General features: G+C 45.9%; 2 protein-coding genes across 2 annotated transcripts; both read left to right on the forward strand.

The window, feature by feature from the left end:
- Window positions 1-886: 886 nt before the first annotated feature.
- NDUFA9 (NADH:ubiquinone oxidoreductase subunit A9) lies at window positions 887-32310 on the forward strand. Its single transcript, XM_063308396.1, has 11 exons — window positions 887-990; window positions 7969-8133; window positions 13107-13204; window positions 13431-13522; window positions 15342-15483; window positions 17057-17159; window positions 19645-19712; window positions 19817-19893; window positions 24752-24847; window positions 31277-31343; window positions 32030-32310. Exons 1-11 carry the CDS (start codon window positions 936-938, stop codon window positions 32201-32203), a joined length of 1137 nt encoding a protein of 378 aa, XP_063164466.1. The 5' UTR covers window positions 887-935; the 3' UTR covers window positions 32204-32310.
- An 11659-nt stretch (window positions 32311-43969) lies between these two features.
- GALNT8 (polypeptide N-acetylgalactosaminyltransferase 8) lies at window positions 43970-116954 on the forward strand. Its single transcript, XM_063308398.1, has 11 exons — window positions 43970-44195; window positions 68004-68304; window positions 80369-80535; window positions 83337-83520; window positions 89864-90061; window positions 91510-91624; window positions 96797-96982; window positions 98990-99127; window positions 103574-103669; window positions 108069-108236; window positions 116682-116954. Exons 1-11 carry the CDS (start codon window positions 43982-43984, stop codon window positions 116829-116831), a joined length of 1917 nt encoding a protein of 638 aa, XP_063164468.1. The 5' UTR covers window positions 43970-43981; the 3' UTR covers window positions 116832-116954.
- The last annotated feature ends 6781 nt before the right edge of the window (window positions 116955-123735 follow it).

The raw sequence follows: 123735 nt of genomic DNA on the forward strand, positions 1-123735 counted from the left end.
AAGCACAGTCATGGTTTCACTTAGCAACCACTGCGCTTAATGACCGAGTTGCTGGTCCCAATTGTGGTCGCTAAACAAGAACTACCTGTTTAGGTAGTTTACTGTTTGCTAAGAATATTTTTATGGGAAACAGTTTCTAGTGTGCAGCTGTTGCTCCCCCTCGCTTTAGCAGATGTTAGATCAGGGAATTGGTGCTCTCCTCTTTATCTTGTTTCAAGTATGAATACAGATAAGAATCGTCCAGGCACATGTGATTTAAAATCCAAGGATTTACAATCCAAGGATGCAATTCGCAAAGCTTGCTAAGCTACATACATATCGCTACAGCCTGCAAAACCCTGACTGTGCAGTAGGGGGAAAGGGGATGACACCACTATCTCCTTGCCAATCTTCTGCAGTGATGCCACGGCCTATGATTGGCAGTTCGCAGGTCCGGTCAGGTCCTACCATTCATCGGCCAATTCCTGCCTCAGTTACTTTGCCTGTAGGCCTTACCACAGCCAGCTCGCCTTCCGGGCAGCGACTCAGGGCCCCATATCGTTACCCCAGCCAAATAGCATCCCGGTACAGCAGCAGCAGCTGTTTCGGAGACAGGCTCCTTTAAGGAGTGGGGGCCACTCGGGGTTAGGAAAGGGCAGCCGCAGCGCAGCGAGGTCCGAGCTGTCTGCAGAGGGGCCACGCGCAAGAAGGTCGAGGTCCCCCGGGGCGCAGGGCCCGGGAGGCGAGGCCCGCTTTAGTGGCAGAAGGCCCTTCTCCCGGTTAAGAGGCCGCCGCTCCGCTCGGGACCGACACCCCCGGCCGAGCCCGCCCGGCCACCCTCTGGCGCCGGCCTCCGCCCCCCGCCGCGAGAGCGCGCCCTGCGCAGGGACGTCGCCGCGCGCGGTGCGGTCGTCGGAGGCCGCGCGGGGGCGGGGCTCGCCACAAGGGCCGGGAAGATGGCGGCGTTGTTGCGTGCCCTCCCTCGCGCCGCGCTTCCCGCCGCCGGGACGCGTAAGTCGGGGCGGCGGCGGCGGCCGGGGGGTCCGGGCGCCCGTCCTGGGGCTCGGCCCGGGCAAGGAGGCGGCGGGGCTCCGCCGCAGGCCCGGCGACGCGGCTGGGAAGGTCACCGGGAGGACGCGCGGGCGGTGGTTTCCCTGAAGCAGCCCCGGGCGGCCGTCCCGGAGGAGCTTCGCCGCAGCCCGTCGCGCGAGAAAGCGGTTCTCCGTGGCGTCCCCGAGCGGAAGGCGCCTCTGAAGCCGAGGCGGCGCCGGTTAGGCCGCCCCTTCCCCGTCCCCCCGGTCGAAGGGCGGCGCTCCTTTGCCGCTGGGGAGCCGCCGCCCGGAGGAAGGGGCCCGTCGCGCTGCACGCTCCGGGACTGAGGAATGGCTGGAGCCTTGCCCGGGGGTGGGTGGGAGGGGGATCGGGGCCCGAGAGCCCCGGCAGGGACGCGCAGCCGCAGGGACGCCGTCCAGAAAAGCCGCTGCGGAGGGCCCGAGGACCCCGAGCAGCTGCCGGGTGCACGGACAAAGTGCGGGGCAGGGGGAAGGGGCGTCAGAAGCAGCCACAGGAGAAGCTGCTGGATAATCTGGAAATCACGCCGGGCCAACGGAGAAGGTGGAAGGGGACGGGTCCCCTGGGGGTCGGGTTCCCCTGTTTGCTCACTTGGTAGCGGGAAGCTGAAGCTCGGAATGAGCCGAAGCTGGCAGAATAGTTTTTCAGTTATATTCAGAATAAAAGGGAGGGAATAAGAAATAGTACGCGTTTGTTTGTTTGTTTAGTGATGATTGCAAAAGTACACTGCTTCTGATATGACTTTCCCGTTTCCATAATCTGCCGGTTCTGATTCCTTTGAACAGATAGTGTTATGTGGGCTACATAGGAATTGGGGCTGTCCCTTGCAAATTAGAAATAAAATATACATTTGGGACCTGCAACGAAGTGTTGTAATATGAAGAACTTCTATTCAGATCTCCAATTGCTCATTTCATTTCTTCTTTCCTGGAGCTGACTGCTTTTTCCCTGGCCACAAAACTTTCTCCAACTGTTGATCGGCTTCAGTTGTTGTTTATTTGTTTAGTTGCTTCTGACTCTTCGTGACTTCATGGACCAGTCCACGCCAGAGCTTCCTGTTGGTCGTCAACACCCCCAGCTCCCCCAGGGACGAATCCGTCATCTTGCCCTTAGTCGGCCCCTCTTCCTTTTGCCTTCCACTCTCCCTAGCATCAGCATCTTCTCCAGGATGTCCTGTCTTCCCATTATGTGGCCAAAGTATTTCAGTTTTGCCTTTAATATCATTCCCTCAAGTGAGCAGTCTGGAGGATTTCCTGGAGGATGGACTGGTTTGATCTTCTTGCAGTCCAAGGCACTCTCAGGATTTTCCTCCAACACCACAGTTCCAAAGCATTGATCTTCCTTCTCTCAGCCTTCCTTATGGTCCAGCTCTCGCAGCCATATGTTACTACGGAGAATACCATTGCTTTAACTATGTGGACCTTTGTTGTCAGTGTGAGGTCTCTGCTCTTGACTATTTTATTGAGATTTGTCATTGCTCTTCTCCCAAGGATTAAGCGTCTTCTGATTTCCTGACTGCAGTCAGCATCTGCAGTAATCTTCGCACCTAGAAATACAAAGTCTTTCACTGCTTCTACATTTTCTCCCTCTATTTGCCAGTTATCAATCAAGCTGGTTGCCATAATCTTGGTTTTTTTGAGTTTTAGCTGCAAGCCAGCTTTTGCACTTTCTTCTTTCACCTTCATCATAAGGCTCCTCAGTTCCTCTTCGCTTTCAGCCATCAAAGTGGTATCATCTGCATATCTGAGATTGTTAACGTTTCTTCCAGCGATTTTTAACTCCAGCCTTGGATTCCTCAAGCCCAGCACATCGCATGATGTGTTCTGCGTACAAGGTGAATAGGTAGGGTGAGAGAATACAGCCCTGCCGTACTCCTTTCCCAATCTTAAACCAGTCCGTTGTTCCGTGGTCTGTTCTTACTGTTGCTACTTGGTCGTTATACAGATTCTTCAGGAGGCATACAAGATGACTTGGTATCCCCGTACCACTAAGAATTTGCCACAGTTTGTTATGGTCCACACAGTCAAAGACTTTAGAATAGTCAATAAAACAGAAATAGATGTTTTTCTGAAACTCCCTGGCTTTTTCTATTATCCAGCGGATATTGGCAATTTGGTCCCTAGTTCCTCTGCCTTTTCTAAACCCAGCTTGTACATCTGGCAATTCTCGCTCCATGAATTGCTGAAGTCTCCCTTGCAGGATCTTGAGCATTACCTTACTGGCATGTGAAATGAGTGCCACTGTTCGATAGTTTGAACATTCTTTGGTGTTTCCCTTTTTTGGTATGGGGATATAAGTTGATTTTTTCCAATCTGATGGCCATTCTTGTGTTTTCCAAATTTGCTGGCATATAGCATGCATTACCTTGACAGCATCATCTTGCAAGATTTTGAACAGTTCAGCTTGGATGCCGTCGTCTCCTGCTGCCTTGTTATTAGCAATGCTTCTTAAGGCCCACGCAACCTCACTCTTCAGGATGTCTGGCTCTAGCTCCCTGACCACACCATCAGAGCTATCCCCAATATTGTTATCCTTCCTATACAGGTCTTCTGTATGTTCTTGCCACCTTTTCTTGATCTCTTCTTCTTCTGTTAGGTCCTTGCCATCTTTGTTTTTGATCATACCCACTTTTGCCTGGAATTTACCTCCGATGTTTCTAATTTTCTGGAAGAGGTCTCTTGTCCTTCCTATTCTATTGTCTTCTTCCACTTCTGCACACTGCTTGTTTAAAAATAATTCATTATCTCTTCTGGCTAACCTCTGAAGTTTTGCATTTAATTGGGCATATCTCCCCCTATCACTGTTGCCTTTTGCTTTCCTTCTTTCTTGGGCTACTTCTAGTGTCTCAGCCGACAGCCATTTTGCCTTCTTGGTTTTCTCTTTCTTTGGGATGTATTTTGTTGCTGCCTCCTGAACAATGTTGCGAACTTCTGTCCACAGTTCTTCCGGGACCCTATCTACTAAGTCCATTCCCTTAAATCTATTCTTCACCTGCACTGCATATTCCTTAGGAATATTAGTGAGCTCATATCTAGCTGATCTGTGGGTCTTCCCTAATCTCTTTAGTCTGATCCTAAATTGTGCAATAAGAAGTTCGTGATCTGAACTACAGTCAGCTCCAGGTCTTGTTTTTACCGACTGTATAGATGTCCGCCACCTTTGGCTGCAAAGGATGAAGTCAATCTGGTTTCGGTGTTGTCCATCTGGGGAAGTCCATGTATAAAGCCGTCTCTTAGGTTGTTGGAAGAGAGTGTTTGTTATGCAGAGTGAGTTGTCTTGGCAACATTCTATCAGCCTATGTCCTGCTTCATTTTGTTCTCCCAGGCCATGCTGACCTGTAATTCCAGGTGTCATTTGACTGCCCACCTTAGCATTCCAGTCTCCTGTGATGAAAATAACATCTCTTTTAGGCGTGTTGTCCAGGAGGTGCTGCAGATCCTCATAGAACTGCTCTACTTCAGCTTCTTCAGCATCTGTGGTTGGGGCGTATATTTGGAACACTGTGATGTTAGATGGCTTGCCCTGAATTCGAATTGAGATCATTCTATCGTTTTTTGGATAGTATCCAAGCACTGCTTTAGCCACTTTACTATTAATTATGAAGGCTACTCCATTTCTTCTGTGATCCTCTTGTCCACAGTAGTAGATCTGGTGGTCATTTGATGTGAAGTGGCCCATTCCAGTCCATTTCAGTTCCCTGATGCCCAAAATGTCTATCTTTAATCTTGACATCTCACCAATAACCACATGCAATTTGCCCTGGCTCATAGATCTGACATTCCAGGTTCCAGTGGTGTGTTGATCCTTAGAACATCAGATTCGCTGTTCACCACCAGCACCGCCGGCTGCTAACCGTCCTTTCGGCTATGAGCTACCTGCGTCATCACGTCTGGGGCTAGTTGAACTCATCCTCTGTTCCTCCCCGGTAGCATTTTGACTATCTTCCTACCTGGGGGTCTCATCTTCCGATGGTATACCGACATTTCTCTGGTTGTACTGATCCATTTAGTTTTTACGGCAAGAATACTGGGGTGGGTTGCCGTTACCTTCCCTAGGGATCGCATTTAGTCTGACCTCTCTGTCACGACCTTCCCGTCTTGGGTGGCCCTTCACGGTTTAGCTCATGGCATCATTGAGGTGCTCAAGCTCCAGCACCACGACAAGGTAATGATCCTTTGCTGAAGTCCGCTTCAGTAGCCTATTCAAAATTGCTTTGGCTTGACAAGGTCTGGTGCGTAGTAGAGTCAACATGATTTGGCCTATTGAGGTACAGTGGTGGCCCAATTCCTTTACTGAGCCTCTTCACAAGGCTCCTGGAATTCCTCCATCCTGTCCAAGAGTCCCAAGATGCTTTTGGGCATGAAGCAAAATTGTGCAAGGTGTGCATTGTTTTGGCAAAGCCGCTTTAGAGGGGTAGTGTGCCTGAAGGGCCGTCGGAGTGAAACTTTGTGCACTGCCAATAGAGCAGGCCCAAGCTCTTTGGACAAGTTTTTTCTTGGAGATTTTAGGCACTTTTCCAGAGGCAGCTTGTCTCTGCAAGTGGCTCTTTGTGTGAACTCTCTGTAACCAGAGCATCTAATTAGGGCAGGTGTTTATAGGTCAGAAATGGTTGAATAGGTTGCTACTTTGGTAGCTCTTCTTTCATTATCCTCGCTGTTCTATTTCTGCTCGCATTTTGGAGCAGAATTGAGCCAACATCCATGGAGGACTGTGAGCAGATTTCTTTCCTTACTGGGCAGCTGTATTGGGAGAAGATTATTTTCCCTACTGATTTCTTCTGCAAACCCTACATGGTTATTTTGATTCCTCTGATAATTCCCTCTGATAGACTGCTACAGTTTGGTTGCATAATTGACAGCAGTTGGAGAATTGCGTAGGAACTAGTGTATGTGGGGAAAATTACTAATGAGACATAGCATTCAGATTGCTTAAAGTGAAATAAAGCATGCATAGAATAAAATCATACAGTGATTGCAAGCTGTCCTTGGTCCTAAGTGAAAGCATTTATATGAGTTTGTAAGTATTTGCAGGATTCCTTCTTGTTCCTTGCCATGTAAAACTGCAATTTTAATTGCTGTTTGGCTTGATTGCTATGTTCTTGTCCAGATTTGGACTTGGTAATCATTAGCTTTTTCATACACTGATTTTTCCATCATAAATTATGCTTAAAATACCTCATAAAATCAGAAGGTTTTTAGATAGCATATGTTAGTTCAGATTAGCAGACCAACTAGAGAGTAACAAAATGAAATATTAATATATATTTCATATACAATTATCCAATAATAATTCATTTGAGGATCTAAAGGTAGACAGAAATAATGCAAATGTCAATACAGCTATGACTTCCCAGGTAAAATGTTATCACTGGTAAGCTCTGAAGGTCCCAGATGCCTTCAAGAGCAGTCCGTCAAGACAGCTGTGGTCTCCTAGGCCAAGCAAAAATGAGTCAGATTGAAAAACAAGAACCAGAGGGTTGTGTACTTTCAAGTTTGATGGTTCTTCATTTTACATGGATACTTGTTGTTTATTCGCTTCCGACTCTTTGTGACTTCATGGACCAGCCCACGCCAGAGCCCCCTGTCGGTCGTCAACACCCCCAGCTCCCCCAGGGACGAGTCCGTCACCTCTAGAATGTCATCCATCCATCTTGCCCTTGGTCAGCCCCTCTTCCTTTTGCCTTCCGCTCTCCCTAGCATCAGCATCTTCTCCAGGGTGTCCTGTCTTCCCATTATGTGGCCAAAGTATTTCAGTTTTGCCTTTAGTATCATTCCCTCAAGTGAGCAGTCTGGCTTTATTTCCTGGAGTATGGACTGGTTTGATCTTCTTGCAGTCCAAGGCACTCTCAGAATTTTCCTCCAACACCACAGTTCCAAAGCATCTATCTTCCTTCTCTCAGCCTTCCTTATGGTCAGAGCCATATGTTACTATGGGGAATACCATTGCTTTAAATATGCAGACCTTTGTTGTCAGTATGATGTCTCTCCTCTTAACTATTTTATAAAGTTTTGTCATTGCTCTTCTCCCAAGGATTAAACGTCTTCTGATTCCCTGGCTGCAGTCAGCACCTGTAGTAATCTTTGCACCTAAAAATACAAAGTCTTTCACTGCCTCTACATTTTCTCCCTCTATTTGCCAGTTATCAATCAAGCTGGTTGCTATAATCTTGGATTTTTTGAGGTTTAGCTGCAAGCCAGCTTTTGCACTTCCTTCTTTCACCTTCATCGCAAGGCTCCTCAGTTCCTCTTCGCTTTCAGCCATCAAAGTGGTACCATCTGCATACCTGAGATTGTTAATGTTTCTTCCAGCGATTTTAACCCCAGCTTTGGATTCCTCAAGCCCAGCACGTCGCATGATGTGTTCTGCATACAAGTTGAATAGGTAGGGTAAGAGTATACAACCCTGCCGTACTCCTTAACCAACATGGATACTTAATGGACCCAATATATGTAAGAGTAATGGGTGCTGGACAAAATGTAACTAACAGCTGATAGAAGTCTATATTAGTGTCCACACCTCTCCCACATAGTTGGTGTATTACATTTATATGCCACCTTCTATCTAAGGGGCTCTGAATGGCAAATATGGGGAAAATGCTTGCTTATGCTCAGAAGTATCCTCCATGGAATGTTAGGCTAGGAGAAAGTGATGAGTTTCATGGCCTAATGAGAATGTGAACTTGAGTTTCCCTTCTCTTGATGCTCTAACCATCAAAATCCTGCCTTATTTCTGAATCTTACCAAACAACCTTGAGCAAACATGCTTGTCCTTCTGTTTCTCAACCTAAACAATATAATGCAATTAATAGGAAGAATTCTTCTCCCTATCCCTGCTACCCAACTCATATAGCTATGGCTTAGCTGAATTCTAGGACATGAGTGTGCATTCATGTATATGTTCAATGTCCTTGTGTTTTAGGGTGTGGCATTTCTCCATGGGTATTGCCTGTTCTTCAACAAGATCGCTCAATTCATTATTCGGTGATGCCTCATGGACGCAGTGGACGTTCCTCAGTCAGTGGTATTGTTGCCACGGTCTTTGGGGCCACAGGATTCTTGGGTCGATACGTTGTCAATCACCTGGGTAATATATGACAAGGATAGATTTCATTTATTAAATGAATTTTGTTGTCTATTAATGTATTGTTTCAATAGAAGATAATATATGTAGCTCAGGGTTGACCTGTGGAGTCCATGGTGCTCTCTGAGCTTGGTTGTGTGATTGCAGACATTTCATGAAACATTCATGAAACATCTGCAAATGAACAACCAAGCTCAGAGAGCACCATGGACTCTATGAGGTATTGTTTATCAGACTTATATATCCAATAATATGCCATTCAATTGTGAAAGTAAATGCTGCACATTTATCTTGTAGCAGTATCTTAAGAAATCATTGGGATATACTTGTGAAAATTATTTTTCTATTCAGGATTTACTCAGAATCTCCAGTATTATCCATAGTCTCTTTTTATTGTAACAATGGTATGTATGTGTCAAAGATACCTTCCTTGTAAGGTCCATGAAAAAAAGCAAGAGAATTTAAAGAATCAATATGATGTATATTAACATTTTTTTCTAAAATCCTTTGCTAATTCATGACAGCCACATTTGAAAATAGCTTCCTTATTCTTCTTTAAATGTCCCAAATACTAATTATATTAGCTTGATATTTTTGATACTTACACATTTATATGATAATTTTATGAAAAATCTTTCATAGATTTAAAAGAAATTAATATTATGTTCAGATATGTTCCTCTTTTTAAACAAAATTAATGCCCATATTTTAATTCCATGTTTCTCTCTGTCTCTCTCTGTGTGTATGTATAAGTGAACAAGATTTTGGTTCCACTGGAACCATTGACAGGTTGAAGCCATCTTGGTGCCTTCAGATGTAGCACTGCCAGCTCTGCAGGGCAGCTTTGTTCTGATTGTGGATTGTACTCTCTTGGTTGCTTATCAATAAGTGGAGGGTAGCCAGAGAGTGTCTTCTTCACAAGCCCTTCCTGAGCGGGCATGCAGTTGATTGAAAAGTGTGCTGGATTGAAAACAAGTTGATGTTCCAGAGCCCTGTATGAAGCCTTACTTTTGTTTCTCTAACACCCTGTATTTGCCTTTCAAAAGAAGAGGAAAGATAGCTGGAGAGCAGGCATCTTCTGGGCAAAGCTCAACCATTTGCTGGCCCTAATGGATGAGGAGAGGGCAGTAGGTTAGGATTTACAAGCACCAGGATGAAAGAGAAAGAAGGTCCTCTAATTATTTTCTGAGGGTAGCTATGCTGGGAGGCAATGCCCAAAGCAAGTTACAACTGACCAGTGTTGCACTTTAACAGCATATGATTAAGGGCAAGGAATGTCCCTTTTCTTTCTTTTTCCTGAGTTTGGTGAACAAGAGTTGGTTTCTTCAAAAATGAAATCCATATTTCAAGAATTATGCCAAAGGAGCCACACTCACTCTTCCCATCAAAATATTTTTAAAGGTGTTGTTTTTTTCTTATTTCCAATAAAACAGAAGTTGTAAGGTTTTAGCACTGTTTTGTTTGATATATAGAGTAAAATGTCATTATTAAAAGTAAAATATTTTTCCCCAGTCCTAATCCCAATAAATCATTTGTTTTATTTATCAGGAGGGTGGGGCAGGAATGCACAACTTCATTTTACTGTTTTAGGGGGTAAAGGTTTTTGAGAACCCTGTGCCATATGGTTGTCATAAAAGCGTTCTGGCATAACACTTTAGGGGAGAAAAGTGCCATCACCAAACAAAGAATCGTATACTCCCCAGAGCTAGGCTTACTGCATTTATTTATAGGACCAAATCTCAAGCTTTAAAATAAGCTTATTATGTATTTACATTTAGCAGCTAAAATAATAATTGCCCAACATTGGAAAACTCAGGTAACATAACAGTTGAGATGTGGATTCAGAAGGCCTCTTCAATTGCTGCTTTAGAAGAAATCAAAGACAAAATTAAAATAATAAAACATCACAGGCAGGAACCATAATTCTATCAAATTTGGATTGATTTTATAGTTTATCTCAATAGCAATAGACTATGATATGGTAATATTTTAGATTTGGTAAATTTTTATGTGTATATACCTATCTCTTTACTTACTTTTTAGTACATTTTTTGTATTTTCTAAATCTTTTCTCTATGCATATGGATTTTGTTATTTAGTTTATAATGTTTGTTAATCACAGTTCAATAAAAAAACTTCTGGCTATATGTGAGGTAAGATAGTTTCTTATTATTCATTCTCAAAAGCATTATGGTTTATCAAAGCAAACCCGCTGTTTTGTGTTTTGCATCTTCTGTAATAATCTCTCTGTACTAATTTATATCATGGAAGGTTTGAATCAACTTCTTAAATGTGCCACATGGCTTATATTGGCAGATTAAGAACAGGCAGAGATTGGATGGCTGGGCTCTGCAGCTGAGCGACGCCTTCCTATTCTTTGATGCTGTGCCCTGCCTCAAGGGCAGGATTTACGTATCTGCTCTAACCCATGAAACAAAAGTGGGTTAGAAAAGTGGAGCATTTCTTTTCCAGCAAAGGGAAAATATAAATGCCCGAACAATTATACTTGTCTGTCTGTCTGTCTGACTTTCTATCAAATTTGTCACTGCCCATCTCCTCCCACCAGAGGGACTCTGGGCGGTTTACAATAAAAGTTGGTTTTTTGATTCTTATCCAAATGTGATAAAATTTGCAGTAAATTTCATCATCAGGAAATAATGAAGGGCGCCATATTTTATATAAATTAGTACATTTTCAAGTTGCACTCATTCAATATCTTTTTTTTTTTAGTTCCAGGATGTTTTCACAAAAACAAAATGAAAGCAAAACTTGATCATATATAGATGAATGGAGCCAAATTTCATAGAAATCAATCCTGGGGGTTGCGGTGGGGGTATTAACAACAGTATTTTAAGATCTTTTTAATTATCCTGAACTTTTGTGTTTCAGGGACAGGATGGTGGTGTACTTGCAGCAAATATGGTTTATATGAAAAAGAATATCCCTGGCAAATTTCAGACCTAGGTTAAAGGGATATGGAGTGAAGGAAAGGTTACCATGCTGCATGACATATATTGTCTGTATGGGAACAAGTTTTACTTAAATTTGGTTAAACTTCTATTTGTACGTGTGTGTGTGTGTGTCTCATAGTTTTGTAGTTAGTTTTGCCACTGCTGCACATTCTCCAAGTTTAAATTCCTAATCAGATATTGTTGGAATTGTGGGGTTGATGGCAAGGAGGAAATAGGGTTTTTTTAAAAGAAGGAAGGTCCACTGCCAAGCTAGTCAGTTAGCTGAGGCCCTTCACAAATATTGTCACAGATGATGAGGATGAGAAACTGGGTAACACTGAGGGCAGAGGATATGGTAAGACTGAGATCTTTCTCCTGAGGCTTCTCCAGCCTTCGTAAATGGGGATTTGCTTACAAGGGTCACTCTGGTTTGAGGCCAGACCTGTTAGCCACTGAGCCAATTCCTTCTCCACTTCCTTTTCTTTATCACACCATGGAGTTTTTCAGAAACTCCCCCTTTTGAGCACGGCTACTGTGCAGCCACTGTTCGCAACTAGGTGGGAATTTGGAGCACTTAATTAAAATAACGAAAATAATCTGCTAAGAAAACTCAGTATTGGATTTGTGGGAAAAGACTTGTTTCACAGCAGGATGAATTTCAGCCATCTGCTCTGATTCCTGTAAATGGAAATCTGTTCCAAATTATCTAAATTCACCTCAGAACTTGAACACTTAATTAAACTAACTGAAAATAATCTGCTAAGGAAACTCATGAAATAATTTATAGATTTCTGTATGACTGTGTGTGTGTTTGTGTGTGCGCGCACGCGTGCGCAAGTGCAAGCATGTATCACTGACAAGATTTCATAGGGATGCCAATAAGGGAAGTGAAGTTTTTGCTGACTTGTCACTTTGGGAAAACTCTTTATTTCATTCAGAACTGGCAGCCTGATTCTTCTTGCACTCCATTTCTTCTGTGGTCCTCTTGTCCACAGTAGTAGATCTGGTGGTCATTTGATGTGAAGTGGCCCATTCCAGTCCATTTCAGTTCACTGATGCCCAAAAGGTGACCTAAACTCTGATCTGAACTGTGGTTGTTAAATGAGGACTATCAGTACTTGAAAGATGACTTGAGTAACAGATCTAGGACTGGAACATTATGATAACTGCAGAGAACTACCTATATTTCTCTTTCACTGTTTTTCCATATCCGTTATTTACAGTCCTGTGTTACCCCTGGGAAGACTATGCTTTCACTATTTTGATCCTTGTTGTCATCACCTTCATTTCTTTCCTGTTACTAATAAGCCCACTAAGTGAGCTGATGGCTGTCACTTTTGTCTTTTAAAGTTTAGTTTCAGCTGAATGAATGGTGCTGTCCACGTATCTCAGTTCTATTGTTTTGATCTCCAGTTTTGATCTCCAGCTGTTTTCTTGTCTGGTAGCTGAATAAAGAAATCTTCGTCTTGCTCCCTTCCTTAAAATTTTGCAGGGGGAAAAAAAAAACCAAGCAATTTCTGAAGGCAGTCTCTCCTGTGCCCAATCTGTTTTTCCCTCCCCACCCCCGAGCAGAGAGATTGAAGTGGAAGGGATTACCAGCGAGTAAGTAGGCACACCCTGGGGAATGCACTGGCTGTTTGCGCAGCGCACCCCCACATTCCTTTCAATGTGTATTCCCCAGGGTGTGCCTGCTTACTCTCTGGTAATCCCTTCCTCACTAATCTCTGCTCTGCAAGGGTGGGGGGGAGAAAAACAACACGTCCAGATTAATACCCACACGTCCTCGTGGGTCAAAAGGTGTTTCTGAAACTAGTTCCAGGTTCCAGAGGAGATTCCCATGGGGCACAGGGCTTCTGGACTGCTTTTACAATCTGACCCGTAAAAAGTGAATGGGGCTCGATGCTAATTACTAAACATTAGCACGTCTGTTAGATGGCGTATGTTTTTGTGACTGCTGAAAATGTGTGCACTTCCTATGTATCCTGTATTTACTCCATTGCAAGGAAACCTCTCTGATCCTTCTAGGCCGTGTCGGTTCCCAAGTCGTCATCCCGTACCGCTGCGACGAGTACGACCTCCTGCACCTTCGGCCCATGGGCGACCTGGGACAGATCATCTTTATGGTACGGTGTGCGTTTGCCTCAGATCCTCATGGGGGCGAAGCCGGATGGAAGTATTTTAATGCAGAGTCTGCCTTTTCTGTGACTCTTTATCTTACAACTTGGTTCATGCTAGAAAGAGTGTAATGATAATCCCTTGTTAGGAAAAAGTGTCACACAGGCCATGAACTGCTGTGCATCTTTGTGGAGGGATTGCAGATGTTAACTTGTGTGCTTTTGTGGTTACCAGGAATGGGACGCACGCGACAAAGATTCTATCCAAAGAGCTCTTGAACATAGCAACGTAGTCGTCAATCTTATTGGGAGAGAATGGGAAACCAGGTAACTTTTTCCCCTTCTGAAACGAATTGAGGGTTGGCCATCACGATGCCAGGGAGGCCTTAGTGATAGTCCTCCTGGTTTGAAATTATTCTGCTGAATGCCAGGTTGGTGAACGGAAAAACAGATTGCACAGGGAAGATACAAAGAGTAAATCTGCCTTAGCTTCCTCCTCTTTGACTTCTACAGCCACAGTAAGGCAGAGGAGGAGGAAGAGAAGGGCGGCTCCGTCTTGATTTTTTTTCTCCTGTCCAGGAGCACCCTCAGCCTCCCAGTTCTGAATGCATGTACCCAAAGGTGTGCATGGGAGATTCTGTTTGTGCACTGCCTGTTCTCCTACCAACAGCCTTTTTCCCCGACCTATCAATTGTTTTTTCTTGTGGTACTTCAGAGCTGCTTATTCTGCTATCCTGGCAAAGTTCGTGCTTCCTGGGACTTGGGGACCACAGGGGAATTGTTTAAGAAAGCCTTCTCCATTGGGTTGATGGCCTGTGATGGCCCTTGCGAGTTTTCTTTTCCTCTCTGCAGAGACTTTGGCTAAAACTCTTTTAAATCGATAAGAAATTATTGCATCCTGCAGATGAGAAGAAAACATGGAGGATTTAGTATCTTCTTGAGCCTAGTTTGTGTGGCACTTTGTGGGAATAAGGTTTTCTGCATTACGTATTTATTTAAATGTATATGCTGCCAACGACACTGAGTGGTTCACAAATGAAAACATTAAAAACAGGAAAAAGTACTGTAATAGATGAAGAATAAAAGATGGCTAAGATGACAAAAACTGGATAGGAATGGAAAAAAATGAACCTGCACAATCCAATGGGGGCTTCACTCACCCTCACCAAAGGCCTAGGTGGAGAGCAGGCTCGCTTGATGCAACCTTAATCTCTGCTTTTCCGTATAACTAGTGAATACTTTCATTTTGTTCAGCCCAATAGAACGGAGAGTGATTCCTGCCATGGGTGGGGTTGACCTTTGTTCTTACTTGCAGATAAAAGCAGTGAAGTTGGGAATGTGAGGAAGAGTATCTGTGGGGTGCAGGAGCCATGCCCCAGTAACCCTGGCCCTACCAGCTGAGGATGGGCTTGTCATGCTGATTTTGGTTTTTGCGTAAACTCATACTCTGGCTTCAAACAATACGTTAATGGGCTGGTTTCATTCAACATGCTAAAATACCAAAAAAATCCCCACCCTAAATAAATTTTAACTACGCTTAATCTATTCTGCATATGCTGCCATTAGATCATTGAAACCTGTTTCCGATGTTGTGGGTATCCAGCTCCAGTGTCGTTAAGGGTGATCCTCACTAAATGCTTCTGATAGAAAGTTAGGGAGAAATCTGACCGCCGTGTTCATTGTGGCAAGCAAAACGATGGGACTGGCAGATCCTGTAGGGGCCAAGGGGCTGGCTTCCTCGAGACCGCTCAGTGAGCTGATCCCTCACAGGAGGCTCACTCTGCAGAGATGCCTCAATTTCTGGACTGCCAGTTTGGCGGCGTGACGAAGTTCTGGACTGACAACCAGAGACCCTGAGTGCCAGTCCTGCCTCAGGCGTGAAAGCCAGCCAGGTGACTTTGGGCTAGTCCCTAGACTGGGCCTGTCCCACCTCGCAGGGTGGTTGTGGGGAAAATAGGAGGCAGGAGCTTATGTGTGTTGTCGTGGGTTGGACAAAATAAAGGTGGGAGATAAATCTCGTAATGCATAAAATAGGTAAATATTAACTCATAAGTTGCTATGCAACACTGTCCTGGTTGTGGTGCGGTAAAATAACTTTTTCCATGAACGTGAGTGGCATTAATTTGGGGGTTTGGTCTTGTTTCAGGAACTTCAAGTATGAAGATGTGTTTGTTACTATTCCTAGAGATATTGCTCGGCTCTCAAAAAAGGCTGGAGTAGACAAATTGATTCACTTTTCTCACTTGAACTCAGACAGTAAAAGTCCGTCAAAATATCTTAGGAATAAAGTAAGTTGTTGTTCAGTGATGTTACCCTTTTTGTATCCTGCCACTTTGTAATTATGTTTTGAGGGTTGTGGGGAGGATGTACCCCACCCTCCGTGAACTTACCCAATCCTCTCTGAAGGCTGGAGCTCATCCATACGGCTGTAACTGTAGCAGCCAGTTCCCTGACTCACTGCGTGGGGTGCCCAGAAGGCTTTTCTTTTCCCTGGCGATCTCGGTCTTTGCCATCCACCCACCGCCCCAGCCTGAGGGTTCCCTGAGAGGGAGAAAGTGGCCACTGGCCCGCTTCCTCCGTCCCAGACGACTTTGTACCCCCCGCCTGCCTTTCCCCGGGCTACTTGCCCTGACCGCTCTGCCCTTTCTCACGGAAGGGAAGGCGCTGGATCGTCCAAGCCGTTCCATGGCTGCCTTCTTCCCACGGGCTCTTTTCCCGAGCAGGCCCATTGGAATTGCGCACGGTACTCCAGATGCTGATGGGCTGTACATTTTTGTGAGGGTGTCACGGTGTCGGCATTTTCGGTTCTTTTCATAAAGTTCTCTAGCCTGGAATTTGCCTTTTCCTCGGCTGCCAAGCGCTGAGTTGGTGTCTTCATTGGGCTGTTTACAAAGATCCCAAGATTTTCTTTCTCTTTTGGCTTAAAGAGGAGAGTTGGGATCAGTGGCACTTCTGTGGTTCTTCCCTTAAGCTAGTGTGAACAGAGAAGTGGAGGCATCCACAGCATTTATTCAGGCTGCTTACAGAAGCTCACAACGCTTCCTGGGATGTGTCTTGCTTGAATTTTAGTCGTTTTAGCCCTATATCAGGCTGGAATGGAGCCTCTCTTTTAGCTGCAGCCTATCTGTACCCCAGTGTGTGGGAGCTTGTTGGAATGAGGACCTAGCCCTGTCACAGATTTTAAGTCTCCTTCTCCTATGATCCCTTGCATGGCCAATATTACCACAGTGGGATGAACCATAATAGAGAATATAAAATTAAAATTATGAAAACAATAATTAATATTAGAGTTCAGAGTCTGGTTTGGTTAATGGCTTTTCTGTTGGAACACTACAGTAATTACTAAAGAAGTTGGAAGATGTTGATAGGATTTTCTTCTGTTCCTTCTGTTCGCTAAAAAGATTTCACAGAGGGGTGACTGGGTGGTTGAAAAATGGCAGCTGCCATAGTTTGATAACCAATTTTAATTAGTTTAATTTTATTTATGAAGTTTATACACTGCCTTAATCTGGTTGGCTTGGCAGTGTATATTTGCACATCCCTACAGTCATGTCCATCCCTGGAAAAATCCATCTCCTATGATTTTCGTTTTAATCATTTTAATTTTTGATTGCTGCCAGAATTTTGCTGAGCAAAACCAGGTGCCTGTTGTCTCTGAAAGACTGTCCTCACTACTAACATGTGTTCAGCTTCATACCTTGGCCACTGTATTGGTGCTGCACAAACATTCAGATGATCAAGTGTACAACTTAGGGAGGGGGTAGTAGGACTTGTAACAACTCTGTATTATTTGGCAGATGAAATTCTGTCTATTTGCACCTATATGAGAAATTTAATAATCTTCCAATGACTTGATCATAGGCAGATGGAGAAAAAGTTGTGAGAGAGGAATTTCCGGATGCCATCATTATGAAGCCTTCTGAAATATATGGGATAGAAGATGGGTTTTTAAACTATTATGCAAGTAAGTATATTTATTGTAACATGTAAACTCTTTTATTAAAGAGACCAGTATATGACAGAATACATCTTCATACTGTCATGAAGGCTTTACTGAAGTTGCCTTCCATTCTGTGGTTTTACTGTTAGTGTGAAAAATCTGCATTAAGATTCTCATTTAAATCTTTACAGTAATAACCCTTTCAGATCTTGGTCTCGAATCCTAATGGTTTCTTGTGGTACTAGGAAATAATGCTGGTCTATTTCAATTGGGGGGATTTCCTATTCGATTACCTATAAAATATTGTACAGTCATGGTTACTAGATCTGTAATACCAGCCTTTCTCAACTTTTTGACCCTGGCAGAACCCTTGAAATATTTTTCAGGCCTTGGGAAACCCCTGCACATTCAGGCTCCAATATAGGTCAGAAGTTACAAAATTATTACATTGGTTTTATGTGTAGGCCTGCATATATGCATGAACAGTGTTTTAAACTAAAAATAAAGAATGAAACTTACCTCTTTAATGTGAAGTTGCCCAAATGTGAAGTACTTTTTACATAAATCGTGATCTCCCAGGGAACCCATGGTGACCTCTGGCAGAACCTGAGGGTTCCAAAGAACCCTGGTTGAGAAACCCTGATAATACTATGGTTAGCACTTTTTATCCAGTTTTGGGTTTCTGCATCTATATAATAGCCAGTTTGGTCTAGTGGTTAACGCAGTGGGCTAGAAACCAGGAAGTTGTGAGTTCTAGTCCTGCCTTAGGCACGAAAGCCGGCTGGGTGACCTTGGGCCAGTCTCTCTCTCTCAGCCCAACCCACCTCATAGGGCTGTTGTTGTGGGGAAAATATGAGTGCTAGGTATGTTCGCCGCCTTGAGTTACTTATCAAAATAATAAAGGCGGGATACTGAATGAAATGTAAGGGATGCGGTGGCGCTGCGGGTTAAACCGCTGAGCTGTCGATCGGAAGGTCGGCGGTTCGAAACCGCGCGGCGGGGTGAGCTCCCGTTGCTAATCCCAGCTCCTGCTCACCTAGCAGTTCGAAAACATGCAAATGTGAGTAGATCAATAGGTACCGCTTCGGCGGGAAGGTAACGGCGTTCCGTGTCGTCATGCTGGCCACATGACCCGGAAGTGTCCTATGGACAACGCCGGCTCTAAGGCTTAGAAACGGAGATGAGCACCGTCCCCTAGAGTCGGACACGACTGGACTTTACGTCAAGGGAAACCTTTACCTTTACCTTACTGAATGAATGAATGAATGAATGCTAGCAATCCTGTTGTGAATAGTGGAAATTTTTCTGGATTTTGGACTATATGAGTGTGTAATTAAGCCCTTTGAGTTCAGTTAGTGTAACGACTGCCTATTCAGATCAACAACCAGACTCACACAGAATTCTATGGAAATCTAATTTAATGATGAGTAGTATGCAGAATCACAGAGAAAGCTGAGAATACCAAAAGCATGGGATTTCTCCCAATTAAACCACACACAATCCCAGACCCGTCCCCCCCACTGTCAGTATAATTCCATTCCTCTGCAGGTGTTCAGAACAGTTGCTGGCAATCTTAGGGTAATGACCTTGGTCAGGCAAGTTAGTCCAAACATGAATTCCTTCGCACTCGCATTATCAGCCTTCCTGCCTGGTACAAACTAACAGCATCAGCTCCCTCCTGCCCAGCAACACGTGTCAGCACCAGGATGGCATGGGAACTTGTTACGATGTTTTAGGAACATTGGAACAGGAACCATGACATTTAGGGTTATTCCAGATCTTATGTGTAGAGCATGTGCAGTTGCAATCATTTTGCACATTAACTTGGTTATAGTCCACCATTCATTTATTTCTGACGCTAGCATTGAAAAATTACAGACTTAGCATGGTATAAATGTTAAATTTCTCTTCAAAGTGCCTCCTTTGATTAAAAAAGAAAAATGATAATATAACTAAGCAGATACAGAGATATACAGTGTTTTAAGATTTGGAATCATCATTTCTTTAAGACTTCCAGGATTGAAATATGCAGACTTTTGAGAACAAGGGAAGGTCCGCTCTGCTCTCCCCTCTTGGATCAAATAGTATCTGTCTTTTGTAACCCTCTTCAGTGCTTTCCCAGCCTTTGTAGGTATAACCAACAGTGGATAATACTTGTTGAGGCTGATGGGATCAAACTAGGTGGAACCATCTATTGTTCCTCTTCCTCCTGGGCATAAACTTTAGCAGCACTTGAAATCCTAGAATTAAAAGGGACATGTTAGACTGCTACACTGCTTGATCATGTTTAACTTGTGATCTATAGGGACCCCCAGATTCCTTTCACCCATATTATGGCCAAACAAGGTCATAAATAAAGTGGATAAAGTTATTTTTTGCTGGTTCAGAGATCATTTAGCACAATTAAGCCTCACCTCACCTTTATATGAATTTTGAAGACTTTGCTTTGTCTGTTATCAAGTCTTCAAGTCACAGACTAATATCCTTCAACTTACCTGTCTTGATATAGACATGCGACGGTTTGGCGGAGTGCCTCTGCTTGCCTTTGGCGGGAAAACTGTGAAGCAGCCTGTCTATGTAAGTATTGATTAAATGCATTTCACGTCTATTTTGCCTCACCTCAAAAATTTTAATTACGGTAACCATATAAATATTTTTTTCTTTTGAATATTATTTGATAGGTGGTTGATGTAGCCCGTGCAATAATTAATGCCATCAAGGACCCTGATTCTAAAGGAAAAACATATGCACTGACTGGGTAAGTTTTCTGTTTCTACTTCTCTCATCTAAATAACTATAGTATATGTTCTCTCTTTCCTGTTCTTGTACTTCTTTTTCTTTTAACACCCCCCCCCCCAAATATTGCCTGGAGCGTTTATGTTTCCTACATCCACCATAAATGACTCTTTGGGGCTAGACTTGGAGATAGTAGCTGTTTGCTATAGGATGAGTTTCCTCAAACAGTGAAAGAACTTTGTGCAACAAATGGGATTTCCCGGTCTGGACAAATCTGTTCTGTGTCTGGATTTATTCATGTGTTAGCAAGTTTCCCATTTCATTTGGGAAAGATCCTTCAGTGTGTGTGTTGTCCCAAGCAGATCTCACAGTCATTGTTCGCCACAAGCACCTGCAGCCTTTTGGGATGATATTCACATTTGGAATTTGTGAGCATCATTTGCCCACTTCCATAAAATGTTGGTGGTTGTGGGTGTGGCCAGTCAGAGAAGCTGACTGCTGAGATTGCTCCCCACTCCACTCTAGCCTCCCAGAATGCCGTCAGCTTATTTTTCTGGGCAGGCTGGCATGGTGCAAAACAAAATCCTGGGCTGCGAACTTACAAGTTTTATTTTCTAAGGAAGTGTCCAGGAGTAGTTCAGCCACTCCCAGAACACTGTTCCAAATGCAGACAGGTCCTGAGAATTATGACCATGAGCTAGAACATGCAAACCACTCCCTGTTCCAGAAGATACATTTTGGGAATGACAACATCCTACTACTTCCTCCTGGAATGTTTGGGAGAACAAATGAACACTGGGCAGTTTTGCCCCAGACTGCTTTTGGGCTCAAAAGATCAGTATACATATACTGTGCCTGAGTCAGTGTTGACTCCTTGTGACTGCCTGGACAAGTCCCTGCAGTTTTTTTGGCAAGGTTTTTCATAAGTGGCTTGCCATTGCCTCCTTCCCAGGGCTGAAAGAAAGTGACTGGCCCAAGGTCACCAGCTGGCTTTCATGCCCAAGGCAGGACTAGAATTCATTGTCTCCTGGTTTCTAGCCTTATATCCCAAACCATTCTCAAATCAGTGCTTTTATTTAAGTTATTTTCAAAAAATTGTTTAGTTTCTTTTTACAGTCCTCAACAATTTCTTCTTTTTATAACAATGCTTCATTTAATCGCCATCTAAAAGAACTAGATTTTCGTTTATAAACTAAACTCACAGGATTATGGACTGGAAAAGTCTTTGGTAAAATCTCTACTTTAAAAACTTTAGTAGCCAATTCTCTTGAAATCCAAATCGTATCTATTCTTGAAAAGGATCCATGTCTTTCTGAAAAATAAGTGTACCCTCTTGAACTGCCGTTTTTCTGTCTCCATATATCAATCAACCCTAAACTGTCCATCAAATTGAAAAAAACTTGGTAATTTACCTTGAGTAATTTTAATATTTTTCTCAGAAGTCCTGTCCAGTTGTGTGGAGATCACTCCATTCCAATTGCCCATCAAACACTCACCAACTTTCATAAGAAAAGTCTATTAGTCTCTCCGTAAGTTGTTTGTAAAATATTGCTTTATCCTTATTTGGGGCATAAATTCCCAACACTATAGTCTTAACCCCATGTAAATTAACTTCTACCCCAACGACTCGTCCATGTTCATCAGTCAGTACAAGTTCTGGTTTCACTTGGGGGTTAATATACAAAACAACTCCATTTCTTTTTTTAATATCTGCTGAAATAAATTCTTCATCCAAAGATTTAGAAGTCAAGTATAAACTGATTTCTAGAGGTCTCACAAAAGTAGGGACCTTTGAAACTATTATGCCTCCCCATTGTATTTTTGTGAGGTTGTGCATCAAGCACTTAAGAAAACCCTAAAGATAGAAATCAGTAACAGTTGATTGTTTTCAAATGAAATAAAAAATAGGGATTTTTTTAAGCATTAAAAGCTAATCATAGGGGAGAGGGGTTCAGTTCAGATCTCATACCAGTTTGCTTACAGTGTAGCAGTAGTAGGGCAAGGCAAAATGGGTTAGTATTTTTCCTGGTTGCATTTTACAGTTTCACATTTCGTAGTACAAAGATCCAGATGTCTGATAAATTGGCTGTTGATTGAGATATTTTCATAGTTTTCATACTGGGAAAAAAGCTTTAAAATGCAGGTTTGTTCCTACCACATTCCAGCCCAATAGTTTTATGAGGGGTTGGTAAACTGTGTGGCTCCAGGAAGTTTCCAGAAGGTAATTTTTAAGGTGGCAGAGAGTAACCCTATAAGTTGTGTAAATAACAGGGTTGACTTGACTTAAGTTGGGTTCAGGTCTCTTAAGATCAGCCTCGGCTATTGTCCTGGGTCTGCCCTGCTCTCTCTTTTTTGATTGGGGGGACCCCAGGCTAGCAGCAGCCCTCAGTCCCCAGAAAGCTGGTTTGCACATCATGCTAAGTCAAACTATTGCTTGGCTTTCCGTTGTGTATTATGTATTCTCAGTTGTTGAACAATGGCTTGTGTGGCGCTTATTTTAGCAACGAATCACCCCTTGGTGGGACCTGTGAGCCTAGCCTCAGTTAGAAACATACCAGAAAGGCCGGCCAGCTATTTCCTTGAGTCAGCTGGGAAGTCCCGTCCCTAAGAACTCAGGGTCTGGCCAAAGCCAGATGGTTGCTGGGGGCGAGGCAGGAAGGCCCGCCTCCTCTCGAACCAGTGCCCTCCCATTCGCCACCAGTGGGTGGGTAACCCTGGCTGGTCCTAGTTCTGCTTTAAGCTTCCTGGTAATAGGGTTGGAAGAGGCCGGCAGCCACTTGCTTTGGCTCTTCACCCGCTTAGCGCTCCAGCCGCAGCAGCTGCCAAATGCAGGGGAAGGCCATTTGCCGGGCACTCCCAGTCTGGTGGAGGCCCTCCCCGCTCTCTGAACATGAATGGCTGAGGGGGGGCGAACAAGGGGGGACAGGCAGGGAGCCTGCCCAGGGCTGCTTGGTGGGGAACAGGGAGGGTCAAGCAGACCCTTGTGGTGGGCCTGGCTGCTGCTTCTCTCCCCAGCTTCAGTTTGCTGCCCAATGAGGCCGGACACGACTCCGTGTCTGTTGGCAGTTTGGGAGCTTGCTTGAGCCGGACTCAGGCCGAGGGTTCCTCCCTTTCCGCGCTTTCTCTTGGCTTCGGCCGCCAAGGCAAATCACTCTCTGACCTTCTTGAGATTAGAAAAGCAGTTAAAACAGGGCTTTGAAGGGGAGACAAATCGAGGCAGAGGTTGGTATCATCCCTAAACACGTTAGTGGGTTGTTATTTTCTTTTGTTAATATTTTGTTATTCTTATTTTGCTTGCTTGTAATTTTTGAACAATTAGATCCTGCCTACGTATATAGGATCGGGAGCTGCTCAGAGTCTGTAGTGACAGAAGGGGCACATAAACGTAGTAAAATAAATAAATCCTCTGGTTATTATAGTTGGAATTTTGGTTTGATTTGTCCATTCATTTAGCAGGAACAAATGTATATTAAACATCAGATTATAGTGACTAAGACGGGATTTGCGGTCCATCCACATGTGGAGGGTGCACGGCTCCGTTATCAGGGAAGGTGACTCTCTCAGTTTGTGTCTGGCCATGGTCATGGGCTGCTTGAAGGCTGACCAGTGGAGACGTAATCCAGATGCAGTAGGGGTGCCTGACCTGGAGGCAGAGGGCTTCGGGGTGTTCTGGCGCCTGACCTGACACGGTCCACGCTTAGAAGGAGGTGGGATTCTGGCCTTTCCCTTCACCCAAGAAAGATGGACGGTCTAAGCTGATGTAAGCAAACTTGCAGCCAGGTGCGCCCACATCTGCCTCCCTTTTTGTCCCTAAAAGTCCATCCTGCGTTTTGTGAGTACCTTTAAAACAAGATTAAATGTAGTAAGGGTACATTCCTTCGTAAAATTTAAATTCTGCTTTAGTGGTCAGACTAGATTTGTAGGGGAGAATCACAGATCACGTGTTACAGGCTGGGGGGACTTGCTACAAGCTTGAGCTGGCCCCCAAACCCAGCTGGAAAAGAAGCACGTCCTTCCAAGGCAGTGCAGGGCCATCCCCTTAACTTGTGTCTAGCAAAAGATGTTTCTGTTTGACCTTCAACGGCAGCGTCTGACACTTCTCCGCTGGTTTGAGATCTGGCGTTTGAACAGTGTAAAATGTTCCATGTATGACTTACCTTTTGAAAAAGACTTTTGAAATTAAAATGTGTTCTTTAAAAAAAAAGGGACATTTTTTAAAGCTGCTGAGGCACTTTTAAACTAATGTCGGCCTCATGTTGGAGGCATATCCAAATTTAAAATACTCCAGTGTTCACTTCTGATTTTGATAAGGGAGAAAACACTGTGGAAAAGGTTCTGTGTCTTATTTTATCACACAAATAATCACAAAACAGCAGTTTTATGCTTCTGTTGTAAGGTTCAGATTTCTGGTCCAGAAAAAGGTTCTTGAGTGGAGAGTTTGAATTAAAATTTATTTATTTACTTACTTACTTACTTACTTACTTACTTACTTACTTACTATCCTGCCTTTATTATTTTTATAAATAACTTGAGGCGGCGAACATACCTAATACTCCTTCCTCCTCCTCTTTTCCTCACAACAACCCTGTGAGGTGGGCTGGGCTGAGAGAGAGGGACTGGCCCAGGGTCACCCAGCTGGCTTTCGTGCCTCAGGCGGGACTAGAACTCACAGACTCCTGGTTTCTAGCCTGTTGCCTTAACCACGAGACCAGGCTGGCTCTCTAAAATCTCTTTTACGTTCGAAATCTCTTTTACATTCTCCAGTCTCCAATCATACATAACCAGCTTAGATTAAAAATATTGTTAAGAAATTCTTTACTTGTTGTTACACTGCATATTTCTCATGTGTGTGCAATTTGCTTTTTTCTTTTTTTTTGCAGCCCTAACAGATACCTCCTGTATGACTTGGTCAAGTACATTTATGTGGTCATGCACAGGCCCTTCTTCCCATACTCATTGCCTCGTCCCCTCTACCAGTAAGTTCAATTGTTACTTGGTTGGTGATGGGTGACCTCATAACCTCAATTTAAGGATGTTGAATCCCTCAGTTTACCTCTTCTGTGTCCTTGTGTATGTGTGCGTCAGGCAGAAAACAGACTTAACCTTGGGAATTCTGGTTTGGCTTGCAGTGGACCCAAAGCACTGTGAGAACGGGGAAGGAAGGAACCGGCAGAGGGGGTGGCATTAAGACACCCTCTCCTCCTCCTGCCCCATATCTTGCTATGGCTGCAGTTGCTTTGTGGCTGCTTTTAAGGTGTTACAGTAGAAAAGTTTAGGGAACTACGAGGTCATACAGGGTGTCATTTGAGCCTTAAACCGTGGGTGGAAATTCAAGCTTGGGTTCTGTAATTGTAGGATGCATTTTTTTCCATTGCCATCAGTGGGATGGGAAGAGGTTCCCTACCTATCTGAGGGAAGGAGAATCTGGATTTATGAACATCCTGAGAAACCCCACCCAATGCCTAGCTGCCCTTCTGTGTCAAGTGGGGTGGTTGAATCCTGTCAGGGTCAGTCTCGCTTCGCAATAAGACACAGACTCACTTAATGGGTATTAAGGATTTCTGGTTTATTGGAATGATGGCTGACAGAACGAAAAACGGGAACGGGGTTGGTGGTGTGGAGGTGCCCCTTTTATACCCTCTTGTAGTGCCCCGGGCTCCTCCACCCTGCATTGTCCCGATCCCTCTTGATGGGACCCTTGATGGCTGCCTGGGCGTTTTCCCGGTGTCTCCCTTTGTCCCCCGGATTCGGTTGTGTCCTCCAGGGCACCAGGTGTGGCTTATCTCCGTTCTTCCGATGTCCTTCTTTTCGGCTGTCTATGGGTCCGTGGGCGTGGGTGCTTTCGGGTGCTTGTGTTAATCCCTGGTTTAATTATCTCCTTCCTCTATTTCTTAATGATCATGATCTACTTTGTGAGGCTCTTTGTGCCTTGCAACGAGGTCATGACAATCCCCAATTCACATGGTGTGGGATTCATTTGTATATGCTTATGTGAAACAGCTCTAGGCTGTACTCCAAGAGGGGGGGTACCATTGGTGTAAGAAGTGCTGATTAATTTTAATTACAGTAGAATCTTGGTTAACCAGAACTCAAGCAACTCGCACTCTCAAGCAACTGGCAAAAAAAGGAAGAAATAATATGTTAAATAAAAATTTAAATAAAATCTATTTTTAGTGGAAAGATAAGTTTAAACTTGGCATGCCATGCCGTGCTGATCCGATCCTCCTCCAGCAGAAAGGCAAGCCCAACCCTGGTGCACCGCACTGCACCACGCCATGCCAGCCCGACCCCCCCCCAAGCAGGAAGGCAAGTCCAAACCCGCCGCACCAACCTGACCCCCCCCCCCAGCAGGAAGGTGAGTCCAGACCTGCCGCGCTGCACCGACCTGACACCCCCCCAGCAGGAAGGCAAGTTCAAACCCACTTTTTTAAAGGTAAGCCTGAACCCGCTCCCCCCACCTCCAGAAAGGGACCAGACCGGCGCGCCAAGCCCAAACCGACCCCTCTGCCAGGAAGGGATCGGCTGATCCTCCCCAACAGAAAAGCGAGTCCAAACTTGGCATGCCTATTTTTAATAGTAACCCTCAAGCAACCAGAAACGACACGTATCCGGCATCTACCAGTCCCCATGGGTGCCAGTTAACTGAGATTCTGCTGTACCTGTAAACTAAACTAAGGAGCCCGTTTGTAATGTGCGCCCCTTCCTTCTGCATTCGCAAGCATCTCTTTCTTCCACAGGCATAGACACAAGCACACACGCTCACACTTCTCTTTTTCTAGCAGAAGAGCGGAAGAGGAGGAAAAGGGATCTAGGGCAGGGGAAGGGAAGGGAAAGGAAGGGAAGGAGGAATCAAGCAGAAGCGATTTCTAAGATGGGGGGGCGTTTGACCACCTGTGCGCCCACTGAGAGGGCACTGTGCTTGACCTCCCCAACTCCTCATCTTTCGCAGCAGTAGCATCTTCCTGCTCATCCTCCCTCCTTCTACTGAGTTTGGTCTTCTAGCTTCCGCTTGGCATTGCGCCTGTCTTCAGACCAGCACCCTGCCAATGGGAGGCCGTGAATCGGGCCAGTAAGATCCATTTCCCTCTGTTCAGCGGGCCAGTTGAACAGTTGCGGCGTTGGGTGATCTGGAGGGCTGGACCTTAAGGCTATGTGTAGATGACGGTTACATGCCAAAGCATCAGAAAAGAACCATCATAGCTACCACTGAAAGCCCCACCAAGACACCCCCAAACTAACCCTCACAGGAGGCCTCCTGGGCTGTATTCATCGCACGGCAGAGGCAAATACTTGCAGTGGAGTCAAGGAGACGAGCACGATGGATCTGCCAAGAAGATCCCAGGGAACCGGAAGAGGAAGGAGCTTTCCTTCCTGAGAAAGAATTTCTTAAATCTCCACCAACAGGTCTGTCACAGGAGCAGCCCGCTAGCCCTGCTATGGCAAATGGGTGATGAGTAGATGCCACAGGCTGATGGTACAAGATGCCATACATAATATCCCCTTGACGGAGTAGAAGAATGAGGGACTGGGTCTCAGAACCTGGCATTTGTGAGCTACCTGTCCAGATACGATGGTGTGTGTGCATGTGTGCAAAGATATATGCACCCAGGTGTGTGCATAGTCACGCACATGGGAGAGCTGGGTGCTTGGGTAGTAAAACTGGACAACTATTACTCACCCTGGTAGGTGCCGCACCAAGGCCAAAAGAGCACCAAGGCTATTCACCCAGACAAGACTGCGGGCAAACTTTTCTCTGCCCTCCTTTTGTGTCGGCTGCCACGGCCCCAGCTGGAGAGGCTTCTTACGCAGGCCTGGAGACCAGACTGGCACTTCAGGAGTGGTGAGATGCAGCCACCCGACCACACAGAACGAGCCTGGCCTTCCAACTCTTCCGCCTCAGGCTCCTCAGCCTGGATCCAGGGGCCAGATGCTCCTCTTGCAACTAGACCTCCTGGTCCTGGGGGAGAGGCAGGCTCGGGGCACTGGGTCAGAGGCTGTGCAGTGCCGGGGTCAGCCTGGCTCAGAACAGGAGGCCCTGACGGGAGAGCCGATGCACTGCTGCCCTGTGCTGAGAAGAGGCTCCCCCTGGAGTAACATAAACCTGCCCATGAACTGCAGTGAGGCGGCTGCTCTTCCCCTCTGGCTTCGCGGCAGACGCTGCTTTGGGGGCGTCTGCCGCGAAGCTCCTCTTCGACCTTTGGCCCTCTGGGATCCCCCTCCGGTTTGGCCATTCAGCTCAAGTTGTTGCAGAAGTGCCCCTGGCTTGTGCTGCTGGTCGATGGCCCGGGATGCCGAAGCAAGCCCAGCTCCTTCCCTGCTCCTGTGGCTGGGTTTCTTCAAGCATGTCCTGCTCAGCTCCTTGCGTGTTTCTGGAGAGCTTTGTCCTGGGAGCTTAAGGCCACGAAGTAAGCCTCAATGGGTGGGCTGCAGCAGGGCCACAGGGCTGTGAGCCGGCCAGAGAGACGCTGGGGCTGGTCTGTGTGATCTGCCTGGCTCAGCCTGAGGAGCAGCCAGTGACTGTCTGAAAGTTCCTTGGCACCAGGAAGGCAGCCTCTGGCCACCCTTTTCTGCCTTGTGTTCTGAATGGTCTTTCCTGGCTTGTGCCAGATCCTGGGTGCCGTGCACTTTTTTTTTTTTTTAAACAAGTTCACAGTGGAAGAAAAAGAAAAATCCACAGTGGACTTTTTAAAAGCAAATTCATTGGTGGAGCAATTCCATCCATCCATCATCTGTCTATCATCTCTCTATAGCTATCATCTATCCTATCTGTCATCTATCTGTCTGTCTGTCTATGTATCATCTATCAGCTATCTGACTGTATAAGGCTGCCAATCTCGCCAAATGACTCTGAGTGGCTAACAGTACATACGTAACTTACATACGAGACAATTATGGACCTATCTGGTTTTTTTAAAACCATGAGAAATTGGCAAGACACCTGTTATTTTCTACTCCAAGGGACAAGAACAGTGGTAAGACTCTGTTTTCTTTTCCTTTTGGTTCCCCCAGTCCAGGAGGGATAAAGAAGCAGGGGAACCACCAATTTGGGGTCAGAGAGAACATCGGGCCATTATGGTGGCTGAAGCTGAAGAAGGGGTTGAAATCCAGGAAAAGACTTCTGAAGCTGACTTCATTTCCAACCAGTTTGTTCCCAGGAGGCAAGCCACTTAAGGCCGCAGGGCAGTGCAAAAGACGCCTGAAACAGCCAGTTGAGGAAGACAGTGCTCACCATAAACAACTCGGCTCACAAATGGAGGAATTTAGAGAGCGGTTTATACGCATTGGAGAAAAACCTGCCAGCCACCATTCCTCCCTTCTCTTTCCCAAACACAGAAGCATTTCCTAAAATAATCTTTGGTGTGTTTCCATTGACAGTCCCTGAGGGTGGATTCTGGAACATCTGTTACTAGGAGCACACCTGCTCTTGTGGATTGAGAATGATAGAAAACACCTCCTCGTTGCGTCCTCCTGGAAAATTCTGTTTCTCTATTAATACCAGACAAAATAATCATTACGTTGTGGCGGTGTGTGGAATAAGACAAGAAATAAGGCCCAGGCCCCTTTGTGAACTGGCTGCTTGATAGGGAGCCTTTCGCACTGGAATTCTTGTTTGTCTTGGAGTGGCTTTATATTGCAAGGGTGTTCCCTTTAATAAGTCATCCACTGTTTTTGTATTACTGTATCAGCATTTTACCTGACTGGACTTTGGTTGTAGGATAATTTATTTTTCTTCTGCGTTGAAGAAACCGATTACTGAACTTTAAACTGATTACTGAACTTTAGATGCATACAACTTAACAACTCTCATTTCCCATCATTATGTGTTACAGACTATTTTATCACTTAGGTAGCTTTGTAGTGGCAGTATAATATAAGTGTAATTATAATCCCTTACAGAGTGTAAGGTTGTAATATAATAATAATACAAGACTTTATGTACACATCTGTTGGAAAACCAGCTTGGCCAGAGAGCTGGGTTGCAACACTTCCTCAGTGGTCTTGCTGACGGGCCAAAGGACTGGAGAAGGGCATATGTGGTCCCTTTTACCAAAAAGGGGAAAAAAGAGCACTAGGATAACTACAGACTGGTCATCTGACACGGATCTACGTGGTCTATGATTTTTAGTGGCCAGGCATGGCTGCCGTGGTGCTGGCTTGGGTCAGCCAAGGGAGAGAGAAAAGGAGCAGAAGCTCCATTCCGGCCTTGAAGGGCAGCTGTGCCGAGGAGCTGACCGGGCTGCTGGCCAGGGCTGTGGTGGGGAGAGGTCGAGGCAGCAGCCGTCCCCTCGGCCCAACCTGGCATGTCGGTGCTGGGGACGAGGGCTCTGGGGGGTCACCCACCTCCTCAGTGGCTGGGGAACCTGCTGCCAGTCTAGCCCAACATTGCGGGGAGAGAGGGAGAGAGAGAGAGACAGGGGCCATACAAAATGGAGTGGCTGGAGAGAAAGGCTGGAGGGTCGCTTGAGTGTGTGGAGCAGTTGTGGGTCCTGGCCGGGGAGGGAGAAGAAGAGTTCCCGAGTGGCTTCCATGGAGGGAGGAAAATGAGGTCCCAGAGAGATGCCATCTTTGCCCAAGACGGAAGGGGGGAGGGGTTGGCTGTCGTCGGTGGAGCCCCGGTCTCGGGGAAGGACTGGGCGGGAGACCCCGAGACAGGTTCTGCCCCAGCAGAGACATGGGCGGTGATCTGCCGAGGGCTTGCGGGAAAGGTGAGCAGCGCTGAGCGCAGTAGCCATAAATCCAGCAGACGCCTTTCTTTCCGCGCTCTCTTGATGACGGCAGAAATGGGGGAGACTGAGGGGAGAGGAAGGAAGGGGAGCAGTGGCAGGAGAGCCAGAGCGGAATCATCTCGGGAGGAAAGCCGGGGCCTTGCTGCGAACGCCTGTTGCGTGTGGCTCCGCTGTCTGTAGTAACGAAGCATGAGATTCTGCAGTGCCTCGGTTTAAAGATTCAGGGTTAGAAAAAGAATGTGTTGCTTCTCAGGAAGAAGAGGCTGCTTGCCTGTTGCAAAGCGGTCTTTGGTGCATCTCCAGAATGCATCCCCCAGCTCCTCCACAGAGGCTGCCTTCGCTCCTGCTCTGCTTCTGCTGGTTTCCCTCTCGGCCTTTCCTGCTGAAGCTTTTGCAAGCCGAGCATAAAGGGGGCCTTCTCAGGGTAAATGTGAATGCATTTTAAAAAACCAAAAGCTCCAGTCACACCCAAACAATGGGCTGTTTCCCTCTCAAGAGAATTTCTAGGTTGCGGTCATTAAATACAGAGCAGTATGTTCCGCTCAGTCAGTTGAGAAATCATATTGATAAAGATATATTGAAAACGTTAAGTAGAAACCGAAGCAATTCTGGTTTAGATATTGCACGTTGGATTCACGTAAACAACTGAATTTATTTTGGTGTTGCTCTTAATTGCAGTTTCATTGCCAGATTTCTTGAGATAAATCCATTTGAGCCGTCAATAACAAGAGATAAAATTGATCGGGTGAGTGCAGAATTGCAATCATTTATACTTTTTGTTTTCATTTTTGTTGTTTATGCTTTCCTTTATCAGCAAAAGATATAATAACCAATATTACAAAATCTATTGTATCAAAATATGGAATATGATTATCTGTATGTGCATTTTTTTAAAGGCCAGAAAGAAATTTTAACACTGTGCACAATGTTGTTATGGCACGTTCCTTAGCATGATAGGGGAATTCCTAGTTTTGCATTGCAATAAATCACTTCCATTTTGAAATACTGTAGGTGATAGTTCTAAGAAAGGGAACAAAGGACAGAAGAAGATGAAAGTCTCAAAATAAAGGAACTTGCCCTAAAACCCTTGTCTTGAAGATTTAGGGAAATCCTCGGCTTTAAAAAGAAAATTTAGGCTTTCCAAGAGGGAAGAGGGAAGTAATGTATGTTTAAGAAAACACACATTACTTCCACACAAAGAACAAAAATGATCAATTTTCTAATTAATATGGAATCTTTTCAATAGCAGAAGGGATTTCTGATTTGTGAAAAATCAATCCCCTCTTTAATAATGTGTGAGACGTCTCAAGCAAGTGGCCTTTTCCCCTAATCTACCTTGGTTGAGATGAATGCCCTATTTAATTATTGCAGAGTTAAAATGCACACATGTATATGGAATATAATTTTTATTTCTCTCTTATGTGTTTAAAGTTCCACACCACCGATAGGAGGTTTCCTGATCTTCCTGGGTTAGAGGACTTGGGCATTACCCCGACTCCGCTGGAACTGAAGGCAATTGAGGTTCTGCGTCGTCATCGTCAGTCCTTCTGGGTGAACACTGAACTTGAAGAAGCAAAACCAGCCAGACCAGTCACCGATGTGTAACGAGGGATTTCTAAGACTGTCAGACCAAGATTACTTTGTCCTCATTTATTTGAACAATTCTGTCCAAAGCACGTTAAATTCTTAGATAAATCCACTTCATTTTCCTATCATCTTTGCTTTATTTACAATCATGAGATGCCATCTTGACTGTTACTTTTTCGTAGTTATTTGGATTTGCAGCCTGATGGGGAGGGGTCCTTGGCCTAAGGAACTGGCCCAGGGAAGAAGGTACGTTGCCACTGAGGGAGTTCAGCAGCCTCCCACCCCGAGCAAAGTGCCACCAGTAGGCAGAGCTGGAAGATGTTCACAGCCTTTGCCTTTTTCTCCACGTGTCCTCTGCCCTGTTCTTCCAAGCCACAAAGGTTTCCCTGGGTAGGGAGCCAGGAGTGTTCTCTGGCGGCACACGGGGACACTGGCCAGAAGACCCTGATTCGGTGGGCCTCTGGCCAGTAGAGCTGCTCTTAGCCTAGGTTAAATTCCAGCCCTTAGTCTTCCTCTGGATATTGCTTAGGAGGAGTGTGGTAGCATCTTTTCAGACTAACACGCTTTATTTCCAGGCATAAGCTTTTGTGAGCTGCAGTGCAATTGATCAGATGCTAAGCTGATTAATTTGTTTAATCAGTTTAAACTGGGATGAGGTGCAGGGAAGTCAGAGTGGCTGCCGAGGGACAGGTTACAAGTACCATTTCAATTAACAACTGTAATGTGTTGGAAATCCAGTAAGCTTGTTGAGATTTTTGGAGGTAGCCTGAAACCTTTTGATGTCCAGCAATCAATCTCTCACTAGAGCTGGCAAAGTTTCTTTTTTTCAAGATGGCTATTTTGAGATCTGTAATGGAAGGTTGAAATGCTCTGATGTTACTTGGTCCTTGTCTGCCCCACTGCAAGGCCCAGGTCAGCAGCCTTTTTTTTTTGCCTCGGGGATCACCTGTTGGGCACCATTCTGGTATCCTTCCCACCAGGTCTCTGCTCTCAAGTAGAGTGTGGTGATGACACAAAGACTTGATCGCTGAACTAAAGCAGACATTCTGAAAAGTAAATTGGAAGGGCCTTAGGAAATACTACAGCTGTAGCAATTGATGAAATACCAGCAGCATTGTTAAAACCTTAAAGAAGATGCTGTTAAAGGGCTGCTTGTTTATAAGCAGGTGTAGAAAACAGCAACAGTCATGGAACTAGAAAAGCTCAGCTCACATTCTGGTATCAAAAACTTGGTTGCCAGCTTCCAACTTTTTGTGTTTCTTTATGCCTGAATCTTTGGGTTATCCCACTTAACCATGGCCTAGTCCTTGGCCTAGTTTTTGTCCTGTCTTCTCCCAGATTTGGAACACTTCCTGGTGTTGCCTGTGTTTGCTCTTGGGACTGACTTCCTGGTGCCCCTCTCTTTTGACTTGTTGATTCTTGCTCAACTTGTCCTGTTTGTTTGCTGGCTTCAAATGCTCAGAACAGGATTTGTGATTCACGTAAAAGAGGCAGCAGCGTAGACTGGGCTGGGGGTGGGGGAACTATAACTGCCAAAGCCTGTTAGACAGACACAAAGCATCACAAGATAACTTGTGAATGTCCACCACTGCAAACCATTTAAGATTCAGGGTTTCTGAGTGCAGTGCCATGAAATTGCAGGAACTTTATCACAGAAGGAAGTTGACTTGCCTGCTCTGACAGGTGCTTAATCCCATCCTGATGAAATAAGTATGTTTCTGGCTGGAGAAATTGAAGAACGGGCTTTCATTTACCTGAGGGGCAAAAGTGGGGCTGCAGCCAAGTGTTGCTGGTTGTTCTTAACCCTGAAGTGGAGTTCCTGCTCAGAGCTCAGAAAAACGACTTGCAGCAGAAGGATCTGAGTTTGCTCAGACCACATAGTGAAAGGGAAGCACTTTGTTCCAATTTTCATTTTCTTCCTTCCATGTTACTTGTTTTTAAACTTTTTCTCAATTTAGGGACTCTTGTATAATTTATGAACTACTGTGTATACATGACAATGTCACTTCCATCTGATAAGCAGCCTTTCATCTCAGTTTGTTGTTAGAGGAAATTATGTATCAAACTCTTTATCACTATTAATACTATTATTTGTGATTCTCTCTACTATTTTCTCCTAAAGCCCAGCATTTCCCAGTAGAACCGTCAGCAGGCACAAAGTTCACCACTGTGCTGGGCCAGATTCCCAGATGGGCACTGGCTGTGGATGGTGGCTTTTCCGAAAGATCTGCTGAATGCCTCAGCTGCGTTACTCCGACGGCTCTGTCTCCAAAGATCCCTGGGTGGTTTTGGTCAGCAGGGAGGGGGGAAGAGGGGAAGCCCTCCCTATCATGCCCTACTTTCAGCCTACAGGAGTCATTTTGGAACCGTTCTAAAAATGCTTGCTGGATCCCCCAAACCATTCTAACTTCCATCGGAACTGGTGGCTTAATGATGCCCACAGGCAAGAATAGCTAACAGGAATCTGCCTGTGCAATAATAGATCTATCTGTCCTTGTCCTGTTTTGAGCTGAGACTGTGTGTGCCACCTTGCTCTCTGAGCCCAGCCCCTCTGGAGACTCCAGGGAGCTTTCTGAAGGAGTCAACCCAGAGCCTTTCTCTCTCTATTTAAAAGATTTGTATGGCCACCCATCTGAAAACACAGTTCTGGGTGGCTCACAACAACAGTAAAACCAAGAACTATTAAACCCCCCCCCACAAAAGCTATAAAACCAAGACAAAGCCACCACATCAATCATCCTCTTGGGATGCCCCACACCAAGTCCAAATGTCCTCTACTCCAGCGCCTGGGTAAAGAGCCAAGTCTTGAGGGTAGGGGCCTGCCAGATCACCTGGGGGATGGTGTTACATAAGGTAGGGCCCGCCACGGAAAAGGTACACTTCCAAGGCCCCAGTAGGTGGCAAGATTTCAGGGAAAGGACCAGGAGCATGCCCACTCTATCCAATCTGGTAGGATTGGCAGGTACCTTTAGGGAAAGGTGGTCCCATGCCATGAAGGACTTTAAAGGTGATAACCAGCACCTTGAATTGCACCCGGAAGGAAACTGGGAGCCAGTGCAGCTCACACAACAAAGGTGAACCTAGAATCACCCAATATTGTGCACACTGCTGTGTTCTGGACCGGTTGTAGCTTCTGCGTGGTCTTCAAGGGCAGCCCCATGTAAAGCGCATTGCAGTAATCCAAACAGGAAGTGATAAGGTGTGAGTGACCATGAGCAAGGCCTCCTGGTTAAGGATAGGGTGTAATTGGCACACAAGATGATTCTTGGCAGAGCCTCCTCCCAGCCATGGCTGCCACCTGCTTGCCCAGCAGAAGCTGTGAGTCCAGGAGGACCTCCAAATTGCGCATCAGCTCAGTCCAGGGGAGTGCCACCCGGACTGATGCCTGTACTATTTGCCTCTTGCATCTAATCTGACATGTTACTGAATGGGGCTGCCCCGATTATGCACGTGCAAAATATGATAAGCAAAGTTAATTCTTCCAACTTTGCTGTCCTCTCTCCCTCCACTTCACACAGCTAGCTGGCAGGAAAACCATCCTGATTGGATTATCACCTTCCCATTGGATTACTGCAATGTGCTCTATGTGGGGCTGCATTTGAAGAGTATTCAGAAGCTTCAGCTGGTGCAAAATGTGGTGGTGCAGGCAGTTATGGGTGCCAGTTGCTCAGCATGTGTGACACCTCTGCTCCCTGAGCTGCATTGGCTTCTGGTAAGTTTCCGGGTGCAATTTATGGTGCTGGTGGTGGCCCTTAAAGCCCTTTATGACTTGGGGCCGGGTTACTTACAGGACTTTAACTCTCCAGTGGCTCCTACCTGTCCTGTTAGCACCAGCAGGAGAGGCATGCTCTGAGTCCCATCCGTAAGAGAGTGCCATCCAGCAGGATCTAGGAGGAGGGCCTTTTCTGCTGTGGCACCCATCGTTTGGAATGTCATCCTCCCCCCACCAAGATCTGATGTGACCTGACTCTGCTGGCCTTAGGCAGGGCATTAAAAACTTGGTTTTGCTGTCAAGTCTGCGTCCCTGATAGTGGGCTGAGCCTGTTGTTTGGTTATGTTGACTATGAGCTCTTTGATTATTCTCAGCTACTATTTTATGCTGTCTTATGTTATTTATGTTTTTAATTATTGGTTGTGTCATTATTCTGTCTTTATTTTGTTTTAATTGTTAGCTGCCAGGGGTCATGTATATGAGATGGGCAGCCCAAACAAACAAACAATCATGGCACTGCAGCCAGAATGAGGAAAGCATAGTGTTGGATTCTGTCCATTATCTCTAGACGACTTCTTGTGCCATTCCTCCTAAAACCCATCTTATTTTTATTTATTTATTATTCAAATTTAATTACCACCCATCTCCCCCAAAAGAGGGACTCTGGGCAGTTTACAATAAAATCAAACTATGGTCGTACACGTTAAAATTTCATAAAAATCAGACACATTACAATTATTATAAAATGCAATAAATAAATATAAAATCCAAGAGGCTATAAAATTCCAAGCTGGTGGGAGGGACTCTAGGGGGTGAGTCACTCCCAAGAATGGTTACCCACTTTCCCGTCCCAGGCAAGACGGCAGAACCAAGTCTTCAGGGCCTTCTGGAAGGACAGGAGTGAAGGGGCCTGCCTCACCTCGGGGGGCAAGATGTTCCAAAGGGTGGGGGCCACTGCAGAGAAGGCCCGTTTCCTGAACCCTGCCAGATGAAATTCTCTTACAGACGGGGTCTGTAACATGCCCTCTCTGGATGATCGGGTGGGGTGGGCCGATGTAATGGGGATGAGACGGTCCCTCAGGTAACCTGGCCCCATGCCATGTAGGGCTTTAAAGGTGATAACCAACACCTTGAATTGGACCTGGAAGCAAACTGGCCACCAGTGCAGCTCATGCAGAAAAGGTGTTATATGTACTGACCTAGGGGCACCAAGAATAGCCTGCGCGGCTGCATTCTGGACCAGCTGAATCTTCCGGATACTCTTCAAGGGTAGCCCCATGTAGAGCGCATTGCAGTAGTCTATATGGGAGATGACCAGGATGTGAGTGACTGTTCGGAGGGCTTCTTGTTCCAGATCTAAAGATGACAATTTCCCAGAAGCAGAGGAGCTGTCAACCCACAGCCACTCCGTCTTACCAGGGTTCAGCTGAAGCCTGTTGTTCCCCATCCAGACCCCCCCACAGCCCCCAGGCACCGAGAGAGGGCAGTCACCGCATCACTTACTGCACCCGGGATGGAGACGTATAATTGGGTATCATCGGCATACTTATCATAGTATTCCAAGCTGGATTAAAGGAGCTGGTGACAAGGAGCAATTTCCTTTAGGATTTCCCTTTCTTTTCCTTCATACTTGGTGTGGGAGCAAGAAACGCAAGGTCAGTCCCTGTCATTCCATGGTTTCCTTATTTCAGCCTACCATGAAATCAGTAAGGGCTTACTGAGCTAAAGCATTTTCAGCTGTGCTGGCTGAACAGCCCAGAGTAAAAAAACATACCTCTAGACTAGACAGAGAAATAGAAAAAAAAGTATGCCCGAATATGATCATAAAATGATAAGATGCCAATGAGGAAAGGCCCATGGAAAGGGCTGACCATTTGTTATGCCTATACTGTGGCAGCATAACAAGAGGAGGAATTGTCTCCTGTTTCACCAGGTTATGTTCTGCCCATTGCAGGTACCCCATGGGAAATGGCCAAGTGGCACCAGGCGTGGGGTTGGAGTATGCATCTCTAGAAATGCAAGCTTGGGCGCTCCCTCCTAGGTGATCCAGACACTCACCCCTGCCTGATAGACTAACCCTGTGCAACCTCAAGGAAGGACATCAATCACTCCTCTCCCTTTGAATCAAAGAGCAGGGGAGGAGTTGGCTGGAGGATTTCTTTTTTTGAATTTCCTCTGGAAGAAGAGAATTATTAAAAAAATTATTTCAAATTCAGGCAACTTCACATTAAAGAGGTAAGTTTCATTTTTTATTTTTAGTTAAGACTGTTAATGTATATCTATACAGGCCTACACATGAAACGAATATAATAATTTTGTAACTTGTGGCCTATGTTTGAGCCTGAATGTTCAGGGGTTCCCCCAGGCCTGGAAAATATTTCAAGGGTTCCTTCAGGGTCAAAGGGTTGAGAAAGGCTGCTCTAAAGGCTCCTTTAATTGGTGCTGATTAGTGTCTTGGGGTTTATAATCATTAACCTGCCCCACTTCAGACTGACCTCTGGATAGTGTGTTTTTTTTCCTTTGACTTAGTTGGAAAAGCTGGTGAGGGGAAGAAAGGAAGATGGTGGTGAGGAACATCAGCTGAGCTGCTGCATCAGTCCAGGATGTCCTGTTTGGGTGGGGCAGGCTTGGAGGTACTGAGAGAATGGCCTGGACAGGGAGAACTTCTCCTCTTGCCTTCCAGGTCTGGATTAACTCAAGAGGTTGTTTGCCTGCATGTGGCAAGTATATTTACTTTACTCTGCAGGTAAATAAACATGACAGGTTCCCTTGTACTCTCTATCGTTATCTGTGTAACCATCGAGGTAATGGTTCCAAGATTGGTAACCTCATTCATCTTCAGGGTGCCTTATAAAATCTGAACTTATCCTGCTCTGTGGGCTCAAACTCCCAGAAGGCAGGAAAGTGGGAAGATATCAGAGCAGTGGCAGTGACTAGGAAGTGCTCTGCCCCCCAAGGTCAAGTATGTATTGGTAAGCAGCTCCAGCATAAACGTTCACCTCATTTGTATTCCTGTTTTATGTTATGTTATTTATTTTATTTTACTTGTCCGGCGCTTGCTGTTTAGACAACTTATCTCATTGTTAATTGCTGCCAAACAAATAATGGGCTGAAATAAACAGCAGCCAACTTTGCCAGAGGAAAATCACTTTACAGCAGACATATTGCTTTGATTAGACCCATTTTAACGACAAAGGTCTGGAAAGTAGCAGCTACCGTTTGATCAAATTATGGATACTTGGTGTTAGAGGAGCAGCTTGGAAGGTTAAACATGAAATCAAAGCTACAAGGATTGTGGTCCTCACCCGATTACAAAGGATATTCATGAGGAAGGTTGCAGAGAAGCTACAAAAATGTAGGTGTTGTGGAGAGTCAAATTTGGAATGTTAGCAAATCTCTTTGACAAAAGATATCACGTGGATCAAAAGATGGAGGGTCTGAAAACGAATTTGGATTCTGTGCAGAAGAATCTGAACAGAACTTGCAGGGTGTTAAATACTAAACTCTGGGCAGCTTACAAATAGCAGTCAATAAAAACAATACAATATAAAATCAATACTGTATAATTACATTTAAATAGCAATAAAAATGTAAAATATCAGATATAAAATGTGAAATTCAAGATGGGAATTGGATTTTGTACTTGGCACAATCACTGCCCCCAAGAATGTCTATCCCCCCTCCCATCCCAAGTGAGGTGGCATACCCATGGTTTCACCCCCTTCTGGAAGGCTGGGAGAGTGGGGTCCTGTCTTACCTCGGGGGGTAAGCTGTTCCACAGGGCGGGTGACACAGCAGAGAAGGCCCTCTTCCTGGATCCTGCCAATCGACACTTTCTCGTGGACAGGGTCCGCAACATGCCCTCTCTGCCTAACCAGATGGGATGGGTTGATGTGATGGAGGTGAGGTGGTCCCTCAGGTAACCTGGACCCATGCCATGTAGGGCTTTAAAGGTGATGACTAACACTTTGAATTGGATCCGGAAGCAAACTGGCACCCAATGCAGCTCGCGCAGCAATGGTGTTATATGTGCCCTCCTTGGGGCTCCCAAGACTGCCCTTGTGGCCGCATTTTGCACCAGCTGCAGCTTCTGGATACTCTTCAAGGGTAGCCCCATGTAGAGCACATTATAGTAGTCTATGAGGGAGGTGACCAGGGCATGAGTGACCATTTGAAGGGACTCCTGATCCAGGAAGGGACAGAGCTGGTGCACAACACGAAGTTGTGCAAAGGCTCCCCTGGCCATGGCTGCCACCTGCTCTTTCAGCAGGAGCCTTGAGTCCAGGAGAACCCCCAGGTTCTGCACCAGGTCTGTCTGGGGCAGTGCAACCCCATCCAGAACCAAAGTTGGTATGTTTCTGGATACCTGGGAGCCCCCAACCCACAGCCACTCTGTCTTGCCAGGGTTCAGCTGAAGCCTGTTGTTCCCCATCCAGAACCAAAAAACCTCACTTACGTCACCTGGGATGGAGATGTATAGTTGAATATCATCAGTGTACTGCTGATACCTCACCCCGTGGTGATGGATGATCTCACCCAGCGGTTTCATGTAGATGTTAAAAAGGAGCAGAGAGAGCACTGAACCCTGCGGCACCCAATGGAGGGGCTACGGGCCAGATCTCTCGCCCCCTATCAACACCGATGGGGACCAGTCCTGGAGGAAGGAGGTGAACCAGTGCAAAACTACGCTGCCCACCCCCAACTCCCTGAGCCGACCCAAAAGGATACCATGATCAATGGTATCGAAAGCTGCTGAAAGGTCAAGAAGAGCCAAGATGGATGCATTGCCTCCATCCCACTCCCACCAGAGGTCATCCATAAGTGTGACCAAGGTTGTTTCCATCCCATATCTGGGCCTGAATCCTGACTGAAAAGGGTCCAGATAATCCTTCTCATCCAGGACCCTCTGGAGCTGCAATGCCACCACTTTCCCAACCACCTTCCCTAGAAAAGGGAACCGCCCAGAGTCCTCCGACGGGAGGAGATGGGCGGGGATAAATTAGATAAACAAACAAACAAACAAACAAATAAATAAATAGGAGAATCTCAGGGCCACCAGGGCGTGATCTGACCATGACAGTGGGGACAGCTGTAACTCTCCCCTCAGATCACATTGCCACTGTTCTGACAAGAAAACCAAGTCCGGTGTGAGGCCGCTGTCCCGAGTCGGGTCCCGGATAATCTGGGACAGGCCCATGGTGGCCATGGTGGCCATGAACTCCTGAGCTGCCTCCAAGGCACGCCCCAGGGACGGCAGGTTGAAGTCCCCCAGAACCATAAGCCTAGGGAACTCCACTGCCAGCCCCGAGATGGCCTCCAGCAGCTCAGGCAGGGAGGTTGCTACTCAGCAGGGGGGCTGATACAGTAGCAACACTCCCAACTGTTCTCGGGAATCCAACTTGAAAAACAGGGTCTTGCAACTGGCCACTTGTGGAACAGTGCCCCTGAAGGCCACCAGAGACTCCTGGATACCAACTGCCACCCCTCCTCCCCTGCCCTGGGGTCTTGGCTGGTGCCATACTGTAAACCCAAACAGGCACATTTCCGAAAGGGGCAACCCCACTTCAGGGCCCAGCCAGGTCTTGGTAATGCATGCCAGGTCTGCCGCCTCCTCGATGATCAGATCATGTATGAGGGGGGCTTTGTTGTTAACTGACCTGGCATTAAGAAGCAGCAGCCAAAAGCCAGGGCCTCAATGGGTCTGCTGTTCAGGGCCCGGGTTTGAGCACAGAGGGCCAGAACATGCCACTGGTACCAAACACAGGGGACGTCTTCCCCAACAATGGCCTGCCCTCTGGCCCTTGTCATACCATCCCTGACCTGTCACCACCAGAATGGAATGACCCACCCTAATACCCATGGAACTTCCATCTTCCCCCCATCCCAACCCTCCAGGTACTCCAGCTAAGGGTCCCTCCATCCAATCATACCTCAAGACTTATACATAAAAAAACCATGGGGTGGTGGTGAGCCCCCTGGCACTCTAGCTCTTGCTCTCAGCACTGTCGGGACCCACCCATCACCCCACCCCCACTGCTGCTGTGCCCCCTCCTCCAGCCTCTCTCACTAGCCGGCAGGGGGCACCCCAATCGCTCCTCCTCCCTCTTCCTTCTCACTCAAGAAGGGAGGAATCCATTCACACCTCATCCACTTGCTGGCTCCCCCCTGTCTCTCACCCCCAGGAGGGAGCACTCACTTGCCACCCAGGAGGCACCCCCAACTTTCCCCTATGGGGGTTTACTGGTCTCCCCCGATGTTTCCTTGAGTCCAATAGAGTCCGCAGTTGCTTGGTGAGCTGAGCCTGGGAGCAAAATGCCCCTCAACATCCACTTTTGCTCCTGGGGTGCTGAACCGCTGCTTACTGTTTGGCTCACACTTGCCACACTGTTCCTCAGCCTCTGGGAAACCCCCAGGGCTGCTCCAGGCTTGCCGTCCTTTGTATTGATCTGCCCAGTCTCATGGGTTGCCACTCGCCACTTACCACACCAAGTCTTTCAGCTACTGCTAACTCCAGTGCCCAGACATGCTCACCACCTTGCCTTTTGGCATGCCGTTCCGCTGTTCTGTGGCCCTGGGCAACCCCAGGGCTGCTCCAGGCTCCTCCAACACCCTCTGAGTCTCCTTCTTGCACATACCCACCACACTCCTCCCCCTCTGGTTTCAATGTGGGCTTTGACAGGTCTCTCTTTACCCTGTGTATCTTCTTGCCTCACATCTTCTGCTTTCCCTTCTGGTCATCTCCTGAGCATTCAGGTGTTAAACCTATTTGGGCTTCATGCTACTTGTCTTCTTCCTTCTCTTTCTTCTTCTTCTCCTTTTCTTCCTCTAGACCATCAGCAGGAAGCCATTCCACATCTTTCTCTCTTCTCCAGCAAATGACTACACCCCTACATGTCCTTGGTTCTTTTTAATACTTACCAACAACTCTTCTTATCTTCCATGGAGGTGCAGCTGGACATGTTCTTTATGAGAGGGATGCCTCCAGGGGCTGATGACCTTGGTCAGAGACCAGCTGGAGGCATCCTCTCAGATCACAAATCCATACTGAAAACCTGGTTTAGGAATTAATAATCTCCATTTTGGGACAGAGAGGAAGGGGCAAATTCACAAGAGGATAGCAGGGAAGTGAAAAGAGAGAGAGGAATAGACTTTGAAGTATATGGCTCCAGTTTTAGTCCTGGAGAAGCAGCCCATATTTAGCAGGGAGGGTGAGGGTGGCAGCAGGAAGGCAGAATGTCCACCTGAGTTTCAGAGGGAAAGGGAGCTCCTTAGCCAGGTGGTGTTACCAGGGAAATCATTCCCATCCAGCTTTAGCTGGCACAAGATTCAGAAAGGGCTCGGTGGTCTCAGGTCTGGGTTGGGAATGAGAGGCTGTAGAGGGAATGCCTCCTCCAAGGCCAGCATGTGCATCGGACTGGGCAACTGGGGTCAGTCTTAGGATTCAGAGGAGTCTGCCTTGTGAATGCATCTGTTTGTAACCTTCACTTTTGATGTGTGAAAAATCTTAGGGCAGACCTAAAACACGTAACGGGCATCCCTGCTGCAGCATATGCCCATGTAAAATTCATCAGTCCTGGGGATCTTATGGAGATATGGAGCCTGTGAAAGGGTTGCATTACGTCTAAAATTTTGATGGTGCTCTTCCGTGCTTTATGTTTATAATTTTTAATGCTTTTTGTTGTAATTGCTTTTGTTTTTGTATTTTAACTGTGTGAGCTGCCCAGGATCAGGTATGTGAGATGGGTGGTTATATAAATTCAACAAACAAACAAATGCAGCTGCCTAGTTGGCTGGGAATTTATCACCGCCCAGAGTCCTGTTTGGGAGATGGGCGGTGATAAAAGTTGATTAATGAATCAAGTTGTATTGCATTTACTTTTGTGTGACATTGTTATTCTTAACCACACAAATGTAAGGGAAGCAGCTGAGCCCTGCCCTGTTTCCAGGGGCTATAAACTGCCACTGCTGGCTTTGTAGATCTCCTTCCCTAGGAGAAATTGGGCGGTCTGCACAGTGTAGAAGTGGAATCTCTCCCCTAGTCATCACCTGGACAAGATAACTTGGTGGGAACTACAAGTTCTGCAATGGTGCTAGGACGGAAGTTGCCAGGTGTCTTTCCTACGTTGCTCTTCCTGCTCTTTGCTGTGAACATTTTGTTTGTGATGCATGTGAAACATGAAATACAGCACCTAAGGAGGGAACACAGTGGACATTTAGAGCAGCGTTCTTTGGATTCTGCAAGAGAAAATGTCTTTCTTGAACATCTAGAAAAAATAGAGATGATGTTCCACAATATAAGTAAGTAAGAAAAGTTGCCATTTCTAGTGATGCATTAATATAATAGGATTTTTATTTTCTGGGTGCTTAACAGTATCCAATATGGAAGTATTAGTGTGCAGAGGACTCTCGGAGCACATTGTTGTACAGAACCTCATTGTTCTGCACACCATGCGTTCTGCTGCTTCAAATCTTCAAAACTGTCATTTTCCTTTGGCATTGTTGGTCTTTTCTGGCCTTTTCATGAAAAGTAATTCAAAACAAAGCAGACCAGAGAGAAACAATTTTGCCTGCTATATGAAATAGATTAAATAGTAAACGTCTGGCTCTCCTCCCCTCCCCCCCCGTTACTATTCATAGGGAATAATCTGCACATATTGTGGAGTTAAAACAATTATTTAACAAATACCCAAGTGCAATTTTTGAAATGTCAATTATGAATGTGAAATCTAGCTTCTAAATCCAACGATTGAGAATTGTTGGCATCTCTTTTTAGTTCTAAAACTAAATATTGCTACATGTCATCTACCAAATGCTATCTAATGCCACCTATCAAATATAAATATAGTCAACTACTAAATTCTCTTGAAAGCTGGGTGCAAAGTAATGTCATTTATGAAACACTCCTATGATGCAAAGGCTGAATGTTTCTTAAACAGATCCTTGCTTCAAAGAGCTTATGAAGTAGAGAAAGGGAAGGCAAGAGAGTAAAGGACTCTCAGAATAGCAGCTTAGGACCAAGCCTGTGGGTGCCTCGCACACCCAGTGCCTGCCAGGATCCATGTCTCTGCTGATTTTACTGAATTATTTTAAGATGCTTTTATAAACATGGGAAGCTAAGATGCTACAAGGATGCCCCTCTGCAGCTGAGGCCTGTAGGCATTCTCAGGCAATAAAAATGCCTGTAGAATATCACCAATGCCTTGCTTAGAAGTGGCCCTGACATGTTCTGGGAATTCCAGGTTGCCTGTTGGCCCTAAAGAGTTGGGGACACTTGCATTATGGTAAGGTATTTTGGGTAATCACTTTATAAACAAGGCAAAAAATAAAAATGTTTATATAACGAAATATACAGCTATAAGTGCACCAAACTGAGTGTTGGCTTAACTTGTGTACTTTTTAATTTGTTATCCTGATTTTTATTTTAAACAACCATATTTTAAAAAAAAACTTTTAGCATTACAAAAGAAATTTAACAAGAAGACAGCAGAACCCTGAATATGTCAACTCAAAGTAAATCCCGCTGCTCCATCTCATTCCTAAGATCTTGTGATGAATTCTACAGGGTTTTGGCATTCTTGCAAGAGTTCAGCCATTCAGAAATATTACGTAAAAAACAATTGGTGTGTTCTGTAAGCACCATTTAAAATTGCACAAAGTCAAAGTTTGGTTCCTCATAGTTTACTGAATAAATTGCAGTTGGCATGCTCAAGTCATGGTTTACAAATTCAGTGCAGATTCACATTCCCAGCTAAGCCAAAAGTAGTGTCTTACTTTACTTTTGGACTGTTCTTCCTCAGGGGGCAGTTGAAAGCAAGCTATATGGGGGGAGGGGGGCCACTTGAATAGGACCATTGCATTAAAACAGCAAGGCTCAAAGACAGTAAGTGCAACAATTAAAACAGAAGTCATTTAAAAACAAGATAAACCCACGGTAGCCTGGTCCTGGAGATGTTCTCCACGCTCTGTTTTCTGAAAGAAGACTTCCTGAAAGGGCACCCAAATACCTCTGGGGGAGCGTTTGTCCCCTGGGGTGCTGAGCACATCTGACTCCTTGGTGCAACATCTCCCCCTGGTGTCCATGAGTCGTCCCTCAGTGAAAGGCCACGTTCAGCCCTTGGCGGCGAGGGAGGGGAGACGAGAGGAGAGGAGAGGAAGGGTATACAGGGTCTCTTAAGACCTTATTGGGCCCAGACAAGGTTATTAACTCAGAAGTCTGGGCTCAGTTCTTACCTTGTAGCTTTTAAAAATCATTGGTAACGCCTTCCTTCCTATTTTGAAAATGTTGCTGTTGCATTTTAAAATTTTAAATCATTTATTTACTTTTATTATCGGGCTATTTAAGTAAGTCTTATTCCTCTTACAGAACTTCAGTGCAATGTTTAAATAATTGTTCTGGACTGCTCTGAGGTGTTTTTGATTGGTTTCCACATTTTTTTAGTTCAGCAACCAATTTTTGTTTTTGCAGTTGCAATTGGTTTACTGCCCACCTACATAAATTATTGTTTATAGTTGTTACTGTTGTTAAGCAAATTGTTACAATTTGGTACTGAACATCATTAATTATAATTTCTAATTTATTTAACTTTTAAAATCAAATATTCAAAATAAGATGGCAAACAAATTTCATTCAAACAAAATGTATTCATAGTGCTCATAAACATACAGGCATTTGATATATGAAATTGTTGTTGTTTATTCGTTTAATCGCTTCCGACTCTTCGTGACTTCATGGACCAGCCCACGCCAGAGCTTCCTGTCGGTCGTCAACACCCCCAGCTCCCCCAGGGACGATTCCGTCACCTCTAGAATATCATCCATCCACCTTGCCCTTGGTCGGCCCCTCTTCCTTTTGCCCTCCACTCTCCCTAGCATCAGCATCTTCTCCAGGCTGTCCTGTCTTCTCATTATGTGGCCAAAGTATTTCAGTTTGGCCTTTAATATCATTCCCTCAAGTGAGCAGTCTGGCTTTATTTCCTGGAGGATGGACTGGTTGGATCTTCTTGCAGTCCAAGGCACTCTCAGAATTTTCCTCCAACACCACAGTTCAAAAGCATCTATCTTCCTTCGCTCAGCCTTCCTTATGGTCCAGCTCTCGCAGCCATATGTTACTACGGGGAACACCATTGCTTTAACTATGCGGACCTTTGTTGTCAGTGTGATGTCTCTGCTCTTAACTATTTTATCGAGATTTTTCATTGCTCTTCTTCCAAGGATTAAGCGTCTTCTGATTTCCTGACTGCAGTCAGCATCTGCAGTAATCTTCGCACCTAGGAATACAAAATCTTTCACTGCTTCTACATTTTCTCCCTCTATTTGCCAGTTATCAATCAAGTTGGTTGCCATAATCTTGGTTTTTTTGAGGTTTAGCTGCAAACCAGCTTTTGCACTTTCTTCTTTCACCTTCATCATAAGGCTCCTCAGTTCCTCTTCGCTTTCAGCCATCAAAGTGGTATCATCTGCATATCTGAGATTGTTAATGTTTCTTCCAGAGATTTTAACTCCAGCCTTGGATTCCTCAAGGCCAGCTTGTCGCATGATGTGTTCTGCGTACAAGTTGAATAGGTAGGGTGAGAGGATACAGCCCTGCCGTACTCCTTTCCCAATCTTAAACCAGTCTGTTGTTCCGTGGTCTGTTCTTACTGTTGCTACTTGGTCGTTATACAGATTCTTCAGGAGGCATACAAGATGACTTGGTATCCCCATACCACTAAGAACTTGCCACAATTTGTTATGGTCCACACAGTCAAAGGCTTTAGAATAGTCAATAAAACAGAAATAGATGTTTTTCTGAAACTCCCTGGCTTTTTCCATTATCCAGCGGATATTGGCAATTTGGTCCCTAGTTCCTCTGCCTTTTCTAAACCCAGCTTGTACATCTGGCAATTCTCGCTCCATGAACTGCTGAAGTCTACCTTGCAGGATCTTGAGCATTACCTTACTGGCATGTGAAATGAGTGCCACTGTTCGATAGTTTGAACATTCTTTAGTGTTTCCCTTTTTTGGTATGGGGATATAAGTTGATTTTTTCCAGTCTGATGGCCATTCTTGTGTTTTCCAAATTTGCTGGCATATAGCATGCATTACCTTGACAGCATCATCTTGCAAGATTTTGAACAGTTCAGCTGGGATGCCGTCGTCTCCTGTTGCCTTGTTATTAGCAATGCTTCTTAAGGCCCATTCAACCTCACTCTTCAGGATGTCTGGCTCTAGCTCACTGACCACACCATCAAAGCTATCCCCGATATTGTTATCCTTCCTATACAGGTCTTTTGTATATTCTTGCCACCTTTTCTTGATCTCTTCTTCTTCTGTTAGGTCCTTGCCATCTTTGTTTTTGATCATACCCATTTTGGCCTGGAATTTACCTCCAATGTTTCTAATGTTCTGGAAGAGGTCTCTTGTCCTTCCTATTCTATTGTCTTCTTCCACTTCCGCGCATTGCTTGTTTAAAAATAATTCCTTATCTCTTCTGGCTAACCTCTGGAATTTTGCATTTAATTGGGCATATCTCCCCCTATCACTGTTGCCTTTTGCTTTCCTTCTTTCTTGGGCTACTTCTAGTGTCTCAGCAGACAGCCATTTTGCCTTCTTGGTTTTCTCTTTCTTTGGGATGTATTTTGTTGCTGCCTCCTGAACAATGCTGCCAACTTCTGTCCAGAGTTCTTCCGGGACCCTATCTACTAAGTCCAGTCCCTTAAATCTATTCTTCACCTCCACTGCATATTCCTTAGGAATATTAGTGAGCTCATATCTAGCTGATCTGTGGGTCTTCCCTAATCTCTTTAGTCTGATCCTAAATTGTGCAAGAAGAAGTTCGTGATCTGAACTACAGTCAGCTCCAGGCCTTGTTTTTACCGACTGTACAGATGTCCGCCACCTTTGGCTGCAAAGGATGTAATCAATCTGATTTCGGTGTTGTCCATTTGGTGAAGTCCATGTATAAAGCCGTCTCTTAGGTTGTTGGAAGAGAGTGTTTGTTATGCAGAGTGAATTGTCTTGGCAAAATTCTATCAGCCTATGTCCTGCTTCATTTTGTTCTCCCAGGCCATACTTACCTGTAATTCCAGGTGTCATTTGACTGCCCACCTTAGCATTCCAGTCTCCTGTGATGAAAATAACATCTCTTTTAGGCGTGTTGTCCAGTAGGTGCTGCAGATCCTCATAGAACTGCTCTACTTCAGCTTCTTCAGCATTTGTGGTTGGGGCGTATATTTGGATCACTGTGATGTTAGATGGCTTGCCCTGAATTCGAATTGAGATCATTCTGTCGTTTTTTGGGTTGTATCCAAGCACTGCTTTAGCCACTTTACTATTAATTATGAAGGCTACTCCATTTCTTCTGTGGTCCTCTTGTCCACAGTAGTAGATCTGGTGGTCATTTGATGTGAAGTGGCCCATTCCAGTCCATTTCAGTTCACTGACGCCCAGAATGTCTATCTTTAATCTTGACATCTCACCAATAACCACATCCAATTTGCCCTGGCTCATAGATCTTACATTCCAGGTTCCAATGGTGTGTTGATCCTTAGAACATCGGATTCGCCGTTCACCACCAGCACCGTCGGCCGCTAGCCGTCCTTTCGGCTTTGAGCTAGCTGCGTCATCACGTCTGGGGCTAGTTGAGCTCATCCTCTGTTCCTCCCCAGTAGCATTTTGACCATCTTCCGACCTGGGGGTCTCACCTTCCGATGGTATACCGACATATCTCTGGTTGTACTGATCCATTTAGTTTTCACGGCAAGAATACTGGGGTGGGTTGCCATTACCTTCCCCAGGGATCGCATTTAGTCTGACCTCTCTGTCATGACCTTCCCGTCTTGGGTGGCCCTTCACGGTTTAGCTCATGGCATCATTGAGGTGCTCAAGCTCCAGCACCACGACAAGGTAAATAATGTACAGCATTTCTTACTTTTCATTTCACTTTCTAAAGTAACATTTTTGCTCAATGACCTTTAGCCTGAGTTCAACCATTCAAGCTGAAAGGGTCAGATGAAGATCTTTCTGCCATGTCCAAACGATTTTTTTCCTTTGCAGTTGCAGTGAAACCAGATTCACCCAGACACAAAGCTGGGAAAGCCAGAAATATTAATGGAATTTTGCTTCACAATTATGAATAGGCGAAGAGCCCATTGTTTGGCCAGGGTTAAAAATACCCACCTTGATCAAAATCGGCTTGGCATTTGTCATCCTGAATGACCCATTTCTAGTGTTTCCTTCTCACTGTAATCGTGACCTCTCACCTCGTCACGGTTGACTGGACTTCAGGGGGGCCTCTGTCCTCCTGACCAGGCCCTCCAGGCCTGCCTGGGCTCTGTACTGGCATACTAGAGTTGGGGTTATGTATTGCTTTCCCACTGCCACAGCCATCTTCCCGGAGGAAGGAAATACCCCGTCAGGCTCCCCTCCTTAGCACTGGCTTGTGGGGGTGATGAAGCTCTTGCTGCCCTGAGGCAGAGATGAAAATCTGCTCCCAGCAGCTTTCAGGCAGCCCTGCTTCCCTCTGAAGAGTTGAAAGAACAGCACCAGTCTTACCATCTAAAATCCATTTTGTAAAAAATAAAGGAAAATTCTTCAAATTCTATCTTTGACTTCCATAGTCTCACAAGGAAAACCACTGCCTGCGTAATTCTAATTTTTGTAGATACAAGTAGTCCTTGATCAATGACAATAACTGGAACTGGGATTTCTGTCACTAAGCAATGCAGTCATAAAGCATGATGTCATGTGACTGCATCGCTTAGCGACAGCAATCCTGGCAATCCCTGTTGCTGTCGTTAAGCAAGGACCCCCTTGCAACCCCCTGCCAGCTTCCCACAAGCAAAGTCAGTGGGGAAGCCCACAGGAAGTTGCAAGTCCCAGGTGGCTTGCAAGCAGCCCGGCAGGCAGGTAAGTGGCTGCTGCTGGGTATGGGGGGGGGGGTTGCACAAGGATGCTCAAGGGGCTGGTGAGGTGTGAGTGCAGCGAGGCTTGGGGTGGCTGCTGCCAGGTGCAGGAGAATTGCCTGAGTGACTTGTGACCTTTCCTGCTGGCATCCCCACTGACTTTGCTTGTGGGAAGCCAGGAGGGATAGTCACAAATGGTGATCATGTGACCATGGGATGCTGCAACTGTTGTAAGTGTGAGCCAGTTGCCAAGTGCCCATATCATGGGTACATGACTGTGCCGGTGCTTGGACAGTCAGAACTTTGGGCACAGGTCGAAAGTACCACTGCTTCAGGGGCTTCCAGTGGGAATGGTGGACTGAATGGCTGTGTTCTGGCCAACTAAACTGGACACAGAAGAGGTGACAACGGATTTATTTATCACAAAATGAATTCACAACTGCAATGGGTAATGTGGATGAACTGGATTCAAGTCAATATGGCTGGAGACAAGGACTGATGTTGATGAGCACCAGACAAGGAGTTAGACCCAGCTGACAGACCGAGTCAAGCAGTGACAGAATGATAGAAGCAGCTGGACTGGAACTGAGCTTGCACAACAGCAAGGCTGGACTGATTAGATGAAATCACCATAGCAAGACAGGAGCAAATCTAGACTGAAGAAATGAACTCACTCAGCAGCAAGGGAAGGAGCAGGGCCGCAACTAGGGTCTGTGTCACCCGGGCCAAACATGGATTCCGCACCCATTTTGGTGGCCCCCCAGCACTCATTTTGGCGCCCCCCCAAGTGCTCATTTTGGCACCCCACCAGTGCGGTGCCCGGGACACATGCCCTGGTTGCCCCCCCCAGTGGCGGTCCTGGGAAGGAGCAGAGACAACCAAATCAGTGGCAACCAGCAACTCCAGAGACAGCAGCAGTGCAGGGACAGTCAGCAACTCTGAAAGGAGCAGCAGCGCAGCAGCTCAGCAGGAGAAGAGGTGGCTCTCATCAGCTGAGGAGGACAAACCCCGGACCAGCGGCAGTGCAGCAGCTCAGCAGAAAGCAGGAGACTCAATGACAAGGAGTTCCCAGACAAGCAGCGTCTTGGTGACCAGGCAGGAGACGGGAGGCGCGGCAGCGAAGGCTTCAGGATGAGTGACGGCCAGTAGCACGATCAGAAGCAGGAGGTGCAGGAGAGAGAGACTTCAGGGAAAACCGTGGCTCGGTGGCAAAGTCAGCAGCTGGAGGTGTGGTGGAGAGAGGCTTCAGGGAAAGCAGCGACTCAGAGGCAAGGTCAGAAGCAGGAGGAGTGGTAGAGACAGAATCCTGAAGAGGAGAGTTGGCAGACATGGTAGTGAGATTGGCTGAGGCGACGTGGCCTGGGAAGAGGAGGATGGTTGTCTCCGACAACCTGTTCTTGGTGTGGGCGCCTTTTAAGCCCTTCGAGCTCTCTTTGCTGCCCTCCACTGTCGAGTGCTGATTGGTTGCTGGGTCTCTTCATTGGAGATTCCAATAATCAGTGGCTCTGAGGGCTCGTTAGATTTCGCCTTCTCCCACTGCCATCTAGCTCTCCTCCACCTCCGCTTCGGAGTCCTCAGACTCCCTCATTACAGGCTGTGCTGGCTGGTTCAGCGGGCGGAGCTGACAATGCGGTAACTTTTTTCGAGCTCAGGCAGGTTTTCCTGAAGCCCAGAAATGTTCTCTGGAGCAAGGAGAATTCCTGGAACCACCCCATCTGTCCTCCAGATGGTGTCATGAGTGCCGTTGAGCTGAAGTCATCAGCGCAATGGCACACATGACAATAGCAAGGAAACAGGAGAAGGGGCTCAAGATAAGTAGCCATCAACTCACAACGACTAACGGCCAACAAACAATAACTAAACGGATCACGGAGCACACCCGAGCCATCAGCGCCGATACAACGGGGACCGCCCAGCTGACAGCAATCACCGGATGAATAGAAAACCCGATGATGGGCGATCCCGGAATGCCAGCGGGGCCTCACAACCCCTCACCCACCGGCAGGGCAACGTATTGGACAAAGGGGGGTGACGTGACCGCGAGTGAGGGGGCGCTGACCGGCGCGGGGTATTTAAACCCCGCACCGGCGCGCTCCTGTCACTCTCAGCTTTTTTCCTTCCGACGCTGTAACTGCGCTGTGAATAAACCAGAGCCTGATCCATCGAACCAGTGTCTGAGTATTATTCAGAGGCAGGCAGCGCATGACATAAAGCTGAGAGTCATAAACTCAGCCTCGCCGAGCCCCACCGGACAACAACGAGCCGCGGGAGGAATAGACGGCGAGAAGACCAGCAAGATGAAGCCGGAGCGACGCGGGCAAGGAGGGCGAGCCGCGCGGCAAGAGACAGAGGAGGACCGACCAAGGCCAGAGGCACCGCGGACTCCCGGAGCCATGGACGCCCACCCCACCCGACCCGAGCCTCAGCTCCAACCCCAAGGGGAGATGGCGACGGAGGCAACCCGACCGCGGGAGGGAGCAGCATGCCTTCCGAAACCAGCAGAGGACCCCGCGCCCCACATCGCACCCCAGCAACGGGCGTGGAGCGACAGCCCAACGGCGGTCAACACGGAGGAGGACGATGGAGACACCCAGCAGATGGTGGAGGAAGCGGACCAGCGGCAGAGGGAGGATGAACCCCGCCGGCAACCCAACCCCGCTGACGCACCAACGGAACCGGCCCCAGCGGCGGCGCGGGCTGTGGACGAGGAGGCACGAGCTGAACCCGTGGCCATGCGGGCTCAACTGACGGAACTCCGGACCATGCTCCAGTCGCTTATGCCCCCCGCGCCACCCAACGATGTTCCCGCACAGGCCCACACCCCGAGCGAAGCACCGAACCCCCACGGGCCAGCGGAGGGTCAGCAGACGGCACAGGCGGACGACACCACAGACCGGGAAGCGAGAGGCAGGGCCGCGCAAAACGCCCGGGCCCCAAAGGACTTCCCCATCTTCTTCGATGGGAACCCCACGAAACTCTCGTTCTTCGTAACGAACGCCAGGGAGTTCATGGGGAGGCACGGACACTCCTACGACTCCGAAGCCGACAAGATCGCCGCCGTGGCGATCAAACTACAAGACAGGGCGGCGGACTGGTACATCCAACTGTACGAGTCCAGCTCCCCCGCCCTCGCCACCTTCCCTGCCTTCATCAATGAGATGAAAAACTACTTCGAAGACCCCCTAGCCAAAGTAAGGGCGAAAAGCGCACTCCAGAGACTTAAACAGGGCACACGCACGGTCCCTGACTACGCCCTGGAGTTCAAAGCCCTCGCGGGGAAGGTCAGCGACTGGTCCGAGACCACCCTGCTGGAAATGTTCAAAAGGGGGCTCAATCGCGACGTTCTCCAATGGGCCCTCTACCGCGACGACCCAGAAACGCTACACGGGTGGATCCACCTCACGGGGAAAGCCGAACACGCGCACCGCACCTTCCTCATGACAACCACGGAAGACACAAACTATGCCGGAAAAAAGGTACCCACACCACACGTGGGGATGGCCGGCCCCATATACCCAAAAAAGAAATTCAATCGGGAGCCCTGCGGGAAGTGTGGCAAATTAGGGCACAAGACGGTGGATTGCTTCGCCAACCGACCGCCGACCAGTGCGCCTAAACCCACCCCGAAAATTAGCCCCAAACCACCCAACCTGGGGCCGCCCCCTCACCGCCGAATGACCGTGGCCACAGCGACACCAGAGGAAGGCTGGGACACCTACTGGGGGGAAGAGGATAACGTAGACCCCGACCAGCCGGCGGGAAAAGCTCCCCGCCTGCCCTGAAACGCGTTGCGAGGCAGGCGGTGGGACAGCAGCACGGACCACCTCGACGGAACGACGAAAGCCCCGTAATAATGGCGGCAATCAAACTCTCTGCCGGCAACGGAGCCACCACGGCCGCGACACTAGTGGACTCGGGGTGCTCAAAAAACCTCATCCACCCCGACCTAGTCGCCAAACTCGACCTCCGCTGCTTCCCCCTCCCCACGCCGCTGGCATTCCACCAGCTGGACGGCTCCACAGCGGGAGGGAAACCAGCCACGCTGCAAACCGAGCCGGTCACCCTGCAAATGGGCACTCACACCGAACGCACATCGTTCGTCGTCACTCACATCGGACGGCCCATTGCAGTCCTGGGGATGCCATGGCTCGCGACAAACAACCCGCGCATCAACTGGGAGACCCGCACCTTCACATTCGGCGACGGTGAGTATCGAGCACCAGTTCCAGCGGGCAGAACCAACCCCACTGTAGGACGAGCGGAGGCGACTACACAAGACAACGCCGCTACCACAGCAGACCTACCGGAACAATACGCCGACTTCTCCGAGGTCTTCGGAGAGGCAGAAACTGACCAACTACCCCCCCACCGCAAGACGGATTGCCGGATCGACCTACTGCCCGACGTCCCCTTACCTAGACCAAAGATCTACTCGATGACCCCGAAGGAGATGGCAACCCTCCGGGAGTTCATCAATAAAAACCTAGACAGGGGATTCATAGAGCCAGCATGCTCACCGGTCGGAGCCCCCGTCTTATTCCGGGAGAAGAAAGACGGGACCCTACGGCTCTGCACCGACTACCGGGGCCTAAACGCGGCTTCCCTGTCCAACAAATACCCCTTACCCCTGGTGAAGGACATGCTCGCCCACCTGTCCACGGGCAAAGTCTTTTCCAAACTGGACCTTCGCGAGGCGTACTATCGCATCCAAATCGGAGGGGGACGAATGGAAGACTGCGTTCAACTGCCCCCTAGGCGCCTTCCAGTACAAAGTACTGCCCTTCGGACTCGCGGGGGCCCCTGGGGTGTTCATGCAGCTCATCAATGAGGTACTGCATGAACATCTGTTCAAAGGGGTCCTGGTCTACATCGACGACGTCCTTATTTACACAAAAACGCACGAGGAACATGTGACCCTAGTCAGGCAAGTCCTCGACAAGCTCAGAAGGGCGCAGCTCTATGCCAAGCCTACAAAGTGCGAGTTTCACAAAACGCGCCTAGACTACCTGGGGTACCGAATCTCCGGGGACGGCATAGAAATGGACCCCGCAAAAGTCAAGGCGGTGCTAAACTGGGAGCGCCCCCGCAACAGACGCCAACTACAGAGCTTCCTCGGATTCGCGAATTTTTACAGGTCATTCGCCCGGGGGTTCGCAGAGATAGCCCTCCCCCTAACGGACCTCCTCAAAACCAAAGGGGTGGGGGACACCCGACGCGCCAAGAACCCAGGCACAGTGCTGAATTGGACTCCCGCGTGCCAGACCGCATTCAACAAGCTGAAAGCGCTGTTCACTACGGAGCCAATCCTCGCGCACCCGGACCCAGAACGGCCGTTCGTGGTCCAAGCCGATGCCTCAGACTTCTCCCTGGGGGCCATCCTGCTACAGAAAGACCCCACGGGACTCCTGAAACCATGCGCCTACCTGTCAAGGAAGTTCTCCGAGACAGAAAGGCGATGGCACGTCTGGGAGAAAGAAGCCTTCGCGGTAAAATCAGCGCTAGAGACATGGCGACACCTACTCGAGGGAGCCACCCAACCATTCGAGGTCTGGACCGACCACCGGAACCTCGAGGCCCTACGAACGCCCAGACGCCTTAGCCCAAAACAGGTCCGATGGGCCCAATTCTTCAGCCGCTTTAATTTCCAGCTGAAGTTCATGCCGGGCAAAAAGAACTTCCTGGCCGACGCCCTCTCCCGGCTGCCCCAAGACGAAGAGCCCGCCCCAGACACCATTGGGACGGTCCTATCCGCCTCGCAACTGGGGATGGCCGTGACCACCCGAAGCGGCGCTCGGAGGCAGCTCGACTCTACGGCGCAGCCGACGGCGGGACAACCGGCGACCGGAAGAAGCCAACCGCAACTACCAGGGGGAATGCGCACGGACCTCGCCGCCGCCCTCAAAACCGACCCCTGGTTCCTGGCAAACCCCGACAAGGTAACGATGGCACAGGACCTAGCATGGGGGGAAGGCAGAATCTACGTCCCGGACTCGCAACGCCAGGCGATCTTGCATAGGTCACACGACGCCAAACAAGCGGGACACTTTGGGTTCCTCAAGACCCTACACCTAACACGGCGTCAATTCTGGTGGCCCGCGCTCAGGCGAGACGTAAAAGCATATGTAGCGTCCTGCCCAACGTGCGCTAGGGCCAAACGGGCACCAGGCAAACCCGCGGGGCTATTACAACGGGTGGCAGAACCCTCCCGCCCATGGGAGGAAATCTCTATGGATTTTATAGTGGACCTCCCACCCAGCCAGAAGAAAACGGCCATTTGGGTGGTGAAGGACTACTTCTCAAAGCAGGCCCACTTCATCCCCTGCACGTCGGTCCCATCCGCACAACAGCTAGCCAAACTCTTCCTCATCCACGTGTACAGGCTACACGGATGTCCCGCACGTGTGGTGACCGACAGGGGCACACAGTTCACCTCCAAATTCTGGCGGGCCTTCCTAAAGCTGACGGGGACCCAACAGGCCCTATCTACGGCCTGGCACCCCCAGACGGACAGAGCCACAGAGGTTCTTAATGCCACCTTAGAGCAATTCATACGCTCATATACTAACTATCACCAAGACGACTGGGCTGAACTGCTCCCGTTCGCCGAAGTCGCATACAACAACGCCGTCCACACGAGCACGGGGAAAACTCCGTTCGAAGTAGTCTTGGGGCGCGACTTCGTCCCCATACCGGAGCTACCTCAACCCCCGGAACCCCAGGTGGACGCTAGCGACTGGGGACGGAAGATCGCGGAATCATGGCCAATAATCACGGCGGCGCTGAAGGATGCACAGGCAGCCTACAAAGAGCAAGCCGACAAGCCAACAACCGACGTTCCAAGCGGGGGATATGGCCTACCTATCCACCAAGTTCCTAAAGTCAACCCAACCCTCGAAAAAACTGGGGCCTAAGTACATCGGGCCGTTCCGAGTCACCCAAATAGTGAACCCGGTAGCAATACGCTTGGACCTGCCACACAACCTACGGAGACTCCACACCAGCCTCCTGAAACCGGCAACCACCTCTCGATGGCACCCAAGCACGCCACAGCCCTCACCGGTGATGATCGACGGGCAACACCACTTCGAGATAAGGGACATACTCGACTCCCGCAAGCAACGAGGAACTCTACACTATCTGGTCAGGTGGAAACACTTCCCCCACCCGGAATGGGTGGCGGCGCACAACGTTAACACGCCTGACCTAACCAGAGCATTTCACCGGGCATACCCCGACAAGCCACAACCAAGGTCAGCAAGCCGTCCCCTGCAAACCCCCCCCCCGCAGGCCCCCCCCGCCTCCCGTGCCCCAAGGGAAAGGGCCCCCCCAAGCCCGCGACTTGGGTGGACCTCCCCCCCTGGGACCCACTCCCCCCGCCCCGGGCCCACGAGGTGGTGACAAGCGTTCGCCAGCACCCTCCCCCCGCCCCCCGGCCGCGGGGGAGTGGCAAGCAAGTCAACAGGGCAACCTGGGGGCAACGCCCAGGAGATATAACAAAGGCGACGCACTTTAAATGAAAAAAAGAAGGGCCCTACCTGGAGCTGATAAGCACCCGACCAGCCACGCCTCTCTCCTTGCCGAACTGAGCCAAACAAACAGGGTGTGGCTGGAGCATGCGCACGCCAGGGCGTGACCCGGGCATGCGCATCATGGACACACCCTGGGAAGGCACGTGGTAGAGGGAGGAGCAAAGGGAGGGGCGACAACTACTCCGGCGGGAATTTTGAAAAAAAAAAAAAAAAAGTGCCATTTTGACAGCTCCACCGAAAAACAAAAAAAAAAAAAAAAAAAAACCAGAAAACCGGGGGGGAGCACTATTCAGACAGGGGGCAGTATGTCATGAGTGCCGTTGAGCTGAAGTCATCAGCGCAATGGCACACATGACAATAGCAAGGAAACAGGAGAAGGGGCTCAAGATAAGTAGCCATCAACTCACAACGACTAACGGCCAACAAACAATAACTAAACGGATCACGGAGCACACCCGAGCCATCAGCGCCGATACAACGGGGACCGCCCAGCTGACAGCAATCACCGGATGAATAGAAAACCCGATGATGGGCGATCCCGGAACGCCAGCGGGGCCTCACAACCCCTCACCCACCGGCAGGGCAACGTATTGGACAAAGGGGGGTGACGTGACCGTGAGTGAGGGGGCGCTGACCGGCGCGGGGTATTTAAACCCCGCACCGGCGCGCTCCTGTCACTCTCAGCTTTTTTCCTTCCGACACTGTAACTGCGCTGTGAATAAACCAGAGCCTGATCCATCGAACCAGTGTCTGAGTATTATTCAGAGGCAGGCAGCGCATGACAGATGGCTGCTTACAGCCAGAAGATTGCAATTGGCATTTTGCTTTCGACTGGTAAGAGCCAGCTGGGAGGCGGGGACTTCATCAATTTCCAAGCTGCACTGGAGCCTTAAAGGGACACTAAGACCAGCCACCCCATTTCTAAATCACCGATTTGTATTTTTTTTTAAGTATATGTACCCCCAAGAGAGACTTTCTACAGCGAGGAGAAGCTGGTTCTCTTGGTGCTTAACATTATTTTTGGGATTACTTTTAAAAAAAAACTCTTTTGAGTTTTGAATTTTGTTTTCCTTCCAAAGGAAATTCCAAACATTGAGAGTAAACAATTGTCTTCCTGTTGTTATTTTTGTGCTAAATTTGAAGATATTAGCATTTTCTTACATGTTGAATCGGCTGATTTGAACATTCAGTTTTCTGCTTCTACTTTCCCTGGGGAGCCGTCTGCTTATTTACTTACTTACTTATTTACTATCCCGCCTTTATTATTTTTATAAATATCTCACTTTCGCTTGTGTAAACACATTCCGGAATCCTTTCATATCCTCGACTTTCACTGGTTAAGCCCTTGGGGGTGCCATAATCTACTGCGTGAGACATGGAGTCCCTCTTTTGGGGGAGATGGGCAGTAATTAAATTTGAATAATAGATAAAATAAAATAAATGGAGGATTTCAAACAGGTTCCTTCTGACTTTCACCAGGATTTTAAACAGAATTCTTCTGACTTCTATCAAGCTTTTATGCAAGCTATCCAGGACATGGTGGAAAATATGAGATCTAAAATGTGCTATCGGGTTGGGGTTGTAATGAATGAAATTGAGGAATTTAAGAGCAATAGAAAGGTTTTTTTTAAGACTGAGATTGGGATTTTTATCAAGATGCTGGATGAAAATTGGATAATGGTGTTAGAGAAATTTAAGGGACAGATTCTTTCAAGAGGAAAGCTCTGTGCACATTGTGGGGATATGTAACTGCTTTGGTTTATTCTGAAGTGGGATAAGGGTTGAAGAATGTTCATCTGTTTGCTTTAAGGATTTGATTGATGCTATTTGCCTTTAAAGATTTGGATTTGCTGTTTTGAATTGGCTTTGGTTTTTGGATTTATTAGGATGAAAACTATTAAAACTGTTGCATTAGGGTTAAAGAATGTTTATCTGGTTTGCTTTAAGGATTTGACGGATGTTATTCCCTTTTAAAGACATGGAATTACTGTTTTGAATTGTCTTTGTTTTTTGGGTTTATTAAGATTGGGATTATTAAATTGTTGTACTATTAAGTATAATAGCAGACAACTTAAGTCCTTTTTAATCTGATTCTTATTATAGTAGACAGAAATGTATAAAATAGTAGTAGGAAGGGAATAATTAAATACGGTTTATCTTTTGGGGGGGAGAAAGATGTTAAGGAGGATTATATGAACTTTTCCCCCCTTTATTTTAATAAAATGGTGTTCTGCCAAGTGTCCAAGCAGTGATCAGGTGCTCAGACAGTTGGTTCTTTTAGATCCAGAGACAATAAGCACACCAGTGGATAAAGAGGTTTTAAGCTTTATTATAAACTTAAACAAAAAAATTTATAGCATAATGAAAGGAAAATCATAACATACCAAGCAAGTTGAAACCCTATCTCCCATAGGCTGTCAGGAGCCCCTTAAGAAGGACAGTGGAGATACCCCAGGATGGCTCCATTTCCACAGCACCCAGTGCTCAGATCTGTGCAGAAGCTCCCAAACTCAAAAGGCAATCCTCAGGTTTTTATCAAAGTCTGGGCCTAAAACCTTGTGACCCCATTTCCATGGTACAGAGACTGCAGGATCTGACCTTGATCTGGAGCTCCTGTTTATGACATAATCCAAGAGCCTAGGAAGCTATACAGATAAACTAGTATTTAACAAAAACAATCTTGGGGTTTTCTCTTCTCCCCCACATTTCAAACAGAAATAAAAAACAAGCCAGCTACACATTAGTATAACTCAAAATAAACTCTAAGCTTCTTAATGTGAAGGAGAAAAATCAAAATATGTCACTTAAACTCCTTGAAATAACAATGGTCTTCTGCATTGCCGCTGCAAAGGGGGAGGAGTAACTGTACTTAGTGATTTTTATTGTGTATTGAAGTGGAATGACTTATAGAAATAATGTGGTGTTTTTGTTTAGTATTGAGTCAGAGATTGATTATGGAAATTTTTGTATATCCTTGTTAAAAGTTGGAAGCCATATCTTTTTGTAAATTTGAAAAAAAATTCTCTTGTGTTTCTGCACTTTTTAGTTTTTTTTCTCTCTGTGTAGTTTTTTGTTTCTTTGTAGTTTTAATTCTTCTCTTGAAACCTCATAAAATTTACTATAAAAAAAAAAGTACCACAGGTTCAGTGCTGTCATAACTTCAAATGGTCACTGAACGAGTGGTTGTTAACCGAGGACTACCCGTATAGACACATTGTGGCATCTGAGAATCTTTTCCAAGGCCTTCATTGCTGCTGTACTGAGTGCTACTCTGCAGCATCCTGGCTGACTGCTGCTTTCTTTACTGTTGACAGTTGATCTTAAAAGGCAGAAGCTTTCCAGCACTTCAGTATCTTCACTGTCAGTTCTAAGACTGGTTGTTGTATCTGTTGTTGTTGTTGTTATTTGATCTTCTTACATTTAAACTTAGTCCTGTTTTTTTTCACAGTGCTCCTTGACATTCATTGCTAGAGCTTGCCGATCATTTGCATTTTCAGCTGTCAGCCTTTCACAAGAAGACTAAAGTGATACTTTATACAGATAGGTATTGTAAAATAATCTTGTCAGACCGACTGCATTTTTCCCTCCTTTCCTCATATATACCAGGGAATCAGGGAAGAGCTAGTCTAAGGCTCTTCCAAATACTTTCCCTTTTCCCCAGGCTCAAAATACTCTTTTGCGCATTTTGCTTTTGTAACTGTTTCTGGACAGTTTCTCCAAAGCCATCTCCATGGCTCCCTACACCAGCAATCAAAGTAGTGTCATCAGCATAGTGCAGGTTTTGGGTGTTTCTTCCTCACATTTTAAAACCACACTCATCCTCTTCCAGCCCAGCTTCCCTCAATATATATTCGGAAGTATGGCTTTAAACAAAGTAACCTGAATGAACATCCTGGCCTAGACCTTTCCTGTTATGTCAGAGAGATGGGTTCCCACTCCTTGGGTTTTCTGGCTCCTGCACTCTCCAGCCTTCAATCAAAGTTGTGCAGCGACGCTTTAACTCCTTTTGACTCACAGAGGTCTCTGGGCCATAATTCAGCCCCTTACCTTGCCTCCAGCCCCAGAGTCACTTATCTCTGCTCTTACTACAGGCCCCAGGCCGGTCCCGCTTGATTAACCTGGCAAGACTGGCCTCCTGCTTGACCCCCTCCTATCTCTGCTTCTCCTGGGAACCCACTGACCCAAACCATGTGGTAGTGTCCAGTCTCTTCCTTGCCTCCATCTTCCATCAGTCTCCCTTTTACTCTCCCAGGTGCTTCCCTGTAGAGGAGTACAGAGAGGACCTTGGCCAACCATTAGTAAAACATGAGATTAACTATTAGTAAAATGTGAGTTTATACTAAAGATCGCTCTGTCTTGACTGTCTTTGGTATAAGAGGGAGGGAAGGGTTTAATTTTATTGATTTTTAATTCAAGTAAGATGCATTATTTTGTCCCACCAGTGCTCTTTTATGGGGTGTGGCTTATGGGAAGGATATTTGAATACACATATATGGGAAGAAAATATCTAGGACTAAGTTTACCTGGTAACTGCAGGTTGATACGGTGGGAAACCTATAGCTATTGCACAGGTTTCGCTTGGTGTTTATAATTTTCCGCTGCTTACTCTTCCTTTAGGGAGAATGAACTTTAATTTATTTTCCTTTCATATAAATATAGTACTTGGGGTTCTTGTTTTAAACATATAGGTATTTAATTTATTTAGCTAATGGTGTCTGAGTTGAAATGCATTCACGGTCAGTGTAACTATATTCTGGGGCAGAGATCTGCCCAGAGTTGCTGGGAGTTGAGCGGCATATACATTTAATAAATTGTTGTTGTTATTGTTATTATTATTATTATTATTATTATTGAAATTATTATTATGAATAGAAAATTCCTATGCCTTTCTGGAGCTCAGAGCCAGGAGCAGCTGCTTATTCTCTATATGACTGCTAGGAGTCAACAATGATTTGATGACAACAATCATTCTAATCAACCAATCAGTCACAGAGGCCTGCAGGGACCCTGTAATTGGCACCTGATGTTTAGCCAAACTGGTATGATGTTGGAAGAGGAGAGGGACTGGGGAGACAGCCGAGAAGGCAACTGTCCTCCTTGCGGGCAGTGCTGATGGTGAGGGAAATGCACCAGTCCTGGAATTCAGTCAGGACCTGGTTTGCCTGTTCAGAAAATAGCCTAAGTAAACTTGGAAGAATCTGGAGGGTTGGCCAGCCCCATTTAGACCTAAATCTGGATCTCACTAAGTGACTATCCAGGTCTGCGAGGGTTGTGACTGTTGGTTTTTGACAGGAAAGAAGCCTCTCCTGTGGAGACAAATTCTGTTCAATAAACACTTGTAAGGGATTTTGGGTTGCATTCTTCTCAAAGTTTAGATGAAATATTCAGGATAAAGCTAATCAGATTCCAGAGTAAGAGCTATAAGATTTTTGTTTCTGTTCTTTTGTGCCAGCCTTTTGTGTTCAGGAATTTCCAAAAAGAAAATTGTTTAACTTCTTTGTTTAGCCTCCACACTACAGAAGTTGCTTTACCTTACAATAGTGAAGGGGTGTCTAATCCCTTCCTCAGTAGTATCTAATGAAGTTATGAATAGTGGGGTGAAGGGGCCCCACATACAGGGCCGCAACTACGGTCTGTGTCACCTGGGGCAAACATGGATTCCACACCCATTTTGGCGCCCCCCCCAGTGTGGCGCCCGGGGCACATGCCCCGCTTGCCCCCCCCGCCCAGTTGCGGCCCTGCCCGTGTAACATTCTGAGGAGACAGAGGCTAAGCTGGCAGCATTTGCATTGGAGGGATCGTCTGTGTTTTCCTCAGCTTTTCACTCTGTTGTACTTGTTTTAAGGCTTGCTCTGTAGTTTTCATCTGTTTCCCGTCTCAAAATAGCAGAAACTGTATCTTCCATGGTCAGCATTTACAGCTGCTTCTATAAGAAAAGGATTAGTGGAAACAAAAAACTGATTTTCAGGGTCTTTGTTGTACAGATCCTTAACTACAGTAGTTTAATATGCTTTGTTATTCTTTACCTTGTTTTGAGGGAAGGAAAATAAAAGGGACATGCTTTCCTTCTTCAGACATACTTGGCATATTGGCAGAGCTGCTGGCGATGGTAACTCCACAGACCGATTCCCATCTTCTCTCTTCTCTTGACTTAACCGCAGCCCTGCAGGTTGTTTGTTGTTTATTTGTTCAGTCGCTTCCGACTCTCCGTGACTTCATGGACCAGCCCACGCCAGAGCTTCCTGTCGGTCGTCAACACCCCCAGCTCCCCCAGGGACGAGTCCGTCACCTCTAGAATACCATCCATCCACCTTGCCCTTGGTCGGCCCCTCTTCCTTTTGCCCTCCACTCTCCCTAGCATCAGCATCTTCTCCAGGGTGTCCTGTCTTCTCATTGTGTGGCCAAAGTATTTCGGTTTTGCCTTTAATATCATTCCCTCAAGTGAGCAGTCTGGCTTTATTTCCTGGAGTATGGACTGGTTTGATCTTCTTGCAGTCCAAGGCACTCTCAGAATTTTCCTCCAACACCACAGTTCAAAAGCATGTATCTTCCTTCTCTCAGCCTTCCTTATGGTCCAGCTCTCGCAGCCATATGTTACTACGGGGAACACCATTGCTTTAACTACGCGGACCTTTGCTGTCAGTGTCTCTGCTCTTCACTATTTTATCGAGATTTGTCATTGCTCTTCTCCCAAGGATTAAGCATCTTCTGATTTCCTGACTGCAGTCAGCATCTGCAGTAATCTTCGCACCTAGAAATACAAAGTCTTTCACTGCTTCTACATTTTCTCCCTCTATTTGCCAGTTATCAATCAAGCTGGTTGCCATAATCTTGGCTTTTTTGAGGTTTAGCTGCAAGCCAGCTTTTGCACTTTCTTCTTTCACCTTCATCATAAGGCTCCTCAGTTCCTCTTCGCTTTCAGCCATCAAAGTGGTATCATCTGCGTATCTGAGATTGTTAATGTTTCTTCCAGCGATTTAACTCCAGCCTTGGATTCCTCAAGCCCAGCACATCGCATGATGTGTTCTGCATACAAGTTGAATAGGTAGGGTGAGAGTATACAACCCTGCTGTACTCCTTTCCCAATCTTAAACCAGTCCGTTGTTCCGTGGTCTGTTCTTACCGTTGCTACTTGGTCATTATACAGATTCCTCAGGAGGCATACAAGATGACTTGGTATCCCCATACCACTAAGAACTTGCCACAATTTGTTATGGTCCATACAGTCAAAGGCTTTAGAATAGTCAATAAAACAGAAATAGATGTTTTTCTGAAACTCCCTGGCTTTTTCCATTATCCAGCAGATATTGGCAATTTGGTCCCGAGTTCCTCTGCCTTTTCTAAACCCAGCTTGTACATCTGGCAATTCTCGCTCCATGAATTGCTGAAGTCTACCTTGTAGGATCTTGAGCATTACTTTACTGGCATGTGAAATGAGTGCCACTGTTCGATAGTTTGAACATTCTTTGGTGTTTCCCTTTTTTGGTATGGGGATATAAGTTGATTTTTTCCAGTCTGATGGCCATTCTTGAGTTTTCCAAATTTGCTGGCATATAGCATGCATTACCTTGACAGCATCATCTTGCAAGATTTTGAACAGTTCAGCTTGGATACTGTCGTCTCCTGCTGCCTTGTTATTAGCAATGCTTCTTAAGGCCCATTCAACCTCACTCTTTAGGATGTCTGGCTCTAGCTCATTGACCACACCATCAAAACTATCCCTGATATTTTTATCCTTCCAATACAGGTCTTCTGTATATTCTTGCCACCTTTTCTTGATCTCTTCTTCTTCTGTTAGGTCCTTGCCATCTTTGTTTTTGATCATACCCACTTTTGCCTGGAATTTACCTCTGATGTTTCTAATTTTCTGGAAGAGGTCTCTTGTCCTTCCTATTCTATTGTCTTCTCCCACTTCCATGCATTGCTTGTTTTAAAATAATTCCTTATCTCTTCTGGCTAGCCTCTGGAATTTTGCATTTAATTGGGCATATCTCCCCCTATCACTGTTGCCTTTTGCTTTCCTTCTTTCTTGGGCTACTTCTAGTGTCTCAGCAGACAGCCATTTTGCCTTCTTGGTTTTCTCTTTCTTTGGGATGTATTTTGTTGCTGCCTCCTGAACAATGTTGCGAACCTCTGTCCATAGTTCTTCCGGGACCCTATCTACTATGTCCAGTTCCTTAAATCTATTCTTCACCTCCACTACATATTTCTTAGGAATATTAATGAGCTCATATCTATCTGATCTGTGGGTGTTCCCTAATCTCTTTAGTCTGATCCTAAATTGTGCAATAAGAAGTTCATGATCTGAACTACAGTCAGCTCCAGGTCTTGTTTTTACCGACTGTATAGATGTCCGCCACATTTGGCTGCAAAGGATGTAGTCAATCTGATTTCAGTGTTGTCGATCTGGTGAAGTCCATGTATAGAGCTGTCTCTTAGGTTGTTGGAAGAGAGTGTTTGTTATGCAGGGTGAGTTGTCTTGGCAAAATTCTATCAGCCTATGTCCTGCTTCATTTTGTTCTCCCAGGCCATGCTTACCTGTAATTCCAGGTGTCATCTGACTGCCCACCTTAGCATTCCAGTCTCCTGTGATGAAAATAATGTCTCTTTTAGGCATGTTGTCCCGTAGGTGCTGCAGATCCTCATAGAACTGATCTACTTCAGCTTCTTCAGCAACTGTGGTTGGGGCATATATTTGGATCACTGTGATGTGAGATGGCTTGCCCTGAATTCGAATTGAGATCATTCTATCATTTTTTTGGATAGTATCCAAGCACTGCTTTAGCCACTTTATTATTAATTATGAAGGCTACTCCATTTCTTCTGTGGTCCTCTTGTCCACAGTAGTAGATCTGGTGGTCATTTGATGTGAAGTGGCCCATTCCAATCCATTTCAGTTCACTGACGCCCAAAATGTCTATCTTTAATCTTGACATCTCACCAATAACCACATCCGATTTGCCCTGGCTCATGGATCTTACATTCCAGGTTCCAATGGTATGTTGATCCTTAGAACATCGGATTCGCCATTCACCACCAGCACCGTCGGCCGCTAGCCATCCTTTTGGCTTTGAGCTAGCTGCATCATCACATCTGGGGCTACTTGAGCTCATCCTCTGTTCCTCCCCAGTAGCATTCTGACCATCTTCCGACCTGGGAGTCTCATCTTCCGATGGTATACCGACATATCTCTCTTGTACTGATCCATTTAGTTTTCACGGCAAGAATACTGTGGTGGGTTGCCATTACCTTCCCCAGGGATTGCATTTAGTCTGACCTTTCTGTCATGACCTTCTCATCTTGGGTGGCCCTTCACGGTTTAGCTCATGGCATCATTGAGGTGCTCAAGCTCCAGCACCATGACAAGGTAACAATCCTTGCTGAAGCCTGCAGGTTGGCATAACAGAAATAAGAAACCACCTTTCTACAGCAGCCCATCAACACCTTTTATTTCCTACCCCTTTGCCTGGATACAACATGGTTTGGGGATGTGGTGTATGAGTGCCAGGCAGCATTATAATTGCCATTTGCATGCATGCACGCACGTACAGACACATGGATACACAGAGTCTGGCGACCAGCATTTTGTTCCTTCCTACTCACCTGGATGAACATGACAGGGTATATTCTGGGTACATACTTTATGAGATTTGGGGCCTTTATCCCAGTACCTATTTCTTTTTTGTGTTTTTCAGCAAATTATATAAAATTATCTGACAACGTTGTGCAAAAGAAGGCCGCAGATAAACTGAAGTCGCCTGAGAAGCCCAACCCCGCTGTGCCCACAGCCCAGGGGGGCAGGGAAGACCGGAGGAAGCCCCAGGCGCCCCCCAGGATGCAGTTCCCAGACTCTCCTCTCTTTCGGAAGTGGGGAAGAGACCTCATGGAGGACCAGCAAAGCGCAGCTCAGGAACTCTTTGAGAAGTATGGGTACAATGTTTACCTCAGCGACCGCTTGCCCCTGGACAGATCTCTGAAAGACACCCGGCCTCCCAGGTGAAGTCGCGCCCGCTCGCCCCATTTGTGGCTGGCCGAGGGGAGGGGGAGGGGGCTGAGGCGGGCCACGTGGGGTTGATGGGGGTGGGGTGGGGTGGGGGCAGAGCCAACAGCCTGGCCTGGTGGGCAGATTAGAGGGCTGGAGGCTGAGCTGAACATGGCAGATTGGGATGTATTTTAGAAGGTGGCACGTATCAACGTGTCTCTTCTTGGTGCTGGTTTTCTGCCAGAACTTAAATCTTCTTCCTGACATTTCAGAAGTTTCCTCAGCACTTTAATTCTTCAGCAGTGCTTAATTTCTGTGCACTGAACACTCTTAAAAGTGCTGTTGGCGATTGCTTGAACAGAGATAGATTTTATTGTCCGACTGCCTGAAGTACAGAGCAGTCCACTGTTGGAGGTGGCCATGCTTGCATTCTCCCCACAAGCTCTTTATGTAGGGGAGCCCGACTGTTGCTATGCAAAGGTGTCCCCGCCCTCTAGGAACTCCTGGGGGGCCCACTTGGCCAGTTTCTTGGCAGGGGGCACTCTCTGGGAATTCTAGGAAAGTGCAGTTGACCGGAGTGCAGCTCTGTGCTAGCCCCCTGCTGTTTGTGTCTCCTGGGTTCCTTGCAGGGCTGCAGCTTTGTCTCCTGGCCTGGAATGTTCACCTTGGAAGGGATCTTCTGTAGTTGGATTATGGAGATCTGTTTGGTTGGGAAGAAAGTTTGCCTAATTGTTGTTGTTGTTTATTTGTTCAGTCACTTCCGACTCTCTGTGACTTCATGGACCAGCCCACGCCAGAGCTTCCTGTAAGGATTGCCTACCCTAATAGACTCAGATTCACAAGCAGGAACTTAATGATATCTGATTTATTAAAGAATAGTATGCAAATACAGAGAAAGCTGAGAATGAGTAAAAGCGTGCCAAATACAAACTAAAAACCCTTGGCTCAAACGCAATCCCTCCCCTCACCCTGCCATTGCAAACTCCCCCCCCCCCCCAGGTGCTGGTAACCGTTTCTGCTGATGTCCTGGGAAAGGAACCTTGAACACATGAGATAACCCAAACACATTCCAATCCAGCTGCTAACATATAACAATTCCACGAGATGGAATCCTCCTCCCCTCCCAGATGAAACACGCATCAGCCAAATGACATGTGAAAGGTTACGATGTACCAGCAACATTGGAACGGTGAACATGACATACCGCCCCCCCAAAAACACTAAGGAGCAGGTTTCAGGGGATAAGCTAGATGAAAGCATCTAACTAAAACAGGAGAGTGAACATCACGGGCAGACACCCACTCAGGGTGGGGAAAGTGTTTCCACCGAATGAGGTACTGCAGGGTGCCATGAAGTCGGTGAGAATCAAGGACCTCCTTCACCTCAAAATGTTGCTGTCCGTCAATCATGATCGGAGCAGGAGGTGGGGGTTGTGGATGCCAATGGTGGGAGTGGTTGACAGGCTTGAGCAAGCTGCAATGAAAAACAGGATGTAAACGTTTCAGATTGTGTGGCAAATCCAGTTTAAATGTGACAGGGTTCACAACTCCCACAATGGGAAAAGGACCAACAAACTTAGGAGCCAAATTCTTTGAGGGCTGAGGGGATTTAATGAACTTGGTGGAAAGGTAGACCTTATCACCAACTTTAAAAGCAGGTTGAAGGGCTCGTTGCTTATCAGCGTGCAGTTTATAGGCAGATTGGGCATCAACCAACGCCTGCTGAATCACTGGCCATGAATCAGCCAGTTGAGCAGCCCAATCAGAAGCAGAGCAGGGCTGTGTGGAGGGCTGAGGCAACTCAGGAATGGGAACAAAGTCCTGGCCAAACACAGTACGGAAAGGGGTGTGTCCCGTGCTCTGATGGACGGTGTTGTTATAAGCCACCTCAGCAAAAGGTAGCAGATCAACCCAATTATCCTGCTGATAGTTGACAAATGCCCTCAAAAATTGCTCCAGGGTGGAATTAAGAACCTCTGTAGATCTGTCAGTCTCTGGATGCGACGCAGTGGACAACGCCTGCTTGGTGCCCACCAGCTTCAAAAATGCCTTCCAAAATTGGGAAGTGAACTGTGTCCCGTGGTCCGTGACCAAGCGGGAGGGGCTCCCGTGAATCTAGTAGATGTGGATTAGAAAAAGGTGGGCCAATTGCTGAGCAGATGGAATAGAAGCACATGGAATGAAATCGGCTTGCTTGGAAAAGTAGTCCTTTACCACCCAAATCACAGTCTTTCTCTGACTAGGAGACAAATCCACAATGAAGTCCATAGAAACCTCCTCCCAAGGATGGGAGGGGCTGGCCACCGGCTGCAGCAGCCCTTGCGGTTTGCCCCCCTTCCGTTTAGACATGGCACAGACAGGACAAGAAGCAACATAACTTTTTACATCACGTCTCAATGTGGGCCACCAGAATTGGCAGCGCACAAGGTGTAAGGTTTTGACAAACCCCAAATGACCAGCCACTTTATCATCATGAGACCTAATCAAAATTTCCCTTTGCAAAATGTCAGGGACATAGAGGTGGTTTTGCTTCCAAGCTAAGCCTCTGTCAAATGTAACATTGTCTCTATTCGCTTGCAACCAAATATCAGATTTCAGCTCTAGCAGAAACTGTTGTTGCAATTCTGAGGGAATTGGTGTCCTTCCCCCAGCCGGTGAAACTGAAGCTGGGGGCAGCTGCGCACAAGTTTGACTGCGTGTGACAGCTTGCAAACCCAATTGGGGTTCTGTCCACAGTGTATCCACAACGTCAGGTGCCTGGACCGAATCCTGGGGCAGGCGGGAAAGCACATCAGCCAGGAAGTTATTCTTGCCCGGAATGAATTTCAACTTAAAGTCAAAGCAACTGAAAAATTGAGCCCAGCGGATCTGCTTAGGACTGAGCTTACGGGGCGTGCTGAGCGCTTCCAAATTTTTATGGTCAGTCCAAACCTCAAAAGGACATTTAGCCCCCTCTAATAGGTGGCGCCATGCCTCCAAAGCAAAAGCTTCTTTCTCCCAAACATGCCACCGCCTTTCTGTCGGAAAATTTCTGGGACAGATATGCACATGGCTTCAGGCGGTTGTCAGCATCCGCTTGCAGCAAGAGTGCTCCAATTGAGAAATCGGAAGCATCCACTTGAACCACAAAGGGTTAGGGTTAGACCCTTGAACAAATGTTCATGTAACACTTCATTGATCAATTGCATGAACACCCCTGGTGCCCCCGCCAACCCAAAAGGCAAAACTTTATACTGAAAAGAACCCAGTGGACAATTGAAAGCAGTCTTCCATTCATCCCCCTCCTGTATGCGGATGCGAAAATAGGCTTCCTGCAAATCCAGCTTAGAGAAGATTTTCCCCTTAGCCAGATATGCTAACATGTCTTTTATTAATGGCAGAGGATATTTGTTTAATATCAAGACTGCATTTAATCTGCGGTAATCTGTACAAAGTCTCAATGTCGCATCCTTCTTCGCTCGAAACAAGACGGGGGCACCCACTGGCGAATTTGCTGGTTCAATAAAACCCCTGGCCAGGTTTTTGTCCACAAACTCCCTCAACACTGCCAGTTCCTTTTGAGTCATGGCATAAATTTTTGGTTTGGGCAGTTGAGCGTCGGGGACCAACTCTATCGCACATTCAGTTTTTCGATGGGGTGGGAGTTGGTCCACTTCTTTCTCACCAAACACATCCACAAAGCCTTGGTATTGCTCCAGCAAGCCCTCCAGTGGGGTGACAGTGAAATGCGGGGTTGCTGCCACCGCCCTCCCCACTGCAGCCTCCGGAGCGTCGTCCTCCCCAGGGGCTTGATAGAAACCATCCCCCAAAGTCAAAGTCCTGTGTACCCAATTTATATAGGGGTTTTGTTGGACCAACCAAGGAATCCCCAGAATGACTAAGGGATGCCCCACAGGCACCACCACAAATGGCAGCCCCTCACGGTGGCTGCCCATTTGCAACACCACCATGCCCGTGTAATGGGTGACCGGTTTCCCCCCCCCCCCACTGTAGAACCATCCAGCTGGGTGAAAATCATGGGATGTTGCAGTGGAAAGCTGGGTAACTCCAAAGCAGCCACCACGTCAGGGTGCATCAAGCAATGCGAACACCTCGAATCGATCAATGCCCAAACTTCAACGGTTCTTGTGCGGGAGCCTAACTTCACTTTCACGTTCAGTGTGGGATAGTTGGCACTCACCGAAACATGTTCGCGCCCATCCTCCACCACCTGCCCACAGGTGCTCCTTAGAGCAGGTGGCTGGCGTTTCCCGCTGGCTGGTGTAGATCGGGCCCCCCCTCGCCCCCGAAGTAAGGAACCTCCTCCACTTCAGTTTCAGCCATGGCTGCCTTCATTTTCCTGGGTAGGGAGGGAGATTTCCCTGTCGGCTTCCCTGAACAATCATTGGTCTTGCCCTTCGGGCACGCCGCCGCTCGGTGACCTTCCTTTCCACATCGGAGGCACTGCCCTTTCGCATAGCGGTGCTCCCTCTCCTCCTCCCAGGCACATTGACCGGACTTTCCAGTAGGTGCAGCAGGGCGGGAACCCTTGCTGAGTCCAGCATATCTCATCACCTTCCTGTGAGCGAAGGTCTCATGGGCATGCTCAGCCTTCCCTGCCAGCTGTATCCATTCATACAGGGTATCTGGGTCGTCCCTACCAAGCGACTACCTCAGGACCTCCGTGTTCAGACCGTCCTTAAAAAGTTCTATTATGGTAGATTGGGACCAATCTTCAACCTTCCCAGCCAGAGCATTAAATTCCAGAACATAGTCTGCTACCGATCGTGGCCCCTGGCTAAGCTCCCTCAGTGCCCGTTTTGCCCTTTCTTTAGCTAACGAGTCTTCAAAGTCTAGCTTCAATGCCCATAGGAATTCTTCGAACTCCTCCAGCTCAGGGGCATCCAATTGACATAACTGCACATAGCAATCGGCAGCCCGCCCCTTGAGCTTAGTGGCAATGGCATTAATCTTGGCTCTTTCTGAATGAAGATACAGTTCCCATTCATCCATATAACTCCTTGCATTGGTAAGGAAGAATGATAACTTAGTTGGATCCCTAACCCTAGGGGAGCCCGACTGTTGCTATGCAAAGGTGTCCCCGCCCTCTAGGAACTCCTGGGGGGCCCACTTGGCCAGTTTCTTGGCAGGGGGCACTCTCTGGGAATTCTAGGAAAGTGCAGTTGACCGGAGTGCAGCTCTGTGCTAGCCCCCTGCTGTTTGTGTCTCCTGGGTTCCTTGCAGGGCTGCAGCTTTGTCTCCTGGCCTGGAATGTTCACCTTGGAAGGGATCTTCTGTAGTTGGATTATGGAGATCTGTTTGGTTGGGAAGAAAGTTTGCCTAATTGTTGTTGTTGTTTATTTGTTCAGTCACTTCCGACTCTCTGTGACTTCATGGACCAGCCCACGCCAGAGCTTCCTGTAAGGATTGCCTACCCTAATAGACTCAGACTCACAAGCAGGAACTTAATGATATCTGAATTATTAAAGAATAGTATGCAAATACAGAGAAAGCTGAGAATGAGCAAAAGTGCACCAAATACAAACTAAAAACCCTTGGCTCAAACACAATCCCTCCCCTCGCCCTGCTGTTGCAAACTCCCCCCCCCCCCCAGGTGCTGGTAAATGTTTCTGCTGATGTCCTGGGAAAGAAACCTTGAACACACGAGATAACCCAAACACATTCCAATCCAGCTGCTAACATATAACAATCCCACGAGATGGAATCCTCCTCCCCTCCCAGATGAAACACGCATCAGCCAAATGACATGCGAAACGTTACGATGTAACGGTAACATTGGAACAGTGAACATGACACTTCCTCTCAGTCGTCAACACCCCCAGCTCCCCCAGGGATGAGTCTGTCACCTCTAGAATATCATCCATCCACCTTGCCCTTGGTCGGCCCCTCTTCCTTTTGCCCTCCACTCTCCCTAGCATCAGCACCTTCTCCAGGGTGTCCTGTCTTCTCATTATGTGGCCAAAGTATTTCAGTTTGGCCTTTAATATCATTTCCTCAAGTGAGCAGTCTGGCTTTATTTCCTGGAGGATGGACTGGTTTGATCTTCTTGCAGTCCAAGGCACTCTCAGAATTTTCCTCCAACACCACCGTTCAAAAGCATGTATCTTCCTTCTCTCAGCCTTCCTTATGGTCCAGCTCTCGCAGCCATATGTTACTACGGGGAACACCATTGCTTTAACCATGCGGACCTTTGTTGTCAGTGTGATGTCTCTGCTGTTCACTATTTTATTGAGATTTGTCATTGCTCTTCTCCCAAGGATTAAGCGTCTTCTGATTTCCTGACTGCAGTCAGCATCTGCAGTAATCTTCGCACCTAGAAATACAAAGCCTTTCACTGCTTCTACATTTTCTCCCTCTATTTGCCAGTTATCAATCAAGCTGGTTGCCATAATCTTGGCTTTTTTGAGGTTTAGCTGCAAGCCAGCTTTTGCACTTTCTTCTTTCACCTTCATCATAAGGCTCCTCAGTTCCTCTTCGCTTTCAGCCATCAAAGTGGTATCATCTGCGTATCTGAGATTGTTAATGTTTCTTCCAGCGATTTAACTCCAGCCTTGGATTCCTCAAGCCCAGCATGTTGCATGATGTGTTCTGCATACAAGTTGAATAGGTAGGGTGAGAGTATACAGCCCTGCCGTACTCCTTTCCCAACCTTAAACCAGTCCATTGTTCCATGGTCTTGTCAGGCTCTGCCTGCTACTAAATAAAACACAGACACTAATCCAGGAGAAATCAGGTTCTGGTTTATTTGCGTATAGTGCATGCCTAGGGAAAAGCTGAGAGTGGAGGGAGCGCGCTGGTATGGGGTTTAAATAGCCCGCGCCGGTCAGCACTCCTCCTTCATTGGGTTAGGCAATCCCCGAACCCCGGATGTCTCGTTGCTGGTGGGTGAGGGGTCACGGGGCTTCTGCTGGTGCCCCGGGCCTCTGCTTAATCTTCCTCCTCCAGCCGGTGATGGCTTTGTGCCGGGCGATGATCTTCTGCGATTCTTCTGACACTTCCAGGCGTGCCTTGGTTCGGGCGTCGTCAGAGTCCACCTTTGTTACACGGTATCGCTTGATCGGTTTCTTCGGCTGAAGTCGTTATCTTGTTGCCGGAGTCTGATGCCTTTCTTTTGTTAGTCAGTTATATGTCCTTTGCCCCATTTCCCTGTATTGTTGTGAGTGTCGTTGTGCTGACGCAATCAGTGCAACGGTGCTCATGACAGGTCTGTTCTTACTGTTGCTACGTGGTTGTTATACAGATTATTCAGGAGGCATACAAGATGACTTGGTATCCCCATACCGCTAAGAACGTGCCACAATTTGTTATGGTCCACGCAGTCAAAGGCTTTAGAATAGTCAATAAAATAGAAATAGATGTTTTTCTGAAACTCCCTGGCTTTTTCCATTATCCAGTGGATATTGGCAATTTGGTCCCGAGTTCCTCTGCCTTTTCTAACCCAGCTTGTACATCTGGCAATTCTCGCTCCATGAATTGCTGAAGTCTCCCTTGCAGGATCTTGAGCATTACCTTACCTGCATGTGAAATGAGTGCCACTGTTCTATAGTTTGAACATTCTTTAGTGTTCCCCTTTTTTGGTATGGGGATATAAGTTGATTTTTTCCAATCTGATGGCCATTCTTGTGTTTTCCAAATTTGCTGGCATATAGCATGCATTGCCTTGACAGCATCATCTTGCAAGATTTTGAACAGTTCAGCTGGGATGCCATCGTCTCCTGCTGCCTTGTTATTAGCAATGCTCCTTAAGGCCCATTCAACCTCACTCTTCAGGATGTCTGGCTCTAGCTCACTGACCACACCATCAAAGCTATCCCTGATATTGTTATCCTTCCTATAAAGGTCTTCTGTATATTCTTGCCACCTTTTCTTGATCTCTTCTTCTTCTGTTAGGTCCTTGCCATCTTTGTTTTTGATCATACCCACTTTTGCCTGGAATTTACCTCTGATGTTTCTAATTTTCTGGAAGAGGTCTCTTGTCCTTCCTATTCTATTGTCTTCTTCCACTTCCACGCATTTCTTGTTTAAAAATAATTCCTTATCTCTTCTGGCTAGCCTCTGGAATTTTGCATTTTATTGGGCATATCTCCCCCTATTGCTGTTGCCTTTTGCTTTCCTTCTTTCTTGGGCTACTTCTAGTGTCTCAGCAGACAGCCATTTTGCCTTCTTGGTTTTCTCTTTCTTTGGGATGTATTTTGTTGCTGCCTCCTGAACAATGTTGCGAACCTCTGTCCAGAGTTCTTCCGGGACCCTATCTACTAAGTCCAGTCCCTTAAATCGATTCTTCACCTCCACTGCATATTCCTTAGGAATATTAGTGAGCTCATATCTATCTGATCTGTGGGTCTTCCCTAATCTCTTTAGTCTGATCCTAAATTGTGCAATAAGAAGTTCGTGATCTGAACTACAGTCAGCTCCAGGTCTTGTTTTTACCGACTGTATAGATGTCTGCCACCTTTGGCTGCAAAGGATGAAGTCAATCTGATTTCGGTGTTGTCGATCTGGTGAAGTCCATGTATAAAGCCGTCTCTTAGGCTGTTGGAAGAGAGAGTTTCTTATGCAGAGTGAGTTGTCTTGGCAAAATTCTATCAGCCTATGTTTTGTTCTCCAGGCCATGCTTACCTGTAATTCCAGGTGTCATTTGACTGCCCACCTTAGCATTCCAGTCTCCCGTGATGAAAATAACATCTCTTTTAGGCGTGTTGTCCAGTAGGTGCTGCAGATCCTCATAGAACTGATCTACTTCAGCTTCTTCAGCAACTGTGGTTGGGGCATATATTTGGATCACTGTGATGTGAGATGGCTTGCCCTGAATTCGAATTGAGATCATTCTATCATTTTTTTGGATAGTATCCAAGCACTGCTTTAGCCACTTTATTATTAATTATGAAGGCTACTCCATTTCTTCTGTGGTCCTCTTGTCCACAGTAGTAGATCTGGTGGTCATTTGATGTGAAGTGGCCCATTCCAGTCCATTTCAGTTCACTGACGCCCAAAATGTCTATCTTTAATCTTGACATCTCACCAATAACCACATCCAATTTGCCCTGGCTCATAGATCTTACATTCCAGGTTCCAATGGTGTGTTGATCCTTAGAACATCGGATTCGCCGTTCACCACCAGCACCGTTGGCCGCTAGCCGTCGTTTCGGCTTTGAGCTAGCTGCATCATCACATCTGGGGCTAGTTGAACTCATCCTCTGTTCCTCCCCGGTAGCATTTTGACCATCTTCCTACCTGGGGGTCTCATCTTCCGATGTTATACCGGCATATCTCTGGTTGTACTGATCCATTTAGTTTTCACGGCAAGAATACTGGGGTGGGTTGCCATTACCTTCCCCAGGGATTGCATTTAGTCTGACCTCTCTGTCACGACCTTCCTGTCTTGGGTGGCCCTTCACGGTTTAGCTCATGGCATTATTGAGGTGCTCAAGCTCCAGCACCACGACAAGGTAACGATCCTTTGCCTAATGGGTTCTGCTAATTTCCTTGGGAGGAGAGCTTTTATGATAAAAGATCTCTGAAAGGAATCTTTTGTCTAAGCGCTTTGGCACTTTCTGTTACATTTTAATCTACTGTGTGTCTTTTTTGTATCAAACTCATTCTATTTGTAAAACAGTGTTTGGGAAAGACAATGTGGCAGAGGGGTGAGAGATCTTAATTCCTTCCCACAGTACAAGCAAATAAAATTATAACATTAGCTTCCTTTCCACATACTGGTAATTCTTGTTCAGTCCCAGTCACTTTTTGAATCTATAAACAAAGAGTCCAGAAGCTGGCCTTATGTCTCAGATCTGATCAGGCAACCGCTTCAACTATTCAGAAAATGGTCTCATTCAGTTAGAGGCCTCCTGATTGGAATCGGAGCCCAAATCCAAAGTGATTTAGGAAACCCAAAGACGGGCTACTGAGGGAAACTCCCAGAGGTCAGTATAATGTTACTACAGAATGGGATGAAACTGGAGCTGATGAACTCTTCAAATACAGGGAAATTGGGGAGCCGGTACTGAGGCAAGGTCTTTTACACAGTATTTAAAAAACAGAGAGTACCTATAACTGACTTCCTTTTTTAAAAAAGCAGAATTAAGATTTGATAGGCTCATTGAGTCCTTTGAGGGGCTTAACCCTGTCATATTTCAAAGTAAGGCATTTGTTCATGGGGAGATTACAGGGTTTTTATTTTTTAAAGTTCATTGATTCCTGCTACTGAGTACTTTTATGAAAATAGAATAGATTGTAGAACTTTCCCTTGATAATAATCCATCAAATTGTAGACTAATAGCTTCACCACCTCATGGAAATGACCCTTCTTGTGGCAATGGATTGTGCAGCAATTCATGAAAATGAAAAGCAATCTGTGAACTTGATAACACAGTTCTTGACTTGAGCCAGAGATGCCTGCTGGCTGAAGATAAAGCAGCAGGAAGGTAGGAGAAGGGAGGGGAAATGGCACGTTTTTCATTAGATCCTCATACAGTGGGCTTCTTCCTTTCTTCCTTTTCCTTCTTGGATCACTTTATGTCTGCTGTGATGACTTTATTTCCTCTGTGGGTTCTTTAGTATCTAATGATGTTATGAACTTTGCTAAATAATCTCAGATATGGTACAGAAAAGTAAATGTGTGAACAAAATCTTTGGGTCGATATGGTTGATATAATCAAATAAAATTTATATTTCCCTTTTTTTTTTTAATCTGTTGAATCATGTCTGATCCTCAGAGTCTGCCTGGACAAGTCCCTGCAGTTTTCTTGGCAAGGTTTTTTGGAAGTGGTTGGCCATTGCCTCCTTCCTAGGACTGAGAGAAAGTGACTAGCCCAGGATCACCCAACTGGCTTCATGCCCAAGGCAAAACTAGAACTCACAGTCTCCCAGTTTCTAGCCTGATTCCTTAACCACTCCCCAAACTGGCTCTCGTATTTTCCTATTACTGTACTTTATTTCTTCATTAATCATCCTTGATGAGCATGGAATCAATAACCTGCCAAAATCATGAGGTCACAAAAATAGCCTCAGGATACTATTGTAATTAAAAGCTCTAGCCCAGCCTTCCAAGAGGGCTCCCTCTGGACACATGGAGATTAATTCCCAGGATTCCCTGCACTGGCCATTCTGGTGGCTGAGCCAAAGTTCTGGGACCTGAATGGCAAGGATCTGGAGAATTCTTGGGCTGGGGAAACTGATCCAGGCCATGTGGTTCCTGCTTCAGCCTCACTGAAATAAGGGGGACAGTTTATCACTAACTTAATATCTATGTATTTATGTTGGATGAAGCTTGATAAATGATGGCTGGATTCTGTCTAATATTCAAAGGTCTCTAATGAATAACTGTGAAATTATTTTATTATGATTTCTTAGATATCCAAGTGAAGTTAAGCATATATTACTAGAAGGAAGCATTGTCATAAAGATTATGTTAGGAAATAACTAGGAGTTGAACTTGAATCTTGCTGATGCATCTCTTGGCATCATTGCAGAAGGGATTTGTGATCATATCATCTTCTTCTGGACCTCCCTGAAATTCCCAGGTGGTTTCCCCTCCAATATTAACTAGGCCAATCCTGTTTAGCCTGTCAGATCAGCTGAGGTTGATTTGGTGCTGACACCACCAAAGGGGGCTTATTTTATTTTATTTATTTATTTATTTATTTATCATATTTTTATCACCACCCATCTCCCTCATGCAGGGGACTTAGGTGGTGTTTGCCTGTAACAATAATAAAAAGAAGAAACATGTGAATGTGTGGAAAGAGAATGACAACAGACTTCAAAGTAGTAGAATAAATATATTTATCAACCCCACCAGACACCTGAACTCATCCTTCCAGCCATTCAACATAACAGCTGAGAAGGGGATCAAGGGGATCCACACTGATGAAGCTGGAACATGAGCTTCACTGCTTTGGCTGCCTCCTGGATTTCTTCTTCCTTCCTTCTCTGCCTTCTTCATGCAGACACCATGAAGAAACTGCTTCTGCCGTGATGCTGGACTTTATTCTTTTGCTCCCATCTCTCTCTTACAGTCCTTCAGTTGTATTGCTCAATAATATTCTAATGAATATCCATTTCTCTTGGTTTCCTCCAGATGTCTAAAGAAAGAATATTCACATGATCTCCCAACACTTAGTGTCATTCTTATATTCTTTAATGAGGCTACATCCATCATCTTACGTGCAATCACCAGCATAATTAACCGAACACCTTCTCAACTCCTGAAAGAAATTATCCTAATTGATGATTTCAGTTCAAATGGTAAGTAGCATGGTCTGAAACCTTTCCATGGGCAAAGTACTATTCCATGGAACTGGAGATTTCTATGGAAAACTGGACTGCATAGAGACATTCCTCATAGAAGTCCAGCATTACTTTCTCTATGAAGTGCACTGCTGTACTGTTAGGGAATTGCAACCCAACCAGCACACCCACTTTCTATTGAGATCTCTCTGCACATCCCTTATCTTCTCAGGACATGTTCTTTCCAGCTGGAGGGGAGCTGTCCTTGGTTGCTGCATATGTACATAGATTTGGAGAACAGGATTCTGTAAAATTGTCCAAATTTGAAATGTTTTGAGTCTGAAAGGGTCATTTCAGGTGTTCTAAGCTCAGAACAAAGCACCATGTATCCCAGAGTTTTGTTGTGAGCTTAGGCAAAAAGGGATCTTGCATTCTGTGTTGTTTTGAATGTAGAGTCCTTGGTGCTCTCTGAGCTTGGTTGTTTGCTTGCAGATGTTTCATTAACCAACTGAGTGACATCATTGGTGTGAGTGAGTGTGGGGTTTGCTCCCTGTTTTTATGCAGTAGCTAGCTTTGCCAGCTACAGTAGGAAGAACGAAGAAATGGCGGCTGAAGACAGCTAAAGCGGAGCCGACGACCCTGGCAAAGAATGAAGAGCTGGTGAGTAGACTGGCTCTTCAAACCTCTCCAGACAAAGAGAGGATAGGAGATCGCCCACAAGTGCTCCAGAGAGTTGCTCCTCGCAAGGAGACTGCAAGACAGTGGGCTCTGGCAGATTTTGAGCACTGGGAGACGAGGGAAGAGCCATCTTGCTGAAACTGTGCCCAGCACCTTTAAAAGGACACCGAGTTCGCTTACTTCCTTTTCTAATCACATTCAGAAATTGCTTGTTAACTGCTTTTCAGCTATTAGATCAACAAATTTGACAGCACCGGCTGAGTCTGCCTTCAATCCCTAATATATATTTTTTTAACTATAAGCTTAAGAACTTAAAAGAAATGAAATAAACAGCAAAAAAGAACCCCCTAATTAAGATTTTGATTTTAGAAAGTTGTAAATGGATTAAGGGTCCAGATAAATTTGAAATAAGGTTAATTATTAATTTACAATTAATGGAATTAATTGTAAAGAATCCTTCCTGTGGGAAAGTCAGCTTGTTTTGAATCTTTTTCTAAGACATAAAAGAAATAAACAATTTTAAAAGTTGAATACTAGAGGGAACTAAAGATTTTAATTAAAGGAAAATACATAACCTCATTAACAGCTATAGTAAAGGTAAAGGTTTCCCTTGACGTAAAGTCCAGTCGTGTCCGACTCTAGGGGGCGGTGCTCATCTCCGTTTCAAAGCCTTGGAGCCGGCGTTGTCCCTAGGGACACTTCCGGGTCATGTGGCCAGCATGACTCACGGAACGCCGTTACCTTCCCGCCGAAGCGGTACCAATTAATCTACTCACATTTGCATGTTTTCGAACTGCTTGGTGTGCAGGAGCTGGGACGAGCAACGGGAGCTCACCCCGCCGCGCGGTTTCGAACCGCCGACCTTCCGATCGACAGCTCAGCGGTTTAACCCGCAGCGCCACCGCGTCCCCATTAACAGCTATGGAATGACACAAAATATTATAACATTGGAAATACTGAAGGATTCTTTTGCAAAATGGAATCAGAAGTTAATATCAATGATGTCAATAGTGATGTTTGCTTCTATGGATAGACTGTGTCCAAAACATGTTATGGAAAAAATAACAGAAGAGGGACAAGTTTTATCTGACAAGACAGAGACACAGTTAACATTGAAAGTGGTTCTACAAATGACAGGCTACAAGAATGACATGGAAAAAGACATACAAAAGAAATTAGTTGATGCTTTAAAATCAAAACGGAATTACAAATAATAAACCAAGAGAGTGACCTGGATAATTCTTTTATATTGGATTTACAAAACTGGTTTATTAAAGCTTGGACGAATTTTGTGAGAAGGGGTAAAAAAGAAATGAAAAGAAAACAAGTTCTACGATATTACTTGAATGGACTAATGATTAAGATTGTTAGAAGTAAAAAGAAGGAATATAACGTTGGTTTATTTGATCAAGGTTAAAATAGCTATGTTGTTATTTCTGGCAACACTTAATGGGCTTTTGCTGACACCAGGACTGAAATCACGATGCTTTATGGATTTGTTTATAGATAAGAGACAGGACATGGGATGAAGAGATTATTGGTTGTAAGTTCAGAGGAGGTGAAAAGTTACTAAAATTGTTTATACTTGTGATGAATGTTGGAAGTAACTTTTTCATATATTTCTTTTCCTTTTCTATACTGTATCCTTATTCTTCTTCCTTTTTTTTTCTTTCTATTCTATATTTTTTCTTTTTCTTTTCCTTTGTACTTTTTACTCTTTCTTTCTGCTCTTCTTTCTTTTAGTTTGCATTAGTTTTTACTATTGTAATTATAATCTTTAATAAAATTATTTTAAAAAAGAAAAATAAACTGAGATGATTTAAGTTTCAATTACTATAGAATATTTAGTTATTATAGGGTCATTATTGCAAACTGTCACTATAGATCCTCCTCATTTTATGTTTTTAACAATTTGTAAACTGCCCAGAGTTGCTGGGAATTGGGTGACATGCAAATTGTTGTTGTTGTTGTTGTTGTTGTTATTATTACTATTATTATTTTAGTAATCATGCATCTCTCAACATTATTAAATAATAAAGAGAGAATGGAAATTTTAACTGTGTATCCAGACTGGGATTTCCTCCTGTATTCTGGCAAAAACATCTCAAATTAATATTTTTAAAATCTATTTTTTTTTTCAGAGGAACTGAAAGGTCCTTTGGAAGACCATATCAAAAATTTCAATGTCAAACACCCTGGACTGCTGAAAATTGTAAGACATGAAGAAAGAAAAGGTCTCACAGAAGCGCGGATTTCTGGCTGGAAAGCATCCCATGCAGATGTGGTGGCTATTTTGGATGCACATATTGAAGTCAATTCTGAATGGTAAGCCTAGAACACCATCCACATCTGGAGAATAACTGAACATCAGGTCCATTTCCATTAACTGCCATGATAAATTAGATTGGTCATAGCTCAGCTTACAGCATATGTCTTTCCCCTGAAACTTGTCTAACATACACTTGACTTTTCTTTATACATGTGGGTTTAGCTACGCTAAGATAAAGAAAATGACTGTCACAATCCATATGGAGCCTACTTTTCTTGCCTGCTTAGGGTATACTCTTTCCCCAAAGTGTGCACCTTGAAATGGAGTTGTCAGTTATTCTGAAGTTGGTATTCAAGATCTGAAGAGGGCAAAATTCTGTCTAAGTTTGCATATTGTGAGTGTAGGGGATCAGTTGAATTTTAACTGCTTCAGGATTCAGTATGGGAAAAAGATCATTCATTGGCTTCCATACAAAACATCAGGACTCTTACAGCTGCTTCCTATTTTGGCAGAATGGGAAGAAAGTAGTAAGGATATTAATCCTACAAAATTTCAGCTGGGAACCTTCAAGAGTTTCACTGCAATAGATTTCTGAGACAATTCCTCTGGACTTCCATGAAGAGATAGCTCAGCAGCCCCTAAATCAGCCTTTCTCAACCTTTTGACTCTGGAGGAACCCTTGAAATACTTTTCAGGCCTTGGGGAACCCCTGCACATTCAGGCTTAAATTTGGGCCAGAAGTTACAAAATCATTACATTTGTTTCATGTGTAGGCCTGTATATATGCACTAACTGTGGTGGAATTCAGTGGTGCCACTGGTTTTCAGGAAGGAGGGAGCACATTCCAAGGAGGTAGAGGAGATAAGCAGAGGCACAGTCCAGGAGGTGATGGTGGGGAAATGAAGAGGTTCAGAGCTCTAGAGCTCTTCCAGGTTATTTCCCCTCAGGTTAGGTAGAGTAGCTTTAGTCTGGCAAGATTCTGTCTATATGGTGTGAGCAAATAAAGAACTGGAGTTTGAATGGACTGACTCTTCGTTGTTCTTGGGCTGGGCCTGACACTACCAGTGTTCTTAAACTAAAAATAAAAACTTGCCTCTTTAATGTGAAGTTGCCTGAATTTGAAATAATTTTTAAATTATTGTGATCTCCCAGGGAACCCCTAATGACCTCTTGTGGAACCCTACGGTGCCGCAGAACCTTGGTTGAGAAACCCTGCCCTAAATTATCCAGCAAAAAGCCTCCATTGGCATGACAGGTTTGCCTTTGTGGGGCAGCTCAGCTTTCTTCCTTCCAATCAAAAGGTTTTCTAGGGTGCCAGGAGGGTTGGGAAGCTTGGCTGCCCCAGGAAGGTCTCTCTTCACTTTCTTCTGGGAGTTGTCCAGGATAGGCAAAGCTTGGCCCCTTGAGGGCAGGAGTATGACTTGTCACATAACTCTATGCAACTTCCTAAAGGGGCAGAAGCAGGTAGGCATCTGTAAAAGACAGTGCCACAGAGATTAGCTGGCCACAGAAAAAGAGGTCACCCCAGGCACACACACACACACACACACACACACCCTTGCAAGAAGCAAATACTTGCTCCAACAAACCCATCCAGGTCATCGCTCTGAGATTTATCCCTATCTCAGTAATACAAATGAACAGCTTCAACTCAGGTCCAGCATTCCGAGTGCTGAGAGCTGAGTGGAGCTTCACACAATGTTGTTGTATGAACAACTTTGCATTAGGACAAGAAAACACAGAGCTTAACTTCTGTGAGGAAACTGAGAGCTGAGAAAATGAGACAAGCAAGGTTAGCTTAGCACCCCAAAGAGCTCTTTTAGGCCAAGAGATTAATGCATGGGTAACTCTCCTTCATGTTAGCCTTAGAAAGCCCTTCACTCCACTCAAGTCCTCCCCCCAGCCTTGACAACAGTGGAACTGAAGATGGAGCATTGTTCACTGTGCATCACAACCCTAGAAGCAGCAGAAAGCCATGCGCTTTGCAAAGTGCTCCACAGTCACCAATCCTTTTGTACCCTCAGAGTAGATGTCTTCTTTGATTCATCACACTGATGGGATGAGGTGAGTTGGTCAAAACTTTACCAAATCAAAGCGTCTCCTTGAAGCTTTGCACAAATGTCGCTGTTGGCAGTCAGACTCTCCCTGCAATGGCAAGTCTGGCGTGTCTGGTCCCAAACTTCAGATATGCTGTCCAGGCAGCTGACCCCAGGGGCATCATGGCCCCTGCAGCCCTAGACTAGCTTTTTAATTCAGGTGGATTCACTTTTCCACAGCTCCCCAGGCATTTTTGGTCCCTCTTTGCTGCCCTAGGCCTCATTTTCTCACTGCCTGCCCACCCTTGACTCTGTGTGATGCCAGTTGTTTTGACTTGTTGCTGCTCTAGGAATGACACATTCCAGTTCTCCTAACCTGAGCAACCCAGTGTAAGCAGTGAGTTGGCAAAAGATCCCACAACCAGCCCCTTACTGGTTTTGGTGCAATTTACAGGAAGGTTGTGGGTTGGTGGGCTATGCCCTCCTGTAAGAGAAAGGCCATTCCAAGCTGCTTCCTTTTCTTCTTACTTAATATATGTAATATATAGTATAATAATACAATACGAACCCATGCCAAATACCAACCCTGTAGAACCAAAAATCACTATTGACAACACCCAGCTGACAAATGTAAACAGCTTCAAATACTTGGGAAGCATCATCTTGAGCAATGGGTCTTTGGACAAAGACATTGACTCCAGGATCAGTTAGGCCAGCCAGGCTCTGGGGTGGCTGCGTACCAGAGTGCACAGCCAACACAACATCTGTATCTCCACAGAGCTATGGTTATCCTTTCTCTCCTATATGGATGTGAGTCCTGGACACTGTACTAAAGGCACATAAAAAAACTGGAGAAATTTCACATGACATTCTCTGCTCCATCCTTGGCATTTGTTGGCAAGACCGTGTCTCCAATCTGAAGGTCCTGGACCACGCAGAGTCCACCAGCATTGAGTTCCTGATTATCCGAGCCCAGATGCAGTGGGTGGGACACGTCATCAGAATGGACGACCACCTTGTGCCTCATCAGTTGCTCTATAGTGTGCTGGAGTCTGGGAAGAGACCTCAAGATCATCCATGCAAGCACTATGAAGATGCTGTGAAGGAAACCCTATGCCACTGTGACATCCAGCCAAGGGAAGTAGGAGCTGCAGCTGCTGACAGAACCGGCTGGTGAGCCCTGTGCCATGCAGCCTCCACCAGCTTTAAAGACAGGCGCTGCCAAAAACTGATAGAAAACCATGAGCAGCATCACAGGATAATACCCAAAGATACTACAACAATGGACTTCCAGTGCCCTCCTTGTGTTAGACTCTGTGCTTCCACACCGGGTCTGCAGAACCACCTCCATGTCCACAGATGAACTGCACAACAGTGTGTCTTCTTCGAACCTGAAGGAGTACCATATACTTAATATATGGCAAGGAATCCCTAAATCCTGTGCAAGTCAAGCATAGCAGTGATGACTTCAAGTGCCTGAACTGTTCAGAGTGCTGGAAAGCATTTGGCCCAAGAGATCAGAAAAAACACACCAGGCATTTCTATAAAAATAAGTCTATTTATAAAAAGCATAAAACATAAACAGTTCCCATATCCAGAGCTGGATAGGCTCAAAAGCTTTTTTGCATAGATATGTTTTACAAGCTAATACACACGTGCTGAGCTGAATGAGCTGCTGCTGCTGCTGCTGGAAGGGAGGCTGCATAAACGAAACTGACACCTTCTTGTGGCAAGTTCCCCCCAGGCAATCAGCAGCTTTAGCTTATATGGTCATCCTTTTCACACCCCAACCTGAGGACAATTACGTCTGACCTTCCGACTCTGCCAAAGTGATTTGTTACCATAGTAACCAGGCTACCTGGCTTCTCTGTGAATTGCTCCTTATAGAACAACCTGAATTACCAACATGAACTACTGCAAGAAGGAATACTTTTGTTTTACAATAAAAGATGGAACAGAATACCATCTGTATTTCTGACTTTGTATCTCAGATTCCATAAGGGATTGAAATCTATATTCTTTTTTTTTAAAAAAGGCAGTGAATCTAAGCCTTCTAAATGACCCAACTAATTAGCAGGTGGCATGACCAAAATCCAGAATTTGGACCAAAGAGGAAATGACCTCCTATGGAGTATAACTCTTTACTCTTTTGATTAAGCCCTGGTTTCTGATTCATGTGGACTGAAATGCCACTGCTGTGAACACTAGAACTGCCTGGCCCTCTTTCCAGAAATGGTCAGAACCCAATTCTGGGGGAGAAGCTGGAATGAGTGGAAAGTCAAAGAGCAGTGACTCAACCCTGAATCCTATGAACAGAGACTGGCTCTGCTTAGCCTTTGGGAGAAACAAGAGAGGGGCGACATTTTTAATATTTTTTCCTTTTGTGTTTTTTCCTTTTGTATTGATTTGTCCTATACTGTTATGTTTCATTTTGTTTTAAGTCTGAATGTATGAAGATGGGGAATTGTGTGTTGTTTAGAGCTGCCTTCCACTTGCAGGCAAGCAAATGAATGCATACATGTGTCTTTCTTAAGTACCCAACGGCAGATTTCAACTGAATTCTAGGAAAAACTTCCTTAATGGCAAGAGCTGCTCAATAATGGAAGTAACTGCCTATGAGATGCTACCATTTGTATTTCTGCACTGAGCTGAGGGTTTGGCTCATGGCATACGTGGGCCCTTCCCAGACCAGGATTCTGTGATGATTATTCAGGCCAGACCGTTTATATCCCACCTTTATTCTCATAGGGCAGGATCTTCCTATATTTTTTCTATGAATGCAAACAATTCCAAATTATTTTGTGTATGTCCCAAACAAGATTATTACCTTCCCCAGTCTGTGTTTCACAGAGTGGATGCTGGCAGGGACCTCACGTGGGAAAGCAACCAAATGATCCCCAGGTTGAGGCCTCTTTCCAGTTCTCCAAAGTAAAATCTCCTGACCATGTTTAATTACACATTTTTCATTTCATTTTTCAGCATTTCTGCCCCCAATTCCATCTTACTGACCCACTTCAGAAGTCCCTTTTTCTCCCACAGACATAGAGTCCTTTCACTGATAATATGATAAACTGGGCTAGCAAAGGAAGGAAGGAAGCAGTAGTATTAGAATGAGCAGGTGCTCTTCAACTACATGCACAGAAAGACATGCACTGTTAGGAGAAGGAGCAGCAAAAACAGAAGAGCAAGTTGCCCTCTAGAAGGGTTGCCTTATGTTCTACAGAGAAACCTATGTGCATGTCATTCACAACCACCCTTTAAAAAAATGCTCTATTTGGAAGAGAGGGATATTTTGTATGCATTACTTCAAGTAGTACAGCACAGTACCCTTGGAATCTTGCTTGACCCCTCATCACTATGTGGCCCGTCCATGGCCTTTCCTTGGCAGCAGTATGGAAGATCTTCCCGCTTGTCTCCTTCTGGGATGCCTGGTAGTCATAGGACCATGGGACTTCTGCTCAGGGATGGAATCCAGATCGCAACATCCCAGCAGAGGACTGCCCAGCCTCTGCTTGAACCCCTCCAGCAAAGGGACACCCGCTGCCTCTTGAAGTAATTGTTCCTCTGTCAAACTGCTTTTGCTGCTAAGATTTTTTTAAACCAAACAACAAAAACTTTCAACCAGAAGTGGCCGTTCCAAATACAAATCCATCCAAATACAAAGTGGGTCTAACCCTGCTTAGTTTTCTGAGTTTAGCTAAGACCATGTAGTTCATATATTGGGTGTGCTTAATATATTCAGAAGCCTTTTTCTTGTTTGTGGATGATCCCATTTTTGCCTTTAGTGTGATGGATATGAGAGACCAGAAGTCCCGCTGTTCCCTGAGTTTTTTGACATTCTAAAAACATTCTGGGCAGGAGATTGGACTTGGCTTAAATGGGCCCACCGTCTTCTGATCCTTCTACCAGGGATTGCTATTAATCAATGTACTGCAAGATGAACTCTGTCATGTTATATTAGATGAAAAGATTGTTTGCTGAAAGGTTCTATTAGAGAAAAAAAAGATTTAAAGAACCAGATGAGCAGCTATGGGTGAAGGCTTTTTTTTTAATCATGAGGAATCAAGACTAGAGTTTCTTTCTTTTCTTTGTTATTTAAAATAGCACAGTGTCCAAAGATGATTTATATCCACTTCTTGGACAGACAAATGTAATTGAATCACAATCACAAACAGAATGAGTCAGGCAGAAAACAAAAGGAACTTGACAGGGTTAGGATTAGCTTCTTCTTTCAGCAGGGAGGTGCTGATTTGTACACCGGAAGCCTTGTTGCAGGCAGAAAATTTCAGGGAAAAGGAAAAGAGAAAAAAAAACAGATTAATTTTAAACATGGTTCCATGAACTCCTTTCTGCTTTAATAAAGGGCCGAACCAATTCTCTCTCGAATCAAGGAGGATAACACCGTTATCATATCACCGGTGTTTGATAATATCCATTTTGATGATTTCCAACTTACTCAGTATGCAGAGGCTGCTGATGGATTTGACTGGGCTCTTTGGTGTCTCTACGAGTCAATACCAGAAGACTGGTATGCACTGAATGACCAAACAGCACCAATCCGGTAAGTTAGGAGAGAATTGCTTCATAGTGATACACGCTGAAGCTTGTATCAGGTCAACTTTCCTTGAAAGAAAATAATCAGAAGCTTTTATTGCAGTTATTTCTTACTACAAATGGTGCTACAGGCTGGCAAAATGAAAATACTAGCTTGGTAATGCTAGAAGACTATTTATCAGGAAACAACCTAGGCATATCTTCAATGAAGCAACTTGAGCCATGGAGGTGATTTGCTTTGCTTTATTGATGGAAGGAGGCTACCCGATTAAATTCAGCCAAGGCATTCATGTGGCCTCCAATTGCTTTGGCCAGTGCTGTGGACAAAGCTTTTTTCAGACCAGGGTTGAGGTTTTTATCATACACAGCAGGAAATCCGTACAATGAAAGCGTCCAGGTTTATCAGCTTTTGTGAGCACTGCAGGATTATCAGCAGCATGCATCCAAGGTGGCTGCCCGCCCAAGAGGCTCAAACTGTAGGCTAAAGAATGCCAAGAGGGCCACTTAGAGCACATGCTCTAGGACCCCCCAACCCATTCTGGAGATGGCCAGTCAAGGAAACCCCTCAGCCAGCAGTACAGGAGAATGTTCCTCTCCGATATTTCTCACAGTGCTCACCAAAGAATAAACACTCTTAGCTTTATGAAAAGCAGTTCTATGTGAAGAGCATTAAAGCAAAACATGCCTTCTAAGCACTGCACAGCCCTCTTTATTTATTAGAAATGGTTATCCATTGAGTTGGCACTGCTAAGTAATATTAAATCACACATTCTCACTTAATCATGAATTTTAATTTTATACTAATCGGAAAACAATTTATGGCTTTGAAAGAATGAGAAAGCATAATCTTATTCCTATGAACTATAATATATTTTCATCACACTTCATACTTCTAAGCACACCAATGTGTGTGTGTGTCATGTTCACTGATTCAATGTAGTTTATACATCGTAACGTTTCACGTGCCATGGCGCTGACGTGCGTTTCTGCTTGGGAGGGAGCTGCTGTGAGACCTTGTACCAAGCTCTGTATGTGAAATCAGGACAATGGAATGTGTTTGGGTTATGTTCTCTGTTCAAGGGCTTTTCCCGCAGACCATCAGAGACCATTAGGAGCACATTGTGAACTTGGGAAGATTCTACGGGGGGAGGGATTTCATTTGCACCGAGGGTTTTTAGTTTGCATTTGGCGCGCTTTCATCATTCTCAGCTTTCTCGGTGATCCTGCATACTATTCTTTAATAAATCAGATATCTTTGAATTGACACTCATGAGTCTGATGGTGTTTTAGAATAGGCGACCATTACAATGTGTGTGTGTGAGAGAGAGAGATAGTGAGAATGCACTATTAGATTCAAAATTAGTAAAGTATCTGTATCCATTCCAAATTACATTAGATATATGATAAATATTCATGAATAAAAGCTGATGACTCTCTTTTCCTTCTTTATATTAGGAGTCCTTCTATAATGGGAATACTTGCAGCAAACAGAGAATTTTTGGGGAAGATTGGTGTTCTGGATGGTGGAATGCACATTTATGGAGGAGAAAATGTGGAATTGGGTATCAGGGTGAGACCTTTTATTCCCTTCCCTTCCCTTTCTTTAGAATGGGGAACCTTTGATCCAAAGACTTAACCTGCGTCATGGAAATTTCTGTTCCAGTTCAGAAGGAGCTTAGGCTGGCTGACCCCACCCCCAGCCTAAGGATCACCCCTGCATTGCCGTCACATCTTCCCCTTCTTGGCCCCATCCTCTGCCTTGAGAGGAAGAGAAAAGCGCTCCTTCTGGGCCATCTTATGTATGCCTGAACTAAGCATGTGTGAAAAGAAGTCTGTGTATGTTAATGATGGGTATTTGGAGCTGCTTACCTGCAACCAACTCTGGGCTTAACCACGTGCATCAGGCATTCTTGGAGTCGGTTTATTCCTTTCACTGAAATAATGTGCAACCCTCTAGGAAATCAAGGTGACATATGTTGGTTACCTTTCTACGGGCAGAGTTAGAACTGCTCTTAAACTCTCCGGTTCAGATTCATACACCGCATTTTACTATAGCAGCTCATCTGGCTAAACCTACTAACCATATTTCCATTCTGTTGACTCTGAAAAAGATCTCTCTAGAGACCTATTCAGCCAGGCCAGGTAAGAGTCTGCCCAAGGATACTAGAGTGGCATGTTGCTAACATGCTCACATCAACATAGGTGCATAACTGATTGCATGCAAGCAATAAAGCCACAGCTCAGTGCCACAGTGGCAGGGGGCTGGATTCAGTCCTGGCATTTCTGAAAGCAGGATTTGACTTCTTATGAGTTCTCTCGGAGGGGTTGTCAGGTAGCTCTCCTGAGATCAGCCAATGGTATGACTCAGTAAGGCTTTATCTGGAATACAGCAAGCCTGGCCTTAGGGCACTGCATACATACAAAGCCTACAGCAGCATTCAGAAAAACAAATGATTGAAAACACTGCAAACAGGACCGTGATAATTGTGCTTTTAGTTTCTCTGCAATGCAAAAACATTTTGCAATCTTTTCTGTTGCCCAAGTGGAGAAGGAAAGGAAAGGAAATCAATATTTACTGATCAATGCTGTATTACTGGCAAATTTCAATCTTTCAAAGAAAGGCATTCCAATGAGAAACCACCAGTTCAATTACTTTCTACCTGCAGCAATTAAAATTAGATTAGAATTAGATTAGAATTTTGTAAGAATTTGCTACTAGATTATAAAGCAAAAGCCAAACAGAAAAAATTAAACAAAGAAACAAAATCCTTAAAATTCAAATCAGTGTCCAAACAGAGCATTGCAAGGGCCATGTGTTATAATTTTAACACAGATCACCCTACAGTAGCATTTACTGATCAGCCATCTTTCAGAAATAAATGTTTTTAAGATCTGCTAAGCTAATGTGTGCTCATGAATGCAGAGATGACCTATGAAGATTCAAATTTAGAGTATGCTGAAAATAAATGCAAATACATTAAATGGACACATGTATTCAGTTAGATTCTCACTAAGAACTCAATCAAAATCTTTTGTCTTTAGCTTTATATAGTTAATATTAATAACCCAACTGGGTCTCTGCTGAATAGTTTAGCCTGAGATAAATACCACTTTTGTTGGTTTGCTTCTCTGAATGTGAGTGGTCTGTTTAAGTGTGTTGGAAAGATTTAAGAAGAGGGAGGTCAACGTGAATGGATTGTCAATTTGTTCACTCCATTGGATGTGATTACAATATTTGGCTTTTAATGTATTTATGCTATATTGCTTTGTTGTTATTACAGTATCATACAGTTTGGTTACATACGTTATATTGTTCTTGACATTATTATTGGTTATTCTGGTTCCGGCTATTATGTTAAGTTACATTGCTGCTGACAACAGCATGCAGGAGATGGTCTCCATGCAAATGGGAGAGCTTTATTGATTGGTTGCATTGGTAGATGACCTCTGCTGGAACTTGGATGGGGGACTGCACCCTTTCTGGTCCTACATGTTCTGTTGGTGGCCTTCAATGGCATCGGCCATGCAAGGTACTCAAGACAAGAAGCACACCCAGGAATACTAGCTCAATCTTTATTGTAAGGTTACATTAAGAGAATATTGCAAATCTGGAAATATATATCTCTCCCCTCACCTTTACAGTCCAAAAAACTAGGGAGGGTCCTTTCTGAGACGTTTGCCATGCCCCCATTATTTCTGTGGGCTCAGCTGCTTATCTTACTGTTGCCTAGTCTGCAGCTCTTTCTCCTATCTCCCAAGGTCATTCCCACATACCGTTGGAATTATCAGGGGTCAACTCAGCATCGTCTCATAAGCATAAGGGGGGTCTTTCTAGTAAACACATCTCTACTGTGCTTGTGGGATGTCACGTGGGTCACCTGATTTCCACTTCCTCTTTCTTCTTGGGTTTGGGGATTAACAATCTCCATTACCTCTTGGGCATACCTGCAAGCAGGAGGTGCTGCAGAATGCAGCCCTCATCCTCTCATCTCGCTTGCATGCAGACTTTCTATTTCCGTAGAAGTGTCTACAAAGAACCAGTGATGAATAACTGCTTTCTACTACGAATCTACTTCTATCCAGATCCACTGAATAAATGTGAGCTATCTTTTTTCTCTCTTCATCTAACTATTGTGTGAAGACTAAATTTATTTTCTGAACATAACTAAGCTTAATGTGCAAGTTTTGGTTCACGCTTCTACTTTGCAAGATTGTTGTTAAGTGCTTGGAGTTTTTTTATTAACCTTTAAAAACTTCTTCACATACCACTACATGGACTGTCTGCAAGAGTTGGGATGGGAGGCCGTGGTTTACAGTGGTTCCACTCCTGCCTTAGCAAGCAATGCCAGTCAGTGGTGATTGGGGGAGAGAGGTCAGCTCAGTGACTCCTTGTGAGTGGGGTGCATCGGAGTTAGTTCTCTCCCTCCTACTGTTTATGTTATGAAGCTGCTGGGAGAGGTTCCTTGTTGGTTTCAAAATATCAACAATATGTTGATGATACTTAACTTTATATCAGGACCCTGGGCCATAGAGATGATGCTGTGGTAGTCTTGCTCCAATGTCTGTAGGCTGTAAGGGGCAGGGGGCAGGATGGAAGAAATCAGGCAGAAACTAAGCTCAGGCGGAATGGACTTTATGTTTGGTCATCAAGATGTGCTGCCAGTTCCACTGTTGCCTCTCAGTAGGGTAATGCTGCCCTGGAGAGATCAGACCCTAACCCTAATGCTGTTGGATATGCAGGTGGAGATTGTGGCTGGCTGTGGCCACAAGGGCTTTTCCCAAGCTTTGGCTGGTTGTGGCCCTGCCTGGATCGCAAGGATCTTGCAGTGGTAGCTCATGGCCTCATCCCTTCTCTACTAGAGTACAGTGCGTGCTCCATGGGGCTGTCTGGAAATGGGTACGAAATTCTTCAGCCCAATTGTTGGTGGGTGTTGCTTACTAAGAGCATATGACACCTGTGCTTCAGACTACAATGATTGCCAGTAGGTTTCTGGATAAAATTCAAGGTTTCAAAATCTTAATCTACAAAGCCCTGTGTGGTTTGGCCCTAGGCACCTGCAAGCCCACCTCACTGGATTTGCCCATTTGGCATGTTTTTCCTGGGAGAAGCTCCTGTTATGTCCCACTTTTGTGAGGTAAGGAATGAAGGCTGGGAGATACTGTTCCTCAGCCACTACTCCGGCCTTATGGAACAGTCTCCCTTTGGAATTGCGGAATCCTTTCAAGGTTTTGGAACTTAACAGAGACTCTTGAGGATTAGTTGTCACCAAGTCTTCATTTCAATTTAACTGTTGTATTTCATGTTGGACTTATATTTTATTTGAATCCTTCTCCTTCTTGTTCTTCCTCACTGTTTTTGATTTTGGTTCTAAGGCTTACCAAGAACCTTTTAATTAGTTGTTTATTTTTATTGGATTGCTGTAAATTGCTGTTGCTTTGGAGGTATACAAACAGAATAAATAAGTAAGCAGATTAACAAATATTGCAAAAATGGGCCAAAGCCTTCAACAAACGATATGATTCCCATCTTAATAGTGACAATAGAACTGAATGCAAAGTACAAGAACCCCAAATAAAAATTCTTTTTTGAATTGAGGTAGGATAGAAATATGCTTAATAAATAAATAAATGGAAAGCAGATCATCCATGGAGCCAGGACTCCATGGCTCCATGCAAGAAAGAGGAGCACCATGATGGAGTTTTTAAAGGTTAATGAAGCAAACTGTCCTAACAGCCAGGAACCACGCTGAGACAAGGAGTAGTTCTCTAGTGTTTATTACTGCTACATAAGACAGAATCCTAACAAACTGAAGAAGCGTGGGAAAACCCAGACAGATAAACCCCAAAAGTTAAGGCGGGTCTGATCTGTGTCCCTTTGAATGGCTGCTTAATTCCTCAGTACTACGCATGCATTTTCCCCCCTGGATAGAGGCCCCTTCCTGCTCGCCATCAGTACTCATGACACAAACAGTAATCTTGCAGAGTAGAAGCGTGAACCAAAAAGAACTTGCACTAAGCTTAATTATGTTCAGAAATAAATTCAGTCTTCACACAGTAGTTAGATGAAGGAAAATAGAGATAGCTTACTTTTATTCAGTACATCTGGATACAAGTAGATTCATAGTAGAAAGCACTTAATCATCACTGGTTCTTTGCAGACACTTTCTATGTGGAATAGAAAGGGTGAGGAGCTGCATTCTGCAGCCCCCCTGCTTGCAGGTCTGCCCACGAGGTAATGGAGATTGTTAATCCCCAAACTCAAGAAGAAGGAAGAAGTGGAAGTCAGATGACCCACGTAACATCCCACAAGCACCATAGAGATGCGATTTGCTAAAGCTAAACCCTAACCCTTATGCTTATGAGACAATGCTTAGTTGATCCCTGATAATTGCAACACACCAGACAAGGATCAGGGCAAGCTACCTTGGTGAAAAGAAACAGGGGAGGGTTGCCAGGGAGGTGGTGAGGTTTTGAACTTGATTGGCTGGGGTTAAGGAGGGCTGTGAGTCTGGGTGGCTTTTTCCAAGCCAAGTGGGGATGGTGGTGTTTGTTTGGATCAAGGGAGAGAGGCTTATAGATGCAGCCGATCAGGTGGCTCTTGTGAGTCTGCCTAGTGGGTAGAGCTCCTTTCCCCAATTACCAGCTCACTCCCAGTCAGGACTCTTGAGAGGAAAGAACCATATGATTTGCAGTTGCTCTTGTGAAAAAAAGTGAAGACTGTATTCTTATTTTATAACTACAGGCTTGGCAGTGTGGAGGGAAAGTTGAAGTCTTGCCATGTTCAAGGGTTGCACACTTGGAGCGAGCACACAAGCCTTATTTACTGGATTTGTCCCTTGCTATGAAGAGAAATGCATTACGTGTAGCAGAAGTGTGGATGGACGACTATAAATCCATGGTCTACTACGCCTGGAATATACCTCTTGAGGTTATTTGCAAATTTTACCTATGTAAGAAGGACTGCCAAGAAAATGTCGTGAAAGCAGCATCCCCCCAAAGGATCAGACATGAGTCAGTGCTTGCACAGGGGCCTTTCACCTTTTTCACCAACAAGTATTGTGGCTGAGCCTGAAATTGAGAAGCAGAGACAGAAAATGAGTTAAAATAGGGTCATAGCTTTGTTGACTGAACCCCAAGGAAAGTTCAGCAGAAAATTCTCCATTCTACCTTAGTTGTCAACCTGGTAGATATTCCAAGGTCAGGAGCTAAGGGGCAGCCAGGATTGTCTATCCTCACCCTCCAGTCAAAACTTTTAGGGACCTCTCTCTGTCGCTGTCTCTTTCTTTTTCTCTGTCGCTGTCTGTCTCTCTCCCCTTCTGTGCTAAGTCACATCTTGGGGAAACCCAGGACCCAAAGGAAGATTCTTCCCAGAGTTCCACATCATAGCTGGCAGGCCCAGAGAATTCCTGTTCACTTTAGGGCATATCTAAGTAGTTGCCGTACTCATCCAAATATGGAGAACAGCAGAAGAACAGCCTTAGCAAATATCTTGGCAGTGTGGAAAGGCCTAGCATATGGGAAAGTTGCAGGAATAATGTGTATTGATTTCAGCCCAATGATCCTCCGTGATATTCTGGTTGAGTATGACTAGATGGCATGCCAATAAACTGAATCAATAGTTGAGCCAGAAATTGTACTCAAAGTCTCCTTATTGAACTGAATAAGGGCACCTAGTGGGGTGTCATGAGGTTCATCCCATGGTCCCTACACATCAATATTTTCTAGTAATGACCTGAATGAAAGGTGGAGGGTCCAGTTTTCATATTTAAATCAGTCTACCTGGACCCTCTATTCTATCTTTCCTTTGTTTGTTCCATGATTTGATCCTCATTCATTCTCTCTATATGACCAAACCACCTCAGCATTCTTTTATTCTGGATACTCATTTTTGTAATCAATCTGCATTCCTTTAGTACCCATTAATTCCTGATGGATTCTCTTTTTGTTTTACCATTTCTTGACTTCTGGTAATTACCACATCGTTTTTAAGGTGCTTAAAGATCTATCATTTTATGATCAGTGGTAAAATCTTTCTAGGAAATTAGGTCAGACTGGTCTGAAACTCCCCAGATGCTGCTTTCCCCCCTTCTGAAGATGTGGGCAACATTTGCTCTCTTCCATTCAAACAGGTTTCTATAATTTCTCAGAGATAAACACACACACTTCCATAAACACATACATTCATATTCACTAGTGTGTATGTAGTTTGTGTGTATATATCCTTTCAGAGGTTTGATTTGTGCTCCTGTTTTTATCATTTCTCCTTGTTATTGATGTATGCTTTTCTGATTAAAAACTAAAGAAAAAATGACAAGGAGCATTTCACTTCCAAGGAAATTTTTGCAAAGCGCTTGTTCAGCCTAATGCAGCTCTTCCAATTCTAAACAGCGGATTGGCCATTTCTTTAATTTAAGGAAATGAACTTCCATGCATGCTCAGAAGTCCATTTCCAGCTAAGAGAAATGTTGGAAGGAATTTTAAAAATCCTAAGAAACTTTAAATCAGACTTTTTTGTTTGATGGGTTTTAATTAACTTTTCAGTTGGTTCAAATTTTATAATTTTAAGAGTAATTTTACCTTTTTCATAATAAAATGCACTAGTTATTTTGGGTAGTGATGGGCAATATGCAGTTGTCTGGATGCTGTTGAATGAATTGAACCAGCATGGCAAACCGTGAAACTCTTAGGAGCTGAAGGCCACAATAGCTGGAGGGCCACAGAAGCTTTCCCTTCCCTCTGAACAACCCTCTATTACTATTGAAATTAAATTGCCATGGACATGGTCAGTGTCTGAATAAGACAGCAGAAAGGCCCAAAAGCTTTCTCCAAGGTTTTCTTTTCAAACTTCTCTAAATATAAATTTAAGAGCATCTAAATTGAATAGTTTGAATTATATATTTGCCATATATATGAAACTGATATTCTACTTTTTCAGAATTCTGGGATAGATTATGGAGATGTTTCTTCTAGAAAAGAACTAAGGAAGAGACTGAACTGTAAAAGCTTTGATTGGTATATCAAAAATGTGTATCCTAACTTGGTCCCTCAGATTGCCATTGTAGGCTATGGAACAGTAAGTAAAAGCTGGTAAGGTGGTATATTGTCTACTTCTGGGGAAACAGCGCCTGATTTCATTTGAGGACCCCCGCCTTTTTTTCTTTTTCTTTAAAGGCTCCACCAAGCTGGCTGGCTTATTTGCTTTATTTATATACAGTATTTAGATTTATTTCAATTAATACAACTACCAAAGCATCTCTGAGTGATAAACAAGTTTAAAAACTACAATGTAAGTAATAATAACAAAACAAATCAAATGTAATTCAAACAGAAAATGGCAAAATAGCCCCAAACAACAAACACCTGCAGACAGCATGCAAATGTGTTGGGCTATGTGGTCTGCGTGCACACTGGAATGAATACTTAAATCCGCAATTTATTTATTTGTGTAGTTCTCAGTGCTTTCTGACCTTGCTGGTTTGCTTGCAGATGTTTCATTACCCAACTAGGTCGGTCAGTCGGTCGGTCGGTCGGTCGGTCGGTCTCTCTCTCTCTCTCTCTCTCTCTCTCTCTCTCTGTAAGTTTGTATACTTGCATTGCATGAACAGAAAGAAACCTCTAACAAAAACAAGTTCCAATCCTTTCATAGCCAAAACATCACAATTTTAGAAAAGGACACAATTTTAAAAAGGCAGCCCAAACCGCCATCAGTGACAGAACGCTTTATAGCGTAACAGCCTTGCAAAAGACTAAAATTTTGGAGCTCCCCACCTCTTTGGGCAGGCTGTTCTATAATGGCGGGCCTTCACAAAGCAGGACCTCCTCTAAGCTCTCATCATCCCTTCTCCTTTTATTTATGTAGTTATTTGTTTTTCAAATTTATATACAGCTGCCTATCTCACAAACAAGTAACTCTGGGCAGCATAGAATCTCGTTGGGAGAGACAATCCTGCAGCCGTCCTGGTGGTCCTTTAGGTTAATGCCAGCCCTTTGAAGTAGACCCAGAGACCTCCTGGTGACCAGGGCATCAGTTGCTGCAGTTACTAAGTTGCCTTCAAAGGCCACCCCATGTAGAGTGTGTGGCAGTACTTTAACAGTATCCTGTCCCTGCTAGCATGGGCACACTCAGGCAAGCAAGCTAAGGTTAATTTTTTATGGATAAGTGCAAGGCAGAAGGAAACAGTGCCCTGTTTTTCTAGGCCTTGGCATCAAATGAAACAGTAACAGAGATAATTTCCTGTTCCTTCCTATGGTGGTATCTTATTTGTTATACATATTTTATTTATATCATTTATTTATTTATTTATACCATTTATTGTAAATTTCTTTGAGTTGTTTTTAAAGGAAAGCAGTATACAAATGTTTAAAATTCATTGATAACTTTTTTAGTTTCTTTACAAAAGGAATACTGGTAGTCCTCGTTTAACTACCGCAATTGGGACTGGCAACTCCATCGCTAAGTGATGTGATTGTTCAGTAAGACATTCACGTGACTGCAACGGGCTTACGGTCTCACTTCCACCACAGTCGTTAAGCAAATCACCCATGGTCATTAAGAAAGACATCATGTGATTGTGACTTGTGATTTCACGGCTTCTCCATTGACTCTGCTTGTCAGAAGCTGGCTGTGAAGCATGCAAATGGCGATCATGTAATTGCAGGGATGCTGTGACAGTTATAAGTGTGAAGACTGGTAATAGAGCTACACTTTCAGCGCCGTTGTAACTTTGAACGGTCACTAAACAGGGCAGTCATTACGTGAAGAGTACCGTAAAACAATAGGTTAAAAAAAAAGAATGATAGTTAGGGTTATATTAATGTATTAGAAAGTAATACAAACATGCTTGAATATTATTTACATTAGATAAGTACAGCCTTTCTCAATGTTTTGACCCTGGAGGAACCCTTGAAATATTTTTTAGGCCTCAGGGAACCCCCACACATTCAGGCTCAAATATAGGCCAGAAGTTACACAATTATTACCGTATTTTTCCGTGTATAAGACGCTACTTTTTTCTAAAATCATTAGACTAAAAATGGAGGGTTGTCTTATACACGGAAGTAAGCCGAGGAGAGAACCACGTGGTTGTGAAACTGCCCATACCTTGTCTCTGCAAACAGGCTTCCTCCAATCATCTAATTTATCTCATATATAGACAGTGACTCAGAATATTGATTTCTTAATTTTGGGTTGGAAAAGTGGGGGTCGTCTTATACATGGGGGCGTCTTATAGACAGAAAAATACGGTATATTCATTTCATGTGTATATATGTATGCATTCACCGTGTCCTTAAACTAAAAATAAAGAATGAAACTTACCTCTTTCATGTGAAGTTGCCTGAATTTGAAGTAATTTTTTAAATAAATCATCAACAAATGATCTCCCAGGTAACCCCTAGTGACCTCTTGCGGAACCCTAGGGTTCCATGGAACCCTGATTGAAAAACCCTGGAGATAGATAGATAGATAATAGATAGATAGATAGAATTGCAGCTGTTAACTCAGGTTTTTCCCCCCACTTTTTAAAAAGCACTTTTATGTGCAGGTTTTTTCCTTCGAAAATGTATGCATTTGCATTATAATTATCTTAGTTTTTTCTTTTTCTTTTTCTGTTATTATTTTAAAAGCAATAATAAATAAATACATAAATAAATGTGAGGACTACTGTAATGGTATGTGGGAAAGACCTTGGGAGATGGGTGAAGAGATGCTGCCTAGGGAACAGTCAGATAAGAGATAGCATAGCCCGCAGCTGCATAGTGGGCAGGGCAAGAGGCTCAGAAAGGACCCTCCCCAGGCAGCATCTCTTTGCCTCCTCTCCCAAGGTCTTTCCTGCATACTGTTATAACTACCTGTAAAGCAACCTTAGCTGATAAAAGCAGGCATGCCAGGGGAAGCCTTGTATTCTGAATGCAGAAATGTGTCAAGGATGCATTCCTTAAGTGGGAAGATATCCTGACTTGCCCCCAATGAAGACCTATTCCCTGCTGCTCCTAGCGTTTCCCCTTCCTTGGGCCAGTCCACAAGCTGCCCCCTTGCTGGGCCTTTGGGACTGTCAGGTGCTGATTTAGTGCTCCTGCACCTTAGCAATTGGGTGAGCAGAGAAATAAAGTTGTCTCCCTGTGCCTCCTGAGGACTCTTCACTCAGAGCTTCATTGGGTCAACAGGCATTCAAAGGAGGCCCTCTACACAATGCTAAGGAGTCAGATCAGCCCCTTGGGGAGCAATGGCTTCCAGCCTCTGTTTCCAGCCAGCCTGTTGAGAAAGCCAACTCTGGCACTTCCTTCCAAGAGAGCAGAAAAGCTGATTTTGTCTGCAGCAGGTCCAAACCAAAGGCCATCTGAACTGCAGAACTACAAACCTCCATTTGATGTTCATTTGATTAGCTATTTGAAAGATCTGTAAAATACTCAGCTTTACATCTTATGACTTTTTGGTTTGCTCTGTGATGTAAAAGATTACAATAGAAGTATGAAAGATTGAAGTTCAATCTTTGAAGCTGAAGCAGTGATTCTGAGTTTCATGGAGGGAAAGTGGACTATTTTACAAACCTTTAAATTGGATTCTCAATATAATATTACACTTTCAGCTATCTATTGAATTAAATTGATTTGATTTGAATAGAATAAAATACCCCCTAAAATGTCAGTCTGAACTTTCCTTATGAATAAATGTTATATTAAACACTAAAAATTTCCTTTTCTTTGAAAAGCTAATTTGGGGATTTCACTGGGTGGTCTATGAAATGTGAAGCCATTAGTGGACAGCTAGGACCACTGAATGGAGCAGAGCTTAACACAGCAGAGAAACTGCACACAGAAAAAGAATATTATCTAAAATAGCTTTAATTAGCATGTCAGAGAAACATAGGTTATTGATCTTAGTCCTCCCAAGCATGAAGAATCACACACTTAGACAAAGTAGGTTTAAAAATAAGGAAAAGAATATCTTACTCATGTTATTCTTGGTCCAGTCATATTTCCGTTCTCAGTAGAAAAATTATGATCCTTGTTTCTTCTTTTGTACATAAACCTAATGAATTCTTATCCCTCATTGCTGCCAAGAGCTGTGTGTGGAAAGTGGGAAAAATCCTTCTTCAAGGCCCAAACATGTGGCCATAATGGAGGGAGAGACAGCAGCATGCATGCTGCCTCCTCGGTCGGTGGAAGAAAGAGGAAGGAGGGAGAGCAGAAGTGGGAGTGGCAACAAACAGCTTCCTCACACATAGAGTCTGCATCCTAGAGCAACTCATACATATGCTAAAATGAGGTATGCTGATTTGTTAACATCTCCAGTGAAATACACATATGATAAACTATGGAATCTCATTTCTGGAGTGCAAGAAAACTATTTGTGACCTACAGTATTTCATGAAGGGTTTGTTCTTTTGTTGAAAGCCAGCAAGCAAGGGAGGGGTTTTAAAGGTTTTGTCATCTTCTGCTTCATCACACTGATCCTCATTTGCATGCTCAATGGACTTGGAACTGCAAATCCAGCTCTTCACTCTTTCTTGTCTTGCAGGTGAAGAACACATTAAATGAAGACTATTGCATAGATCAAGGACCAGTTCCTGGGAACACTCCCATAATGTACAACTGCCACGGATATAGCCCGCAGGTAAGTTGCCAATACATTCTTTCTGGTCTGAGTCTGCTAAACAGTGGAGAGAATAAAAATTTCATCTTTGGTTGACTCGTCAACCAAAGATGCTTAAATGACCAAAGACTCTTGGGGCAGACTTCAGGACCTGATTCGTTACTCCTAGGTATGTAGCTCTGAAGACCTCATGAAGGGGATCTCTGTACAATGTCCTTGTGCTTTGGAATAGACGGTAAATGCTTTCCTGTTGTTTCAGGGTCCTCCAGGGAACAGTTGGGGGAGGATTGCTTGCCAATAACCAGAAGGTCCTGCATCACTGCAGTGTCTTCTCCCTTTCAGTTCCCTTGTTCAGAGGCAATGAATAAAGAGGCTGATAAGCAAATGATTAAGTGATTGCTCTAAAATTTAGCCTATGTTGGATTATGAATCTGGTCATATATTTGGGATATTACTTAGGTAGAAATTTGCTTTAAAGAATAATCCATAAGATTGCTTACATCAGTTAAATTAGTGTAATTACTTTGTATAAAGGTCCAATTAATAATCATAGTTAATTGTAATTAATTAGTACAATTAATTGCACCTTAGTGTAATTGAAGTTAAATGACAATACAGCATCATGAAGACAGCCAGCAGTAAAAGTATGTATGACCAGAGTCCAACAGCCAGGCCTTTCTCTGAAATAAGTTGCATGGCTATTGTGGCCAAGAAGGTGGATCTTGGAAGGGATGGCTGCTGGTGAGGCATTGCAGCATGAAGGTGGCCAGGGATTTTGCGCCTAGGAGCATGCAGAGCAACTGGAGTTGCAAATGGCTCTGGGGAGCACTGCTGCCACCTAGGACTTGGGTCAACTCCAGACAGCTTCTAGTTTAGGAACTTACCTGAGAAGGGAATTATGCAAATACCTTGTACAGTATATGTGTCCATCAATTTATCCCAACACTCAGAGCATGCTTTCTGCTGGGCTGGGTGGGAAAACCAGGTCTTAGTTGCTGCCCTGAAACCCAGGAGGGAAGAGGCAGGCCAGCTCTCTAGGCAGGGAGGGAACTCCAAAGCATTAACAATGCCCATCGCCTGGCTCCTGTCAGACTGAACCTGCTGCAACTGAGAAGAAGGGCAGATGATAACCTAATTGCCAGCTAGGTGGGCAGTCTTTTTTAGCTGGGGCAACTGCATCTCCTATGAGGCATAGGAAGCCCTTTGCGGTTGCAGTAAGGTCTCCAGATGGGATAACCTCCTCCCCTGCCAATGTTTGGCCTTCTTTCAGGTGATTTTTGGGGTTTGGAGAGCTTTTAAGGTTGAAAATAGGAGACATTCCTCAGGTATTGCACTCCTATTCTCACCCTGGTTTTGCAACCTCGTATCTGAAATCACACCCCTGAAAATTAGCCATTTTGATGTCTTGATGTCAGTGTGCTTTGTGGGCCATAAATGGAGTGGGTGAAGGTTTCATGGACCTGAACTCGTGTATGACTGAGCCAGCCCTGGTTTGATATCTAGATCATGGGTTTCCAACCTTTTGGCTTCCCCCGGGCCACACTGAGTGAAGAGGAATCATCTTGGGCCACACATAAAATATATAATATAGCTAATGTATACAAATAATAAAACTTCACTTATTTTTTAATATTTATTATATTTTTTTAAAAAAGAGGGCAACATAAAACTAGTGGGATATTTGATCTTGCTTTTGTGAAACCAATGCATCAATGTCTGGTTAGATAAAAGTGGTTGCAATTCTCAGTTCTCAAGGTGCTTATCAGAAATTTTAATTCTAATTTTACTCTTTGGGTGATTCATCCTTGAAAATAGTTGCTTAGAAATGTACGTGCTGCCAAAAAGCGATGTCATGAATAAGGTGTGATTGTGAAGTGAGGGATATTTTTCTCTGGGAAGATAGGTCTTACAAAAGTCCAGTAGAGCGACATGATCAGATTTTTATTTGAGTTGAATGCCTGATTGCAACTCTATGCATTCCATTTGAAAATTCAGAGGTAATGTAGTTATGTTGACTGAAAATGGAGTTGAAAATATACCAAAATATTGATGATTTTTCCAGAAATCTTGAAGCCTGTTCTCAAATTCCTGTATCAAACTGAAAAGCAAGGCTGCATATTTCTCACTGTTCACAGGACTGTGTTTAGCCAACATATTAAAATGTATAAAAATATTTTCCATAACTTGAGCTTGCCATACTTTAAGTTTCATTTCAAATGCTGTTATGGTTTGAAACATTGCAGTGATAAGTTGGTTTTCACCTTGAAGACACATGTTTAACTCATTTAAATGAGTGATCAAATCCACCAAAAATGCTAAATCTGTGAGCCATTTTTCATCTTCAAGTTCTGGCACAAATTTTCTTTTTGATTCCATAAGCAACTTGATTTCATTTTGCAAATCATAAAATCGTTTCAGCATTTTACCCCGACTTAGCCACCGTACTTCAGAAAAGTAAATGATGTCCTCATAATCAGCATCCATATTTTTATGGAACTCCTGGAACTGGCGATGATTCAAACCCTTGGCCCTTATGAAATTCACTGCTTTGATGACAATTTGCATGACATTCTCCCGTTTTAAAGTTTTCATGCATAAATTTTCTTGAAGTAGAATGCAGTGATACTTCATCAAACATGAGTTGCTGGTGGCACTTGCATCGTCTTCTATCAGTTTTGTAAGTCCCTCACTTTTACCAACCATCGCCGGGGCACCATCAGTAGATATACCAGATATGTTGACAATAGTTAAAGAAAATCACTTTAATGTCATTTTTACTGCTTCCTACAACTCAAGAGATTTAGTTGTGTCTTTTAATGGCACCAAAGAAGCCATTTCTTCAGTGACATATTCATTATCAATACCTCTAACAAAAATGGCAAGTTGAGCTGTATCTGTAGCATCAGTACTTTCATCCATCGCCAAAGCGTAAACTTTGAAATTAGCAGCTTTATTCTTCAAACCTCTTTCGATTTTCCTATTTCTTCAATTCACCTGGCTATAGTCTGGTGAGACAAACTGATTTAAGAAAAATTGCTTTTTTTATCAGGACAAATTATATCTGCCATGCTTTCCATACACTGCTTAATAAACTCACCATCGGTAAATGGTTTTGACTTTTTTGCAATCAGATTTCCTACCAAATAACTAGCTTTTATAATAGAGTCTTTCTGAGTTGTGACTTTAAAAAAAAAATTGTTGAGACGACAGACTTTTTTCCAGTTCTGCTAATTTTTCCAGTTCTGTTGTCTTTACAACAGATTCCTTGATACGCTTTGAATTTGGCAGCATGTTTAAGTATAATGCCTTTTCAAATTGTAGTCCTTGAAAACTGACACATTTCCCCAAAAATTAAACATAGTGCCTTAGCATTCGTCTTGACAAAAAAGTACTCATCTGTCCATTTTTCATTGAATACTCTTCCTTCATCCACAATTTTTCTTTTTTCCTTTTCTTTTTTGGGTTCTGTTTTCTGTTGAAATGATGTTGAAGCCATGCTGGAATAAATTTATTTAGGAATAAATATATTTTTTAAGAAATAATGCAACAAGCCCCTTGTAAGTCGTTAGGCAGGCAAATAAACAAAGCAAAGTTTAATAATCAAATAAGAAAACTTACATGTCTACTTAATAGTTGTCACAGAACATGTGTAGGTAGGTTGAAATATTAAATATAACTTCAAGTCGCCACAAGATGACGTGTGTAGTGGGTGGTGGCAGCATTAGCACTGCACTGCCCCCTCTCCTACACAATGGTCCATTGTTTCTACCTACGCAGTCTGAGCTCAAGCACCATGCAACTGAGTCACAAAAAAAAATCACAAAATAATATTAAAAGTTTACGATTTTGGGGGGCCGCGCTACTAGCTGTTCAGGGCCGCATGTGGCCCACATGCCGTGGGTTGGACACACCTGATCTAGATGCTCTTCAGAATTGGATGAAAAGGGAAATGTAATGGTTGCCTATTCTAAAACACCATCAGACTCATGAGTGTCAATTCAAAGATATCTGATTTATTAAAGAATAGTATGCAGGATCACAGAGAAAGCTGAGAATGATGAAAGCGTGCCAAATTCAAACTAAAAACCCTTGGTGCAAATGAAATCCCTGCCCCCATAGAATCTTCCCAAGTTCACAATCCCAGGTGCTCCTAACAGTTTCTGATGGTCTGCGGGAAAAGTCCTTGAACAGAGAACATAACCCAAACACATTCCATTGTCCTGATTTCACATACAGAGCTTGGTACAAGGTCTCACAGCAGCTCCCTCCCAAACAGAAACGTGCATCAGTGCCATGGCATGTGAAACGTTACGCTGTATAAACTACATTGAATCGTGAACATGACAGGAAAGTAGAACTCCCTGTTATTGATAATTGCTGTAGCACAATAGAGATGAAAACTGTACCCAATTATTTCCAGCACATGTTCTATCATAGCACTGGAGAGCTCTTTGTGGGTGGTTTACGATCTCGGCGCAACACTGTTGACAGATGCTTAACAGACTCTGGAAAAGGAGAGCTGCCAGTTATAGAGCAATGCGATGAAGCCATGAGAAAAGGAGAGAATATGCACTGGGATTTCATGCAAGTAAGCTTTTAATTTAATACTTTATGAATACGAGGCACCTCAGAATAAAGAACTAAGCACCTGATTGATCATGTGTGTCTCCAACCTTGCATGGCTTAAGAAGACCTTATGTTCTTAGGGCAATCACAGCAGGAACATTAAAACAGTCCATTGTGTTTTGCAGTCAGTAGGAGCAGAGAAGTCTTCTGACCCACTGGGTTTTTGAAACACAGATCCATATTATGTGGGAAGGCTGAGATGTGAATGAGGAGCTGAGGGGTCAGTGTTTGGAAGGCCAGGTGCAGGGAAGCCAGAAGCCCCTGGATATGATGGATGGGACATCTGGCCACCCTGAAGTTAGGGTTCAAGGGGGAGAGGCTGAGGACAACTCATTCAATAATGGAAAATGTGTGGTGAGCAGGAAGGGAGAAGTGGCTCACTGGGGAGGAGCTGGTATGAGAGCTCAAGCAACTGCAGAAGAGGAGAGGAAGCACATGTGGGTGTGCTGGGGGAGAGCAGGTTTTTCAGATCTCCCTCTCTCACAAACAATATGCAGCTTTGAGTGCACTCTACCAGAGAAAATAGGAAGCTAGCAGCTTTTGTTTAGTACTGTTGCTTGTGCCTAATGGAGTCCATTTCAATAGAACTTCAAATCTGCTCCCATAGAAATGTAGAGCCAATTCCTCAATCAGAGGCTCTGGAAGTGCCTGGATCAGTGATGCTTATGTTGCCTCTGCAACTTTTAAATAATAAATCTATTGCTATGGTGGAAGTTTCAAAACATCAGCAAATAAATCAATATCTATAATATTATGGGAGACAAAAATCTCCTCTTTGATGGAGTTTTAAAGGTTAGTAAAAGAACTCCAAGCAGCTAACAGCAATTTTGCAGAGTAGAAGTGTGAACCAAAAAGAGAACTTGCACATTAAGCTTAATTATGTTCAGAAATAAATTCAGTCTTCACACAGTAGTTAGATGAAGAAAAATAGAGATAGCTTACTTTTATTCAGTAGATCTGGATACAAGTAGATAGCATTGTGCAGCCCCCTGCTTGCATGTGTGCCACAAGAGTAATGGAGACTGTTAATCCCCCAAGCCCAAGAAGAAGGAGGAAGAGGAAGTCAGGTGATCCACATGACATCCCACAAGAACAATAGAGATGCAATTTGCTAGAGAGACCCCTTATGCTTATGAGACAATGCTGAGTTGATCCCTGATAATTCTAACACCCTTCAAGGCATCTTGTGTGCTGCATATACTTCCTAGCTGGTGGGATGCAGGCAACATTGGCTTGCAAGGTGGTAATTAGATTCCTAACTTGCACAGAATAGCAGGATCATCCTTGGGGTGAAGCTGGGCTTTCATGGCCCTTGTGGTGTACTGGCCAAAATGTGGTACTGATTTCCTTACTGTGGGCAGGGAAGCTGCATGTGGCCAGGTGGTACTAACTCTGATGACCTACACTACACCTTAATTATCTTCCTGGCAATAAGAGTGCAAAGGTGGACCCTCCTCCTGGAGGTTTTCAAACAAGGGCTGGATGGTCACCTGTCAGAGAAGGTGGAGTGTTGACCTCAGTGGACAGGAGGATTAGGTGACCCACAAGGCTCCTTCCACTCATCCGTTGTCATGCGCTGCCTACCTCTGAATAACGTTCAGACGCTGGTTTGCAAAGCAGGTTCTGGTTTATTTCAGGGTAGGTACAACGTTGGTAGAAAAAAGCTGAGAGTGACAGGAGCGCGCCGGTGCGGGGTTTAAATACCCCGCGCCGGTCAGCGCCCCCTCGCTCACGGTCACGTCACCCCCCTTTGTCCCATGCGTTGCCCTGCCATTGGTTGAGGGTTTCCAGGATCGCCCATCCTCAGGTTTCCATTCTTCTGCTGATTGCTTTCAGCTGGGCGATCCCCGTTGTATTGCCGCTGATGGCTTGGGTGGCTCCGTGATTCGTTTAGCTATTGTTTGTTAGCCGTTAGTCGTTGTGGGTTGATGGCTACTTAACTTGTGCCCCTTCACTTATTTCCTTGTCATTGTCATGAGTGCCATTGCGCTGATGACTTTAGCTCAACGGCACTCATGACATACTGCCCCCTTTTCGGATAGTGTTCTCCCCCGGTTTTCTTGGTTTTCCCCGTGGAGCTGTCAAAACGCCCCATTTTTTTTTTTTTTTTTTTTTTCAAAGTTCCCGCCGGAGTAGTTGTCGCCCCTCCCTTTGCTCCTCCCTCTACCACGTGCCTTCCCAGGGTGTGTCCATGGTGCGCATGCTCGGGTTCTGACCTGGCGTGCGCATGCTCCAACCACACCCTGTTTGTTTGGCTCAGTTCGGCGAGGCGAGAGGCGTGGCTGGTCGGGTGCTGCTCAGCTCCAGGTAGGGCCCTTCTTTTCTTATTTAGAGTGCGTCGCCTTTGTTGTGTCTCCTGGGCGTTGCCCCCAGGTTGCCCTGTTGACTTGCTTGCCACTCCCCCGCGGCCGGGGGGCGGGGGGAGGGTGCTTGCGATCGTTTGTCACCACCCCGTGGGCCCGGGGCGGGGGGAGTGAGTCCCGGGGGGGGAAGGTCCACCCAAGTCGCGGGCTTGGGGGGGGCCCTTTCCCTTGGGGCACGGGAGGCGGGGGGGGGCCTGCGGGGGGGGGTTGGTTTTGCTGACCTTGATTGCGGTTTGTCGGGGTATGCCCGGTGAAATGCTCTGGTCAGGTCAGGCGCGTTAACGTTGTGCGCCGCCACCCATTCCGGGTGGGGGAAGTGTTTCCACCTGACCAGATAGTGTAGAGTTCCTCGTTGCTTGCGGGAGTCGAGGATGTCCCTGATCTCGAAGTGGTGTTGCCCGTCGATCATTAGCGGTGCAGGCTGTGGCGTGCTTGGGTGCCATCGGGAGGTGGTTGCCGGTTTTAGGAGGCTGGTATGGAACACCGGGTGGAGTCTCCGGAGGTTGTGTGGCAGGTCCAGGCGTATTGCTACCGGGTTCACTATTTGCGTGACTCGGAACGGCCCGATGTACTTAGGCCCCAGTTTTTTCGAGGGTTGGGTTGACTTTAGGAACTTGGTGGAGAGATAGGCCATATCCCCCGCCTGGAACGGCGGTTGTTGGCGCCGGTGCTTGTCGGCCTGCTCTTTGTAAGCAGCCTGTGCCTCCTTCAGCGCCGCCGTGATTACTGGCCATGCTTCCGCGATCTTCCGTCCCCAGTCGCTGGCGTCCACCTGGGGTTCCGGGGGTTGAGGTAGCTCCGGTATGGGGACGAAGTCGCGCCCCGAGACTACTTCGAACGGGGTTTTCCCCGTGCTCGTGTGGACGGCGTTGTTGTATGCGACTTCGGCGAACGGGAGCAGTTCAGCCCAGTCGTCTTGGTGGTAGTTCGTATATGATCGTATAAATTGCTCTAAGGTGGCATTAAGAACCTCAGTGGCTCCGTCCGTCTGCGGATGCCAAGCCGTAGATAGGGCCTGTTGGGTCCCCGTCAGCTTCAGGAAGGCCCGCCAGAATTTGGAGGTGAACTGTGTGCCCCTGTCGGTCACCACACGTGCGGGACATCCGTGTAGCCTGTACACGTGGATGAGGAAGAGTTTGGCTAGTTGTTGTGAGGATGGGACCGACGTGCAGGGGATGAAGTGGGCCTGCTTTGAGAAGTAGTCCTTCACCACCCAAATGGCCGTTTTCTTCTGGCTGGGTGGGAGGTCCACTATAAAATCCATAGAGATTTCCTCCCATGGGCGGGAGGGTTCTGCCACCCGTTGCAATAGCCCCGCGGGTTTGCCTGGTGCCCGTTTGGCCCTAGCGCACGTTGGGCAGGACGCCACGTAGGTTTTTACGTCTCGCCTGAGCGCGGGCCACCAGAATTGACGCCGTGTTAGGTGTAGGGTCTTGAGGAACCCAAAGTGTCCCGCTTGCTTGGCGTCGTGTGACCTATGCAAGATCGCCTGGCGTTGCGAGTCCGGGACGTAGATTCTGCCTTCCCCCCATGCCAGGTCTTGCGCCATCGTTACCTTGTCGGGGTTTGCCAGGAACCAGGGGTCGGTTTTGAGGGCGGCGGCGAGGTCCGTGCGCATTCCCCCTGGTAGTTGCGGTTGGCTTCTTTCCGTCGCCGGTTGTCCTGCCGTCGGCTGCGCCGTAGCGTCGAGCTGCCTCCGTGCGCCGCTTCGGGTGGTCACGGCCATTCCCAGTTGCGAGGCGGATAGGACCGTCCCAATGGTGTCTGGGGCGGGCTCTTCGTCTTGGGGCAGCCGGGAGAGGGCGTCGGCCAGGAAGTTCTTCTTGCCCGGCATGAACTTCAGCTGGAAATCAAAGCGGCTGAAGAATTGGGCCCATCGGACCTGTTTTGGGCTAAGGCGTCTAGGCGTTCGTAGGGCCTCGAGGTTCCGGTGGTCCGTCCAGACCTCGAATGGTTGGGTGGCTCCCTCGAGTAGGTGACGCCATGTCTCTAGTGCCGATTTCACCGCGAAGGCTTCTTTCTCCCAGACGTGCCATCGCCTCTCTGTCTCGGAGAACTTCCTTGACAGGTAGGCGCATGGTTTCAGGAGCCCCGTGGAGTCTTTTTGTAGCAGGATGGCTCCCAGGGAGAAGTCTGAGGCGTCGGCTTGGACCACGAACGGCCGTTCTGGGTCCGGGTGTGCGAGGATTGGCTCCGTCGTGAACAGCGCTTTCAGCTTGTCGAATGCGGTCTGGCACGCGGGAGTCCAATTCAGCACTGTGCCTGGGTTCTTGGCGCGTCGGGTGTCCCCCACCCCTTTGGTTTTGAGGAGGTCCGTTAAGGGGAGGGCTATCTCAGCGAACCCCCGGGCGAAGGACCTGTAGAAATTCGCGAATCCCAGGAAGCTCTGTAGTTGCCGTCTGTTGCGGGGCCGCTCCCAGTTTAGCACCGCTTCGACTTTTGCGGGGTCCATTTCGATGCCGTCCCCGGAGATTCGATACCCCAAATAGTCTAGGCGCTCTTTGTGAAACTCGCACTTTGTAGGCTTTGCATAGAGCTGCGCCCTTCTGAGCTTGTCGAGGACTTGCCTGACTAAGGTTACGTGTTCCTCGTGTGTTTTTGTGTAAATGAGGACGTCGTCGATGTAGACCAGGACCCCTTTAAACAGATGTTCATGCAGTACCTCATTGATGAGCTGCATGAACACCCCAGGGGCCCCCGCGAGTCCGAAGGGCAGTACCTTGTACTGGAAGGCGCCTAGGGGGCAGTTAAACGCCGTCTTCCATTCGTCCCCCTCCCTGATTCGGATGCGATAGTACGCCTCGCGAAGGTCCAATTTGGAAAAGACTTTGCCCGTGGAGAGGTGGGCGAGCATGTCCTTTACCAGGGGTAAGGGGTATTTGTTGGACAGGGAAGCCGCGTTTAGGCCCCGGTAGTCGGTGCAGAGCCGTAGGGTCCCGTCTTTCTTCTCCCGGAATAAGACGGGGGCTCCGACCGGTGAGCATGCTGGCTCTATGAATCCCCTGTCTAGGTTTTTATCGATGAACTCCCGGAGGGTTGCCATCTCCTTCGGGGTCATCGAATAGATCTTTGGTCTAGGTAGGGGGACGTCGGGCAGTAGGTCGATCCGGCAATCCGTCTTGCGGTGGGGGGGTAGTTGGTCTGCCTCTGCCTCTCCGAAGACCTCGGAGAAGTCGGCGTATTGGTCTGGTAGGTCTGCTGTGGTAGCGGCGTTGTCTTGTGTGGTCGCCTCCGCTCGTCCTACCGTGGGGTTGCTTTTGCCAGCTGGTGCCGGTGCTCGATACTCGCTGTCGCCGAATGTGAAGGTGCGGGTCGCCCAGTTGATCCGCGGGTTGTTTTTCGCGAGCCATGGCATCCCCAGGACTGCAATGGGCCGTCCGATGGGCGTGACTACGAACGATGTGCGCTCGGTGTGAGTGCCCATTTGCAGGGTGACCGGCTCGGTTTGTAGCGTGGCTGGTTTCCCTCCCGCTGTAGAGCCGTCCAGCTGGTGGAATGCCAGCGGCGTGGGGAGGGGGAAGCAGCGGAGGTCGAGTTTGGCGACTAGGTCGGGGTGGATGAGGTTTTTTGAGCACCCCGAGTCCACTAGTGCCGCGGCCGTGGTGGCTCCGTTGCCGGCAGAGAGTTGGATTGCTGCCAATATTACGGAGCTTTTGTCGTTTCGTTGAGGTGGTCCGCGTTGCTGTCCCACCGCCTGCCTCGCCACGCGTCTCAGAGCAGGCGGGGAGCATTTCCCGCCGGCTGGTCGGGGTCGGTATTGTCCTCTTCCCCCCAGTACGCGTCCCAGCCCTCTTCCGGTGTCGCTGTGGCCACGGTCATTCGGCGGTGAGGGGGCGGCCCCGGGTTGGGTGGTTTGGGGCTAATTTTCGGGGCGGGCTTGGGCGCGCTGGTCGGCGGTCGGTTGGCGAAGCAATCCGCCGTCTTGTGCCCTAATTTGCCACACCTCCCGCAGGGCTCCCGGTTGAACCTCTTTTTTGGGTATATGGGGCCGGCCATCCCCCCGTGTGGTGCGGGTACCTTTTTCCCGACATAGTTTGTGTCTTCCGTGGTTGTCATAAGGAAGGTGCGGTGCGCGTGTTCGGCTCTCCCCGCGAGGTGGATCCACCCGTGTAACGTTTCTGGGTCGTCGCGGTAGAGGGCCCATTGGAGAACGTCGCGGTTGAGCCCCCTTTTGAAGATTTCCAGCAGGGTGGTCTCAGACCAGTCGCAGACCTTTCCCGCGAGGGCTTTGAACTCCAGGGCGTAGTCAGGGACCGTGCGTGTGCCCTGTTTAAGTCTCTGGAGTGCGCTTTTCGCCCGTACTTTAGCTAGGGGGTCTTCGAAGTAGTTTTTCATCTCTTTGATGAAAGCAGGGAAGGTGGCGAGGGCGGGGGAGCTGGACTCGTACAGTTGGACGTACCAGTCCGCCGCCCTGTCTTGGAGTTTGATCGCCACGGCGGCGATCTTGTCGGCCTCGGAGTCATAGGAGTGTCCGTGCCTCCCCATGAACTCCCTAGCGTTGGTAATGAAAAACGAGAGTTTTGAGGGGGTCCCATCGAAGAAGATGGGGAAGTCCTTTGGGGCCCGGGCGTTTTGTGCGGCCCCGCCTCTCGCTTCCCGGGGTGTGGTGTCGGCCGCCTGTGCCGTCTGCTGGCTCTCCGCTGGCCCGTGTGGGTTCGGTGCTTCGCTCGGGGTGTGGGCTTGTGCGGGGACGTCGTTGGGTGGCGTGGGGGGCATAAGCGCCTGGAGCATGGTCCGGAGTTCCGTCAGCTGAGCCCGCATGGCCGCGAGTTCAGCTCGTGCCTCCTCGTCCACAGCCCGCGCCGCCGCTGGGGCCGGTTCCGTTGGCGCGTCCTCGGGGGTGGGTTGCCGGTGGGGTTCATCGTCCCTCCGCCGCGGGTCCGCTTCCTCCTCCGTCTGATGGGTGTCTCCGTCGTCCTCCTCCGTGTTGAGCACCGTGGGGCTGTCGCTCCACGCCCGTTGCTGGGGTGCGATGTGGGGCGCGGGGTCCTCCGCTGGTTTCGGAAGTCGTGCTGCTCCCTCCCGCGGTCGGGTTGCCTCCGTCGCCATCTCCCCTTGGGGTTGGAGCTGAGGCTCGGGTCGGGTGGGGTGGGCGTCCATGGCTCCGGGAGTCCGCGGTGCCTCTGGCCTCGGTCGGTCCTCCTCTGTCTCTTGCCGCGCGGCTCGCCCTCCTTGCCCGCGCCGTTCCGGCCTCATCTTGCTGGTCTTCTCGCCGTCTACTCCTCCCACGGCTCGTTGTCGTCCGGTGGGGCTCGGCGAGGCTGAGTTTATGACTCTCAGCTTTATGTCATGCGCTGCCTACCTCTGAATAACGTTCAGACGCTGGTTTGCAAAGCAGGTTCTGGTTTATTTCAGGGTAGGTACAACGTTGGTAGAAAAAAGCTGAGAGTGACAGGAGCGCGCCGGTGCGGGGTTTAAATACCCCGCGCCGGTCAGCGCCCCCTCGCTCACGGTCACGTCACCCCCCTTTGTCCCATGCGTTGCCCTGCCATTGGTTGAGGGTTTCCAGGATCGCCCATCCTCAGGTTTCCATTCTTCTGCTGATTGCTTTCAGCTGGGCGATCCCCGTTGTATTGCCGCTGATGGCTTGGGTGGCTCCGTGATTCGTTTAGCTATTGTTTGTTAGCCGTTAGTCGTTGTGGGTTGATGGCTACTTAACTTGTGCCCCTTCACTTATTTCCTTGTCATTGTCATGAGTGCCATTGCGCTGATGACTTTAGCTCAACGGCACTCATGACATCCGTTCTATAAGAATGGGCATTCCTCTCTCACCCGATGTTAAGGGCAAAAATGCTTCTCTTCTGCTAAGCTTTTGATTGTTAACTGCATTCATGATATTGGACTGGTAACTATAATTGCATTTATGTTATATTTTATAGCTTAGTTGTTTACATAGTTTTACATAGTTATAAGCTATCTGGAGTGTTCACACAAACTAAAGACAGGGTATACATTCAATAATAAATAAAATATATTGTTACAGGCACTGAATTCAATGATGTGGTTATATTTTTATTAATATTACTGGGTTTTTTTTATTCTAGGGATCATCTATAATCAATAGGAAAACAAAAAGGTGTCTTGAAATTGTGAAATATCATGGATCTCCCTATTATACTCTAGTGATGCAAAACTGCACAGAACAAAAATGGTTTATTCAACATACTGTGAAGCAGTGGGGAAGGCAGCAGTAGGGCAGCGGGTAAGTCTTTCTTCAATTCCAAAGGTGGCTGCAGTGCGGCAGAGACTAATGGGAATAGTCTGGTATTTCTCAGTCAGGAATACATTGAAAGATTGTTACCTTACTTTTGATTCTGGCGTGTGATTCTTTTTCAACTGTGTGTGTCTTATATCTTGCTGCATTAAGAATGCAGCATCTGGGGGATCATGAGCATTTTAAGAGGGTGGAAAGGTGTACTTAAAAGGAAATGATATATATTCACTCAGAGGGCGCAGTAATGGCTACCAGCCTCAGGGGCTTTAGGAGGAAGCCTCTTCGGGGTAGAGCTGTGTGGAACCCTATATTTTCCATTCCTCTGCTGACCTTGGGAGGAGGGTGGTTCTCTCTCTTCCCCAGAAGGTCCTGGAGTCAATTGTCCTCATGAGGGCACAAACTGGAGGAATATTTTTGGTGGCGGTGGCCATCTCCGTACTTGCGAACGAACTGAGAAATCTGGAGGAAAGACACTTTTTGTTTAGCAGTTTGTAGCAGAGCCAACACAGAACATGAGTTTGCTGGATCCACATCTCCTGCCCCCACTGCCTCTCCCTGGGTGTCCGAGTGCAGGTTGTGCTCTGCCTCGGTCACCCGTTCTTGAATAGGGGAGGGCCCTTTCACCTGGACCCTCAGGACAGGCTTTTCAAGGAAGGGCTTTGCTTTTCCCTTTTAACCAGGGTGCCAGGAGTCATGAAGAATAAGGATTTTGATTCTTAAAAATGCAACAAAAATGAGGGCTGGGGCAATAGGACGATTGCACTAAGCCATGGGAGGCATAATATACTGATGCTGACCATCAGTAACCCTCACCCTCACCCGAGAACAGAAAAGCAAAAAAAGATAGATGGATAGAAAAACAGGTGCAAAGATAAAGCCACACAACAGAGCAAAGCAGTCCAAAAAGAAGCCTGGAGGCTGTATGGAACTGGAGGGGAAGGAAGCATCTCCGACTGAGTGGCTGTGGGTGCTTGGGTTGCCTGGATCTGGGGATATTCTATCTCTGACCTTGGATGGGGTGGCACTTCCCTGTTCAAGGGTGCTGTACAACTTGGGAGTCTTCCTGGACTCTCAGCTCCTGCTCAAAGAGCAGAAGGAAGCTGTGGTCAGGAAAGCTTTTGTCCAGCTTCGTCTGGTGTGCACCCTTCCCTAGATCATGGGGGGGGGGGGGATGGTGGTTGTGTTCAGACAGTCACACCTGTCCTGGTCACCTCATGGCTTGACTACTGCAACATGTTCTACAAGGGGTTGCCCTTGAAGACCACCCAGAAGCTTCAGCTGGTCCAGAATGCAGTGGCATGAGCACTGATGGGCATGCCTTGGTATGCCCATGTAACACCTCTGCTTCACAAGCTGCACCACTTGCCAGTTTGCTTCTGGGTGCAATTCAAGGTGCTGTTCATTACCTGTATAATCTTACATAGCGTAGGGCCTCATTATTTGAGGGACCGCCCATCTTCCATCTGCCTGGCCAATTCAGTCTGGCAGGGTTGGCATGCTCTGGATTGATTAAACAATGCCATCTGTCAAGATCCCAGTGGCATGCCTTCTCTGTTGCAGCACCTGCCCTCTGGAATGAGGTTCTCCCTGAGATCAGAATGGTCCCCGCTCTGCTGATGTTTCAAGGGGCCTTGAAGAGCTGGCTCTTTGCCAGGCTTTTGCTGAGGATGACTGAAGCCTCCTTTTAACCCAGGCTGTGCTCCTAGTTCCACCCAGTTGTTATCCTGCCATCTCTGTCTTTCTTTCTTTTTTCTTGTCCTAATGTTTTAAATAATTTGTTTTTAATGTCTTGTTTCAATGCTTTAAGTAAATTGTAACTCTGCTGCCCAGACTTGCTGGGAGTTGGGCAGCATATAAATTTAACAGAGAAACAAACAAAGTCCCTGCCACCGCTCCCAGACTGGTTTCTATTCTCCCAGGCTTTTCAGCGGAGGCCCCCATAGTCCTTTGCAGCTTTGGGGACTTCCCTGTAGCAGCTCCGAGAGGGGAAAGGAAAGTGGAAGCTGCATTCGCAGCCGGGATCCCACCTCCCCGCCTCCTTTGGAAGGGGAATAAACCTTCAGATCCACTACAACTCATGATATTCACGCATCATTACCTTAACTTTCTCTTCTGTAAACCAAACAATACAGACTCTTTCAAACCATGTTCATGAATGCTTTGTTCAATTAATATAATTGTTAAACTTCTCACTTGAATAGTTGATCAACATTTAATGTTTTATTTCAGAGTATCATCCAAGATGCTTGAATTTTCTTGAAAGATAGCGCTAGAAATTTTACTTGCTTTCCTTATAGCTAGTTTACATATGGAAGTTTTTCATTCTGTTTCACTCTACTAAAATTAAGGTTGTGCATCAGAGTTAGTTAACCCTAACCCTAACTGTTGTGGAAAAACCCCCTCGGGGAAACCCGGGGAGAGGAGGAAGAGGAGGAGGAGGACAAAAAGGAGGCCCCCAAATCCTGGAGGAACCCCTCCAGTGAACAAAAAGAAAAACTGAACCGAACACTATCAACCACCCCCTTCCAATCCACACACCCCCAACCCTCCACAACAAAGGACCTACTCAGGCAGCAACACTTCCCAGTCACCCCCACTCCCAAGAAGTCCACCTGGGAGGCCCACAGAAGCATCCTGCAGCCCTCAAACAGTGGGAAAATCCTCTTCAGTGACTTCTGAAGCCATCCAGGGAGAAAACAACAGGTAGTGGCAGTAGGAAACAGCCTCACAGCCATTGCTGCTCTCCAAGCCTAGGAAAGCAGACAATTTTTTATTAAAATAACCCCCCCCCCCTACAGAGTTGACCGTATTGCTGCTAGAATCTGATAGGCTCATAAAGAGTACATAAGAGTGACCCTCTCAGCATCAAACCCCCGCCCCCCATCCCTCACCCTAGCACTAGGGTTAGGGGTTAGGGGATCACAATTTTTAGGAAATCACAATTTTTTATTGAATAAACTAAAACCCTACTACAGTGTCAACTGGCTACCCTTAAAAATGATGGGCCGAGCTCATGGGAAAGACAAGAACCAGGAAAAAAACTAGAAACACCCCAAACAACCACCACCTGGAAACATAAGCCCTACTTTCCACAAGCTCAACAGGGACTGAGTCCAGTAAGTGTAACTGTCATGTTGATCGTTCCAATGGTCTGGGTCCATCGTAACGTTTTGCATGTCAATTTTCCTGATCCGTGTCTGTCATTTGCGGGGAGGGGAATTTCAGCCCTGCCGGGCTGTAATCTCCTTACTGTTACTGTGGAATGTATGTTTGGGTTATTGCATGTGTCCAAGGTTACTTTCCCAGGCCGATGTGTAACGGTTACCAACACCTGGGAGGGGGTGGTTGCTATGGTGGGGCGAGGGGCGGGATCGGGAGTGAAGCAAGGGTTTTTAGTTTATATTTGGCGCGTTTTTGGTCATTCTCAGCTTTCTTTGTATTTGCACACTATTCTTTCAATAAATCAGTTTTCATTAAGAACCTGCTTGTGAGGCTGAGTATGTCAGAATAGGCAATCATTACAGTAACCTTAATATGTCCAGTCCCTCTGATCCAATCATTAAAGTCATGAGATCGGAGTAGTGGCTGTAGCTGCCTTCCAGGGCCACAGCCATGCCCACTTCTGGCGAGATCCCAAGCGTGCTCTCTTTGCCCCACAGCGTGTGTCCAACTGGGCAAGCACCCCGTCTGCCACTCGGCCTGCTGAAGCAGTCTGGTGAAGCAGCCCCTGCTGCCACTCATTAGCCATCTCCATTGCTCTGCCACTAGGACCTGCAGGATGAGGAGATTTAGCAGCTGCACCGACAACCATGGCACCACCCGGAAGCACCCAAGGAATACGCCTGGCTGAGCTCCCGTCGTCCAAGGGTGTGGAGGGGCTACACATGCTGAAACACGTGGGCCCCCACTCTCCCTGAGCTGCTCCTTGGGCACCAGAGCACTGGGGACCACAATGTTATAGGCCCCTGGCCGACTTCCGTGCTGTTGTTCCCTTGGGTGCCGCTTACGCCGCGGCTGCTGTCGCCTCCACTGTGGCCAGGACTGTTGGTGACCGTTATCACTATGAGCACCCTTTCTGTCTTTTACATGCAAAAAGCAGCCTTTTCAGCAGCTAAACGGTAGAGAGCAAATTCTGAAAGTCCTTGACTACACTTGCAAGTTTTGAGATGATACAAACCGGGCTGGGAAAGGGAATGATGCAACCCATTAATCTGCCACTTGTGGAATGTTATCTGTAACCAATGTTTTCTATTGTTCAATTCTCACATGTAATCAGTCTTTTATTGTTTGATTACTTGCTTTATGACGTATCACGTACACCAAATGTATGTACCATTTGTCTCTGTACTTGACCCCTAAAGGACTTGACCAACCCCCCCCCCCTTTAATAAATGCTTTTGCTTTTGCCTGAACTGTTGTGTGATTTGTGTTTTCAGGTAAGCAAAAAGCCACGTTGCAAAATTAGCCTCTCACCTAAATTCAGGGACCAAGTTTTTATCAGCTCCATGCCAAACTTGGGGTGCCTGAGTTTCTAGGCAACAATTTGGGGGCTTGTCCAGCAACTTGTCAGGGCTCAGATTGGCCTGCCTCAGTCACAGAACATGCTTGCCAGTACAGGGTGACTTCACCCACGTGCCTTCAGAGGAGGCAGAAGACTGAGGAGCCAGGAGGGGGTAAGTACTAGGTGATAATCCCTTGGGAGAGAACATAAGGTAAGGGAATGGTACAGGGGAACCCCAGTTGGGGCTCGTGGTCCAGTTGTGTGACCAGGTAACCCTGTCCATCCAGCAGGGGATGGCCAAAGGAGAGTGGTCATACTGTACACAGGGAAATGGACCAATACACTGGACACCTTTCACGGAAGGAGAGGTGGTCACAGTGGGGCTCTTTTTGACTTGAGACTGCTGGGGGCAGTCTGAATGCAAACTGAGGAGAACCATCCCCCCCAAATGGACTTTTGGGAACTGTGGGCTGATGTGGCTGAACGACGAGTTGCCCAGATGATGGTTCAAAAGACTATGCCCTGCACCCCTTCCCTTGATCTGCTGCTCCCATCCTACTTCCAAAGGGACAAGGATGACCTGACTCCAGTCTTGGGTCCTCCAGGGAGGAGTCGTAGGAAACAGAGTAGGAGTGCGGGACCTACAATCATGCGGGCGTTCTCACCTGTAGGCCCTTTGCCTGATGGAGAAAGAGCTGTAATCAGCTCTGATGGAGCAGATCAGTATTCGAGAAAGGGAGCGTATGGGCATAGAGGGGGAAGCCTTAGGCTACCCACTTTGTGAGTAAATCAACTAGACTGCAAAAAAAAAAAAAAAGGAATAATAAAAAAAGCTAGCACAACTGAAAACAACCAACACCATTACAGGAGCAGCTGGACTGTTCCCTCTCAGGATCATATGACAAGTTTACTTAAAGAAAAATTTCTGCAGGGTTGGGATGCTGGAAAGCTCTTGGTTCAACTTGGAATGGGTAAGAAACAAGGTTTTTTTTTTCCTAAACAGAAACCGGCTGAGATTTATGGAAAATTATGGTAAACAAAATCAGCCAGAATGGGGACCTTTTAATTGTTGTCAACTGAAACTTTTGAAACTTTTTTTTTTGGTTAGAAGAAGAGAAAATAAAATAAAAATGAAATACTGGTATTGTCGGGTACAACTTTTGGATGAAATTTGTCCCTGCAATCCAGAAGCCGATCGTAACATTGTCCAAGACCTCCTTGTAATTTGGCTATGAAGCAAAATTGACCCTATTAAGAGTACTCAGAGAAATACCAGGAAACCATTTGTTCAGAGATCTGATGAAATTCATGATGCATTTTACACCAAACATTGAAAGAGCTTTTAAGCATGTGCAGCTTAATGTTAAAAATGAAAAAGATCTTAAAGCTATAGCAATTTTGGGTGTGTGTGAATAATTTGCCACTGACATTTGTATTTTTTTTTCCTTATAAATATTGCTCAAAGTAAAGTAGTAAGTGAATTGGAAATAATCAAGTGATTATTGCAAGGCTGTAATTTGAAACCATCAAAGCTAATAGAAGATTTGGTACCCAGCAAATACTACTACCATGCCATTACTATCAGAATCATCAGCCTTCATTTTATGAATATGTAAGTAAAAGAACAATATATTTGTTTCTGTTTACCTGTCTCCCTGTTGAATGGTTTGCTTGAATTCCACATGAACCTCTCCCACCTATACACCAGGACCAAGCATTCATTTCTCCCAGCTGAGAGATAGGGATTTCTCGTACACGTGTACCGCCTTCACGGAGCCCCTCCCGTTTGGTGAGTGACAGGGGCTCACAATTTACGTCTCGATTTTGGCGGGCATTTATGAAACTGGTTGGTACCAAACAAGCCCTCTCTACGGCGTGGCATCCTGAGACGGATGGATCTACTGAGGCTGTCAATTCCACATTGGAACAATATCTACGTGCGTTTGTTAATTATCAACAAGATAACTGGGTGGATCTTCTTCCCTTTGCTGAAGTGGCTTATAACAACGCCGTACATCAAAGCACTGGCCAGGTTCCTTTTAAAGCTGTGTTTGGCCGTGATTTTGTTCTGATACCACCCCCACCCACAATCTCTGCCTCCATCTCTAACCGACTGGCACAAACTCTGACAGACTCTTGGCAGAAAATACAACAAGCACTGCAACATTCCCAATCCTCTTATAAAAAATATGCGGATGCAAAGCGCTCCCCCCAGCCTACATTTAACGTGGGGGATAAAGTCTATCTCTCCACAAAGTTTATCAAATCACCACAACCATCCAAGAAACTCGGTCCTAAGTTTATTGGTCCTTTCCCTATTATTGTGCAAATAAACCCTGTGACCTTTAAATTGGATTTGCCACATAATCTTAAACGTTTGCAT

The sequence above is a fragment of the Candoia aspera genome, chromosome 7 (assembly GCF_035149785.1).
Source record: "Candoia aspera isolate rCanAsp1 chromosome 7, rCanAsp1.hap2, whole genome shotgun sequence".
NCBI classification, from domain to species: Eukaryota; Metazoa; Chordata; class Lepidosauria; order Squamata; family Boidae; genus Candoia; species Candoia aspera.

Bases quoted from the DNA above. Each gene is read 5' to 3' on its own strand.
- NDUFA9 (XM_063308396.1), top strand. From the start codon at position 936: ATGGCGGCGTTGTTGCGTGCCCTCCCTCGCGCCGCGCTTCCCGCCGCC. The intron at 13,205-13,430 runs GTACGGTGTGCG...TGTGGTTACCAG, and splicing joins TGGGACAGATCATCTTTATG to GAATGGGACGCACGCGACAA. The intron at 31,344-32,029 runs GTGAGTGCAGAA...ATGTGTTTAAAG, and splicing joins CAAGAGATAAAATTGATCGG to TTCCACACCACCGATAGGAG.
- GALNT8 (XM_063308398.1), top strand. From the start codon at position 43,982: ATGGTGCTAGGACGGAAGTTGCCAGGTGTCTTTCCTACGTTGCTCTTC. The intron at 96,983-98,989 runs GTTATTTGCAAA...CTACTTTTTCAG, and splicing joins CCTGGAATATACCTCTTGAG to AATTCTGGGATAGATTATGG. The intron at 108,237-116,681 runs GTAAGCTTTTAA...TTTTTATTCTAG, and splicing joins TGCACTGGGATTTCATGCAA to GGATCATCTATAATCAATAG.